At 42.5% G+C, this 144,179-nt stretch overlaps 2 protein-coding genes across 11 annotated transcripts; both read right to left on the reverse strand.

The window, feature by feature from the left end:
• Positions 1 to 6,343: 6,343 nt before the first annotated feature.
• Positions 6,344 to 8,553, reverse strand: FADD (Fas associated via death domain). The gene is made up of 2 exons (XM_054198478.1): positions 8,030 to 8,553; positions 6,344 to 7,547 (listed from the first exon to the last, which is right to left on the reverse strand). Exons 1-2 carry the CDS (start codon positions 8,328 to 8,330, stop codon positions 7,261 to 7,263), a joined length of 588 nt encoding a protein of 195 aa, XP_054054453.1. The 5' UTR covers positions 8,331 to 8,553; the 3' UTR covers positions 6,344 to 7,260.
• A 12,099-nt stretch (positions 8,554 to 20,652) lies between these two features.
• Positions 20,653 to 104,032, reverse strand: ANO1 (anoctamin 1). 10 transcript variants are annotated; one of them, XM_054198477.1, is made up of 28 exons: positions 103,433 to 103,592; positions 69,320 to 69,498; positions 65,260 to 65,586; positions 62,921 to 63,019; positions 61,222 to 61,373; positions 59,860 to 59,914; positions 56,811 to 56,862; positions 54,048 to 54,113; positions 53,493 to 53,548; positions 51,954 to 51,995; positions 48,414 to 48,478; positions 47,339 to 47,473; positions 46,010 to 46,170; positions 42,211 to 42,293; positions 40,427 to 40,438; positions 39,484 to 39,555; positions 37,397 to 37,474; positions 35,473 to 35,547; positions 33,924 to 34,125; positions 33,106 to 33,217; positions 32,410 to 32,467; positions 32,201 to 32,301; positions 31,165 to 31,310; positions 29,555 to 29,707; positions 27,323 to 27,375; positions 25,489 to 25,673; positions 23,755 to 23,860; positions 20,653 to 22,762 (listed from the first exon to the last, which is right to left on the reverse strand). In XM_054198477.1, the coding sequence occupies exons 1-28, from the start codon at positions 103,488 to 103,490 to the stop codon at positions 22,502 to 22,504; spliced, it is 3,144 nt and encodes a 1,047-aa protein (XP_054054452.1). In that variant the 5' UTR covers positions 103,491 to 103,592; the 3' UTR covers positions 20,653 to 22,501. The 10 variants fall into 10 exon arrangements, with proteins under 10 accessions (XP_054054452.1, XP_054054447.1, XP_054054442.1 ...); XM_054198472.1 differs by lacking the exons at positions 37,397 to 37,474; positions 103,433 to 103,592 and adding an exon at positions 103,831 to 104,032; XM_054198467.1 differs by lacking the exon at positions 37,397 to 37,474.
• Positions 104,033 to 144,179: the final 40,147 nt, after the last annotated feature.

A 144,179-nucleotide genomic window follows, 5' to 3' on the forward strand; every position in this document is an offset into this window, starting at 1 on the left:
GATGGTATCTGCTTCGAGACTATTGGTCTAGACACTTCTGCAAACCTTAATTCACAGAAGTAAAGACAGGTGAAATCTCTTTGGCTTTCAAGCTGCAAAATGATCTGGTCCTTACTCAGTAGCTCATCTGGTAGAAATGATTACCGGAGAATCCAGAATTTCTAGGGCTGAGGATTTCTCACTCTCACGAGGATTCCCATGTCCATTCCCGCTATAAGCAACACGAGGAGAAAGGAGGAGATATTCCTAGGGAGAAAATCATGATCAGAGTACCCTACGCCATGCTCCAGCTGCGTTCAGTTACCCACCGAGGCTGTAGGGAGCACAAGCATCAGTTGCATATGGCGAGGAGCTCAAGGACTGCTTGGGATCTTGGCTCAGCACCGATGGGGTCTGGGCACCTTCCTTCTCCAGCATTTCACTCGTGTACTGAATGCAGGATGGAGAATGAGGGTCCCCTCCACAGAGTTACCATCAGAGTCCATGGTTTGTGCACGCCTCTTGCTCCCATTAAGGTACTTACTCATGTTACTGTTTTATTTTGTTCGTCTAACACGAAATAAGGGGTTTAAATTCTTATTCACGCATTTGGTCTCATTCGGTCTCGTCAATAGAGTGAAGGGAATCCAGGCAGGACTGCTGGTGAATACGAAATTCCAGGAAGTGAAAGGAAAAAACCACTGCACAGACCGAAGGGCCTTAATAAATACAGTCATCTAAGATATACCATAACTTTTAATATCCCTCAAAATTCCCAGACAAGATATGGAATTTGACATTTTGATTTAAAGAACCACACCTACTCTACGGAGATAGGAAGTTCTTCAGCATCAAAGTGCAATTTTTTTGTCAGAAGTAGAGTACGTTTTACAGAAGATTGTATGAGCAGGTCCACAGTGAATAACTTATTTAGGTGGTATATAACAGAGCTGCAGGTAGCCGTTAGCTAGAAATGTACACTCTGTTGGCTTTGGCTCTAATTAGATTTAATTCATCTGCATATATATTAGCTACTTCATGCACAAACATGCAATTAGACACACAAGTTTGAATCTTACTGTTCAAGCGGAATACAGAAATGAAAGCTCCATGTGCTAAACTGGTGGTTAGAAAAACGTTGAAAGTAAATTTCTTAATTTCTAGCCCTGCGTTCTCTTGCTCTCCCTGTCCCAATGGGGTGAGGGAACCAAAAGGAGAGAAGTCAGTCAAGAAATTTCATTTGGCATTCCTGCACTTGGAGCTTGGATTTTTTGACACCGACGGGAGACTGCAGCGAATCTCTCAATTAGTACCAGCTTCCAAACATTATTCCGCTGGCTGGGATAGCCAGAAGGTAGCGTGCTGCAGCCACATGCCCCATGCACTGCCGGGCACGGCGGTTGTCATGGGAATAATGGCTTTGGGGGTAATTCAGGCTATCCAGGGTTTCCCACGTTAGGGACTTTATAGTCGGGAAGCTGTGACTAAATTCTGCTCACAATGAGCATAACGAAAGAAAAAAAAATAATAAAATATAGGATTTGGATCCCAGAAACCATGGGCCTAGACCTGCCAGGTGCTGCACCCTTTTAATTCATATTTTCTCTGCAACTTTTTTTTTTTCAAAATTTGGCAATATGCCTTGAAGCGACAGGAAGCACCTCGCAGGGAGACCACTGGTGGGAAAAAAAAAAAAAAAAAAGAAAAAAAGAGATAAGCATTTAGCTCAATTGTTCACATATTCAGTTGTTTTTTATTTAACAGATGTGGAAACCTATTCCTTAAAGAAAATATTCTATTTTTAAAAACAAATAGTACAATTCTGAAGAATGCGAAAAAGATGAGCTAATTTTGAGTGGAACTCTAAAGTGAAAAGCCTGTGAATACTCGAAATCTCAAGGCATTAATGACAAGGAAAGTTTTGTAGCTTAATTTTTATACTAAACCTTTCTCACAGTTTATATGCTCACTGTACAAATCTGGTATCTGGTTTGCATACAAAAATCACTTCGCTTTTGTACAGAAAGGCAGTCTTCAGGCATCCCTTTTGATGTATCCCTTTGGACAAATCTTTGCCGCAGGTAGCGCATACGTTTGCGGAATAGCTGTTAAAGCCCTTTTAAAAGTTAGACTTACTAAATTCTGCAAATTATTTTCTGAAGTTAATAGTCCTGCTGAGATCAATAGGAATAATGGAATTAAGAAGTGGAAAAGAAAACATTACAAAAAATGTCAACATTTTAATTGCAAGGTTATTGCTTTATGTAAAAGTTCTATAAAACCAGGCTCACCTGTAATTAAAATGCCAACAGAAAATCCCAGTTGGATGTTTTTTACATCTCTGATGACAACGGTCCAATTTTCTCTCTGTGTAGCTTCAAAGAGCACAAGAGCCTGGTCTGAAGGCTTGAACACTACCAAGTAAATCAAAATGCCAGTTTGATAACTTTTTGAAACATCAGACATACAAAGTTGACACGAAGCTGTTTTCCTTAGCAAAGGTACTTACTGCATTGTATTGCAGATGTAATCCTCAAAACCTCTTTCATAGATGTTATTTTTTATATAGCAATCTCTTCAGAGTCTTACAGAATACATACAAAAACTTTAATGTGGCTACAATAGCTGGTAACTTTGAAAGCTTTTTTAAGTAGTGTGACCTGCCAGAAACGCAGCATTACCCTTTTTTTTGAGAAACTAAACCCCAAGCTGAAAGAAAGGAGATACGTTACCATCCACACGGCATATTTGGAAAACGATGAAAAAGCTTTCAACTTCCAACACTGATCTAATCGCCGTAATTACTGAATTTAAGCTCAGTAAGTATTACCAACTTAAGATATTTTCATTGTGTATATTACATCAAATTTTACAAGAACAAATCTGTTGTTATTTTATTTTTAGTCTGTTTTAAGACATGAAGGCATAGTGCTCTCAAGAATGAAACGGTAGCAGAAATAGCTCTGTGGATGAAACTTATGCCTATGCAATCATTAAGAGTGCCTGTAAATGTATTCCATGCAGATTCCCACGCAGAAGCCTGCGCTAATCTGTGCTTTCCCAGCAGCTGAGTAAAGCTGTGCTTCCTTTGCTCCAAACCTACCATTCCCAGGACCCATTGCAACACACCCTCGTAATGTTAAGTAATCCTCAGCTACAAACGTTTTCACAAAGACAAAGATTGATTCTTTCCAAGCTCTTGAACCTTTACTTGAAACTCCTTCCCCTACCCCTCATCTCACCCCCACAATTCCTGTTTTTATGGTATACATTTAAAACTGTGAACTAGTTTCCGTAATTCTACCAATGCATCCTTGCAATAAAAACACTGGCAGAAGAAAGAAGTAATAAATCAAAACCAACTTAGAACAACATTTTCCATGCTGGAACACATTTTAAGGACATACGTGATCCATGCAGGGGACGGGAAGAATAGCACAAACCACCTTTTAATAATTGTGAAAGAAACAAAGACAGTGATTAGAAGTAAAATTAAATTGAAAAATACTCGACCAAAAAGCTGAATTAACAACATGCTGAGTGCCAGAGAGAGCTCGGAGATACAGCATGTGTTACTAAGCTTTTTGCGTTAGACAATTAAATGAAACAATTAGATTTCATAAAGTAGCCAATTATGTTAGGACGGAAACAAAGGCTGGAGGAAATACAGCTGCTTGTGTCTGGGGAATGAAGAAAAAGGAAAACAAAGCATTGCGTTTGAAATATTCATGGCAACCAATTTGTATAAGAGGAATTTTAATTAAAAGTCTAGAAAATTTAACTCAGTAATGAAAAGAATGTAATTAAAAAAACCAAACCCAAACCAAACTTAATATGCAATATATAATTTGTATCTTCCAAAATCATAGGACGTGGCAGCAAGTACCAAAAGGGACTGTGAAGCGACATGCAAAAACAATCCGCCAAAACTGAGAATTCTCCCGAGATGACACTTTTGACTCTCAGCATGTTTTGGTGTGTTGTTTTCTCAAGGCTGCAAGGAAACAAGACTCTCGAGTGACTAAAAGGTTTTATTAATTCCTCACAGGCAGGAACTCTTGCAGAGTATCATAGAGAATTTGATAAAATGGGTAAAGTTACTTGTCTTACACATTTAAAGCTTTAAGTGTGCGTGAACGCTTCAGTGCCAGTATATGTTTCACAGAAGCCTCTACCAATTTGACTTCTGAACACATCTTCTAAAAGCCTGAACAGGTTTAGAATAAGCTATAAGCTGTGTTTTTAATTAATTATAAAACAAATGCAACATCCTTACCACAGCACGACTGGCAGAGAAAACAGTTGCAAGGCACTTACAGAAGGCCTATAGCCCATGCACATGCTGCACTGCCACTTGATTTTAGGCTCCTGAGGGCTCGCAGAGAATTTTTTTTCTCTTATACTTCTCTGAGTGACAGCATTCAAATGCTATTCCTGCTAGGAAAACTATAGCCTTTTTAGCACTTCTGAGAAATTCAGTAACAAAGCTTTTTGCCTTTTTTCTTTTTTTAATGTTCCAAGAAGGACATCGGTAACATAATGCCCATTTAGCGCCACTCCTTGCTTTAAAACTGTCCTTAACGTTTATCTTACCCCAATTAGAGACCATCATAGACAACAATCCCGTAACATAAAAAAAACCAGTTCCATTTATTTTGTTTTAAAGGAAGTATTTTTTAATGAAATGTGCACAAAATTATACAATATAAAAATGGAATTCAATTTATAAAAATATGTATATTTGAGTCCAAAATACTTAATTTGAAAATAAGAAGAGTGCTAACTGGATCACAACACATTTCAAATTGCACCCTTTTCCCTTACCCCCCCTCCCAATAAAAAGTTTTTGTTCCCTTTGTTCCGCTTGATTTTGTTCTCGCATCATCAACTTTTTAATCTCTAATAAAAACAGTTTTAAATTGGCCCTGAGGTACTGATCAGATTGATGCAGTCTAGGTCATTGGCTTCATACACAGTAAAACAACCAGTACGTACAAATCCTTAAAGGAACAAGATTTTTTATCTTCTGAGGCAGAATATTTCTTGTAGCTGATGAGCGCTTGGCTACAACTAACAAGTTATTCCTACTTAATCTTAAAAGATCCTGGTTATATCCAGTAGGCGGTGCACTACTTTTCATATTCAAGATAAATGTATCTTATATGACCCAGAAGACCTATTACAACTGGACAAGAAAAACATGTTACTGGTCAAATTGAACTTGGAACTGCTGCAGAGCTGGTTCACCACAAACAAAACGCATCTCCACTTCTACTCCACTCTGCTCACAAAGATTGCTTAGAGGCATGAAGAAGTGGTGCCTGAAGCGATTTTCTTTAAATACTGTAGAATGAAGACTGTATCTATTAAACAAAACCCTCTGAAACATTTGATCTAGTCATTTAGCTGAGGCACAGTACTGTATCTCCTACTGGAAGTCTGGAATTGACAATCGATACTGATAGGTATTGGAGCAAGTACTTACAGAACTGCACCTGCCCAAAAGGCTGACAGGTGGAAACTTCTGTATTACCCATTGTTCCTTTGCTTGGATACAACCCCTGATATTTAGTATACTATGATTAAAAAAATACTTCTGCAAATCATTTAAGGGAAAACCTTAATAAAAAGGTAAGTCCGCTTTACAGCAGTTTCCATTAACTACAGTCAAGTATTCAAGTGTCATCTTTTAAACGAGGAGCACCAACTGCAATAAAAACTCGAAAAAAATTATCAATCTCACAACATTTATGCAGAGTAGTGGTATATTTTGTGCTGACACCCGGCCTTCACGGTAATGGCACCATGTAATAAGAACCTGAAAGGAGCTAAAAGTCACACAGGTACAGTAGCAAAAAAGAAGCCTCTCAAGTATCTATTTATGTAGTTAGAAGGATGTTTGCAGTAACAAACAGTCCTACTCATTCAAGCAACAATGATTTCGGAGAACTTTTCCCCCTCACATAAGGGATAGTCCCCAGAGGCCTCTACAGCCCTGCATGTCTTTAAGCTTGTGCAATTTCTCCAGTCTTAAGTTAGGTATGAAGGCCATTTTTCGAAGTCTGTTCCAAATTAAAGATGAAAACTGAATCTGGTCTACTTCATAAATCCTCTGCAAGTTTCTTACAACCACTTTCCAAAAAAATGTGAAGGAGCAGGAATGAACTAAGAAACTGCAGAGGACTTGGAAGAGGAACTGGATCTGGAGCGACCTTTGAAGAGAACGAACTGTGGCGAAAGACAACTGATCTTCGCTGGGTATCACCAGAGGAAAGTCAGTACCACATACTGATTCAGTAGGCTTTCACACCTCTCCACTAAAAAGAAACCAAATTGTTTTCTTGTTTGGTTTTTTTTTTTGCTGTGTTTTTTTTTTTTTTTTGTTTTGTTACAGTACAGACTTTTGTTACCCAGGAGCACAGATAACTGCAGCATACTTATGAGGTGAGCTGCAACTTCCAGCAGGCATGACCAGACTCTGTGATATAGGTTACAAAAGGAATAGTAAAGAATCTTAAAACATTCACAGAGGTAAAAAGAGACTACTGTAAACATCTGAGAGATGCACACAATTTCTTTGATAGTTTCAAGAGGATACTTCCTTCAGGATGATGAAGGCACTTGATACAGACATTTGATTTCAACTGGTTAATTTTCAATCTGGCAAATTTTCTGCCAAGAAAAAGCCACCACAATAGTTACTAGCCCTCCTGCACTGCAGTCTTAGGGCCTGAGGTTACAGTTGTCTTAGTATTCTTTTACGGAGCGCAAATGTATTTGATAAATTATGGAAGATATTATCTTATGCTAATGAAAAAAAAAACCAAACCCCAGTACACAGCTAAGAGATCTACCCCTGCCTTTCACCCTGCAGTTATAACAGCGCACACAAATAAAAAATATCCAATCCCCCCCCCCCAAAATTTTAAATTACAGTTGCCTCAGGAGTGTCCCACGGATGCATTTCCAGATAACAGTACAGCAAATATTGTTTTCAGGTGGGTAGTAGAACAAAAGTGTAAGAATTTCTACCAAATGGAGTTTAGGTCTTCTAAGTTAAAATCTCTTCAAGGAAGCATCAAGCTACAAGGCATTACCTGAATGGCATTTGTTTTTATGTTAATCTTCATCTGACCACAAATCAGCCTATTAACGCACATAAATTAATGGCAGAGTAAGTAACAGGAACCAATGATATTGATTCTGGTTCAGAAGAGAAGAAGGCACTTTTAGTTTTTTTCATCCGTATCTGTGGGATAGGGAAGTGTTGTTATACAGATTTCAGCTGGTTTCAGTGTTCAGTTGCAAGAGTTTCTTTTCAACTTTGTCTGCCACCAAATTCATATTACAGCCCCGAAGAGCTTTTATTAAGTCAGCCACCTTCGCATCTCTTCCCTTCCACTTCTGCCACTCTCGGAGTGACTGATAAAACTGTTCACGCAAGTTATATGGATTGGCTGCCACTATTCTTTCCAGTTTCACTTCAGAAACGTCAAGTTTTCGCACCAGCATTTTCCAGTCTTTCCCAACGTTATCACATATGACTTCAATAGCTGCCTTCTGAAAACCTGAAATAGCAGAAACATATCAAGTTAGTGATGGATTTACTAAGAAATGGTGAATATTTTTAAGTTAGGGTTGGTTTTTTTTTAGCAAAACGTTACTACTCTTGCTGCTTTGCAAATACTGAAAGTCACACCACGTTCTGAAAAGCCACTGGATATACTTGGAATCCCAAGGACATAGCAGGATTTCCAAGTGACCATTCGATTAAAAAAAAAAAAAAATAAACGGAAGAAATTAGAAGTTTCCACCCCGGAAAACTGTTTGCAGCATATGCTGCCCTCGTGGTATGTTTCCAGGGTGCAACACAGCCCCGTGCAGCAGTTTGTAGCGGAAACACCCTTAGCAGTGGGCTGTGCTACAGGAGGCACTGAGAGCAGCCCTGCTCTGTGTCCGCTCTCGGCATACCCACCGCTGGGGGATGCCTACAGATTTACTGGGGTTGGCTGGGGAGGGGAGGAAATGAAAAAGAAAGTAATCCACCTACGTTTTTCGTGTGCATCTGGTTGATCATCGGGAGCATTAACTTCCCCTTCCTCTTCGAACTGCTTTAGCTGTGAGACCAAGTCTTCCCTTTTAATGTTCTTAAACAATTCTTCAAGAACCGATACCTTGTCGCTTGCAATTAGCTGCTGCTCGAGGAGGATGCCAAAGAGATCCCTACCGCTCCGCACGGACTCCAGTCTCCTTTTCGAAATTTCCTTCCGGCAGAGAAACTTCAGGGAATCAAGCTCAGAGTCCGACAAGCTCGAGGAGAAGGAGTTCAGCAGAATCAAGAACGGATCCATGGCGCCGAGGCCTACACCGCAAACCACAAGCAGGCCCCGGGGCGAGACACCGGCGGGGAGGGAAGGCTGGCGGAGTCCCGTCCCCGCCCCCCGCAGGCGGATTAGCGTTCCTGTTTTCACAGGGAGACTTCCCGGGAGGCCGGAGGGCACGGGAAGACGAGACGAGACCCGGCCCTGCCTGGCCCCGGCGCCGCCGCGATGGCGGAGCGCTGACCCTGACCCCCCGCCCGCGCGCCGGAGGCGGCCTTGCCCGGAAATCACATGACGGCGGCGCGTTCCCCTCTGCCCGCCACAAGATGGCGGCTGCAGAGTGGGCTCTGCCACGGCCGGCCGCGGGGCTCGCCGCCGAGGTTTTAGAAACCCCGCGGTGCTCAAAAGGCCTTCGGAGGCGAACGGGTTTGTTTAATGGTGCCGAATGCAAAAGGTGTGTTGGAGCCAAGCTCGGCGCGGTCGGTCTTCTGCTGTAGGAGGAGCCGAGCCGGGTCTCGGTGCCTCAGCCGAGCTCTAAGTTGGGGGAATCCTAAGTTCCCCGTTTAATAAGAATTATTTGCCTTTTTGTGAGGTACCTAAACCTACATGGGTTAGCTTTTGGGGTGGTTTTTTTTTTTTGCAAAAGGGGAAAAGGAAGTACAAGGATGAAAGGACTAGCTCGGCAAAGAACAATAAAGGCCGCATCAGAGCTCCCAAGGAGATGCTGCCGTTCACTCCACGTCCCTCCCTGGCAGCTGCCCGGGAAAGCGGCCTCTGCCCTCTGTGCCTGGCCTGAGACCCCTGGCCTTTCCTTGCAAACACAGGGCTTGCAGCCTGTGCTTCGTTCCTCACAAAGATTAACTGTGACATGAAGTAACTCCTGACCTTTCGAAGGGAAGAAGTGGGGCAAATGTTACTTCCTTTTATTTTGAAGGCAATTTTTATAGAAGGTGAAAGGTGGTGAACTTTTCCTAAATGGGAAAGTTCCAAGTTCATCCCATCATTTCTAGGTCCCCAAAGTTCAGAAAAAATGTAATGTTTTTTTCTTCACAGCATGTGTAGGTAGTTCAGGAATTCCCTTCTTTTCTGAACCTGGCATGTTGATTCCCCTAGCTACCCCATTTCCAGTACAGTCTCTTAATTTATTATTGTTGCAACACACAAATAGACCTACAGTCCTCGTCATAAAATGATTGCCATCTCAGATACGCGAGCTTAAGCATTAGTATTTTCTGCATCTACTTCCCCAGTCTCGCGTTCCAACATCATGAACAGCTCCGCTCCCAAAACATTTCTAAAACTCCCACAGGCACAAGCCCTCCTTAGATAAAACTGCCAGATTTTCAGCATCCTGTTTCAGTCTGTTAGACAGAGCTAGTCTTACACATGATCAAGAAAGCCAATGTCTGGAACTGGCTACATGCACAAAGCCCATCTGTGCATCCACAGCAGTGGGCACAATGATAAAAGAAAATACATATTTAATACTGAATACAAGATTTGTTTCCCGTATAATCCTCCCAGGTTATATGAACAGTGGGCAGCCTCATCTCCTGCAAGTAAACATTCCCTTAAAATAATTTTCTTTGCTATAGCATTAGCAATATTTTCTTTGATTTTAACCGGATAACCCCCAAATTCACGATAAATTTGTGACTTCCATCACCCTCCTTCACCACCCCCTCCCCGTTATGTTCCTCATCCAGGAAAGGTGACAGGCACCTAATCATGCCAACCTGAAAAAGCAATTAACATGCGTGTTAATCCCAGTCTCTCAGGTGAAATATAAAAAACCTGTTGAAAAGAGAGATTTTTGTGTAGTCCCTAAATGCTGCAAAGCGGAGGGAATTAACCTGTTGCAGCGTCTGACGGTAAAGTAAATAGCGAGAGGAACTGGCACTGAGAATTGGAGGTGGGGTGAGCTGTGAGTTGAGAGATGTATTTTCTTTCTGCAGTCCTGAATATGCTTTAAACTGAAGGAAAAAAGATTAATAAAAAGAGTAGTGTGATGCCAATATATTGAGAAATATATTTGCAGCGTGTGGATTAATTTAGAAAGCAAATGTAAGCCCTAGTAACAATAGAAGAAGTGTAAAATCCAGTTAAATAAAAACCTCATTTTAATTTTGTCAAGGAAGATGACTCTACAGAACAGGAGGAACCAAATCACACGGTGCATAGCTTGTGCCTGGTGATGGCAGCCGGCCGAAGTCAGAGGCAAGTCTACATCAGTGTAATTTATATCTTTATTCTCTGTCCCTTGACATGCAATTGAAAACAACATCAACTAAGATTTTAGTAGTTTCACAGGAACTTAGCGGCCAGATTCAGCACTGATGTACAAGGAGGTGTGAAAGTGATTCCGTACGTCAGTGTAACTCTGAGGGAGTCTAAATTAGTAACAAACGTGGAACTAAAAGATACAAATCATCATTTAATTAAGATATAAATCATCACTTGAATGCTTTTAAACTTCCTCTTAATGCCTGGCGTAGTGATTTAGTAGTCCCTTTTATTATGGCTGAATCTGACCCGTTAACTCTACTTTGACACATTCACAGATGGAAATACCCAAGGAACGTGCTTTCCTCCAGTTATTTCCTTTGAAAGCAGTTCACGGGGCTTTAGCAAAGAAAATATTTGCCAAGGTCAACAGATCATAACCGCTCCACATCAGAACAAAACTTAATAGAAGTGATTTATTAGGCCAGCTCAGATTTCAGTAGAAGTTTCCCAGAAATTAAAGTGCTATGAATGATCCAGTTCCTAACTAAATAAGTTAGCGGTTTCTTGAGGCAAGACTTGCAAAATGCTGCAGAGGGAGCTCGAAGCCTGGGAGTGTTTCAAACTGAGCCTTTTGACTTCATGGTTTTCACTGAAGGAGCAGGGGAAAGAACAAAACGGGTTCATTTCTGCCAAGCCTTCAGTGAGGTGTCGGTCACCAGGGCATTCAGGCAACAAACAGCCGGTGGACACGAAACGGCGAAACGCATGGCTGCCCTTCGCGGGGTCTTTGCACCGTCACATTGTGTGAATAAATGGGTGGCTGAAAGGTTGCTTGGGAGGGTTCATGACTCAAAAAAGCCCTGAATAGTAAACGTTTTTGTAAAATGTATGTAGCTGTACTGACCCACAGGTGACTGAGATGCGTTTGCATGGAAACTTCAAAAGATGCTTTGTGTTTTCCAGCCAAGGCAACATACATTTCCGGCTATCCCTTCTTCTTCGCTCTAGCATCCTACTCTCATCTGCCGTGGGGCTGTGGAAATGTCTGACAGTTTCTGCAGGCACTGCAATCCCTCTGATGTAATCTGATTTGCTATTAGTGCTCATTAACATGTGTGCGAGTTGCTGAGTCTGCCTTCGGTGACTGTTTTCTCCATCACGGTCAAACAACTTACTCTTCATATGACAAATAGCTTTCTGTAAATATTAATAGTTTGCCTTCTCTTTTCTGCCAGCCCCTCTTCACTAACAAGGGGTGTGCTTGCAGCCTGCTGTTGGCACACCAGAACTAGTTTTAATCTCGCGATTTCAGATGCTGGTTGCAACACAGCTACTTCAGCCCAGTATGTGGCATGCTCAAATCAGAGATGGTAACGCAGGTATTCAAAGAAATCTCTCTCCTTTCTGAGGCCCACAGCAAGGGCTGCACGCACCGGTAGAGTTTCCAGTGTTAATAGATGTATTTTTCTTCTTCGTTTTTGTTCTGAGCTACAACGTACTTTGCTTATCTTTGATATGTTTAAAGCTTAAATCACTGCTGTTAGTTCAGTCCTGTCACGTGAGGGTGAAGCTCTGCTCCCGGGTTTGTAAGGTGCAAAGGATTTGCTTCTGCAGGATCTCCTGTCTGGTTTTACAGAGCAGAGAGAGGTGAAAGACTCAATGGATCAGGGCTTCGCAGACTTGATGGTGGTGTTGCTGTGCGGGATGAAGAGATAGTCAATAGGTGTCTTCAGAGGCAGAAACTGGAATCAAGTCAAGGAGTGCTTGCTGCTCTACTGCTGTTTCTTTACAAGCTGCTTAATGGTAGTTATTAGATTGGCTGGGCTGATTGTCAAGGTGGAAGTAGGATTGTCAAAGGTGTATTTGTTTGGTTTTTTAGCAAGCGGAAGGAAAAGGGGAATATCTATACAGTGGAGGTGGCGTCAAAATTCAAGCCATTCCATTGCGATAAGAGAAATCTTTATGCTGATGTGCACCCTGTGGGTGGACTGCATGGTGCTTTCAAAAGCCCTGCAGCTAGAGAGGGGGTTGCTCTTGCCTTTTGGACCCAGCAATAAGAAATGTGATGGGATGCATTTTCTAGTTGCATGAGTCCATAGAAACTAGAGTATTTAGGAGCTACATTTTTTCTAGCCTATCAGACAACTCAATAGCAAATAACCCATAAAATTCTCATCCCTAACAGTTCTGAAACACAGGTTGGACAGACTTCTTGGCTTAGGGAAGATATATTTAACCCTGTCTTAGTGCTGAGAAATTGTTTCTCTTTTGAGGTCTAGTCAATATTCCACTTCTTTTATTGAAACTGCCATTCTCTCTCAAGGGAATTAGGAGCATCTCAGTTTTTCGTTTTTGTTTTCAAGGTAAGAGCAGTATTAAAAAAATGCAAACCCCTCCCTGCTAGCTGAATTGGGCAGTAACAGGTTTTTTGTTTGCTTGGTTGCTTGCTTTTTTATTCCTTCAGTGACTAAACTGATTTCCATAAAATTTCTTAATATACTTATTCAATGCCTCTCATCCATTGTTTGCAAAATCCTAAAATGCGTGTTTTCAGCAAAGACAGTTTCCGCATTTTCTTTTGTGAATTAATTGATCCGTCCATGTTTCTTTTGTCAGATATTACCTCTCTGTTGCTATAATGTCGAGCATAGAAAGAAGTGCTCTAGTAAAGAAACTATTTGTGAAGAGACTTAGGATCCTAGGAGAAAACTGTCTGTGACAAAGGGGCCTATAAGAAATGTCAAATTACTGTGTGTTGAAAGAGAGAAAATTAGAAGCAGAGTGTGGGAAAAGTAAATAAGTATAGAAAAGAAAGTGAACTCCAGCATGAATAGGTTGTTTACAGATAAAAGATCTGGCCAAGTAACAACAACAACAAGCAATAAGTTGTTAACAGATGCTTGAACTTAATATTGAAACAGAAGAAGTGTTGATATAATTCTGTTGATATAGTTCCGTTGTGTTATTGTTGGCAGAAGAAGTTAGTTTAACTTTAGGGGAAGGGTAAATTGTAGACTTTTGTTTATTTTCTCCAGCTAAAAACCTCGGACTTGACTTTTTACCTATTTTTGTAGTGAATTTTCATCATACCACGTAAGTATGAAATCATTCAGACAAACATTTCACATGTCAATAAAGCTGTGTGTATATATTAGGCCAGCACATTTCATTCCTCTAAACAGTATTTAATACTCAAAGCTCTGCAACATCAATTTTGCACTTGGAAAAAGAGAGAAATGGAAAATGAGGTTGTCTGCACAGGAATGTCATTGTGAAATAAGCTAGGGAGGAAATAAAAAACCTCCCCAAATAGCAGTGAATGATCATTAGATCTCTTTTTGGGCCCTTTCTGTTTCTATTCTATTCAGTCCCTGCTGGAACTAGACTAAGCTGACCTGTAGAGCATTGGAAGTGTCCGCTTTCTGAGGGTTACCTTAGAATTGCTGTCTGAGGCAGTTATTCTGAGCAGTTTCCTCCTGAGGGTAAACCTACCGCAGAACATGATACAGAGATGCCAAATCTCCTGTTAACTTATGCCGAGGTATGTCCACAAACCTGTCTTCCACAGTGCCTCACAGAAATACCGGCGTGGGTCTGAAGGCAAAATATCTCCCTTAGGGTGGTGAAGAGCCACTGGAAATAAGCAATTTGTGAGTCCAAAACTCGCTCCGACCCCGTGACTCTCAAACCCATGCTGGGACCATGCCCCATTGCGCAGTGGTGGGATCTACGACTGATGGAGAGCAAAGCAAAGTTCAGATACGGACTGGAAGTTGCTATTCATCCAGGGAAATAATCCAGTGGTTCTGATTGCCAGGCTTGAAAACTACTACTAATTAATTTCTGAAGAGTATATAAATTTTTGTTCTTTGTTTTCCTGAGCTGCTACATTGCCAGTTCCCAAGCCCTATAAAAACACGAAGAGGTAAATACTTACCACATTAAGATTTATTTTCTTCCATAGAAAATAAATGGAGGTGTTTTTCTTTGGTCTCCTTCTTTGCAATGGAAAACACAATATTCTGAGCAGCTATAAAAAAGGTTAGTCTAACTTAAAATTAATTATTTTGCAGAAAATGGATCAATTTTGCACTGGTTTGCACCACTTGGAAGTATTTCTTACAAGCATGCAAATAGTGCTGTAGCACAGGACTCCATCCTCCCACCTAAGGAAAGTGGGTTTTCGCCTTTTTTTACTGAGTACAGCAGCGCTCAATTGTCCGATACACAGCATTGCAGTTGAAAAAGTAGCAGCGGGGATTTTTTTTTTGTGTGTGAATCTTCCAGCTGCAATCTTTTGTGCATTGAGAGACGCTGCTTTGGACCTGGTCATTGTCATGGAAGTGGTGTGAAAAAGGTAACCTTTTTCCCAGCCATGTCTCTGCCTGTCGAGTGGCCTCTTCACAGTCCAGAAAATCCTTTGGCCTCTAAATGTCTGCCAGAGTTACTCAAGTTTTGCTTTAATAAATATAAATGAAGGAGCCTGGCCACACTTGGTTGATTTCTGAGTTAAACTCAGGTGTTGTGAGCCCACTACAGTGACTGGACACAATGACAAACCAAGAAAGGTGGATACATTTCCTAAAAACAAGCATTACCTTAGATACCCACGACTGGCAGTAGAATTACCCATTAGAGGAAAGAGCGGTGGATTTTTGTTCTTCCTTTCAAGAATGTGCCAATACAGTATTTTCCGCCTGAGTCATTACCTCACCGTCATTGAAGTTGGAAGGTGTAAGTTTTTTTCAAACCCGATTAGAGAGGGAGTGCCTTGTCTGCCTGAACACAGTACAGTTATTATCTGGAGCGCTCATTTCCTTTTAAAATGTGAATAGCTTTATACAACCATCAAGTGACACAGGATATGACTAGGTTAGTTACTCATAGGGATTTGGATATAATAAATAAGAAAGCAAATCTGGTTTTGTCATCCCCCTCCCTTGATTCTTGGGGGGGGAGGGGGGGAGGAAGTACTATTTTCTGCTCTCTAAAGAAACGTTTTAATTTGAGCTAGTCCACACTGTTGTACTCAGAACCAGATACAAATTAGTCTTAAACCCCAATTCGGAGTTCATTTTCATCCACAAACATAATGGGAACTTGTTGCATCAGGGATGAAGAGTCTATGAAGGAGCTGAGATATAATAAATAATAAATAATATCTCACTGAGATAATAGTGGATTAATATAATACAATCTATAGCATTTATATATTTTCCTTACAGTCGGTATACTTTAGAAGAAGGAAGTTACGCCACAGCTTTATCTGCCTACCCTCAAAAAATTCACCTACTGCATTTTCTTTTCTCTTGAGAAGTTCTTGTTCAAGATACAACCAAAATTAACTTGCAATATAAGATCAGGCCCAAGCTCACCCTCTCCTCTATCTCAAATATACATATAAAGATACAGCTCTGCTGTTCCTCACCAATTTTGGAGTGAGGCTTTTTAAGGCAGAAGTAGCCTGTGTTACATCTTTGCCGATAACCTGAACGATTAACTGTCATTTCTTATCCACAAGAAGACCCAGAGATGATTACCAGCTTAGCTCTACAGCTCTCTCTGGTCAGAGCTAAAAGACAAGTGTCATAAAGATGCAGAGAAATTTGGTTTCAGATGTAAAATTCAAAAGGACAAAAGTGAAGAGGCTTAGTAGAATTTCAGAACTGACTCTTGGTTTGTCTTCTTTTGCTCTTTGAAGCCAGGAAGATGTAGCTGAAATCACATTAATTTACTCTCAGGACTTTCACTGTTCCTGAGTAGAGTAAAATACTTCAGTAACTCTAGGAGTGTGGCCCAGAATCCACCAGATTGCGGAGCCGTTTCGTTATGCACCACCGTCTCTTGCTGACCCGAGAGGTCGTGCAGTAAAGCTGGAGTAGGCTGGCCTGCTGAGATTTATTACTTTCCCACTTGATGGTTAATAACTTGTAATTACCTACCTTCTTTACCTACAGAGGTATTTTGAAGATTAATACATTAAGAAATGTGAGCTGCTCATCTGATTAATTACATGCTCCTATCAGGACAGAGGGGAATTCCATGCTGGTGAGCACCATGCCGCGATGAGACACCGCTACGGTCTGGGTTCAAGGGAGGCAGCACCAGCGTCTCAGCCACTTACCAGCACCTCACCTTCGGGGCTTGAGAGACTCACCTACTACAGAACCAAAGGGCTTGTACCACCTGGGACCCGACTTCAATGTTGGAAGCTGTGTGAGAGTTTATACATCGTTCCAATCAACCTTAAAAATAAGTGTGTTCCTAGAGGAACTGTTTATTTTTGATCGCCGAGGATCATGGTATTATTTGCAGTCAGTGGAAAAGGCAAAGCCACCAAGTCCTCACTGATGCTCGGAGAGGTCTCTTCTCTTTCTTACTCTGTTTTCATTCATTTCCTCCCAAAGGACTAATGCCGTCCAGCTTTCATCCGAACACAAGACCAGCAGTGTTGCACCACTTGGCAGGATGAGATTGTACATCACTAGAAAACATTGGCAAAAGCTACCTGATAACCTACCTACAAGATGGACTCGCCTAAGGAAACGAGTGTTTCTCTTTCCAGAAAAACAATAACTGTGGCTGATCTGCCAGATAACCTGAACCCGAGAACATCAGTCAAAAGCCTTTTCTTCCTCCCTTCCCTATTTGCGCTTTTCCCTAGCCTCCATCTCTTATATTTCAACTGGAGAAGGAGGACACTCTTTTTCATGTAGAAGTAAAAATAGGGAATAACCTTTTGTTCTGCTCTAAGAAAGATTGCTTAACTACCTGCATTTAACTCTTGCTCTGAAAATCAGACTTTGATATGCTTTTAAGTTTGTTCAGCACAAGCATTCTGCCAAATATTTTGTGTTATGATTCTTTTTCTCATGAGCATTGTGATGCACACATTTCCCATTCTGGCATGAATTTTCTCATGCAGGTGATACTAAGCAAGACGAAAGCTATGGCCTCAAAACCGTCAAACTTGTGTAACTAAATTCATGACCGTGCCCATCATGCCTTTGATTTTCTGAGCCCTACTAATTTGATTTTCTGAACTTTACTGCTCGCACAACTCATCTGCATCAATGTATTTTGGCTTTAGCTGACACTCTGGGTTATAAAAGCACCGTAGACTAAGTTTGACTGATTTTTATTATAAGTGGAAGCAATCATTCAATAAGCAATTCTTAGTCTCTTGCAAAGTGCGCTGCAGTCAAAGGGAGTCAAAAGGAAATATTTTCTTTGGCTTCAGATGGCCTCGAATCAGGCGGCATGCATGGTATTAAAAATTAAGGAAAGAGCTTAAAATTAAAAAGAAGCCACATTAATGGTTAGTTTCTTCTTCAGAAAGGCCTGTTGGGCTAAAAAAAGATGGAGGTTAAAAAAGGAACTTTAGTTTTTCTCTGCTGTACTAAAAATGGCATATTGTGTTTGGTCATGGAATAAATAGTACTCAAACGCGAAAAGAATTGAACCGGAATTTGAATGGAATCCATATAAATTTTAAGACATGGTTTCTTCAGCGGCAAAAGGAAAAAAAGTTGTTTACTCTGAAAGCTCCATAGGAAAATATAAATGGACTCAAGTGATCTACAGAACTTCAGGAGTGTTCAAACTCCTGAGGTAACAAGGTGAAAAGTAAATTGTTTTATTATTGCTTATTGGAAATCACAACAGCCAAAAAGATCATTAACAGCTCAGGACCAGAGAGCATGGAGGGTTTAAAAATAGAAACGTATCTGTGCCTTGACTTGAGACTTATTCACCCTTAAGCTATTTAAGACTGCAAAATATTTGCAAGACAGTATCTTAGAAACACAATGACATGGAAATCCAGAAGATTCAGACTCGTACTCTTGACACAATAGGGTGGGTACGATTTCCTGCTCCTCAGATGCCAACTGAAGTTGTGTCTTTGCCACAAACTCTGGGTAGCAAAAAGCGAAGAGCGTGTTTTAGCAATGGTTCAAAAATGGGCAATGCAGCCACTGCCAGCTGTAATCTTTCCTACTCGTGTCTGCGTTTGCTCTTGGACTATGTAAAGTAAAAAGCATAATGATTTTCCGTTTAATACATCGATACATTGGGGTTTGGCTTTTTCTTTGTTTTTTAAATCTTTGATCAAAGCAGGGCTGGGAAATGGGGTTTTGTACTTACAATTTTGTGGCAGAAGCGTGCCAAGAACGGGCTGAATGCATGTCGCGGAGATACTGTCAAACCAATATGGAATTCACCTGTATTTGTACAAATACAAATATTGCTATCTTTTGTCAAACCTGGCCCATATGGCAGCTGTGAGACGCATCGAGGTATAGTCAGTTATTTCTTGGTCACTTCCAGATCCCTGCTTCTCTGTGTTAACTTCCCCCCGCCTCTTCCAGTGAATCCTTATTAGCATAATCCTGCCTCAAATTTGCTATGGGCAAACACAAAACTTGTTTCTATTTGCATCACAAATATGAAAAACTTTCATGGAAAGTACCACACCCACAGTGCAAATCTCTTTCTGGCATTATCTTGTATCTAACAGGCTCATATCTACTATTTTGTCTTTAAGAACTGACAAAACCAAACCAGTTACCAACTAGGCAGTGATTTACCTGCTTCTGGTTTTCCTATCTGTTATCTTGGAACTGAATTCCCACCTTCTAACTCAATTTCTAGTTAGAGCATTAGTATTTTCTGGCTGGAAAGGGAGAATTGATATGGACCCTCATGCTTTGCCTTCTCACAGAACAGCTAAATGGGAGCAGGAGAAAAAACGGGAAATGGCGAGTCAGGTTCTGAGCCCAGCTTGGCTTGTAAAGGTCCCACAAGGCAATAAAAATGTCATCTACACAGTGCAGCCTTTCTGCTGCCTGAGCTACTTCCCTTCAGGCTTACATTCATCAAGGCAAAATCGAAGGAATCCCTGAGTTTCATTCCTTTCCTTTTACCATTTCATTTTTCTCTTAATAACGAATACATTTTTCAATTTAAATGAAGAAACCAAAGAGCGTTCTTCCTCATTACGAGCCCATTTCAAATGTCTCAGTGAAAGCTCTTACACCTTACCTTCTGCTAAATGCCTAAGACTGAAGTCAGAAGAAAATTAAAGCTCCCAGGATACGATCCATCCCTTAATATTCAGTGTCTATGATCTACGCCTGTGCTGGAAGCCAAACCTCCCGTTGTGCTCATGGAGACAGGTGCATCTCAGGGGGGATTTACTGGATCTCAAAGTCTGCATCTAGAGCCGCTGGAACACAAGATTTCCCTTCTACGTTGTTAGGAAGATGCGTCGAAATGAAGTAGTCAATACCCGCAAACAAATCTCAGCTCTGGCCTCTGCCGCCTGAGTACACAAGGAGCACTGGGAAGGGCATCGCGGATCCAGTCTGAGGGAAACCATGGGACTGGCTTTCTCAAATCTAACGGTACTCAGTTAGACGCTCAGGGCACAAGGAGGGATGGGAACAGAACCTGTCCCACAGGAGAAACTCTTGCATATTTAAGTTTATTTCAAATAAGTGTTCAAAGAAAAAAAAAAAAAAAAGAACTAAAACAGATTTAGTATATATTTGCTTTTCTTAAAAAATGATTCCATGAAAGAGTTTTATAGTTATCTAAGTAGTAATACAGTTTTTATATACAAAATCCCATTTCAAACCATTTACTGTACAAAAGAAAGTATAAGCAACTGTTACTATTTCATGATTTCAGCAAATAATGAAAAAAATCTGATAAGTATGCGTTCAGGATACAGTTCTACCATTTACAGGAATGTCAGTATTAAGTTGGGAATATTTCCGGATCAGTATTTACAGATAAAATTCCCTTCGAGGAAGCTCCCCTAAGATTTCTCTTCAGAATAGGTAGTTCACGTTTGGCTTTCTTCTGGATCTTTTGGGCTACCAAGGAATGAGAGGAAGAACACTTTTTCCAACAGGATGTACGGACAGAATCCTGCTTGATTTATTCCCACTCCCAGTCCTATTGCAGTCAGTGGGCCTGATCCGGTAAACGCTTCCTCCCAGGCATAACGCTTATTGCGGGAATCAATCAGGCAGGATTTGGCCCTACCATAGTAAGCGACCATAAGATACAAATTTTAAAAATAGTGACATTCCTGCAAGTCAAAATACAACAGAAACAAGAGTTAACAAAATATAAGCCCTTTATTAATAAAAATCTTTGGTTGGATCAATATTTTAAATAAGCTTCAAGAATATTTGGTTAATACCATTTTCTTTCTTCCACATAATTTCTTTTCTGGTACCTTCTTTGGACAGACTACAGAAAAATATCAAGTTCATCACATACTTTAAAACAAATAAATATATCAAAAGCTAAATATGGCATTTTTTTTTTAAATTTCTAGCATTAATCTTTAAATTAGTTTGGCAAAGAAAAAAGAAAAGGAGAAAAGAAATAACTAACTTCTCTTGAAAACAGTCTTTTGACGTTTGGTTTTGTAACAAACCATACAGTAGTTAGACTTTAAAGAAATCTTTCATTTTTATTTTCTTTTTCAGTTTTATATTTGCAATGCAAGTGCCATGGACAAAACAAAGCAATAAAAGAAATGAGGTTAATTGCACCAATATTATTTGGAAGTGCAGTTTATCGTTTGACAAAGCAAAACTAAAATGTACTATGCTTAAAAAGAGTTGTACTGATGGGATTTAGCTAGGCATCGTAAGTAAGGATTTTAGACTTCTATTTTAAGGAAGCTCCTTGTACAAAAGATAGAGTATTTTAAGACAAAAGAAAAGTCCTGTAACTAACTGAAGGTCTGGTCCTGTAGCCCCAGTGCAGGCAAAACTTCCGTTGAAGACAGCGAGTGGGGCATGGTTTGGATTTACTCCTCTGGCACAGCCTCTGGGAAATGCCGTTCAACAGCAGAAAGTCTGCGGGAGCGACTGGCTGTGAAAAAGGGGTGCAGACTCCTTTCTCCTGCAGAGGATGGAGGGCTACAGAGAAAAACCTGGCTACGAACGGGATGTGCTAAAACAACGGGGAAAAGGGAATTTCCTCAGCAACAACAGTGTCCGAGTACTGGGCAGGGCAGTGTGAGTCACTGTAGCTCTACGTGTGCTCGTTATATTCAGGGCATTCGACAAAATGCTCTGTGATCATCTGTCTACCTGCTGGGAGGATCTCCGGAATTGTGCTGCTGCTGTCTGGCCGCTAGCGAGGAGCTGCTGGGGGACTGCTCAAACACAGCCCGGGGCACTGAGGTAGCTTCATCCACATCAGGCATTCATCGGTTAAAAAATAATAATAAAAGAACTTTTCCAGACTGACTTTTCTGATGTTTCTGAAGAGAGCAGTGCCCCGGGGAAGGTGTCGGGTACACCGCAGGTTGCCACCAGCGCCCCACGCACCCGTGGGACTCTCAAGCTCAGCGGGAGCTCTGCTTCTTCCAGACCCGCAGGTTCAAACACAGACGTCTGCCAGCAGAGCTAAAGCCTATCTCGGAAAGCAGGTCAGGCTGGTAGGCTTTACGGGGTTTCTCTCCTGCCAAAAGGAATACCAGGGCACACTCTAAAGCTGAGTTTGCATATACGTTATCTAGTTACCCCACAGACGTTCAAGCCCGGGGTTCCAAAAATATTTTAAATTAGTAGTATTATTATTACTTAAAATTTACCTTTATTTATTTAGTTAATTAATACGCTAGGGTCAAATTCTCAGAGAATATCTCTATCAAGATGTACTAAGTACCGGCATTTATTAATGCACACCAACGGCAATAGTGTTACCTAACAATGAAATATAAAAATTCCCTGCATTAACTGCTTGTGCAAAAGAAAAAAAACAACAACATTATCAGAAATAGAATGTGGTCCTCCATATTTGCAAGAAGAGCATTTCTCACAAAGATAGGAGCAAAATGGCAGCACATCCTTCAACATGCACCAGGTTGTCCATTAATCGAGTCCTGCCCTTTACGCGATGGCTTGTGGATCAGTGGAATGCCCCGATGTACTCAACTCCCTCCTCTTCTATACGTCAAGAGGATACGAATGGCAGGAGGACAAGCTCCCGCTGCGGCTCCTGGGGAGTCTCGGGCTGTGATTGTTACAGTTTTCACCTTTTTTCTTGTCGTTGTCTTTCCAAGTTTCTAGCATTTGCAGCTTCCCTTGCTCTTCTCTCATGAAGACCTCCACCATGAGAACTTTCTCTTTATGAATCTGCTGACTAATGTCCTTGGGAATGTCTGGGATAATCCAGTCAACAAAGTCACTCATAAACATGACCAAGTTCTGAAAATGAAATTGTGAGAAAATCTCAGCAAGGTCAAATGAAGGGATGGCTGTAAGGGAAGGGGCTGTTTTTGGTGTACTTAGGAAGAAAGGACAGTATTTGAGTTGGGCTCAATGGCATGTCGCAAGCCTGATACTGAGCCAAATTCACCTCAACTTGTTGTTCGTGCTAGACACGGAGAAAAATGGCAGGCACAGACCTCTACGATTTATGTACAAATACTGTCACAGCCACTTAGAAATCCAGAGGAAACACTCATTGATAAATGGTTTACGAGTTTGATATCAGGAAGGCAGAAACAAATAAAAGGTAAAATGATGAAAGTTGGTAAGATGCATTCCAACGAAATGTTTCTGATTTAAAAACCTCGATTCAATGAAAGGGAGGTCTTTCACAAAAAGATACATATTTTGTGAAGAAAAAAAAAATGGAATTAAAGTTTTGCAACAAGTTGTTTAAATAAGTTAGACTTACAACACTTGTGTCACAATAACCAGCGTCACTGTTGTGATCGAGTAACGTCATTTAGTGAAAAATTACAAGATTCTGCCTTCTTGTTCAGACGCAAGTTAAACTCTAGCTGGGAAAATTTTGGAAATTTCATTTGGCTAGGTCTAGAAATGAGCTTGGATGAAATTTATGCTGCTTCAGTGAATTTGTTTATGTCCTACTGGAGAAATTGGTGGGACCTAATTAGCATCAGCTTTGTGCTGGCTTCTCACAAAGGCCATTGAGTTGCTTCTGCATCAAACCAGTTCAGGGAATTCCTGGGGATGAATTTTTCCACTGGGGATATTGCCTGGGCCTGGGTGGGTGGGAGGAAGAGGGTGAATGAGGATGGGCAAATTGCTTTTCCATGAAACTGCTGAGAAAAACGGTATTGTCTTTGGCCTAATAACTTATTTCCAAAGGAGGCTTGCCTTACGTAGCTAAAGAAATACAACAACTCTCTTTCTTTCTCATATAAAAAGTGCCTGCGGTATAAACCTACCTGGAAAACTATCACAAATGCTAATCTTGCTGCTAGGACAGCCCAGAAATCCTTTGAAATGTCGTACTTGTTTTCGGACCAAGGGGGTTCTCGATAATCTTTGTATCTGCAAAACAAGCCTCAATAAATCAGTGCTGTCATGCAGAAACTTTAGCACCATGATAATACCCTCCGATTAGTGCAAATATATCAATTACGCATAAAGACGGAGTAAACTACACAGCTCAGATAATGTATTTGCTTTTAAGATTGGTTAAAAAAAACCCCATATATTTTTCAGACTAATTTTTAAGATAAAAATACTGATCTTACATCCACAGAGTGTGTTATTCTATGTGGTGTTCTCCTTGTTCATGATTAGGAAAAGCTCGCAGCTAATTTTGACATACAGAGAGAAGGTGAGAATTTTGCCTTAGCTGTGGCTGAGGGAAAAATCTACGAGCTAATCAACAATAACTTGTTAGAAACGGGATCAAGAAAAATACATTAAATTTAAAACCACAGCGTCCTGTCAGTATTGTGAAAGAATTAGAGCTCCATATTTTCAAATGATTTAAAAACCCCTGGAATACAGAAGAATGATGGGATGGGAAGAAGAAAGAGGCTAGAAAGCAAATAAACCTGGCATTTTTGTATTGGACCGCGGCACTAACACTTCTGTTCTCTAAGTTCTGTACTAAAAACGTGTTTGCCAGCCTTGTTTATCCCGTGCCCAACGATCACCAGTAGGAAACCAGGAGAAAGTAAGAGCTAGCAAAGCTCATATATATGCAATTTTGGTTGGGTTTTTTTTTTCTGTTTAGCAGTGATTTTTCTGTTTAGCAGTCATTTCAGCAGATTAAGTTGCACTATTCAAATTTACAAAGAATATTAATTAAAAAATAATACGATTATAAAGCTCTTTTTTTCTCCTGGTCACTTTGTGTAATTTTTTAGTATATGCATACCTAAGTAATTTTTCTTTATTTTCTCCCCTGGAATGTCACTTTCTTCCTTGTTCTCCTCTTCCCCTTCTTACCCCCATTGTCCCCCTTTCAGTTTTGCTGGTGTAAGTGCTTTTGCTGTTATATTTGGCTTTGGTCCCCAATTCTAAGCATTAAAACATTTGTTTTGAAGATGATGCGTATCTACGGAAGCCTAGGCACTGACCTAGATTGCTTCATAAGGTGAAATATGCAACAATAATTTTCCTTTAAAAATGAAAATAATATTTAGAAATTGTTACAGATGTGTGGATTTCCTGTACAACGACGCCTTAAGTAGGTCTTAAGTTCCAGTGCAGATAAGGATGCTATTAATCTCATCAGGAATTGCTACAGAAACTGGACAAATAAGAGCAACGTATTGTGGTCATGGTCATTATATCAAGGAGCACGTGATACAGCAACATGGCATCACAGTAACGTCCTTTTGTTCCCTTAAAGCATCATCGTGCTGTTCATCGTTATTTATCTCCTTTCTTGAAAAAGGGAGTATATAATAATAAATCTTTGCATGGGCAAACACTGAATTTAACAATGCTAATCCCTGTTTCCCAGAATAAGCAGTACTTCATAGTCAGCTGTTGTGGTTGCTTAATATTTAAGCCAAGACGTTGAAGGCAATGGCTCCATCTGACATAAAAGGCTACCAAGGTGCTAAAAGAGAACTGAAAATACAAGGGAATGTAAAAATTTGTCCCATTCTTAGTCAGCTGTGAAAATTGTCCAAGTTAGTTATCTCTCAAGAGAGTACCTGCATATTTGAACCTCGTAGCCCAGATCCATGGGGTCGTTGGGAGCTGTTCCTGCTTGAAAATCGCTGACATTAAAAGAGGATAGTGTATGGTTGACGAAGCCATGCATGGTGCCATTCTCACTGTACATATACAGGTACACGAGGCGTGGAATGAAGTCGGATGTGAATGAGATCACAAATGCCTAAGCCATAAGAGTAAAGAGTGAGCGCAATATTCAGGCAGTGGTTAAGTTAATAATACACTCGAGTACGTCTTGCCCAAAGAACTCGCGCAACTTCAGAAAACAAGGGGGGAGACTGCAGCCCACGGGGCCCTAAAAATGGAGTATTTACTTCTGCAACAAGGGAGTAGTTACTGCTTACTCTTCCAAGTTGCAGGATATTAGACGGACCAGTTCCATGCCAACAGAGATTTCTGCCTGGATAACAAGCTGAATTCCCCAGGGAATGGAGTGGCCGTACCCCCCCAGCGCCAGAGGAAAGCAAAACACGGCACTGCTTCCCCCCGCCCCAGTCACGGCTTGGCCCTGATGCATTCTATATGGTCCAACGGATGGATTTCCAAGTACTTTTCTGCTCTGACAGCGAACTGACTCTTTTAAATTGTCATTGCATTGCAAAAGGCCATTCACTGTATGTGGTTTTTAACTCCATCAAGCTAAAAGGATGAGCGGACCGAGCCCACTTTTATTTTTGTGGTCACAAAAATTGCATTTTATTTGATTACTTAAAAAGGTTTTCTAAAAACGCCACACACAAAATGCAAGACAGCCAATTTGACCGAGGAGTTCATCACTTTAGCCTTTCTCATTTATCATTATTATGAAACATTCTCACTGGCATAAATCTCATGTACATGTGGAACAAACGCAGTACAAAATGTTTTACTTATTTTATGATAAAGAGGGGTAGTACATAGATGAGAGAGAGAAAAACAACACTGGATAATGACAAAGAGAGACTGCATCGAAGAAAAGTGAAAAAAAAAAAATGGAGAAATTATTTCCAAAGGAAAAGAAGAGAAACGGTGAAGACAAATTAAGGCAGCATATCAAATAACCCAACGAATGGTTTGGCCGTTGCACAACAGACACCTGTGGGCAAAGCGAAGGGGTTTCCAGTTTGGATAATGGTGAAAAAGACGAGAGGGCCCATGGACGCGTGGCCCTAAGCCCTACACGGCCCCTGTTCCGCTGCATTGCAAACATGTTTTCAGCGTCAGTCAGTTTTTTACTTTTTCATCTTTCACCAGGTGGGGTGCAATGAAGATGACCAACGTGGGTGTCTATTCATATAGAACATCAGGTAAGTACATAAATGAATATATTAAGGTGTGCTGAAGTCTAACTTCACTGTTAAAGTGTTAAGTAAATAAAAAATATTTTCATAGATTTTCAGAGCTATCTGAGTGAGAGCAACGCAGTTTGAGGCCAGATTTTCGATGGAGGGACACTGCGCGCTGATGAGCTGAACTAATTCCCAGCCAGTTGACTACCTGACCCTAAAAAGGGCACTGAAATTTAGAAATACATCACCTTAGGGATAGCATTTCAAAAAAGCACAAGTAAGCAGCTGTGGTCTTATTTGTTTGAAGGGCAAAACTGTTTTCTGAGAACATTCTGGAAAAATCCGCAACGACTACTTACTGTTTTATATTATTGCTAATAGTATCCCAACCTGAAAATAAACACTGCATCCGATTCTCTAATATTTCAGAAAATTTCTAAATCATATACTTTCACTTGGTTTGAAAGGCTGAAATAAAACTAATGGAGCAGAATGGAAAAGCCAGCCTATTGAATTAAAATTTTATTCATGCTGAATTACTTACATTTATTATGACAGCAAGCTTTCCAATACCTCTGAGGATATTATACCAGATTCCTAAGGAAGGAGACAAACATGTAAATGTTTTTCCAGTCATTAAAATGGATAAATTATATTTTTAGTTAACAGTGTTAGGAGTACTTATGACTGTGATGAACTGGAGTTATATTTTAAATAAATAAAAAAAAAGAACAAATTATAAGAGATTAATTTAATGACCTTTAAGCAAAGGGAGCCCAACTCTGTCCTCCAAAGACCTATTTTTTTTCAGGTTTTAAGCTAAAAGCTTCTTTGAGGAAGAGGAGGGCAAATGTGAGACAGAAGAATGCCAGAATAGGTAGAAAAGAACAACATCATGACATTTCATTCACACTTTTCAAATGTTTGAGGAGAAAAAAGAAAGCTACAGAGAGGGAGCTGGGACTTCCACACACGTGGTGCAGAACATACTGGTCTACCGGTTTTAAGGACCCGATTCTGCTTTGACACCTTCTCATCACTGTTTATCCTACCTCAGTTTCAAGAAAGCCAAGCTCCAGTGGAGCCACTCAGTGGGATTTTTCCATTTGCATCTGGAAACCCTGTAGACACGGGTTTCCTCAGCACGGGCTCTGTGCATACAAAACGTAATTCCCACCAGACCCATGCTGACTCAGGTTCAACCCCTCTGGATTTAGTCTGAGGATGATGCATGAAACCCACAGGTCTGTGCCTTCCCCATCTCCAGATCCCATTCCCCATGGAAGGGCTTCCATGAAGTCTACCATAAAGTGCCGTTTTAGTGTACATGGTCGCACACTCTTGGCCTGGCCTCTCTAACAGTCTCCTGGTCATTAGTGACGGCTTGGAAATTTCTCCTTAGTTGAAGTCTTGATGGAAAAATCCAAGGCTGCTACCAGATCCATGTGGTTACAGCCTTTATCAGCCACACTCCTATTCTGGGTCTGAAAAGGAAGGAAGATGTAGGAGGCTTCACGCAGGGTGACATCCCTGGAAGACTCCTCCAGCCTGGCCGAATCCATTGCTTGGTAACTAACTCATACTTCATACAGCTTTGGTCTTCTGGCACAGCGTACGCAGCCAGCCTGGACAGAGTACAGAACTGAACTTCAGGAATAGATATTACAGTATCAGTGGAAGCAGAGATAGACTTTTGCTTGCTGCCGGTGGTCACCCACTGCCGTTAGCAGGTGGGACTTTCTCCTTTCCTGATTCTGCTGACACCTGCCCTAAAAACTTGTCTGGTTTGTCTGCGGCCATCTCACAGTCTCTGACTTTGGGATGTCTCTGAAAGAAGCAAGGTTCTTTCACCCACCAGAGTGGGACTGAACTGCAACAAATTGCAATTAACACCTTCTCAAAAACAAACCCAAAAACCCAACAAAATAGATCAGCAACACCCCCCAACATCTCCACCAGCAACCTTAGCCCGCAGCATCAAATGAGCCAGCCGCAAAACACCCCAAAAGCAGCGTCCTGGGAAAGGCAATTGCATGGCAAAACACGATGTCTTCTTCAACTCTAGGATGATCCTAGGCCACACGGATGAGCCCAAGGCAAAACTCTGTTTGCACAGTACCAGAACGAACCTGCTGGCTGGCTCTGTAATACGAACGATTACTTTAATGACCTTTGTACTCGTAAGCAACCAACGTTCGGGAGAAACAGCTTCCTCATGACACACGCTGGTAGCTGTTAGCCCCCCGCAGTAAGGGGAGGACCGCTCTGTTGTCACCGTACAACCGCAGAGCCCAGTTCCAGCGACATCCACGGCAGCTTTCAAGCTTCACCCTTCCAGCATTCACGCTGAGTAGGGACGAAGGGATACATTTAACCGCAAACTCTTGAGTCTCCTCTCACTCCCAAGTGTCTTTCTCCAACCCAGTCCTGAGTTACTAAATGCAGAAGTTTTTGCTTCTGCAAGAAAACTGCATTGCCAGGAAGAACCCTGGATGTGCAGAACCATGAGAGATATTTCACTATTGTATTGATCCCTTGGATTTGAAAAGTGATACCGTTTGCTTAATAAAATATTTATCTGAATTTAAAGCACTGGTCTTTCTATTTTAAAAGTAAAGGCTCGATAAGTTATGACCGTTCACAGTTAAGCCACAGTCGAATGTTCTGAATTTTCCTATAAATACCTTCCTGTTAATGAAACTAACTCAGCATAATGATATCCTGCCATCAATCCAGGAATAAACAAACAGGGATAACAATAGCCATGTGCACTTACCTATATCCTTCGCTCTGACTGCTACCGGTCTCCTCAGCTCAGTAACGAATTTTTTTGCATCGAGACGGATTTCAATGATGTTGTTCAACAAAGCAAACAAAGGCGCCAGCGGGAAGGATGCCACGAACAAAGTTACAAACCCAAACTGAATAACTGAAAAGGAAAAGAAACCATTTCAATGGCTGTGGTCAGTATTTACCGAACGTGTGCGTCATCACGTCCGTGTCGTCCCCCCAGATTCTAAGACGACAACACGTGCTGGGAGACTAAATCAACCCTTTTTGCCTCAGGCACGGTTTTTGCCTGACCGCCGCTCCATTCGGGCATTGAAGGGCCAGTTGCGCCTCTTGCAAAAGGCAAGGCAAAGTAACCAGAAGGACGGGGAAGCTCCTAACACAATTTTGCCGTGGGGGAGGCTGGCACAGGAGCAATGGGAAGGAGCGGGATTACGGCAGCGACCGTGTTAGCTCTTACATAAACTTGCCAGGTTTTCAGCCCTCGCTCATCCCAGCGGAAGCTTTCTCTTCTGAAGTATAGAAACTCACGGGCTTCAAAAAGGACACGAGTGATTCTCCGCCTTTACTGGGAATAACTTGCTTCCTGCAACCTGGGGTCATATTTGCTTTTGTTTGATGAGGTCATCGCAGCGATGTCATACTCCTCGTGGCACGGTTCCAGCCCCATCTTTTCCTCTGTTCCTTCCAAATGCTGATCTCAGTAACTGCATCTTTTCTTACTTTTAGGAACTGACAGCATGACCTCATAGTTTGTACCATTAAATTTCAATCTGTTTCAATTACTCTGAACATCAAGGTCATCAGATATTCTAATTTGCCTCTGCATTTACTGGACATGCCAATTTTGGGTATTAGTATACTTCATTATCCTTTACCAGTACTTTTGCCTAGTCATTCCTTAAAATACTAAGTGAAGCTGCTCTTTTAAGACAGATCCTTCAGGAACGTCGGATACTGCAGCAAACAGCATCATGTTGAACAGTCCTCAGCCTTTCCAAGATGGAAAGTAGGAAAAAAAATGTAGCTGTAACAGCCGCAGCAATGTAGAGCTGATATCCAGTGCTTGAATTCCTTATCACTCGCTCAACATAATACATTACTTGGGGGGGGGGGGAAGCGATCTGTCTAGTAGAACCTGGTCTCCAGGCACATACCTCTCTCGGAAGATTTAGTCCAGATTCCGGAAAATAGAAACAATCTGCTGCGAGAACACGCAGTGGAAATTATCAAATCTGAATTAAGTGACTTATTTCCAAAGTGGGGTGCAACTGATGATAAAACATGCCTCACAATCTGAAGTTTATGCCATTTAATCATTTGCATTTGAAAGCTGACAGTGATACGTCACGTGGCTTGAAAGAAAATACCTAAAATACAGCGTTAAAGTAAGGGCTCGTGAAGAGCAGAGAGCACAGTTCATCCCTGACGCAGGCAGTGCCTGAAACATGCTGCAGCCCGAGACTATACAATTGAATAATTAAATTATGCCTCATATCCACTGTCCAGCGAATCTACATTTCAAAAACCTCAGCTCTCCATCCCAATTAGTCAGAATAATTACAGTTTAAAATGCCTTCTTTCCACCTCACTCACTCATTTCCATATACTCAGGGGTGAGTCCAGCGAAAGGCTCCAGGTTATAGTCCACTTCATAACGCTGCTTTTTTTTCATGTGCTCTTCATGGTCTAAAGAACGCCGGCGCTTTAGTTTCATGTATCGTATAAATTTCTTCATTTTTCTGGGGGAGATGGAAATGATTCAGTGAGCACGCCATTCCGGTCACAGTGCCCATTTTTGAGTTATTTTACATTAACTATACCATTTCCATATTTATACTGTATTATTTCCATCCTTATTTTCATAAAACCTGTGCAAGAGCCACAATACGCTAAAAGTATCAGGGATCTGCATATACAGGCACTGAGACACGGTTATAATTGGATTGTGTGTTCAGTATTACACCTCTTGCTAACGAGTAGGAAAGCAATAGATTGCCTAACACTTCAAAGACATCTGCATTACAGAATCACACAGAATCACAGACTGGCCGGGGTTGGCAGAGCCCTCTGGAGATCATCCCCTCCAACCCCCTGCCAGAGCAGGGTCACCCAGAGCAGGTGGCACAGGAACGCGTCCAGGCGGGTTTGAATGTCTCCAGAGACGGAGACTCCCCCACCTCTCTGGGCAGCCTGTGCCAGGGCTCTGCCACCCTCACAGGAAAGAAGTTCCTCCTCGTGTTGAGATGGAACTTCCTATGGTCAAGTTTGTGCCCATTACACCTCTTGTCCTGTCCCCGGGCACCACTGAAAAGAGCCTGGCCCCATCCTCCTGACACCCACCCTTTCAGTATTTATAAGTGTTGATAAGGTCCCCCCTCAGCTGTCTTTTTTCCAGACTGAAAAGACTCAAATCCCTCAGCCTTTCTCCATCAGAGAGATGTTCCAGTCCCCTCAGCATCTTGGTAGCCAAGATGATTATCTTGGCTATCATTGCTGGGTGCTGCAAAAACCTCGCAGGCATGAACCGCATTCACACCAAGGGGCAGTGGATGCAGAGTGAATTGCACACATCACAAAAAACACGTGTTTAAAAAAAAAAAAAAAAAAAAAAAAAAAAGTCGCTACTTACGGGATGCCAATCTCAAATAAATTGTTCTGAATCAGCTGCTTGCCCAACATGATAATACTGAGCTGGATACACAACTCCATGAGGCAACCGCCCGGAGCACACTGGGGTGGACAGAGGAAACCTCAGTCAGAACATGTGGAGCGTCCCTGTGGCGGGGGCGGATGGTGCTCCCACCCGCCGTCATCACAGACAGGGTAAAACACAATTACCTCTTCCATTCGGAAAGAATGGAAAATATAGACGTAGTCTCCTGGACGTCCAACAAATCTAGGGCACAACGGTGAGAAATATAAACTTCATATGCATTTTATACTTTCTATATCTGATTGCTAAAGTCATTTATTGCAAACTCTATGCCTTTGAGTGGGACCACCTAATGGTTAGCACTGAAAAAGTCAATGAGAATAATTAACTTTGGTTTTGTTTTAAAGACTAAGTCCTGTTTACTGAGTAAACAACTCAGTAATAACTGCAGTCATGTGTCCTACAATATTATAGGCACATCTTGGCAGAAATCCTCTGAAGTCATCCTCGTTTCTGTTGCATTAGCCGGAATGTGCCACATGGAGTATTTATTTTAGCCTTGTGTTTTCATGCTGGTCGCAAGAAGAGAGATGATACTTGCTGTGATGGAAAGTTAGGAGTGGTAAATAGACAACAGTAAATAGCGTGATGGGGGATTGTGTCTGCACGTGCAAACTTATCTTAACAAAATGGCTTTAACAGCTTTGAAACAGCAGAGTACCAGGTCCCTGCTTTATCCCACGAGGCTGCAGAGTTGTGGGGTCAACACTGTGGATTTTTTAAACTAGATTTACTTTATCATCCAAGTATGGTCTTAGCTCAGCTACAGCTGTCTCATAAGCAACAAGCTGAAACCCTGAACAGCCTTTGGCGTTACTCACCGGCCTTTGAAGAAAGCCACGTAGAAAATGGGTGTGTAGGCATTGACGAATTTCAGCAGGAAAGCCTTAAAAATCAGCCGCTCTTCGAAATTCTTGTCAGTTTTGGGCACCTCTGGAACCAATGTGACATGGATAAGAAACGGTAAGTAATCATCCTACCTGCAATATTTCCAGACCTTATAAACGTGGACTTTGGAAAACATCAGCCATCTTTTAAACAGAGGGGTATATATTTATAGCAAAATATTTATATATATTAAAGCAATATGGCCTCACTGAGGTCAGTGGTCAATCCGCTGAGGATCCCACCATTCAGATGTGTCACAACAGTAATTCCATTTTCATTCCACATCTGGCTGACCTCTGTGACAATCATTTGCGGATGGACAAGAATTGATCTGAAAAGGTATCTGGACCTTTTGATTTTTTTTCTACAGTGTGTTTTTGCACTCAACAAATCTGCACGTCTCGACATGTCTTATGCCAAATAAAAAACAGCATAAAATGAAAATAGCAATTGCGTGATATAAAGGAGCGACATTCAAGATTAGGTAGAGGAATTTCTGCTGTATCCTGAAATCCCCCATCGCCCGTAATTGGATTAGTGTTTACTACTACCACTGCTGAAAGAAAAACTACAAAAATCAAGCTGAATCCGTGTGCGCTTCGATATCTGTAAGTAGCTGGTTAGAATTGTAGCCACACATTTGAATTCCCTGGGTGTGTTCACTACTTTGAAGTTAATCACGAAAGCAAATCATTTGGGTCCTCTCATTTAACATCGCTCTAGCCAATACCAGCCGAGGATTTAAACCTACCGATCTGAGTTAGCCACCTTGCGATGCAGCCGTAGACTTCATCCAGGATGATGATGACCACCAAATTGATAATGACTGCGGTGGCAGTGACGGTGACCCGAACGCTTGAGCGGCCCGAGGGAGTGGAACTGATTGCCAGCGCCGCTGCAGTCGAGATCCTGTATATGATGACTCCAAACACGATCGCGAATGTCAGCCCAACCTGCAAGTTAAGAATAGCGCAGCCTCTATATTTAACTACAAATACTTTAACTATAAATACTTTGCGGGGGACTTAGCAATGACCTTAAAATAGGATCTCCGGGCCACATCTCAGTTCCACCCAATTCTGCACGAAGGCTCCCAATCACTTTGGTGAACCGTGGGAAAAGATCCTCTTTTGCTAGTAATGCGCTCATCACATGAAAAAATGGACACAGTGATGCCGCAATCACATGCAAAAGGATTTTTTTTTTCAAAGGCACCTTAATGTAAACTACTTGATTATATGAAAAGTATTAGTGGGTTTCCTTTCAGCCCTAACAGCAACAGCATATATACAGGATATTAGCTTATTATAAAAGAACGCCAGGGTTGAAGCAGAGAGGAGTATTTCAGCTTCGGCCTGCCCACAAGCCTTCAAATCCCCTACTCAGGCTCACTGTGCTGCCATAATCCCAAACTGAAATGAAATCTGATTAAATCAACGCCCTTCCTGGCAATGTAAAGGTGCGCAAAGTCTTATTCAATTTTTCGTTGCTTAAACAGAGGAAGAATTTAAAACGTGATTCTTATAAAGTACCGAATCTTCAGCTGAGAAGACTGGATTTGCTGCACTTCCATTCTCTGAAAACACAAATATTAAAAAAAAACAAGCCCAAAACAGAGTTCCTCTTCCTCAAAAAACCGAATGAGTTGAGTTAGTCTGGCGTATCCTACAACTGGAAAGGGCTTAAGCCTTTTTATCCATCCGCCAATCTGTTCCATGTCTTGAATTATTATTATTTCCTTCAAAATTTGTTTTAAATGCTGGTGCTTTATCAGCAAAAGGAAAAAGGCTGTTCTCATCATTATTTTACCTTTTTCTTGCATTAAGTGCTCTGTTTGCAATTCTCATATTATATGGTATAGCCCCAAATTTATCTGCTTGATTAAAAATCCTCGCAATCAGGATGGCAACCGGCCACATCATTTCTTTCAAAAAGTGTGGTATAAAAACGAGGCCGTTCTCTATTTCCTGACTATTTTCTGAGAGGACTCTCTCTACTTTTTAAGGTTTTTTTCTCAGTGGTTGTGATAATTTCCATTTCCATGCCCTCATTTTTCCCCTACCCTATTTAGGTATTCTTATTTCTTTCCTGGAAAGAGACGGGAAAGTAGAAATTCAAGCTCTTGATAAGGTTTTAGATCATAAAACAATAAAATGCTTGGATTTTTCCACGGGGGAAAAGCCATTGCGAACCACATCAATCTGATAAAGTCTGTGACAATTTCACTGATATTTCCATCAATTCTGTTGTATACAAGGACTCGCTAACATCAATTTCAGGTTTTCCCGGGTGATGCTTACCATGAAGATGATGCCAACAAAATTGGTTAAATAGGCTGGAAAACGATCCTTCCATGTCAGCTTTTCTTTATCGGTCTAAAATTTGGGGGGAGGGGAAAAAGGGTACATTAAATAAAGACAGAGCGTGAGATTTTGCACATGTGACAAAAACAGAGAGGGGAAAAAAAAAAAGGCTAGCAAATACACAACCAGTTAGAAGATGCAAAGACACAGTGTTTACAGTTACAATTCCACACAGGCGAACTGTTTACTCCGTATCTAGGTTCAAATTGGTCAAGCGCCTGCACTGTGAGTTTAAATAAAGCAGATTTTTCTGTATACTTTTTGAAGGAAACATGCAAATAGGCTGTCATAACCCATGAAGTAAGATCTCTCCTGTTAAATATTTTCTTTTGCTTTCCCTAGAAAAATTCTCCTTCTTCCCCTCTCCCTCCCCAGTTAATATTTGCAGCTTTGCAGTTGCACGACTGGTTCCACTGAAATACAGATTAAATACGTTACTGAGTAACTCCAAGATGAACTCCCAGTTGACAGGGAAAATCTTGGTTTGGTGTGTGATAAGACGTGAAATTCCTTCAACGTGAGTGATTTTTAACTACCTGACTCTCCACGTGGTCTTCAATGGACCACGCCAATAGGAGTTAAGATGCACGTGCATAATAACTCTTTATTATAGAATCAGAATCATAGAATCGTTTTGGTTGGAAGGGACCTTTAAGATCATCGAGTCCAACCATTAACCTAGCACTGCCAAGTCCACCACTAAACCATGTCCCTCAGCACCACGTCTACACGTCTTTTAAATATCTCCAGGGATGGCGACTCCACCACTTCCCTGGGCACCCTGTTCTAACGCTTGACAACCCTTTGGTGAAGAAATTTTTCCTAATATCCATCCTAAACCTCCCCCGGCGCAACTCGAGGCTGCTTCCTCTCACCCTATCGCCTGTTCCTTGGGAGAAGAGACCGACCCCCCCTTTGTACCCCCTCCTTTCAGGGCGCTGTAGAGAGCGAGATGGTCTCCCCTCAGCCTCCTTTTCTCCAGGCTGAACACCCCCAGCTCCCTCAGCCGCTCCTCACAAGACTCGTGCTCCAGACCCCTCACCAGCTCCGTTGCCATTCTCTGGACACGCTCCAGCACCTCAACGTCTGTCTTGTACAGAGGGGCCCAAAACTGAACACAGCCCTCGAGGTGGGGCTCACCAGTGCCAAGTACAGGGGGATGATCGCTTCCCTACTCCTGCTGGCCACGCTATTCCTGATACAAGGCAGAATGCTGTTGGCCTTCTTGGCCACCTGGACACACTGCTGGCTCATACTCAGCTGTTGGCTGTCGACCAACACCCCCAGGTCCTTTTTGGCCGGGCAGCTTTCCAGCCACTCTTCTCCAAGCCTGTCGCACTGCATGGGGTTGTTACAGGATACCCTAAATCCAGTCAAGCAGCCACTGCCTGAATTTGGGTATGAAAATTTAATTTAGAACAGTATTGCTCATCTAGAATCCTTCATAAACTTTGATGCCGGGAATTGTTTCTAAACACCAGAAAATAAACAACACGGGGAACATTATGGAAGATGACGCACACATTATAATGAACATAAAAATATTACTCAAATTCTATTTTTATTACATGCACGTTGTCTCAGGGAAGTGCAAGCAACTCTTTCAACACACGGCCCATGCTCCACTGCAAAACGTAACGACAGTCCAGGATGGTAAATCTAAGATTAGCCATGCAGTGCCATTCCCAACGCATAGAACCAGTGTCCCACAGAGTGCTGAAGAAACAAGGGGAGGAAGGGGAAGAAACCCAGAACTGAATGTGAATATTAAACAAAGGTTCAACAGCCAAAAACAAATTGATTTGTGTCTTCCATAATTACTCATAATTTGAGTTTCTCCATAAGTTTGAATAAAAAGAACCAATTTCACCCCAGCCATGACTGTCTTAACTCTTTGTCTCCATTTGTTTGCTGTCTCTTCTGGAAAATACCGATGCTTCTGACGGCAGTCAAAGGAAACAAAAAAAGGACGGGGCAATATAGCGTTACAAAGCTCTGCTCAATTAATCTATATACTCTACTGACTCAGGGTACACAGCGGTTTAGACACAAGTGAATGCTCTATTAGTTTGCTTAAGGCTTTGTGTTTCAGCTTTAGGTCACTAAAACATAACAACAACAAAAGATGAACTCTTGCCCCAAATCCTGGGGTAGATCAAGCAATCCTGCAAAGGATGTTCCCTTTTTAATTCAGGATTGTGCCTTTCTTTTTCCTTTAGGATGAAAGGAATCTTTCATGATAAAGAATGTCCCAAAAGTTTTTCCTTTATTTTTTTTTTAATTGGCTTATCTTGAAAAAATATTACGAATTTCTGGTTTAGGTTTGGATATTTTTTCTTTAAGAAGATTTCCAAGTTGTCTTACAACTGTTGAATTTGAACTTTAACACTCTAGATCCCAATGAAAGATAATTACTGAGTCTTTCAGAAAAAACTCCTTTTCTCACGTTTCCCAAATTAGTAACATCCAAATTGAACACAGCCCAAAAAGTTATAAATAGCCTGGCTAGAAAAAAAAAATTAAAAAAAAAAATCCTCTCTTAATTGCTCAACTTTCATACTCCGATATTTGGAGGCCACCATTCATTAATTGTCCAACTACCCAACAGTAGTAGTTGGACCCAACTACCCAACAATCCACATTTAAGATCTGAATTCCTAATATACCCAGAATTACAGCGAGTTGCCGGTTTTTAGCAGAATACAAGGAAGTCTGTATTCCAACATTGTTTATCCAGACGATAAGTGGGCAGCAACCTGAATCCTTTTTCTTCTGGAAGGGATTTTAAGGCAGTGCTGCAGTAAGGTATTGCACAGGATGCTGTGCCGCTCACACCCTGCGTCCTATAGATTAACGGGAACATACCACCATCAGCTTTGCAGCATCTTTTAAGAGGGGCCCAACGGTACTCAAGTATAAGCACATGACAAAAATCAGACAAATTTAGTTTAACGCCAGTCCAACCTACGCATACTGCCTCTTAAAGCATATTTCATGTTAACGTGGTTATTGCAGTTTTACTTCCATAGGGTTTTCCTAAGATCCCAAATTAGGGCATTGTTCCACGCTACTGTACCACTGGCAACAGAGACAAAAGAGGAATTTCTGCCGACAGATTTTGTTTATGCCGGAGCATTTACTTCTCTGCTTAAAAACCCCGTCATACAAACGGCTGAGTCCTTGCGGTTAACGGGGAACAACCTCTGGTAGGGTGGACACCAGTACGTGAGGGAGAAAAGGAGCTTTTTCCAATCGGTCTGCTGCTGATGGACAGTAACAGGGGAGGAATTACAGCCTTCAGCGAAAGGGCAGGGAAGCTGCTCAGAGGGACCGCACCGTCTGCTGGCGAGATGGACGCGCCCCGGGGATGACTGGCAGCACCTTTCTCACAGCGAGGGAAAGAGCGAGTTAAAAGCAGAAGTGAGGGCTACCTTAATTCAGTGGAATAAAATGGAAGTTACGTTTTTAAAAAGGCAGAAAGCTATGATCGAAGCTGGAATCCGGCGAGGAAATTGGTGTTAGTACTCTTCATTAATGCTCTAGGAATATTTTTGTTCGCAAAAAAAGCCTAGCAAGACAGAGAACCTCTCCTGAGAGGCTTTAGGGACTTGTATTGGCCCAGCGGAAGATGTTTTGGTACAGTTTTCTCAAACTTGATTCATTAGTCTAACGGGAGTGCCCCTTCAATCGGCCTCAATTAGCTTCCCTAAGCCACACTCCTCTATCTAATTATTAAAGACATTTCTAGTCTTAATGATGTCTTGTGCGCTGGCATACACCAAGTATCCCATGTACGCTAGGGGCAAAGACACCTGGAATTTAAACACAATGTGCAGTAACTCTGTTTTTTACCTATTTCTTAGTCTTGGGTCATTGCCTGCTATAACAACCTTCTGTTTCAAAGTAGGGTTTTTTTATAAGTGAAACAAATGGATATTTTTACCATACCTCTTTCTGTTTGTGTTCTTTTCTCAGTGATTTCTCCAAAACTTTAGCTTCATATTCTGCTCTTGGATGATCCTGTGAAATAAGTCATATTCGATAAAAAGCAAAATTATTTATTTTCTACACCAGCTACATACAAACTGTTTGCAGGTCGATTTCCTGATTGTTTCCAAGTTTTCTAACTGAATTCTAATTCACTCTGTACGTCGTTTATGTCAACTGATAGTCGACCGTATTTAAAAAAGGTGTTAAATCTTGTATCATTCACGGTTCTACAGCAGCAACCGCAGAATGATCTGCACTCGCTATCAGACAGCCGCATGCAACGCCGCGTAGATTAAATTTATGTGTGTAAGAATATACAGCACAACCTGCAGATTGCATGGTTTGTACCGAGTGACATTATGCTTGGGTTTTAACTACCTTTTTTTTTTTTTTCCCCGATAAAAATTAGATTTCGCATGTCATTAACTGTCATTTCAGCGATCCTCAGCTCACGAGGGAAACAGTTATCTGCCGTCGGTACGCAAAATGCTGGCTCTGGGATCCCAGAAAATTGTGATTTGGGGTCCTCCCCTAATCCTGTCTTGGACAGCATCCACCGGTGACCCGTGTGCATTGGAGGAGAAGGGGTAGGAAACCTCAGGAGTAAGAGACAGCCAAGAGATTCAGAAAGATTCATGGATTCAGAATTCAGGATAATTGCGCATTCACCAACGATTCAGAATTTACAGTTATGCATCGGATGGGAAACAGAACGGAGCGGAAAAAAGTCTGAATAAGTGGAGAGGGGGAGGGTGTAAAGGCAAAGCAATCAGTGGAGGAGATCTAAAGAAAATCTGATGCTTGAAAAAGAAGAGGTGGAGATCAAAAGATGGCATTCATCAGTAGACATGTAATAAAAAAGGTAAAGCGATTTAAAAAAAAAAAAAAATGTTTTCCAAACCTTGACTGCCTCCTTCAGGAAACCAGAAAAAAAACACGAAAAACAAGAAAAAACAAAAAAAACAAAAATTTGATTACTGAACTGTTGCAGATCATATCGGATTTATATTTTAAAAATTACATGAAACAAACATAGGTACAGTGGATGGCTAGACACTACCAGAGAAAATCAGTCTACTCACGTTCTACAACATTTATTAACGTTACTGTAAGTACTGTATGAAGTAGGGGTCCCGAAAAACACCAGAAGATGAGAGACCCTGGGGTTTAGTACATCACTTGAAACCCTGACTCTCCCACAGGACACCAGCTTAAGTTTCACCCACATCAGAAACGGGAGGGGCGTAAATTCTTTGCTAAACTCAGGACTGTATTATCTAGCGTCGACTATACAAAACAAAGAATAAACTCTACTGTATTAACAGCTGCTGTTTTAGCTGTGTGGGGCTCTGAACTCGGACATGAAGGGGAACGACATCGGAAAGATACAGTTAATCCTTTTTACTTTCATGTATGCTAACAGCAAGTTACCAAAAATAAAAGAGCAGTATAGCATCCAGGGAAGAAATCCCTGTATTCTCTCCCAGTAGAATAGGTATGATCTAGCAACCAGCATGGCACGGGGGCTGCTGGCACAGTGCACCTAAAGGTATTACGGAGGAGATAAACATATTAAGAGGAGGTAATTCAAGCAGAATTGGGGGTGAGGGGAACAATAACTGTGCCAGGCTCATCAAGCCGCGTAGTGTTATACCCAGGGCCGGTGAGGTTTTTGTTCCATGTGGGCAATATTTGTTGCCTATCTATTTAGAACATCTAGAGATGGGACAAGGGCGGTCACGCTTCTTTTAGTAATAACAACAGGAAAAAAACCCAAGCCAGCCGGCCAGCAAACAAAGCTCGCTCAGATCCCGCGGCGGGGTTTTCGCAGCACGGCTCATCACATGCGACGGGGAAGTGGAAGGGACCCGCACGCCGCCTCCGAGGGCACGGCTGGGACTGCGTTATGGGCTAGGAAGGTGTCTTCCTTTTTTGCAAAGCGACAAAGTTAAAAACAAAAAGGTAGGAAAACAGCTTCCCAGCTGGCTGAGGAACTTTCCCTCCTTTCCTTCTAAAGCTTCATTGATTTTTAAGACCATTTTTTCCATACAGATTCGGCCCTTTTCCCCTTTATGGCATTTAGCACATTCAGTATAAACCTGGCTAGGGATATTTATTTTTTTTTTAGCAAATGAAAAAAAAAAAATAAAATACACCTCCACATTTATGTCCCTCCCAATGCCCCAAGCCCACATGTCTGGCAATACTTTCTTAAGTATTTTCCAAGTCAGGGCTTGATTCTGCATGGTTAAAAGTTAACAGGACTTTTTCAGTGTATTTTTACAGTGCTATAACTTTATCAACTTCAATACATTCGTTTCTGATTCACAGCTGCGGAGGATGAACGAGGTTCTCGGTTGTTAGCACCCTGACATCAGCCCAGGAGGAAGGTCTGAGCTGTATATTCCATGCCTACGCTGCTAGGTGTGACCCGACTACACATTTGTAAAAAAAAAATGATAGATTTTGTGGCTATACAATTACGTTTCTATGGCAACAAGACATACTACTCATACCCTTGCTATAAAAACCTCAAATAGTTCATGTACAGAGATTTTCCTTTCTTCTAAATGGCGGACCCGCCCCAAGAGCAGTTCCCCGTGGGGCAAGGTCTATCGGCTTGGGGCAAGGAGCTATCGGTAACGCCACGGTGGAAGCCAAAGAGTCAGAACTGAAGGAACAAACCTCCTCCTCTTCAAACCCAGTCAGGTCCCACCTGTAGTTGAGACGCATCTGTTTTCTCTTCCAGTGTTCCATAAAGGTGGCAGCTGAAACAACAGTTTAATAATTATTTCGACATTTTATCCCCAACAAAATCACATCAGCCCCTGGGATTTGTCTTAGGTAGGGCTCCACGTCGCCGGCTGTACCTCTGCGGGATCTCACCTCCACAAGGGCTCAGCAGGTACAACATCATGGCATATATCGGGCCAGGTTAACTTCATTTTTATTACTCTCTTATTCAACCGTAACATCTATCTGGGAAATACTGATGTGCTAAGAAGCCACGTTTTTTATCTAGGTACTTTTTTTATCTTTGTTTTTTGTAACAAAGGGCATTTGTTACATCCACAGCTTCATGTAGAGAGATGCCTACAACTTTTTACGGGGTCTGAGGAAGTCAGACACCCAAACTTCTTCAAGTATTTGTATTTGCGACTAATGATATTGTTGGTCTTCACCTGCAAATAATTCCCCCCGCAAGTCCAAATAAACCCGTGTTTTATCTCTACAAAATATGAATGGCTTAACGAGCCTTGTACTGTTGGTATAATTATTCCTTCAAAGATATCCAGATAAAGCTTTTTTATATTTTTATAATGACATCCATCTCGTGGTCACAACAGTATGGTTAGCTCTAATCATCATATCCAAACCCAAACACTCGTGCCAGTCTGAAGGCTGCAGGTGGGCAGGCTGTTAAAGGAGAAACCTTTAAGGCTATTTTCTTTTTGAGGGAGAAGAGTTACAGAAAAGAACCCTAGTTAAAGCAATTCTTGAGTCCCGATGAATGATCCCGGTCTATATCAGTCTATCTGCCTCTGAGACTGAGCAAGTTCTCAGAGGACATATTTAGATGCTGGGAATACACCAGTGCTGTATAATAAATAAGTGGTTATGAAAGAGGCGAGTCTACCAAGAAATGGTGCTCCCAGGGGAGCTTCCCGCAGTGAGTATTAACAGATGTGCTCGGAAACATTCACATCCAGAAAAACCAGAGGCAGGGAGAGGGTAAGAGAGTTGAATAGAGAGGAAAGGACACCCTCATGACTGCAACCAGACCAGGGTTGTGACATTCATTCACCTTCCAAGAGAAACCCTCACGTGCAAAACTTACAGCAGAGCCCCTTTTACAAGCCACAGGCTTCCTGTAAATCGGGGTGGCCACAGCAGTACCCTAAGAGGGTCTGTGTCACGGTCCTGGAATTGCTTCCCCTCTCCCTGCTGCCGCCAGTTCTCGCGCCGGCGGCTGCAACTTCCAGGTACAGCCAGAAATAGGGAAAATGAACGAGATGTCGTTTCTCAGCGCCACTGGGAATCCTTCCGTGGCACTGACTTACAACAATGCAATGAGAAAAGACTGCGTCTGAAACACAGCCAGCTCGTTTGAAAATCCCTCGGTGAACGTGCCAGGTAGCGATGCACCGCCGCTTTGCCAAGCATACCTGCATTTTCATATTTCATCCGGGCCCATAAGCTTAAGTAGAGCTTAAAAACTCCAAAAAGGTTACCGTCCGGATGATCTTATCTGGATTCTCTGACGTTTTTAATGCCATTTGATACCAAGCAGCACTGGGCCACGGTCCAGTTTAACGCTGAACTTCTGACTCAGTTGGAGCTATAGCTGGTTTAACGCTTGTGTGAGTGTTCTCCAGGGCGTTACACCACCACCACCACCACACAGAGGAAGCCTGGCCAAGGGGTTGCTCACAGTAACACCCCTGAACTTGGGCTAGTTTTCTTGCTGTGCTAAAGATGCCCTGGGTCACCTGAGCTTGGGTCTGCCTCAACTCTTCAACTGTACAAGAACCTAATAAGGTGCTCACAAATGGTACTGGAGAGACTACATGTGTGCCTACATCTGGAGACGGCCAATTTTTGTTGATGCTCTTTCCTTAAAAAGATAAAGTGCTTGTTTCAGTTTAAGAAATAGTTTTGACATAACCTGTAGAAATGAAATTTTCAGTAACACAAATTCAAAACAATGTGGAAAAAGCTCTGATTTTCCCCAACTCAAAAAGACCTTTTTGAAACAACATTTATATTATATGGTATCGTGCCACAATAAAATTTTATGTTGACCCCGAAGAACTTGAGGAATTTCACATCCCACTCCAAAACTATCTCAGATATTAAGCCTGATTTTGTACAGGGCACAGAAACTGGCTTCTGCCGATCTGCCTTGCTTTGCCCAAGAAGGTAAAAAAAATGGATGGAGGGACCCGTAGTTGTTTGCTAAGGAGAGGGAGGCAAACAGCGTTACTTTGCACCACAGAGTTTTATGTGCTGAGATCCACGTGGGGTTCACAATAATGGTACATGAGGGAGAACGAAACCGATACTTGACTCTCCACATGAGAGAATCAGGCTATTTAAAGTCTCTGACACGGCATCCTGCGCCGGGGTGTATCACGTTTCTCCCTATGTGCTACACGGCAAGATGACCTGTAAGGCACTGATCCCTCCTCTCTGCTGGTGGAGTTTAACCTCCCCACACTTCCCAGCTTTCCTTCCGAACCTGCAGCGCTCCCGACTCCCCACTGTTCCCCAAATCTGTCTGCAGGACCTTCTCCTTTTCCTTACAGTACTTGATAATGAGCTCTTAGCATTGCAACTAAAACAGAGTCATCTCAAACGGGGACCCTGGTCAAAAAGGCACTGCTCTAAATTGAATTATGTTGAATTGCACCAAAACCAGTTCAGACTAATGGTAATGTAAAAATGGTTCCCTACTTACTAGAACAAATAAAAAAATCAGGCTATAGTTTTAGGATGAAATATAATCCAAACCAGTTTATTTGCTAACTTGCAACAAGGCGTACAGGGGAGGCAAACATCATCTGCTGCTGCTCTCAGTGACGCTGGACGTATGTGGCTAACGAACTTCACAGTTGGGGGGAATAAAGCACATTTCTCTATTCTCTGCAGCCCTTTTGTATAGGGCTCCCAGTTATGAACATGGGGTTTGAACCCATTGATCTTAACAAGCCCTCCTGGCCCGCAGCGAGGACGATGCGAGGCTCCTCTCCTCCAGCGCCCATGGTGCTGGGGTGTCCGAGCAAGGAGGTCCCCATCCCTCCTCCAGAAGGGAGGAGAAAAGCTCTTTATAACCATTCCTGAAGACACTCCCAACAAGATGTCATGAGCGGGTTAATATTTTTAACTAAGTTCTACAGACGTGCCAAGAAAGGTTAAGGGACGTGCTCAAAGTACAAGAGCAGCCAGCATCAGAAAAAATACCTGTAACGTCCCCTCTCCTGCTTCATGGTCTACATGCATGATGTCTGCTGCCTGAGAAACTTAATTGCATCTCGCAGCACGCTCAGGAATCAATCTCGGTTTGTCCTGAGACGCTAAAGGCCATTACACTTCCCTGCGGAGCCCTCCCCTCAACCCCAGAGTACATTAATACATTTCTTCTGTAATGTTCTAAAGTGGAAGCTGGCTCTGCAAATAGATTTTTTTTTTTTTTGGCAAGCTGTGCAATCCCGTTAATGAAATTTTGACATACCATGCAGCAGTTTTATGACAGATGCTTAACAATTTCATTTGATATTCATCTTGAGCAACTTCTTGAATTTTAGCCTTCAGTCCAGAATATAAATTTGGGAGTGACAGTTTCATGGGAAATTAAAAAAAAACAAAGAGAAGTTCTTTATGTAATTAACTGCCTGAGTATAAATACGCTGCTTTATCTCTTCTGTTTCTTCCTGTTGTCTTTTAAATAATTAAAAACTTAACATGAAAGCATGTATCTTCTTACCCCAGAGAGCCATGAAGACTGAGAAGAAGACAGTCGCAGGGTTATCAAACAGATGACTTGCGCGAGCAGTCGCACAAGCGGAGCTCATCTTCCAGTAGCTGCACGTTCTGTCACATAAGGGACACATGGTGATATTGTTTCTCTGGTCGCACATTTCCATACTGCAACCAAATAACAAGATATGGAAAAAACATGGTCAGTACGGCTCCACCTTTCATGCTCTGATGATCTTTTCTCCTCTGCACAGCATCTCTTTGTGGTCTGTAGGACCATCAGATACCACCTTCACAGTGCTTCCCAGCTCCGGGCCACTGAGCAGCTCTGTCCATGACCTCCACCATTGTGGGGGCTGTTGTCTCCCTCCATCCCCAGCCCTACTTCTATTCCAGGGAATAAGAAAGAGCATTATGAAAGCCATAACACTCTACGCTTTTTACTACAGGATCTTAAAGTTAAAGAAAAAAAAAATAAAATTAAAAATCATTCTTGTTTTGAAATACCAACTACAGCAATAGATAAGGTACAAGGGAAGTGCTGAGTATCAAGAGAATGGAGTTCAACAAATTTAACTTCTCTGCACTCCATCTGTGAAATAGCAACAGCGACATTCCCTTTGACTTCCTTCAACTGTTGGAAGCAGTACAAAGCACTCCTAATGAACAAAGAAAAATATATCTATTTTTTGATACCCATTATCTGCTTTGTGACTCAGTGCTCATGCTGCTCCCACAAACGATGTAATTTTCATCTACAGCTGATGATGCGTGCAGGGTAAATAATGCAAAATCATAGGGCTTTAAAATATTATAATACAAAAATTATTAAAAAAATTAAAAATAGTAGGACATCAAGATTTTGATAATCTGGCCACAATTGCTTATTTTAGGCATGAATATTCTCCATTCATCTTAATGTCACACAATGCCTCCCTCAGCATTTCACGATGGGAAGCACTAAACCCCATCATTAGCAGTTATTTTGTTGGTTTGTTTTAACATAACGATCTGAGTTAGGAAAAAACCCCGAAACCAAACACCTGAGCAACCGGCCAAGAATTATTTTTAGTACGTGAATGCGAACTCCACAAGAAAAATTAACGATAAACGCTAACTATTTAAAAACATGCTGCGGTTTTGCTGCCCCCTCTCAGCCCTTGGTAGCGCTCCACCGCTTACTGGGAGCAGACGTCGGTGGGACAGCAAGCTCCCCGTTCCTCAGTTTCAGATGTGCTCGCCCTAGATATTAGCGACAAACCATTTCTAGAGAAAGGTAACTTTGAGTTTCCAGTGGCCTCCAATAATATAATCTACTATTTTTTATTTATTTTACCTTGGTATATTCTCATCCACAGTTGCACAGCCATATAGGAAAACGATAATCCCTACAATTGAAGCTGGAATAAGCATTTGTGTATAAACTCCCAGCCAGGCAAAATATAGTCCAATCTTCTCTCCAAAGTATTTTCTGAAATACATTAAAAAAAGAAATGAGAGAGAGAAACGTTTCCTATTTCTTAAAATATTACAGGGCTAAAATTATGAATCGCAGCTGGATTAAGCATGGAGAAAGTAAGATCTGATGACCTGTGGGAATTTTTTTCTTCTCAGAGGACTCTCTTTCTCATGATGCTTGGAGTTAATCCAGAGATACAGGCACCATGCAAAAAAGTCAGTCCAACTAGTCTTTTTTTCCCCTGTGTCTCTCCTGTGTAAATTGGTATCTGTGAACAAATCCTCTTAAGGAAGCACCTCATTTTCTTCAGGGACTCTCAGCTCTCACCACGAGCAAACAAAATTCACTAAAAATATGTTCCCTGCAACCTTTCACACTAGGTGGGATACATAAGCGTGTTTCTAAAAACCCCAGAAAACTCCTTTTCCCCCAGTGATCTTCCCAATCTCCAAAGTCTCACGGGGTGGCACCAAGGGCAGCATCTGCACAGGGACACCGGTATGAGCATCACAGCATCACAAGATGGTCCGGGTTGGAAGGGACCTTGAAGATCATCCAGTTCCAACCCCCTGCCCTGGGCAGGGACACCTCTCACCAGCCCAGGTTGCTCCAAGCCGCGTCCAGCCTGGCCTTGAACCCCTCCAGGGATGGGGCAGCCACAGCTTCTCTGGGCAACCTGGGCCAGGGGCTCACCACCCTCACAGCAAAGAACTTATTCCTGATATCTAACATAAATCTCCCCTCTTTCAGTGTAAAACCGTCCCCCCTCATCCCATGGCTCCCCTCCGTGATCCAGAGTCTCTCTTCAGCTTTCCTGGAGCCCCTTGAGGGACTGGAAGGTGCTCTAAGGTCTCCCTGGAGCCTTCTCTTCTCCAGGCTGAACCCCCCCAACTCTCTCCTCGCTGTGCACAGCTTCAGCGTGGAAACGCAACGTTAAGGGCTGAACTCTCACCTCACCAAGTCAATTGGCTGATATTTGTAGAAGACTCCGTAGCTCGCCCACTCCTCACACAGGAGCTGTAAAACAGAAAGGCAAGGCAAAAGCTGAAGCGTCGCCTACACGAGCATTTTCCCCTTTGGTCCCAGCAAAGTGCAGAGCTCACGCTGTGGATCTGGTCTCACCGCTTTGTGGTTCCAACCCATCATCTGCCAGCACACGCAGCCTGCATTATGTATTAAAAACAAATTTGATGATTTGGCATGCTATAATACAGTGAAGAATTCTAGTACATTAAAAGGCTCTTCAGCAACAGAACTGATGGATAACTGTAGCAGGGATGGGGAGAGTAGTCCTCATTTTATGATCCATAGGAGGTATCCAGCAGAATGGATGTGAAAGATGAATACACTTTGAATTACAAGACAGAAAAAAGCAGAATAAACTGATTTGTTTCACTATACTAATACTTGGGATCCATCAGGAGGAGCAGTTGCAAAGGTGCCTTGAAGGCTGCGTTTAAGAGTTTTTCAGCTTTAAACTAAAAGGACACGATGATTTCCACTTATCCTTTTGGTTAGGACAGGGGCCAAGGAAAACAATGATCCCCATTAGTGATTTATAAAATTGAATCCCTCACAAAAATAGGTTCCTCTGAGACCTTCAACTTATCCTTTACTTCGTAAAATATATAAATAGTGCTTCTCAGACCTGATTCTTTTTCTTAATTTGGTTCAGCTAACAGAGTGAACAAGAAATCAGCGTGCGTACAAAAAACTACTAGAGAAGACGAACTGCACTCGCTGGCCACCCAGCCATCGCCTCCTCCCTGGGACAAGGGGAAGAGAAGCTTTGCATCTGCTTGTCAAGTCAGGTCTCCCTTCTCTGCCTCCCTCCCTGCTTCAACCCAGTGTCACGAACTCGGTAGCAAGATGTTCCTGGACCAACTACTGATATTTCAAGGAGATGTTTTGATGGTTGCTCCTGCTTTCATTCATTCATCTGGCAACAACATAATCCTGTGCCTCAAATGTAAAAACATGAACTGATTATCACGGAGATACTTCTTTTCATCAAACATTGGGTAAAAAAAGAGGGAAAAAAAAGGCAGAAAATGTCAGGGCTCGGTTACACAAACCTCCATCAGTGGGTGAAGGCTGCTCAACCAGCTCCACCGTGGAAGAAACTGCAATGGGGAACCGAGTCCTAAAGCAGTTATCGTCGCAGGGAGGGCAACATTATTAATCTTGCTCATAGAAAAACAGACCAAACAGGATGTTATTGCTTAAATCTGTAGGCTGTTTTATCATGAGAAACTCGACACGTGTCAGCCTCCTACATCTCTCCAGCGAAAGGCAGCAAAGCAGGGAAGGGCAGCCCCGCTGCTGCCCATACCCATTCCTGCCGCTGTGTTACCACAGAGACGTCCTGCAGCGAACAGCCTTCCTAGGGCAGGTTTGCAATTCTCCTGCCAAATCACCGACACAAACTTTCCAAGCTGAACTGCCGTACTTCTCACGTGAACAGTTCAAGTCATTCAAAAAAAAATACAACTTCTTTACTCTTACAGAAATACGACATCGAAAACCTAAGTGGACGGTAGATCTTCCCCTCTGCAACCCCAAATCATTAATCTTTGTTGGTTTCCTTACAATAGTAAGAGCAGAAATGGAAACCTAAAGGCAGTGCTTTATTAAACGTTCTTGCAAATTTTATTTTTATTCTGCTTTAGGGTTTCTTGCAACCACGTTTCTAAAAGTTTAAGGCCAGCTGCCTGTGTTTGGGAAACGATTAACAACTCAGGACACCTCCACGTCCACGTGCACTAAGACCCTTCCTTTTGTTATTTTTTACTTCATTTTTACAAGCTAAGTTTGTGCTGGAAGTTTGATTCCTTTTTAGTGATTTAAAGCGGTCAGGCATATCAGGAAAATACTAAGTAAGGAGATTCTGCATCACTGCCATGTTTCAGTTTTGTACAGCACTTCAAACCAGATTTGCAGTTAAAGCACAAATGAATTATCTCATTTATCCTGCCATTTATCAGCCTGGTATTCAAAGCACAGCTTCAAATGCATGATTAGAAGAGATCAGCGCACTAGTCCTAAATATTTACTTCATTTCTATGCCTCAAATCTCTAATTTTGTTGTTAAAAAAGGCACGAGCCTGGCCTAGCGCTGGATTAGATTAAAGAAAGCTTCAAGAAACCAGAAGAGAGATGCCAAAACACACCAGAAGATTATTTGAGGGAACTGGAAGTCAAAAGCCAAGGTAAACATTTCCAAACACACAGTGAACTTGTGAAATGAGGGAATTTGTGAGGTCTGAAAAGTTAGTAATAAAGATGATAATGCAGACGCTTTGAGAAAACATGGACTTTCATCCTATTTTTGGTTGAGCAATGTGTTGCTTAACAATGAAGCGACAGGTATGTGGTATTTTTAACATGAACCAATAGAGGGGGAGAAATAACAGTCGCTGTCTTTTGATGAGCCATTTGCACCTTAAGGCCCAGCAGACCTTTATCTGTGGGTACCTATTTTCATGTGATCGACCTGGGAGTGCTTTACACCTGCTTCTTCTACAACCTGAGCCCACGCAGGTCCACAGTGTCTCTTTGGAGACGGGCCCATGAAACAAACTGGAAAGGCAAAGTTTCAAGTCTGAAAGCCCAACATATGCGCTCGCATTTAGTAGCTTCTCCTGAGAGAACTGGTCATAACCTCTCTGCTTCAGTTGTTGTCTGACACGTGGAGAAGCAGCCCATCTTCTGTCGAGAAGTGTGGTGGGGAGTAGGTAGTAATTGCGCTCCGAATTTAAAAAAATCAACATTTCTCCACAGGGTGAAAAATTTGCTTTTTCTTATGAGAAGTATTTCCTTAGAATAACTCGTACCTGCTTTACTACAATGAACAAATGCTTTTCCCTATACAGGCAATACAAACGCAATTTAAACCACGGACTTTTGTGAGAAGTGATGCAAAGGCACCAGCATACATCCACAGGACAGTTTCTGGCTGAAGAGCGCACATTAAAGCTTTGCTGAGCATGTCTCATTTTTGATAAACATTCAATCTTTATCTTTCCCAATAACTTCTAGGCTTGTATTTTCAGCCACCTCTCTCCTCCCTCCCCAGTTCTGCTCCTCACACTCCAGATGAGCAGCGGTTGCAGTGCTGAGACCGGGGCTCGCCCTCGAGCGAAGCAGGGTTTATGTCAGATGTGGGTACCACAATACGACTGAGCATCTTTTCATCAGAGCTGGCCTGAAATTACACCATCTGAACTTTAGGCGGATTATACGTGAATGCTGTCAATGCTCTTACCAACACGGCCAGAAACGTATGGTTATCAAGCTTGGCAATTTAAACATATCCATACTGAATTTGGGCAAATTTAAGCACTGGAAAGTACTTCTGTACTTCTACTGCTTGGCATTTAGTGCCTTTTTGTGGTGTTTTCTGTGAAAGCTTGGCAAACGCCCAGATTCCAACAGGGGACTCATCAAGCTGGGACTCTTCCGAATATGTTAAACCCCCTTTATATCAACTTACTTTTCTGTCATTAGGTTCAACGTTTTCACCTTCATAGTCACCCTTTAAAAAAAGAAAAAAATGTGCGTCATTCAGTGAGTCGCGCCCAGAGCTGCTATGCATCTTGCATACCCATGTATCCCACTCACTTAATGCATCAAAACCAGAAAAAGCAATCTGTAAAATAATGCTGTATTTTAGGAGTTCATTTGTCATAGCACACTTTGTCTTCTGTCGTCAGGCACATTAAGAAAGAGTAATAATGTCTGTCACTGGGGAAGAAGGAATGAATAAGTGATAAAGGTGGCCTAAAAATGTCAAGGGAAAGGATGCGGTATTGCCATGGTATTTGGGGTTCAGCTCAGTCCACTTGAAAGAGAAGAGACCAGCTGAGAGAGCTGATCCCTATCCAGACTCTCCAAACACTCAGGGCTGATTAGATTTGAGGTTTTAATTTGGAGCTATTTTTAAATACGATAAAGGAGTAAACTAAGACAATAAATAACTCATACACAAGACTATCAGTAGCTTTCTAAAGACGTGAGACAAGTACATGCAGAGAAGTTTATTTAACCTTTCTGAATTTCTAAGCGACATTGCTGTAATTTAAGAGTGCCTGACATTTATGATAAACATCGGGCAGATAAAGAGGCTGTTCTGGTCTCAGTTACACTGAGATAAAACATTCGTGGTCCCACGTAAAACCAGTGCGAGTGAGGGGAGCACAGAACTAGGAAGACACGCTTCATCTTCACATCCCACGCCAGAAGACCGGCACCGGGCTCGACAGCCCTCGTATGCTCACAGAGCCAGAACCTTGTGACAGCATGACTGCCACGTCCCCTCAACGTCGGTCAAGCCTGTCTGTGAGGGTCTAGCTAAGAGCATGTGTTTGTCAGTGTGAGTGGTACCATGAACCTCTAAGTGAAAATGTCATCAGCATCCCACTGCTGCACACCGCTGGCAGGACGGGGATACCCAGCTTGAGCATGAGCCCCACCAAAATTCCCCACCTCTCTCTAGTCCTCTCGATGGGCACCACAGTTGAACACACCCTGACACCTCACCAAACTGCTCAAAAGCAGACTTCATCAGTAAGAAGGTCTGCAGCCACATCCAAGTCCCATGAAATATGTCACCCGAATGTCACTGACATCTCCGCCCTTGCCAGGGGGGTGCCAGGGATGCGGATGAGGGAACTAGCCACTCGGTGCCCCAGGAATAAATACATTTCCTAGAACTGATGCCAGGGACCTCGGGAGCAGAAGGTCAGAAGCTAACAGAAGCATTTCGTTTGCTAAGCCACCCAAACAACTCTTCTAATGTTACGTTCAAACACTTACTCACGATCACCAAAGGTAGAAGAGAGATGGGGAATTCATTAAAAGTGAGCAGAGTGATGGAAACAACCAGCAGAAGTTACTGCAGTCGTGATACAAGCGAGCTGGAAGTCAGGATCCGAAACACTTGTGTTTGGGATGATGCCATTAATACGTAACACATTAAGGATTTCTTGGTGTCAAATAGTAGACGTGTAAAATATATTGCAAGATCACTTACATCATGCAAAGGATATGCAGCACTGTAAACTCCATTGGCAAGCAGACTGGTGATCCCTTGAAAAATAAAGACATAATAGTTATTTACAATTTTGAGGTTAGACAGTCTCACTTTATCATCCTTCCTGGAGATTTCCCTCAAAATAACAGTCATTTGGTCAGATAATGATTTTTCTGCCATCTCATTCCTTTCCATGTAGTTTCATTTTTAATCATATAGGTTATTAAACATGACTCATTTCATGAAATGGAAAACTGCAGAGAGCAAGAGGAAGTCATATATATTTGAGAATCAAGAATTAGAAGCCAATGACTTGAAATTAGTCATTAAAATAAATTACATTTTCTGAAAAGTCAGTTTGATTTAAGGGCAAGCCTGCAGATTTGAAAGTGTGTAGCAGAAGGCTCGATCACAAGAAGAATATGGCTGGAATTGATGGCATACGGGAACACGCATACGCACGCATCATCCACACAAAGTTTTGAATTCAGATTTCAGATTGATTAGAGAAAATTGTAGGGAAAGCCTTTGCGAAGACCTTGGCGTAATACTTACCATATTTACCACATTTTCGTCTTTTATTTAAAAGGGTAGTTTCCTTCTTTCTTCCCTCTCCTTTCCCTGTTTACACATCCGTTTATTAGTGACATGCATGAGGCTGAAAGCAATTAATGCTTCATCTATAAAATGCAGGCGGCACAAGGGACTTTGAGGAGTCCTGCCTTCCCAGGTGTGCTGTCGTTCCTTTGCTTGGGGCCAGAGCGCGGGTGGCAAGGGTGGGTGGGGAGGAGGCGACATCTAAGTTTGGAGGAGCACAATGGCGAGGGGCTCTTCGGCACCGCAGCTCGCTCCACCATTCCCAAAGGTCACTCGGCTGGACCCGGACCTTTGGGGGCTGTAGCACATTACTTCTCTAACGTTCTTGCTGCAGCTGCTGGCATTAATATAGCTACTTCCAATTACGGAGCACTACCCACGTCTGAAGGTGTCGTGTTATCCGTGAAGACCGTTTGGGGATTCAACGAACCGGCCTTGGGTGCGGAATCAGAGCTAAGTCAAATACTTGCCTTTGTGCAAGGCTAAGCTGATTAATGCCAATAATAATAAAAAATAATAATAATAATAATAAAAAAAAATAATCTGGCCACTTGCATCGTGGAGAATTTAAAAGGACTTAGAAAAGGAAAAGAAAAATGATGTGCTACAGTGTGCTCCGTGTTGCCCATCAGCTGATTGCTAAGAACAGAGTGTGGGACTGGATTTGAAAGAACAGCGACTATGAACCAGGAAACAGCCCACTGTAGGTTCACCGAGACATTGAAATGAGAATTTTTCAAGTTTATTAACATTTTCGAGATACCAATAACCTGCTGGAGGAACTGCGCCACGAGTGCTCAGCATCCTGCAGTATCATTAATTTTCAAAGTTCGATTTAAGATTATACAGTACTATGAATTGTCTGCAAATGTTTCCACGCTTCTGGCAGAAACAACTAGCGAGCAGATGATAAATTATTTTTCTAGGGCTGTGCGACCGACCCAAGAGCTACATAGTACCCTTCTACATCGCAGTATTTAACAATGAAGACAGATTCTCATTTTCACAGATTTGCAAAATAAATAACACAAGGCTGCGGTGTTCGCTGGGCGGCCGCCTTTTTCCTGCTGGGCACAAATGTTGCAGCGTTATCTGTGTTTGCTCAGGTCTGTTTGCAACCTTTGCCGGGTTGTAACCCGGCATTCCAGCGCTGGAACACAAAGGACCTGACTGCGTGATGCTGAGTATACCCATGGACAGCTTGGCCTAATGATATTTTTATTAGTTATTCTGTGTGACCTTGCCCGTCTCAGGTGAAAGAACGATCCAGGAATCCTAACACTTTACTTTCCTTTAGCCTCTGCCCTATTCAACTAATCTCTAATGTGTTTCCCATTTCTGGACCGGGGAAAAAAAAAAAAAAAAGAAAGAAAAAATAATAAATCAAGTGAGTAACCAACTCCAAGGCAAGAATTCAAACTGAGCTGTATGACCTTCCACTTTCAAGAGTGCAAATACGTAATTCCCAATGAAAATGATCCAGCACCAGACTCGAAAGGGGTCCTGAAAGTCACAGATTAATTTGGATTTCCCATGCTGCAGTGAAACAGCGCTTCTGTTAATACTGGCTGAACACCAAAATTCAGTGTATATAAGGACTCAACAATTGCACATTGTATGCTGATACTTCAACAGAAAAGTCAAAGCATGGAAATAATTTCTGGCATAGTTATTCTTCCATTATTTGATGTATTTCTAAGCAGCTGATGGGTCAATATTGAACAGAACTACCTGTAATTCAAGTTCCCATTGTTTTATGTAACTGCTTGTAGGCAAATAAAGGCTGATTCCAACAGTTATCAAACACTTTCTCCCATGTTCGTACAAATTTGTTTCTACTGGCTGGCTGTTATGAAGCGTGGATATGAGGGAATTTAGCCTTCTGCCTTACTTAATTTGGCTTACTATTAACTATTTGTTAACTTGGGTCCCACAGTCAAGTATGTACCTATATATCACGATGCGTATAAAATAAAGTATGTAGCGGCTGAACAGGAAACGCCGCCAACAAAGCTTTAAGGTGACCTGATTTGCAATTCGTGTTTACCTGCATTATGAATGTAGTTCTTGGAGCACAAGCCCTAAGGCTGAAATCCTAAAACAACTGCATGTGGCAATACAAACTTCACACCCACTGACTTGCGACAACTGTTTTGAGGGCCCAGAGAGGGGCCAGTTTCCAGTGCGTGCCTTAATCCTGGGCCGTTCCACCGGGTTAATCTCAGTTCCACTTCGGACAGTGTTCCGGGCAGTCATCGGTTAAACCCATTTCACTCAAGTCATCGAAAGGCCACCCCACCATAAAAACGTGAGGTTACTAATTAAAAGGAATGGGCCAAGCCACAGATTTTCACTGCAGTTATTGAAATTTATGGTAATACCTTCATCCACTTCAGTGAGCGTAAAACTGAACAAACGCAGAGCGCGTATTACCCACCGGTAATACCCATCACATCCAGTCCTGCTGCAAAGGACCTAACTAACATCTGCAGGGGCTAAACGCTCGCTTAGCATTTAATTTAGAGTCGAATCTAGAAATCCACATCTGAAAGAATTCCAAACAGCTACATTAATTAAATTAAATTTCCACATAAAACAATTATATCCATGTACATCAAATTAGAGAGCCGGGGAAAAACCTAAACTCCGCAGCCAGCAACTTGCAGTTATTTTCAATACCTGAAAACGATATCGATCTTAAAGCTAAATAAAGTTCCTTACCCATGCTGTATTTTGCTTTGGTACATGTCGTTCTTTTCAATATTTCATAAACCTACAGAAGTAAAATAGAAGAAAGGAAAGGGTTACTACAGATACTGCCAGTGAAAAGCACAATCTTTTTTTATGTACAGCTGAAATATTGGCAAAACCAAGATGTCGATGAAGTCATCGTTCTTTAATAAAAGTCACGGTGTTCAGGAGAGCCGGGCTTAAAGATTTCCACGCCGAGTTAGCCGTACGGGAGAGAAACGCCAGCTACCAAGATAATTGATCGGGGGAAACGGGGTCACATTGAACCACTCGCACAAGAGAAATGCTATTTTTGCTCATGTTAGACATCGATCAAGGATGAGAAGCCCTTTTCCACCCAGACGAGGTGGTGTGCTGGGCCAGCTCTTCCCTCGCCTCCGATGGCGTAAACTGGCTTCAACCCGAGGACTTGAGCAGAGCTTCGGGCTCGTAATGCGTACGCAGCACGCAGCCGTTCATCAGACACGGCACTAACGCGGGCTGACCTTACAATTTCTGAGCTTGCACAACTTCAGTGGCCAAACAGAGGTATTTATTTTACAATATATCGCATTTATTGCCAAGTAACCCTTGCACGTCTCAGCGCGCCGCCCGAGCGGCTGAGGTTTCGTCCCGCGTGGCAACGCTCTCAGGCAAGGCAAGCACTCGGAGGAAAACCACGGGCGAAGGCACCTGCTGCCCGTCGCCTGGCCTGGCTGCAGAGCCACGGAGAGGTTTTCTGGGGATGCTCGCTAATTAATCCCCGTGCTAACGCGTCTGGCGCTTGCCCAATTCACAGAGGTAAGCGAGCGAAGGCGCATGAGGCAAACCCCACAGCTCATCTGCCTGGTGTTGTCTTCTAACTCCAGTGAGTTCAAGGGTTGTCACACAGAGACTTCCGTTTATCTAATGTTGTTCGCTTGTTGTTTTTTTTTTAAATAAAAAAGAGGTCTTTGGCTTAGTTTCTATTCATCAAGGACTCGCAGGGAGTGACTAGATTCCTGTTCATTTTGCAGTAGGCGGAAGGGTCAATATTTGCACTGTGGTTTAAAAGCACACATGAGAAAGGCAGGAGAGAACTTTAAGAAACAAGAATACAAAGAGAAATGCATGCAGGAGAAAATAACGCTGGGAAACATTCAACGTGTCTTTCCCTACCGGGTGATGTACGGGGATTTCAAACAAAGCAGCATACTACCAGCACTGCCCAGTGCTCCTCAAGCAGTTTAAAAACCTCCCATCCCTCTTTTTCCTTCCAGCCTCTGCTATGAGCTCCTTTGGTTTTAGTCCGTTTTTCAGTTAGTCTTGCTCACCCTCTTGTCCTACGGTGCCATTTGGTCTTGCCACCTTTCTCAGACAGCCCGTTATGAATTTTACCTCTCTATTTGCCCCCTTAAGTTTCTTGTACTTACAAGTTGGTTTTTTTTAACTATATACCTAGACATACAAAAGAAAGTCTACAAACAAAAGCTGCGTGTTTTTTTTCCAATCTCAAAGTAAACGTTTCATCGCAAATAAACCAATTCAATGTTTGTCATTTTCTCTTCCATTCCTGTGCTGCTGCATCTGCCTTCCCTGGTCAAACTCACCTAGCCCCGATAACCTGCGCTCACATCAAATCACCGCACTTCAGGCTACAGGGGTCCACAGACCGGAATTTCAAAGCAGGAAAGAGAAGTTAGATATCTCACGCCCCTTATCACCGTAGCAATAAAAGGCAGCTATAATTGCGATATAAGCTCTTTTTGAAACCACTTGGCGTCCAAAAGGCTAATGTTAAATATAAGATAAAAGCACGCTCACAGTCACATTCCAATGCAGCGATTAGCAGCGGCGGAATGGGGCAAAGAGTCCACATTATACTTTGAAAAGTGTTGCAGCAAGTGCTGCTTGGCACGGTCCCTTCCAGCTGCCCTGGGTGTCATACGCGCTGTCCTCTCCATTCCCCCCTCGGTGGCTATAAAGGAGGCTAGGCCTTCTCCCCCACCCTATTTGATGTTCTGTAAGTCACAAGGAAGTACTCAAATGTAGTTTGCGATACCATATTCCTCATTAGGCTTCACTTTTGTAAGGGAATGGCAGAAGTTCTTTACACTGAGGGTGGTGAGACACTGGCCCAGGTTGCCCAGGGAGGTGGTGGAGGCCCCATCCCTGGAGACGTTCAAGGCCAGGCTGGATGAGGCTCTGAGCAACCTGATCTAAAGATGTCCCTGCTACTGCAGGGGGGGTGGACTAGATGGCCTTTAAAGGTCCCTTCCAACCCAACGCATTCTGTGATTCTAAGTTTAATTACACGAGGAAGAGCCCCACGCTAGCACTGAAGGAGCAGAGAGACCCTCCAACACAAAGGCAGGAAGGTCTCGGCCCAGTCCCGGTGCTGTGCACGTGTACATCACACTTGCCAGAGTGACAGGGGTGAACAGAGGCATAAACGATCAGAACAAGATGCAATTTTCTGTCCTTGTTGCATTTTCTTCACGTAAACTTTAATGTTAAATACAAATCATAAATAACGTTAAACAAAGAGCATAAATCTCAACACTTTTAAGACCATTCTAAAGAATTGCTCCCCAAAAATGTAAACAATACTCTCTGTAAAACACCGGGCTGCTTCACTGGAATTTGTCTTGGGAGATTTTGCAGCATTTTATAAAAAGAGCAATGTATGGAGACAAAAAGGTAAATGAGTCACGGGGGCTGCAGGCAGCTGGTGGCAGAACCAGCGGGAGAATCTAAATCTTTTCCTTTCTGCTGATATGTCACCTAAGAAACTACGTCCCAAATTAACTGTGAACTGGAAAGAAGATCCAAATTATTTTCCAAAAGGCAGCAACCTGTTAGCATCAAAGACTATTCCTCACATAAGCTAAAGCTGGAAATGCTTTATTTATTATTTCAATAACTGATGTCACAGGCAACCCCCGGTGCTTGGTTGGGAAAGGCAAACTTGCAACAGGCTTTGTACTAAAGCTGGCAAAGGGGCTATTAACACCATGACTAAGGCACTATCCGCTATAAATTATTTATACACAGTACTTACTATAGTGCTTCTCGTTTTGCTGTCAAAGAAGGAATCTCTGTCAGACAAATCAAATCTGTTGAAAGATTAGAAGGAAGCCCATTAGGTTAAAAAAAAAAAAAAAAAAGCGCCACTAATTTCCTGCTCTTGTTGACCCCTTCAATATTTTCATTTCTCCTGGGGATCTCTCAGCTTAACATTAAAGAATAGCTTGTAGAAACCTCGTTAAAAAGAAAGTCTATTGCAACTCTCCTATGTTAAAGAGGCTGCTTATATGTTCCACTGCTTTTATGTATTTATAGGTTTTTCTGCAGAAAAGAGGCTGTTGACGCTCATGTAAGTGGAATTCCTGGCCACTGCTGGCCTTGAATTTCTCCTAATGATCTTTACGTTTTGTCTGTACCTTAACCCCTGTGAGGCCGCTCTTGCCTCCCTTGTTCAGCAAAGACACAGGTGGTTTCACTGAAAAAACCCACCGCTGCCAACAGGGTAAGGCACAGCCACGCCTGAGCTAAGGAGCATCTTCGCGGCTTTCGCTGAGCCACCAGGCTCTGTCGTTGTAGGAACATCCTACAATAAATATATAAATATATTTCCTGCAAGTCCAAGAGCATGTCAAATGTCGCAGATGTTGACTGGCCCAACTAAAATACACAACTCCATCGGTGTTCTGCATCCCTTTATTAAAAACTAAAACCCCTGTATGTACAGTGAAGAAATCCTGCCCTAGGCCTGTTATTTGTTCCAGCTGGCACATAGATAAATACGGTCTTCAAAGCTTCTCCGCTGGGATGCTGGCCAAGGAAGAGCAGCAGCAAAGCAATCCAGGGCAATCGAAACTTTGGCTGGGCCCCACCTTCTGATTTTTTCCTACACCCACGTTTACAGCTATTCTTACTGATCTGAAATGGACGGCGAAGCCACCACGGACTTCGCAGCGCTCCCAAGGACAGGGGCTGGCTGGCAGTACATGTGCGAGCTGCCCCTGCCGGATGAATGAAATTATTCTGAAATTTATCAACCCGCATCTCTGGCTACAAGTTTTACTGCGCATTTTATTATTTCACGTGGAAAAGAGACTATTGTAAACCACACGAGAAATCGTATTTGGCAGTCTAACAGTTGATGTGTATAGTTCTATAGATAGGCATTATATACCACAACAGCAGCCCAGAGATTTCAGAGGGGGGCTCTACAAAGCCTCATTCCTCAACAGTGGGCGGGGGGGGAGAAAAGTAAGTAAAATTACTGCAAAATGGAAATATTCTTTCACTAACATAGCGTTGGCATTCGTTTTTCCCTTCACCTTTTTGTGCCTTAGCTGCTATCAGAAAGGACCCTGGACCCTGCTGACACGAACATTTACAGAAAGCTTTCACTTACAGGTGCTGCTTCTCTCTGGAGAAGGGGTAGGAGAGGCGCTTCACTGTCTGAGGCTTGTGTTCGGCTACTTTTGGCTGGATGGGCTCTGTTATTTTTTGGATTACAGAGTTAATCTTTTTCAGAAGGCCATGGGTCTGATTGATCTGATACATCTGAGTGGGCAAAGAGAAAAACAGCGAGACTTTTATTGCTTTCTGCTAATCCATAAGGGAGAGTGAACCGTAAGGAATAAACCATCAATTAAATAAATACATCACAACAAGCTATCGAGGAGTGTAGCTTACCTTCTCGAAAACATTTAGAAAGACACAGATGGATGGGGAAGTCAAAACAAGCAAGCAGAGGAAGCCTATTGTTCTTCCTCCGAGCCAAAACATGACCTGTGATTCCAAATAATCAGGCTGGGATGTTCAATGGTGATATTGTTGGCACCGACTCCCGAGACACCCGCTCCTCTGGCATCTACTGTTTTCTTGGTGCAACAGGACAAAGAAATGAAGGAGCAACAGAGCCCCTGGGCAAAAGAACAGAAGTGGTCTCCTTTCCCAGGGGGCTTTCCTGGGAATACTGTGCAGGTTTCAGGAGATTCCCCTCTTCCGTATAAAGGAACCAAAATATCTCGAATGGTCTATTGCAGTTCCGTAGCTCTAAAAGCAGGAATGGTGTTAGCAGGTCACAAAAGAGGCTTCCCTGTCTGAGCCACAAAAACTGTCTGCAGATCCAGGGCAAGGCTCCCACCGCAGGAAGATGCTGGAAATAAGGCTCTAGGGGTCGGAAGGTGTTCTCAGGCACATCGCTTCTCCTGGGCAATGCCTGCAGGCTTAAGTGGCCTTTTTCACACAAAAAACCCTCACAAAAGGCCCACCCTAACTTTTCTCTTGCGGCAAAGCAGCTTTAACCCCAGGATCACAACAGACTCTTTTTATCTCATCGTGCTTCTGATTAAAATCGGTGGTAAGTGAGGCAATAATGGGGATTAATATGAAATCCAAACCAAAAGTGTGGTTTCAGTGTTGTAATAAGTGACGCTGGGCTTTGAGACTGTCTCTTCCTCCATTATAGACTTCCCTCCGCAGTCTGGGACACGCACTTAGTATGTGTTTAAATATTAATCCATCTCTAAGCTATGCTCACTGAACAGGTAGCCATCTATCACGGATGATATAGAATTTAGCTCATGATGAAAATATACTGTCATTTCTTTAATGACATTTCAAATATTCTGAAAGGTAATTTATTTTGTGGTTGTGTAGTCCCAACCCCTGCAAACATGACTAACGACGTATATGAATAGTCGCTAAGCCCAGCGAGACTACTGCATGCAAGTTGTTACTGGGATGTTCATTTTTAGCCGTCTAGCGTTTCGGGTGAGAAAACTCCTCCAAAACGCACGCATAAATTTCACCATCAATTGCAACCTCTTCTTTTGAAACACGCTGAGAGGATAAGGCGTCGTACGAAATCCCTCGCATCGCATACAGACAGCAGTAGCAGCAGGAATTCCTGATTTCCATCCCTCCTTCCATTTATTCTTTTTCTGCTGTCCCAAGCAAGCAAGTTTGTGACTCATTTTCTGTACAGATTAATTAGCTATTTTAAAAATGCTCGTGGAAAGAGAAGTCTACCTCTGTAAGGTGCTCAGAGATGAGCGTATGTTTAAACCGTGCCTTCCAGAAGGAAGAAAAAGATCAGGACTCACCTTTTTTGTGGGCATCTTGAGCTTAAGAAATTCTGCCTCTCGACACAATACGTTCCACGGCGCATGTATTTTTACAAATCCAACCCCATGGATTTTAGTCTTAAAAAAAAAGCAAGAGAAAAGGTTACTGATGAGAGGCAATTATTTTTCCCCTTGTGGTTTAGACATATTTAAGGAAGAGTCTATTACCGCCAACACGCTAAATCTCATTTGAGACATCTAGTTTCTAACAACAGGACGATCGCTGAACCCCTCCCTGTGCTGAGCTGCTATAAAATGTGACTGCAAAACGCTATTGTCTTCCACAACAATTACCACAAGGTTAAACAGATAAAAATTGTTTGGGAAATAAAAGCTCATGGCTATGGACACAAATAGAGGGTAAGCCAGTTAAATCTGAAGCACAGGCATCCAGCCAAACGGTATGATTTCTTGAGCGCGTTGTAATTAATGAGAGAGTCCCTGCTGCCTCTGCATCTCAAAGGACCCAGAACCGCAGTAAGAAAGAAGCAACCTCAGATACAGATGTGACTTAAACATTGAAACACTACGCATTTTAATGGGGAAAACGGTTAGGAAGAACTCAACAAAACAAAAAAAAAGAAAAAAAAAGAAAAAAAGAAGACAAACATTAATGATACTATTAGTGACTGCATGGATCCCAGCAGGTCTCTGAGCTCTGTTCTAGACGGCTGGACATGGGGGTTTGCTTCTGGCACTGCCACGTACACCCCTATTCATTCCCAGGGGAATTATCATTTCGAAGCCACTGGACAAATGATATCAAACTAGCAGGGCATTCAGCAAACAGAAGAGAGAGAAATTTTAATGACTCTTTCTAATCTTGCTGCTCTACAAACTTGGACAGTTTATTATAATTAGCTTTCACGCAGCAATATCCCGCAGTGGCTTTCTAGAAATCGGTTACTCAGCGGACACAGGTAACTGCCAGCCTTCCCAACCACCTTGGAATTTACTTCATTGAAGAGCGTTTAAGCAACTTAGCAAACATCATCTGCTTAAGAAACCTTTGCTCTTTTTTGCAATTAGTAAGGCCTCCAACGCAACTTCGCGGCATGCTTTTCAAGCCCAAACGATTGCAGGTTTTCCCCCTCGTGCTGGAAACGGGAGCTGATGTAAATCCCTGCGGCTCGCTTTCGTCTCTCTACATTCCTTATCTGGTTTGGTTTCTCGGACTGAAGGAACAGGATTCTCCCGCTTTTACAGCGCCCTGGCTCGAACCCTGAGCCTTTCTGCATCATTTGGAGTTGTATTACATGCCATAGGTGGGGACCTCCCATCTTGCAAAGGGTTTAAATATCTACGACATGGCACAGGCACATTTCCAGCTTACTACCCCAACTTGCAAGCTGGATGGAAAGCAATTCTTATTTTCACCTGGGGGACAGAGAAGTGAAAGGTTTTCTTGCATTATATAATGCAAAATATATACTTTTCACATATATATACACACACTATTACATACATGCCTGTAATTTGTGATTAATAGATGGCAGATTTATTTTTTTAACACTCTGATCACAGGTCTAGATGTTTAATCTCAACTTTTAGATCCTGTAAATAAAACCAGCATAAATGTTTACCCTCTCCCACAGGAATTTCGGGCATATTGGTTGGATCAGTTAATGGTAATAGCTTTCTTTGAAATTAATACGGCTGTGGCTATTTCTACTAATCACACACTGGCAGTACTTCACACACATCTTTTTTTTATATAGTCTAATGGTCTTTTAATAGAATATACTGTTTTCAGGGTACAGGTGAAAGGCGTTACAAGCTGTACTGTTCATATCTAAGAATGGAAAGAGCAAACTGTAATACAGACCCACGTGCCCGAGCTAGAGCATGCACCAGAACCTCCTGAACAGATTGAATTCTCCTGAAGTCTACGCTGAGCTACAACAATGTCACTGTCTGTATCAGGTATTTTTCAGAACTGGAATTACCAGTGGATCCAAACCACAGCATAGCGTAAAGCCACCAAGCTGGGATTAGCGTGGAGAGCAATCTAAGCCTCCCTTCTAGATACGGCAATGCATCAACAAGCTGTGTTGCAATAGTGGACGTGCCACAAGTCCCGGCCAAGAAAAGTACAAAACTTCACCTCATTGGGGCATTAACAACACCGCGGCCCATTCCTGTGAAGCGAATTAAATTGGTGGGCGAGGACAGTGCTGCCAGAACTGAAGTCAAATTCTGGAAGACTTGAGCTTGTGTAACCTTGGTCAGAGCCAGGTTCACAGGAACGGCTCAGCATCTCCCAGGATTTGACCACCACTTACACTCCTTATCTTTAACCGTTTGAAATGGTTCCTTACATCCTCATCGCGTTCCAGTTCCAGACCAGCCTCCACAAGGTTCCCTTCATACTCCTCCCTGCGAAACCTCTTGTCGTCTTCATGATAATCCACGTGAGGTTCACTTTCCCTCATTTCCAGCTGTGCTCCCTTCCCTGGAAGCGGCTGGTCCTGCTTAGTGCTTCGGGCACTTGAATCATTGTGATGAACCCTCCTGGTGAGTGTCTTCCCTGCCGAGGACTTCTTGTAATGATAAACTAGGATGTAGTCAACTTTTCTCTTGCCGTCTCTGAAGTAGAGTCCATATTTGCAGTCCGCATCTGGATTTTTGGATAGGGAATTTAATAACTGGAAGCAGGGAACGGGGGTGTGGAGAGAAGGTGAGAGGAGAAGAATAATGAGTACACACGCCAACACCAGACAGACCATATCCTTGTGTCAAGGACTCCTCCTTGCCTGGAGCACACAATGATCTATCTTCAAACAGCAGGCATACGGGAGGAGCCCCCCCATGCTACTTACTCAAAACAATTTTGCAAGTTAACACTTGCAATTTTACTGGTAGCCAGCTGGGATTTTATTGGGCCAGAAATGAATAGCTAAAATAACTGGGATTTAATCTAATTACCAGCACACTAGTTCATAAATCAGCTACTTGGTGGATTTGGTTTTCTCCTTTGGGGGTTAATCGCCACTAAGATCATCTGTCCTTTTCCACCCAAGACATCTGCGTTTCATTTCTGACAAACAGATTAATATCATGTGCAAACATTTCTCACTTCTCTTATCTATCGGTGCAAGTTTGTATCATCTGAGAAAGAGATCATCTTAGATACAGACTGAAGGGAGCCAGCTGGTCACGAAGCGCCGCCAAAAATGCAGATGGACCGTAGCCAGGGAAGTGGGTTTGTTGCTTACTGAGTTCATCACTTTTTTCCCCCCCCCCACTTGTAAAACCTGTGCCGCTTTGCCATCTGATGGTGGCAAGGGCTTTACTCCTGTCTTGAATCAACACTGTGCGAGGCGTTGCAAGATGCAAGAAATGCAAGGCTTTAAAACGCAATTCCATTTCCAAGCATTTATATGAAAACCGCACAGGGCAACTGTAGAAACATAAAACAGTACTAACAATTATTCATTTCTACTTTCAATAACACTCTCACTTCTCATGCATAATTCATAATTCTACTCTTGGAAATGCACGCACCGTTAAAAAAAAAAGTGAGAATTCACTAGTAACTTGCGTTTGTTTTTACCAAAATACTAATCACAGGAGCGGCTTTTCAGGGACCATGGACATTTTTTGGCTTTTAAGTTTACAGACGAATGTAAAGCCTCCACGTAAGGAAAAGGACTTGTGCTCCAAATGATAGCAATTGACCACCAGTTGCAAACCATTTTGGTCAAAACCCCATGTGGGATGTGTACACCTCCTGCTTGTTTCATACATAAAACCATGACTATAAGTTATTTGCAAATGGTTGTTTCTAAGACAATCCGATTTTTAAACCTCAGATGAAAAGGGCAGCCTCTGAGCTTACTGCACAGTCTATCATGACCGATATAGCCAAAACTTCACTGAAACCCACTCAATGCTACACAAATTTGCATACTTCTCTGAACATCGCTTTGGGGAGGGAAGGTCCCCGCTACCACAACTATAAACCAATAAATTTCTCTTTAAGGGACAGTCTGTTCTTCCCTTTTTTTCTTCCGACAACAAATTCCAGCAGCAAACCCCATTTTCCTGCGTTTGGAAGGGAGGAGGAAGCCCACCGAAGAAGTAATTAGACAAGCGCAATCAGACGAGCGCAGAGCAGTAATGCCCAGCAAGGAGGACCGGCAGACAGCAAGAAGCCCGAGATGCCAGGCAGGACGCGGAGCAGCCGTCTGCCAAGGCGGGATCCCTGAAGAGTCATAGCTTTGGCAAAGCCTGACTCGACCACGTCTGCCCAGGGCCAGCCTGGCTGCAGGTCCCCATCTCCTCGGTCCCTCGCCGCTTTGCTCCATGCCCGCCTTTACTGTCTGGTTCTCCTTTTCTTTCAGGATCCCATCTCTCTTTTCCATTTAACCTAAACCCTTTGCTCCAAATACATAAATATATCATAAAACACATCATAAAACAATACAGCATTTGCTGCCACCATGTCCTATTCCCTCTTTCCCCTGCTCCATGTCTGTCTTATTTAGCCACGACATGGCACAGGCTGCTCATGTTTGTGCCCTATCTATCTAGATAGTCCTCCTTAGCTCTTGAGCATAACTACAATATAGAAGACCGTTAATAACTATTACTTTCTGATTGCTTCATGATTCATGGCATGCACCCATGAATTCACATTTTTTTCAAAGCAAGCTGACAGCCTGCTTGTGGCAGGCAACTCAGTCCCTGCAAATTTTTATAGAAACAAAATACTAAGAAATAGCAACTAACTGGATTTTCAGGATACAATACCTCTTCAAAGTAAATAGTTGGTGTAAACAAGAAACAGGAACACCGGGCTTTCTTTTAAGATAACTAATTGTATTTAATTTTCATTTTAAAGATGTGTTGATCTTATTAATTCATCAATTATTGAAACATCAATTTCTGAAAAATTTCAATTAATGTTCAATTAATTCAATTAATGTTTCAATTAATTGAAACATCAATTTCTGAAAGACTGGGCTGAACTGACAGATGTTCAGGTAAGCGGAGGGAGATAAAACAGGCAAAAGACTCAGAGCCCAACCACTTCCCACCCTTGTTGGAGTGACTTTATGAGGGACGGCAATTAGTTGCTCTGTTCTGGAACCTAATAAATAAAGGAAACGGGCAGGCCTGAAGATGGCTCTCGAAGACGAGAGCAGTGAGTGTGCCAGATGTTTCTAACCGCCCGGGGAGCTCAGGAGAGATCGGTACCTCCCAGCCACAGCTCTTCTTCTCCTGGAGCACCCCTTGGGTGGAGGCTGAGAAAAGCGGCACTGAAAATCCCTGGTTTCTCTGTTTCTTTGAGCCACTGCCACTGGGAAGGGGACAGGTCACACTGCAGAAACTGAATTGAGAGCTTCTTCCCATTTCTTTGAACTTTCCTGTTGAAAAACGGACCCTTGTGAGGACTCTCTGACAATTCAGGAGAAGGTGCTGCACCGTGGATACTAAACCCTCAAGAAGTTTATTAATACATGAGAATAGCTACATCCCACCGCGAAAGAGATGCAGGCAAAAGACTCAAAGAAGCCTCTTGGTCCTGTTTTAAAGAAGGAAATGGTGAGATTAGTAGCACATTAGAATGGTACTAATCCTTTCTCACGGTGCTGCTACACTGCCATAGAGAGGGAGTTGTGCTGACTGAGACCACGTAAGGCTCGTGTGTCCCTTTGGTTCAAGTGAGACGCTGAAAAGACATTTCAGTTTTACCACAGCAGGAGGGATGTTTACACTCTGACAGAATTATTCCTCTGCTGTCCATCCTAATTAAGCACAAGCACAATAAACCAAGTATTTCTCTTCCTGGTACACCTTTCCCCAGCGAGATCTGTTACATAGCCCACTCCACCTCAATTCCTTCACCTGAATAAACTCCCCTTTATGTGTTCATGACGTAACCAATTCCTAATCCTGTTGGGTATTCGCATTACTAACTTTCTTTAAAATTGGCGTTGAAGAATTTAACCAAGGCACTATTAATGAGCCTGGAAATCTAACCTCTGTTGTGTTCTACAGAGTATTAGTTTAACATTGCATATGTTAACAATAGCTTTCACATGAAATTTTAGGTGTTTTTTCTGTTCTACTCTATACGGGCGAAGAGATTTGAAGGTTGCTACAGCCTTATTGCCAGATTGATTACTCTGAGAACAGCCAACCCCTTTTCACGCTAAAGGTTAAATAAGGATCCCTGGCTTCCCTTCTTCACCTCAAAGAACAAGCCCCACTAAATTAGCACGTGCTGCGCCTGGTGGCAATCCTTCTCAGCACTTCCGAAAAAGAGGGGGAGAGGATTTCAGAGCATCCTGGGAATGGAGAGAATGAGAAATAAGCAAAGGGGTAAAGCGCAGTATTGCCGGTTATGACACATCAGGCAAGTCCTGTACTCACAGTACTCTCGTGCTGGTCATAGCCTATATCTTCAATAGCTCGGATGTTGATAATGTGAATCCCCTTCTCCTCAGCAGGTAGACAGGAGTATTTCTTGTTCACCCTCATTCCTGTCTCCTCCGGAGCCTCGTTGAGATCTTCTGGCAGAAAATCCACCCCATGAAACTCACTGTCTGCGTCTGGAAAAGAAAAGGAACAATTTCATCAAAACACTTTAATCCCAACACTTGCTCCTCCCAGAGCCAGCCAAGCTGAAACGTATCCTGTTCCCGCCTTCTTCTGCCAACAAGCCCTTGTTCAGGGCTCCCACCCCTTCTCCATGCCTCCCTTCTCAGCTTTCCCGCAGTCCTCTACAGCCCTACCTAGGTCTCCTCCTCCTCCTCCGGAGTGCTCAGGTAACTTCTTTTCTGCAGTGCTGTCTCAGCACGTGTTTACTGTCTTATAGAATGGTTAAGAGAAGGAAAAAAAAAAAAATAGTCTCAGAATTAGCTGGTGACAATAGGTGCCACGGTGTTTTGCCCTTTTCAGTAGGCATTTTCTCCTTCAATAAGCACTTGCCTATGCTGAAAAATTAAGCAGTGAGTTTCCCCTCAAGTACCTATGTACTGCATAGGATACACTGAACCATTCTTTTAGCAGTCAGAGGTTTCCTCCCTCTCAACCTGCCAGGGACCCATACTGTTTCCACTTATTATTTAAGTATATGGATGAGCTAAAGGATTTCATGTAAAAATTTCTTTACAGACTGAGCGAACAGATAACTTATAAAATGCAAACTAGTGTTTGCATATGTGCATTTATGCCAGCTAGAGAAGGCAAAGTTTTCCAAGATGTGATTTGTTTTGACATTGAAGTAAAATACTGCAGCATTATGCCATTTTTTTAAATCACACAGGGCCAGAATTTGCTTTTCTAAAGACTGAAGATAAAGCAAGAATTTTAGAATTTAGCCTTGAATGGATACTAAATTAAATTTCCCAAAAATAAACAAACAACAAAAACACACAGAGGAGCGTGCTTTAATAGCAGCTACATTACACCAGTCTGTTGCTGCAACTACTTCAACACTGTCTCTGGAGCAGATAGCAGCAGATAGCTTCAGAAATTGCAGAGATTAAGCCCATTAGAAAAATACTTCCCTCCTACCTAGAGCTGCCACTAAGCTTATGATGAGGTGAGGACAGAGACCACATTTTAATTAGCTATGTCTTAGCCTAAGAGCATGTTCCTCCTCTTCACCAAACTACCCGTCTGGATTTGGTTGAACTTCAGGGATGACGTGGAAGGAACAGACAGGGAAAAATCTCATTCCCCAACAAGTCTGCAGATGACGTGAAACTGAGGAGCATGGCTGATAAGCTGGAGGGTAAGGTTGCCATTTTGAGGGGTCTCAACAGGCTGGAAAAATGGGCTGAGAGCAGCCTCATGAAACTCAAGAAAGTCAAGCATGAAGTCCTACACTTGGACAGACCAGCCTCAAGCACAAGCAAAAACTTGGGGTGGACCAGATAGAAAGTATCTCTGCAGAAAAGCACCCAAGGGTCCTGGTGGACAGGTTCAAAGGAGTGATTGTCTCGAGTGGTGAAGGATAGCTGCACACTGGACTCCGTTAGCAAGAAAGCAAAGCCAGTAGGTCTAGGGAAGCGTTTTTCACCTTTATTTGACACTTGCCAGACCACGGCTAGAGCGCTGTGCCAAGTTTTGGCTCCCCAGCACAAGAAGGACATTGACAAACTTGAGCAACAAGGGTGATCACACGATGGGGAAAGGGCCCAGCGAAGCTGTAAATCTCTGTCCATCCCTGGAAGTGGTCAGAGCTTAACTACACATGGTGCCAAGCAACCTGACCCAACCTTAATGTTGGGAGGGCACCACATGAACCTGCAATCCAGGTTCTTCATGGTAACACGCAGGAGTCTGCATGGACAACAACCTGTGGCACCAGAGGAGGAAGGTGTGGCCAAAGCCTTGGCACATTTCTTGAGTTTATCAGAGTAAGATAAACATTATTAGTATGAAAGCTATGCTTCTCTGGAATTAGTAGTCATGCTTCTCTGGAACTTGCAAACACCTCCAGTTTGCAGATCTTCATTTCAATTCCTGTATCTGGGATATTTGCTGCCCCAAGAGATTCTCTACAAGCTGCCTGCTTTCCTAGGAACTGCCTATTTACTGAAGCCTAGTTACTTCAGCAGATTACATTCGAATTCTCTATTCGATGAGAAGAACCTTTTACTGCCTATGAATCTGAATATTTTGCCTATCTCATAATAGACCTGTGAGCTTTTCAGCGCTAGTTTGGAAATTACAATTAGGATGGAATATGTTTAGAGCTGAAAAATCACAAGCTTCGCTGAGTCCAAACAAGCTCCCTGTGCTCTGGAGCTGCACTTCTGAGCAGCATTTGTCAAGTCCCCGGTACAGAACAAGGGGACCTGCTGCAATGATTCAGTGCTATTGTGCAAGCTCAAACAATCACCCCTCCGCAGGCACATATTTACAGTTCTGTTTACACATCAGTAGCCTGGCAATATCGGAAAGAACAAATACTTAAGGTAGGCAATGAATCATACAATTTTGGTTTAGTAGGACTACTGGAAAAGATGTGAAATGTGAGAACTTCATTGATATAATCTTAATTACGACAAGTTTGATTTCTGTACTTACAGATGATGTCAGGATTTAATACTAAGTAAAGCCATGCAAACCACTTTAGTAATTACAAACGCACGGGGATTATAACTAGTTCACTTACGCTGATTTGGCAGACGTCAAAACATTCTGTTGCAGAGCACAAAACATCTTTTTATATGGAATAGAGTATTTTAAAGACTTAAAAACACGAATCTCTATTTTGTGCTAATCATATTAAACAAGGACAGTAATTTAATCTCAAAATAAATTCACATTCAGAATTATTTATGGCAAGGTAGTAGGTGTAATATGAAGAGCACAAAGCACATTAATGTCCTAATTCAGCTGGAGTCACATCTTAATCTCTTTGTTGGGAGCTGAAGGAGAAGAGTATTGTGAAAATTGCTAGCTTTGCCTACTAACATTGACTAACCCGTTCTCTGCTATTTACTAACCAGACAACACTACGACAAAGACTTGAAGAAGCCCTGAACGTATTTCAGCACAGCCACATGACCAGTCAGCCCTTCCTCCGCCATATCCACAGCTGATGTTGTTCAGAAACCTATGGATTTCGAGACAGCAGAAGGTCCTAATATTCCTGGAACATAGACTCAGACCCATCTGATGCTTCTTTTACACTTTATTACGTATCGCTTTGTCATTTCCCAATATTTGCTACGAAGCGCAGAACACCCTGCCAAGTATACAATATACAATGATACACTTTGAAGTAATCCTTGCCTGTCTCAAAACATCCCCGTTCTGTAAGAGTGCAGAATGCTGAAAAGCGTTTGATACCAATTTCAATCCCACCCTTGAACCAGGTTAGAGAAAGTACTGGGTGAACATCTGACACGTATAGAACTTCTACCTTCCTTAGTGCCGGCAGTGCCGGGTAATTCCTGTCGGCAGTGCCAGGTAATTCCTGTATTTGCTGTTAACGACCCTGTGTACATAATAACAGGCGTTGAGGCAGCGCTTGTGTTTAGGATCGGCCATACGTGACCATACGCATATCTTCATAGCTGTCCCTTTTTCGTTAGGAGTGAGGTAACATGGGAGGGCAAGAAAAAGAAGGCAACAGAAACAGATGTTTGCAGCAGCTCCCAAGCTACCTTTCTGCTCTCTGTGGGAGTCTTCCCAGAGATCCTGGGATGCCGTGGGTGACGCTGAGCCACCAGCTGCAATTCAGAGCACGGAGACGCTACAATGACCTTGCGAACTGCGCTCAAGTTAGAGATATCTTCGCCATTCCGAAAGGATTCCTCCGTAAAATGCACCAGGTAAAACGAGTTCTGTGCCATTTCCAGTACGAAACAAGCAAACGCTATATTCATCTGAAGCAGATAAACTTCTGTGGATCACAGAGGTGAGAGCACAAGGAGAGAAACTGGTGAATGAAGAGATCAGAAGAGACAAGTGCAGTACACCAGTAAGGAGGGTCTGCGTCTTCGCGCCTGTTACTTCTCCCCCTGAATCTCCAATGAGTCTCTCACTCTGCACAATACGGGAAACGGGATTATATTAATTAAAAAAAAACCCTCAAACTTGCAAACACCTGCTCCTTTGCTCAAATTTCAGTTGCAGCTGTGGAAGTCCTCAAACTCTTCTTGCAAAAATTAATGCTAATTAACTAACAATTAACTTTTCCACCACAGAAATTCGGCATATTATGCTATAACTGTTACTCATTTAGACAGTGCTTCTTCATTGGACTTTGGTGACCAGGTGAACGAGAACGGAAAATCTGCTCTAGAAATGGGTGTATTTTATCCAATGCTCGCCTCAGACTCGATCTAATAGCTTATTAATATTATATTCATAATCACGTATAAGCACTGAATATTCTTGGGGGGAAAAAATTTTCATTAAAAAAAATGGAAAATTGCATTCACACAATGCAGTTTTTACAGAAACATCCTGTACTAGTTCTAAAACGAGCACCATCGAGGCAGCATGAGCACATATAAACAAATGAACAACCATTTCACTGCTCAACCTGAAACCCGGGACTTCACTGAAGCTCGTTTCTCTTATCTCCCCTTGCTTTCTTCTTTAGGGAGTATGTTTAAGAAAGTGGCTAGAACAAAAAAGTCACAAAGACATCTAAGTCAGCTGTTCCAGTTGTTCTCAATAAAGAAGAAGCAGGAGAACAAGACCGTGTCATTTAAGACTTTCAAATGTCCACGTTCTTATCTTCTTGCCTTACATAAATTGTGACAGCATCCAGAATGAAAAATTAAGAATCACATAGCGTAAGTTCCCTGAGAGAATCGTTTTAAAGGAGCCATAACACCAGTTCTTCAAAAAAGCTTCAGAAATACTACCATATGGGGTTTAGATTCCTTAAACTGAAGACACGTGTTCCATATGAAATAGCAAGTAGACGTGCTGTGTGCAGGTCCCAGAACTGGTAACGACCCTACTGTGACAGGGAGGAAGAAGCATGTTAAGGAAGTCATGCACACACACACACATATATATATATTTTTGTTTAAAAAAAAAAAAGCATACATACTTATAAATATAGGTTGTGTATTTTGTTTATGCTACGCTCTTTCTGCAGAAGAAATGCTAGTGTATGCAATATGTTGGATATTTTTTGGATTGGGGTTCTTTTTAAAAAAAGCTGTGATAGATACTGAGGGGAAACACCTTAGTGTGGTTTTGCTTACTATATATTGCCCCCTAGCAGCAGAATCCTCCTTCAGCACATTCTTACCTATTTCTTTACTTCTTGTACCTTCCAAATTCAAAGCTACAGGTTAATCCTTGGGCTAAGAAGCAGAAAAAAATACATTCTCACAAGTGACTCACCTATCACTTCCTCTTATTTGTTGGGCTTTTTTTTTCTCTCTACTGATGTGTTAAAAGGCTGTCAGATTTGGAGCCTGAAATCCCTGCTTCGTCCTCGAGAAAAATAAGGGAAGGCAAATGTCAAGGAAGCCTCAGCATGCCACCCCACCAGCGCGTCTCATTCCTGCCCTATGGGTCATTCCTCCTGGCCCGTGAAGCTGTGCCACGGGACGGCCAGTGAGGATACCCGCTGCTGGCGAGGAGGGGAGATCTTTTTTGGGACGCTGACACCTGTTTACGAGGCACTGGCCCGAGACCAACAGCCCGGTCAGGAACCACAGTGCTCTCCAAGGAGCCCTCGTCCACATCCTGAACTTTTGTCCCGTTCAAAGTCCAGAAGTTAAGCACTGATTAGATCCACATCTGTGATCATTTGATTTACGTTTTCCCCGGCCTCTCCCCAGTTGCGAGCAGCCAGATGTTGCCTCTAGCTGCAGCGCTTCTGGAGATGCAGGAGGTTGCACTAATACCACGGACTGGCCTGGCAGGCAAAGGGCTGCTGTAAAAGGCAACCGACCTACCCTCGGGGCAAGATTAAGGCTTTCAGGGATGTCGGCACCTCCTGTCAGAGAGGTGACTCCCTGCCCCTTTGATCTCCTCTAGCACCACGCTAAGTAGGACGCCCTGGAACTCACCCATCTCCTTTGCTTTTGTGTTTCTTTTAAAACTTGGCCGTAGCCTAGGTCTGTACGGGGTATTACCTTAATGAAGCAAACAGGAGGTCACCATCCAATCCATTTAAAAAAAAAAAGAATAAGATTGAACAGCGAAATAAAACTTGGATTCCAAGGACAGTTTCCTTTACAGAATTGAAAATACTTTTAAAGCAGGACAATCTTCATATAGCTGATGCTGACCACTTTGTTAGCACTTCGCATCAGCCTGAACGGCAGAGCCCATTCAGAGCCTTCGTGGCCAGTATTTGGGAATCTGGAAACCAACTCCTGTCACACGGGGGGAGAAAAATTCAGCTCCTGGCAGGATTATTTGAAACATCAGCTCGCTTAGCCGTATTTCTCAGTACTGACATACCCGCGGCGGGTCTCTAGAGTGGGGCTGCAGCTTTCCTGGAAGGCTGTCTACAGCTTTAAAGTTATTGATCTATTATTATCAGCAACATGTTAAAAGAAGGTTAGAAGGACACACAACTGTGACAACATTTCTATTTCTGCCCTTCTATTTTTGTTTTTAAAGATTAATTTACTCTCTTTGCAGTATGTAGCCCTAGGCTTGGACGCACCTAATCTGACAGAAACCTTGTGAAATGTGAAATCTAAAAATGAAAAGCATATCGCCTAAAAACTGTAATGATAGTAAAACAAACATTTTGTTTGAAATGACATTTTCAACAGCACATAAAGGTCCAGCAAATATAAATTCTACCGTAACAAGACTCATGCTACCTGTTTATTTAGACCCTGGGAGAATCCCATATTTTATCAAAACACACAAAGCTCCCCAAGACAAATTGCACTTTTTCCCCCCAACTACCAACAACTATTTAATGGTCTATTAAGTAAGTCTATTCTTCTACCAGACACTGGAAAAATATTTCAGATTTGCTTCTGTTGCTATTCCACAAAATACAGCATTAAAGCCAGGCTCGAGTCCACTGCAGATTGTTCTTTGCGAACTCTAACTCCAATGTTACCCATTATTTCTGTAACTTGATAGTACTTCATAGCAAAATAGGCAAAATGAGCAAAATTCTGCTCCTAATTACTTTGCTACACGTAGAGAATAACTCCTGCAACTGTTTTTTTTTTTTTCATTTTACATTAGTTTCAATGAGAGCAGAAGCACTGGAGTGATTCACTAAACTGCATCGGGACTAAAGGCTGTAACTGTCTTTCTTGTGCACATCACTGCTGACTTCCAAAACACGTACTGATGAATTTCTTGCATGCGCTCTGCAATGTCATATCCCGAGTTATACGCATCGTGAGAGCAGGAGGATGGACTGGATGTGGAAGATCCACTGAATCCGTGCTCTAGGAATCCTGTTAGTTATGTTTTGAAGGGTTGTGATGCTCATTGTTTTTGTCTGTATGTTCTGAGGGAAGGGAGGTTTTAACTAACAGGAGCAGTTAAGATGAAAGGGGAAAAAAAACTAAAAGAGAGATTATGGGGAGAGAACTGGTATGAATTGGGACAACGCATACCTAAACTCTCACAGCAGCTTTTTGACATATCTAAATAAATTTTAAATAATAAGTATAATTTCCCTTAGCAGGCTATTCCAAATAGCTCCTTGTAGCAAACATGCGAAAATGAGGATCCGAAGATTATCAGTTTTACTGTTAAAATATCAGTCATAGACTGCAACCGGGGGCTGAGGCCACAGCATGTACTGCCTGGCAAAGCTGCTCTTGATCCAAGAGGTTTCCCATTTAAAGTCCTAATCTTGAAACGTTTGCCCTCGTCTTTAAATTTACGTGCATCAATATCACGAGGGCATTCAGAGGGCATAGACTTAGGCATGGATGCCCTGGAAGGTTCTGCTGACCTGACAAAGCTGTTTTTGACAAAGCTGTTTTTGACTACAGTCACCTCGTTGAGTAACTGCGGCTCTTCTCTGCTTGCGCTGAAAGAGCCAGTCACCGCGGGTGGGGTTCTGCCTGGCAGAGTTCCACCTCATGTATGTTCTTTGGGTGTGCCAGCGCAGGGGGAGCGGAGCTGATAGCGAGACGGCGGTAGGCGATATTCATCCAAGGTGCCCAGTGCAACCTCTAGCTGTTTGAGGAAATAAAACAAAATCCTGCACTGAGCAAAAGCTTGGTTCTAGCAAGCTGTGGTCATAGCCCTGCAGTTTCCACTTGGATGAGGAGCAACGTTGTTATATGACAATAAACAGTTTCGCTGGCATTGAAAGAATCTCTCTCTCCTTGAGCAAGTGAATCCAAATGATGAAGGAGAAAAGCTCTATTAACTCTTGTCTACCCATGAGAACGCCATTCCCTGCATTCCCCAGTCTTGATGAACTAAGCTGAGGCATACCAGAGGTAGAAGACCTCAGAAGTGACTATGCAACCAGGCGGTCTCCCCCTTGCTGTTAAGAAAGAGCTGAGATCTGACTGCCACAAAGAAGCTGATGCTCTGGGATGGTGCCACGTGCCGGCCAGCTAGCTTGCCCCGTGCCAGAGGATGCCGAAACACACACTATAGGAAAATAAGATACTCCTGCTTAGGATTCCTGGTGGTCCCATTTTGGGTGGCAAAATTCTTGGAGCAGAAAACTAATCCGTGAGCAAAGTCAGCCTTCCCTTCGGTGCTGGCGAGAGGAAGTATTGGTCCAGTGCCTTGGTTAAGGCATTTCAAGCCCCCCAGATGAAAGGCACACTTGAAATGTTTGAGCACAGATACACATTCTTTGCAGTTTGTCCCTCGGCAGGGAAGCTGATAATGAGCCCAGGCTCACCAAGCCTCTTCCTTAACGAGCTTTTGACAGTCTTTACTATCTGGTACATCCTTATATCAAAGGAGCAGTCAAGACCCAGTCTAAGTGTGAACTGCTGCCCTGTAGGTTTTGTAAGAGGGGACAGACTGACTAAAAAGCCCCGATTATCCCAAGGCACACCGGTCAATCCACACTTACTACCGAAGACTAAAGAAGAGGAAATTGCCGCGAAATTGCTCTCAACGGTAAAATGGAAAGGAGCAGAGCATGGAGGGCTGAGGGCTCTGTGGGTACTGCAGGTGGTCAGAGGCAACTGGGCCAAAATCTCCATCCAGATTTCCAGGTGTCATTACTAATTGGCTCCCGTTTGCTCCGCAGCAGTACTTTTCCCAAAGGAGCTCAGAATCCATACCAAAGGGACGGCCCTTAAAGAAGCAGATTTCTGCAGGAAGGCAGTCGTGCCCACAGCCAGCACTTCACTCACTGCTCCTCATCAGAGACCGAGGAGTCACCGACAAAATTAATGGTCAAAAGGTATTTTAACCACCACAGGCCATCTGTGAAGAGATTTTAGCAAAATACAACCATGAAAACGCATCACACCCTCGTGTTCAGCGATGGTCTGCCCGAAGATACTCTGGGTAAGAAAGGAAACGGCAACTCCAGCCAAGAGCAAGCATTTGATGTCAATGCAGATAGAGAGAAAGAGCGAAAACATTATTTGTTTTCATATTTCCTGAGAAAGACATTGAAGATGTTGTAACCTTGTTATTTATAGAGGGCCAAGGTTTCATCCTAGAATTTAGGAGAGGAATTTATTTTCCTCTAAAGTGTGATTAAGTTTATAAGCTTAAGACAAGGTTTTATTGTGTTTTTCTGTTTTGGTTAGCAGAATAATATTTCACTTGCTGTCTTTTTTTTTTTTTTTTGAAAAATGAAAATGTTCTGTTCATTTATCTGGTAAATGTTTATCAGTACAGTGAAAAAAAACCTAAACAATGGAATAAAATGGAATTAAACTTTAATATATCGCTTATCCTCAAGCCTTGAAACATTTAGAAAAACAATACTCCACATGAAAAAAAATTCTTGTTTTACCAAAATATTTAGAAAAGTAATTTCTTTGGATACTGTCATTTAGTATATCTGTTATTCCATAAACTTTGAAAAAATATACTGTAAACTGCTATTTGCAAACTTTACTGCTTTTTAATAACACATACTCTATGTTGATTGGTTAGTTCAACCAGTTTACAAAAGACATGATGCATTTTTGCCAACTAGATTTTTACTCTCATGAATAGTCTCTATTTTTTTTTTTTTAATTTTTTTAAAGGATTCTAGATATTCAGAAATTACCTTGAAGTGATTGCTTTTAAAACTGTAATAAATTTATTGCTAATTAAGAGAAAGGAAAGTTCTTCTCCCTGACCGCATAATGATGTCGACACTGGTATTTAAAGGAATAGAGGGCAACTACGTAAATATAAATAAAGGTGATGCAATTCTGACTGATTTCAAATCTAATGGAGATAACTCGCTAGTAACGTCCTTGAACCCTTTGCTTTGCTATCCTTTTGGATGTCTGGAACCCATAGCTGTTGCTATTTTTTATTATGACTAGCTGTGTATCGGAGATACTCTGTGAAGTGATGTGATAGAGCAACAGTGGGTTACGGTGGAACAGGTGTCGTAACGTTGGATCAGCTATTGTACCATGCATTAATTTGAGAGACGTGTGGTATTTGAAATATTTGAACCGGTTGCAGTGCTTGAAAAAAAAAAAAAAAAATCCTAGGGGTGCACATTTTTATTTTCACGCCGTCACTCTTCAGCCAACTCAAGATCAAGGCACCCTTCCACCACCTGCTTGGTAAGGACATACCGAGGGGCAGGTGCCTCACCTGGCCCAACAGCACCAGGGCATCACCCACAGCCAGCCCCCGAGAGAACGCACACGTTTGGGGAACACACACATGAGCAGGGGACTGGACACCTCTCTTATGAAGAAAGGATGAGGGATTTGGGTGTTTTCAGTCTGGAAAAAAGACGACTGAGGAGGGATCTTACCAATGCTTAAGGGTGGGTGTCAGGAGGATGGGGCCAGGCTCTTTTCAGTGGTGCCCAGTGACAGGACGAGAGGTAACAGGCACAAACTTGAGCATAGGAAGTTCCATCTCAACACGAGAAGGAACTTCTTTACCCTGAGGGTGGCAGAGCCCTGGCACAGGCTGCCCAGAGAGGTGGGGGAGTCTCCGTCTCTGGAGACATTCAAACCCGCCTGGACGCGTTCCTGTGCCACCTGCTCTGGGTGACCCTGCTCTGGCAGGGGGTTGGAGGGGATGATCTCCAGAGGGCCCTGCCAACCCCTGCCATTCTGTGATTCTGTTTGTCCCTGTTCACCTCCTTTGCATGATAAAAACCTTAAGAAAAACAAGACGGCCTTCCAAGCGATGTACATTTGCTTCTTGCCAATATGGGAGCCATAGAGGAGCAGCAGCAGATATGCCTGGGATAAAATGTGCGTGCAATCGATTTCCCTGGCTTTATAGCCTGCCAAGTGACCTTATACTGGAGGGAGAGGGGGTGTGTGCAGGTTGGTGGGGGACTTGGTTAGGGAAAGCCATATCAGACCTCCTCCCTGAGGAACAGTTTCCATCCAAGCAGCTCCTCTAGCAGCGGTGAAGAGAGCAGGGTGGAGTACCGGCATTTTGTGCACCACTAATACATACATAAAGGTACTAGTGCCCCCAACAGCGGATAGTGACAGCACCTCTATCAATAACTACATGTACCTACATGAAGAAACATTTCAACATTTTCCTTGCCCAATTTTAACACGAGCTGGATTTCTGTTTATATGAAACTAAGACTTCTTTCCTGACAATTTTCGTCTCCCAACTATATTCCTTCAGGAAGTATTTATAACGCAGATCAACAGTTTATATTCCTTATTCCTTTCCTACCTGTGGGCTGCTTCTTGCCTGTGAAGCCCTCATGACCGAAGGCAGGAAGGACAGTGACTGCCACCACAGCACAGCTCCAAAGCAGTCCAACAAGATGCTTCAAGGAAACTTCAGAGAACACAGAAAGTCGTCTTGATTCATGTCCCTCAATAGTACATCACAAAATCGTATTTTGTGGAAGGCTGGATGCTCTAATGGTACTGAAAATTGGAGTAAGTATAAACACAGGTATGACTTGACCCAGCCCAAGGCTTTTGGAGTGCCAGTTCTCACAGGAGGAAATATCTACAGACCAATGTTGTCACCCCTGAACATGATGTTCCAGTGGAAAAAAACCGCCTCATCGCACCTACTCCAGCCTATGTAACAATTCCCGCAGCGCCCTATCGGGATCCCCCTGGACAAGAAAATACCAAGTGCTTTCTCTGATAATCTTTCCGCTTGCTAATCAGCCACCAGGCTCTTAGAAGGGACTCAGCCGGTGACCTTTTAAACAAGATTTAAGGAGTCAAGCACCAAAATTAGCCAATTGTAGAAAAATCTGTATCTGAAATGCTATTTTTCATAGTAAAATTATCGCTTGCTGGTTTGACAGAAAGGGACACATCTTGCTCATCTTGAGGCTTTTTAGCACTTGTATCCTGTTTGGCTTCTCTCCTTATGCCTATTTATTTGGGAAATTTATGGTGCGATTCCCAGAGGTTTGGATGGCGTATCGCTTAACCACTTCAGTAAACAATCTGGAGTACTGTTTAAATATGGAAACGCTTAGTAGCAGCACAACCAAAGCGACTGGTCGAGCTGCTGCTATGCCTTAGGAAAAAAAGAGGGGGGGGAATCTTCTTGTGCAGACAGGCATTTATCTTTCATTATTTCACCACCACCACTGGGGCGCACCACGCAGCTGTAACGTTTACAAATTGCAAAATATTGATTCGGTTCAGCAGATAAAAATTTCCAGCCAGCAATGACCTTATGAAACTCTGCCCTTCTGAATGGAGCCTTGTTGCTTCACCATGGGGAACCAAACGAGGTGTACCAGTGGCACCCTCAGGGGTCGTAGTCCTCATGGGTGCGATGGCTGGCAGTTTAAGCCAGGATGCCAAGCTTCTGCAATCCTAAAATGCATCAGTATCCCCACCGCCAGCACAAGGTCCATTCTGCCCTTGAGCTGGAATCTCTTTCTTTGGGTTTGTGGAAGGATACTTCTTGTTTTTACCATTTACTGACAGTTCTGCCTTCTCCTCACTGTGTAGGTACCAAAGACAAGGTTGTTTCTGCCAAGGTCCCAATCACAACAAATTTCCTCAAACTTTTCAGAGTATGTGATATATAGCCACACGGAATGTGGTAAGCCACACCTGACCACACATTTCTTCAGTTTTCTAAATCCAGTCTCTTGCCCAAACTCCTGCACGGAACACCTCCTCTCAGAAACTAGATTTGCTGTCCACAATGAAGATATGTGACTCCTTCTACTGAATTAACGGGGTGACCAGTTGGGAATCTTCTGAGTCTTTATACTACCACCTCATGACCCTCAGCTCCAAAAAATAGCTGAGATTTTTCTTGCTCAATCACTAGAAAACCTCACCTGGTACATCAGCTCCTCCCTCATGTGTCAGTTAAGGGACAACCTTGTAAACCTCATCTTCCTTGTAAATTAAGCAGAAATTGGTAATAAATTAAAGTTGCTGGATTGCTCGAGCCCCCTCATGATGGTGTAAGAAACCACTAATGCAACACTCTGCTGCTCTCGTGGCCACCTTTGTCTTGCTCTTGGGAGATGCCTTCTGTTGAAGAACTTCTCGTCACTACTGGTAGGAGAGGTGCTCTCAGAGCAGAAAACAGCGTCAAACCAACTCGCAGCTAACACCTCATGATCAAACTGCACGCCCACTGCTTGTCCACCCTGTGCCCAAAAGCAACACCCACAAAAATATCTTTCCTATGACTGTAATTCCTTTACAAGCCCATCAGGGCTCTCACTACAGTGGGACGTGGTTTCTGCTCAAACACAGGCTGTTCCTAATCTTCTCCAAGGGTATCACATGGATATCACTGCTCTGTCTAGCATCGCAGGATACTTCAGGACTCCTTCCTTATATATCAGTCGATCACAACTGTGATCGGTACAACTGATCCCTTTGTGAGACATAGCTCAGAAAAAGGCACATGACAATTTACTTCCAGTAAAGATGAAAGAGCAAGGTACTTCCAGTAAGGATGAAAGAGCAACAGCAGCGTTTCTCTGGGATATTGCCTGCAGCACTCATCACTCCCTATTTCAGAAACATGGACTCCAATTTAAACAAATGCAAAATGACTGAGATGATGGTGGCAGTGATGGAGGGAGAAGCTTGTCCTTTGAGAAGACAATAAAAGAATTTGAGTGTTTTAAGCTAAAAAACTACCCCTTCGTTACCCCTACTTGGGTGGTCAAGAAGCCAAAGGGCAATGAAGCACAAATAAAGTGCACGTGTGATTATGTTAATTTTAAAACACTCAAAGATGATCATTAGCGATGAGGCTTTGGATCAGAGGCACAAGGTTTGGATCAGAGCAACGGAGGCAAAAAATAAAATAATTATAAATAAATAAAAAAATCAAACTATTTTTATAATGGTACTTGAGAAATTTATGAATGGGATTCTCTGATGTGGTTGCCCGAAATAGCGAAGATTTGGACATGATGACCCAGGAGTTCCTGAAAGCAGCTGGCACGGAGGCCGTGCACGCACAGAGGGTTTCCCACTGTTTCCTTTCCCCTCCTGTAACGTGGACTTTTCCCTCTGAGTTACAAACAAATTTCAGCATTAACACAGGGAACCTCAGAATAGGACAAGGATAACGAATATTCCACCACAAACAACAATTCTACCCAGAAGCCCAAACCCCGTTTGCAAACCCCACTGGCCAAATGCCTCTCTTCCACCACTGTCTTCTAAGACATGTTTTCTTGGATTTCTTCTCGTTTTTGCTGCTCTCCTCTCGCCTTTAGGCTGTATGATACAGACTCGTCGTACAGAAAAATGCCTGAAACTGGATAAAGTACTCCAGGTCAGGCTTTTCCAGCCTCAAGCAAAATTACTAGATGATCTATTGCATACACCAACATGTTCCCTACAACATAAGATATTGTGGATTTATGTTTAGTTTATGAGTCCTAGACCCTTTTCTGAGGAACTGCTATTTAACCCGCTAATTATTCTTACCCAGATGGAGTATTTTGCACTTGTCTGGTTCTCATCCCCAGCCACGTGAACGCAACCTTTTCCAGGAAGATAAGCAACGACAAGTCTGATTTAACAATGTAAGATTTAAGGCTGCTAGTCCCAGATCCAAAACTCCACAGTCGCATAACACAAAATGCTGAAGGGTAAAGAAAGACGCTCACTTGATGGGTTCAAGTTTCGAGAAATTTTTGGTGGGGCAATTTAGCATCAGCAGGCTTTATTTTAGATCGATGATCCACTGTCCTGCCACGGCCAGGAAGGAATAGAGGAATAGAGCTTATTTAGGTGCTTTGAGGAATTGGATAGAAATGCAAACTATATGCGCCCGTAACTCAAAGAAAACCAAACCAGTCCTTCTGAGTGACGCGACAGTACGCAAATCCAATATGTAAAATTGTGGAATCAGGGCAAAAGTTTCCTTTTGACTTAGTAAAACTTAGCTTCGTAGACACCGCATGAGATTCTTCTCTGTAAACACCAGAGCATGTCTGATACAAGATCAGAAAGAGAACTTACGGTAACACATACACTAATTACACTGAAAAACAATCAGCGCTCCAGAACAGATAATAATGAGAAATGAACACTGAAGGAAACTTTGATGTACTTCTTAGATAACTGCGGTACTTTAAAACTGGATTCAGTTCAAACATTTAAAACATCTCAGACTGAGATCTACATTTCAGATTGAGAATGTGTTGATGCACAAGTAGATTTTAAAATAAATACGCGGTGGAGCAGAACACAAACATGGATTTTAAAAATAAAACCAAACCAACCCTCTCCAGTTAAAGCGCCCCTGTTCAAACAGCTTTAAAAACGCTTCTCCTTCACGTAAGCTAAATCCAAATGCAAAACTTTACTGAAGTAATTCTTAATAATCAGTTTGCAGCCTGGATCGGCCGAGATGCACGTTGACTCAGTGCAATTTGAGTCATGGGTCCAACCCGGGACACACTGCGAGGTCCTGCTCTGACCACTCGACTGCAAAGGCCTTCTTTATAAAGAAACTGAAAATAACACTAAGGGCAAAGCACGTCAATCCTGATGGAGGAAAACACAAACTTGTGCATATTTAAACGGGCCATTTCTCTTGCTAATGCCAAGTGAAGATCTCTCAGGCTAGATAAGTCCAGTTCGTTACTGACTAACTTGTAGGACCAAGTTGAAAAGGTGCTTCCAAAAGCATCAGTGTTCCAGTAGTGACAAGGATGAGGAATAACAACACAAAGAAAAAGGACAGAAAAGTGGAGCCATTCAAGCTTCTCTAAACATACCATTTTTTCCTGTACTTCCACATAGCAGTAAAATATTTTTCTATAACATCCTTCACCAGAAAGTCACCTGAGACAAAATTAGAAAGACATCTTATGTTTTTCTAAGACTGCAACAGCATGAAATAAGTGACCACAAAGGCCACCACAGGGAGGGGGGTTGGGAATAAAAATCCAACAGCAACAGCCATCAGTTCCCCCATTTACACAACAAATAACATCCGTGTGATACACTTCACTTTCATTCTCTGCGGCCAAGCCACAGAAAGTGGATTTTCTCACTGTCATGATGTGACTTTGATGGCCTCCAGCATCACAAAAAAATCATACAATAATCTTCTATACATCATGAAAATTCTGAAAATGGTATTAACAACACAAAATAATTTCCCCTCACACTTCCCATCGACATTTCCTGTATTCTGAAGTTCAAAATCCCTATGAAAACCCCAGCTCGGGGCGGGGACGGACATGGAGAGCACAACTGGAGCTCCACAAAAACTTAACGTAAAGATAAATTTTTAAAATACCCTACATATAAACTACAAACTGGTGTGCACTGTCAGGATTACCCTTCACGAACAATACATGCCAGCGCCTACTGGACTGCTTATGAAATTTGCCATTAAATTTAAACACTTCAGAGCACGGAGAAGTGCCCGTCTTGCTCGCCCATGGCCAAGCGTGGTTTTAATTACATTGCTGAAGAGAGACTAACAGCTCCGGGGATGAGCATAACACATGAGCAGACCCAGTCTTTTGAACGGGACTACTCATGCGCCTAAGTTACACCCGTGCTGCCTGAACCACAGCTTTTCAAAGTTAAGCAAATTAACCGGCCAACCTTAAGGACATTTGAAACGAGAGCATGGAGTGGGGCATCAAAGAGGAGACAGGGCGCTCTCAGTTGCAAGTATGCACGGGCTTACTGCCACCAAAATGTCCCGACACGCTTCCATCATGTTATTTTCAAAGCAGCTGCTGCCCACTGGCACTGCCGAAGTGTTTAATTACATGGAGTAAGCGTTGCAAGCCCGCCGCTGCTCCTGCCCGCGCGCTGAGCCATCAGCACGGCCGCCAAGACGGGCACCCTCTCGCCCCAGGTGACAGGACGCAGACCACAGCCGTCACCTGCAAGGTGGGTCCTTCCCAGCACCTACACAATTTATTTATGTTGGAGTCCATCCCTTGATCCCATGAAGCCTTGGTGCCTATCTTCCAATGCAACGTTCCTGAAGCCACCCAAACAAGCAGAGTAAGAAACTTGAATGCGTACCACCATGAACACTGGTTTAACAGGCCCTTTCCTTAAGAGGCAAAGGAATCGGTTCTCATTTTATTTTCAGGGTGCAACAGCAGCTAGTACCAAAGAAAACAGAGGTGGAAATACTTTTCTAAAGCCCTTTCCAAAACATTTCACATCTACACACTGGATGATGGACCATGTCCACACACTACGCGATGCTGGGAGCAGACGAGGGATTTCACATTTCAGAACCAGTCAGGAGTCAAAACATTTTCCAGCGAAGGGTTAGCCCGTTTTCTTTCAATTACCTGTACAGCGAGTGGGAAAACACTAATACAAGGGCTTAGAAATTCTACAGTTCGTAACCCTTATGGTCCAAATTCATGGTTTGAACGCCTAAATCTGCCAAGACAACATGCATCTTCCCCTCTTCCCTAACTAAAAGGTTCCTGGGTCCCATGCTGCAAACTCCCAGGCAGTGAGCAAGTCCCGCTCCCACGGCAGTTTTAAAGGACAGAAATAATAGCCTCCTATGTTTATAATTATAGCTTTAATAACACTCTACCCCCTTTCTAATTTTTCCTTCAGGCTCCCTTTTTGGCCTCTCCTCAGTGACAGCCTCTCACAGACGTTTCCAAACTGTAACACATACTTTGGTGGCTATCAGTTCCACTTACTCCAGACAGATTTTTAACTTGATGGTTGCACCCCCTCCCCCCTCCAGAAAAAGAAAATCTAACGGTCTACAAGTTATTCTCTCATGAAGCATTATAAAGAAAATTTAAAGGATGAGCTTCTCTTCAGTGCTCTCAGACAGGTTTAGTATAGCAGCAGGTTTTACACATCCACGTACAAACCCATCTGTTTACTTTTATCTGGACTTTTTGATTGGGTTTAAGTTTTACACGCATCAAGTAAGGAATGACAGGATCATCGTTTCAAGCTGTAACGCTATTACGTAAATTAGGGTGGGAAGAAATAGCGCTACCAAGTCCAAGGAAAGGTGAAGGCTGCATGAGCAGACTCATAAATGATTGACTGAGTGTTTAAGCAAGAGAATGGTGAGAACGGAGCAAAATCTCCTCAAAACAGTGAGAAGGTTGATCCGTAGGGGCTGTCCACGTCACTCTGATGAGCTAAAGCTGGTATTGCTGCCAGATCCCTGCTTCTAAAGCCACAGACAGTGGAAAGCCAAACACTTTATTGATGCAAGTTCATAATTGTACTGTATAAATTCAGTGACACAAGATGGATCTTTTCCTCTTTCTTTTAACAAAGAGTTCCTTGACCCTATGCTGCACACCCCTGCTGCTGTAAAACATCACTAAAATACAGAAAACACAAAGTGAAACACTTGCTCACGCAAACTTTGGCAAACTCTTGCTACAAGACACCAACTGATGCAAGGAGCCTACTGGATTCAAGAAGGGCTTTGACACATTTTACAAAAACAGCCTTTCAAACAACACTCTACCAGCCAACCAACCTGGAACTCAGATGTTTTGAGCCTGAAAGAAAATTCTTCAGGGGCAAATTATCCTCTTTCTGTGTGGGCTAAGACTTCTTGCCCCATTCTTGAAGGAGGCTGCGGGACACGCCTGGAGGCTTGGGGGAGCTCCAGCCTACAGGAACACAGTGGTTTGCCACCGCCAATTTCTGTGCCCTTCCAATTTGGCGAGTAAATATTCCAATGCCTCATCTATGGACTGTGCCACAGATGTGTAACAAATCAGCCTCTGCACGAGAACATCACCCAGATTTATCCATTTTCAAGAGCTTTAAAAAAAAAAAAATAGTCTCCTTCCTCCCAGGTGCAGCCTCTCTGGACAGCCCTAATGCTCCCATGTCGGTCCCAAGAGGACTCTTGTGTTTCTTCTGGTCCCGAATGCTCGATCCCAGCGCGCCAGCCCCAGGAGCACAGCTGCCTGGCTCTGCCTGTGACTCACCGCTCCTCCCCGGTGCCCTCCGACCGTGGGAAGCGACGGGAGACGAGGGCACTCAGCGCCTCTCGGGGTGCTCAGCCTCGGGACGTGCTCGGTGCTGTGGGAGCGTCGCTGGAAGCAGAGAGACGGCAAAGCCCCGGCTGCCTGCATCGCGCACGCTCAGGCACTGGCGAACTAACAAATCGTTTCATTTTTGGAGACCCCAGTGTTTAAATCTCCTTTCGGTCACAAGTACTGTTCTGATAATCTACTTTTGTTTTGGAAATACGATCTGCCATTGAACAACCGTACAGTTTGGGAGCCTGCTCAGTCACGGTAAGGAAGGTTTGGGGCTTGCAGGGACCGGAGGGCTGGGACTGACCTCCACCAGCACCGCTCTGCGCAGGAGTACTCACCAATACTCCCAAGTGCTCGCCTGACCAAACAACAGCATGCTTCCAGAAAGAAAAAGGAAAACAAAAAAAACAAAAAAAAAAAAAAAGGGAAAAAAGTAGTATTCGTCCACATGAACCCTGGGGACAGCTTGGGAGCATCATCTCTTCCTGCAGATGGAGATCCTGTAGCCCCCGAGCTCCCGCCCGGCTCCAGGGGTGCAGCACGTGGGATGGGAGTGGGGGGCACGGCTCCCACAGCCAAGGAACTGACACTCCAACAGCATCCAGCTGCTCTCTGCAGCCATTGCTTCCTTCCCCAAAATAACCAGCTGCTTACCCCAAATCCCCAAACTTAACAAATAGCTGGGGCAGTATTTTTTTTGGTATGAAAAAGGGAAGGTATCCAGACAAAAAAAGAAAAAAAGAAAGAAGAAAGAAAGAGAACAGACACAAAATTAAACAATTCTACCTTAAAATAAACTCTGCAGTATTATCTGTCTCTTGTCAAAAGTTATTAGGGAATAAAAGTGACAGACTGTCTACTAAGATACATCCCATGTCCAAGTGACATACCTAAAACTTGTCAGAGATTTCCCTCTGTTGCGTCTGCTTATCCTTAGTGCCCACACGTGTTACGTTGCTGTATATTCTTGCACGGTGGAAGCACTTGATTTATTTGTTGAGGGGAAAGGACACTTTTTTCCCACCTAATTTTACTCTTCTGATGCGACAGGTCTTTGTCTGTTCCTCACATAAAACAGAAAAGTCCTCGACTAAAACCAGACTCCACATAATTATTTTTCCCTAAAAATAAAGTCAATAAAACTGGCAAGTGCGAACAAAAATGGAACTGATCTATCAAAGAACTGTAAACGGATTTTCCTTCCCTGCACATTCTTCACATTAAGAAATTACTACTGGTCAATATTAAAACCAGACAAATTACGCGGTGCTTTGGTAAAAGACAGGATAAAACAACTCATGTGGACAAGTTACAGGAACGGAGAAACAAGATGTTGCCTCAGTCCAGACAGCAATTAGCTTTTGGGAACTCGGTGCATGCTCTCCGGCCCTCGCCGAGTGTGGCAAGTAGGGTCTCTGTATAACCTATCAAATCAAAACTGAAAAACCCAGACTCGGCCAACCCTGGCGGTTGTTTGAAAACTGGAGTTCAGCCTCAGCTTTGATGTGGTTGTGGACTGGGTGCATTCCCATGAAGTTTTAATTCTTACTAAAGCTGCAGAAAGGTAGTGCAAGGACACTAGGAGAGTTCAGGAGAAGCGTCCTGTCGTGGGGGGAATATGGAAAGGGTCTTCTATGTGGTGGCCACATACAGTGTAACCAAAAACATTCCAAGAGATTAAAAAATATTGGCAGTTAAATATCTCTATTTTTTTCTTAGAAGAAACTTTAAATGAAAATTAAACCAAGGAAATAAAGCAAGCTACAGCTATTCAAATAGCAAGCGTCCGGATAATGGGAAGGAGAAAAGAGCAAGAGAAACATTTCACACCGAAAGGTGCACCCCGCGGGTGCAATTACACAAGAGTTTACGTGAGTCTAAGCGAGTGCAGGTTGTGTGTCAGAAACCTGCCTCCACCATATCAGCTGGACAGACGGAGAGAGAGAGAGATCTTATCCGTTTAACCCTGGTAGAAGCAGCTTAAGCGCAAAATTTCCTTTTATTTCTTCATCTATTTGTTGTTGGGGAACATCTGAAACTCTCTTTTCCATACTGTGAATACCTGCTTTTATTTTCATTTAACTTAAATGCAACTTGAGCGTAGTGAAGGAAACCCAACAACAGCGAAGCGTTTCTTTCTTACCCAGCGCTGTGACGAATCCATAGCCTGGGGTACCGGGACACCCTGCCTTCCCACACTGTTCCTCAGACTATCCCAACACCAGCACAACATTGCTCCACAGGACGGCATCATCCAGTTTTAGAGTTGCCATTGAGTCAACGAGAAGAGAAAATCTCTGGCCAAAGGTGGCGCAGGAGGTAGTTCATGGCTAAACCCTAAGAAACCCCATGGTCACAGAGGGTTTCAACTCTTAATATGGTTTAGATTAAAATTCTATCTGCCTCTACAACTTTGATGAGATTTTTGTTTTCTGCGTCAAGGCCGAAAGCAACGAACTAAGACAAAGAACTTGACACATACAGTCTCCAACATACAAACAACTGACTGTTTCCATAGAAAATTAGGGAACAGAGAAACTGAAGTAACTCTAAAAAAATGAATTCCTAATTTTGTAATAAAGGCCACATGGTCCGCTCAAGTAAGCGCAGAACTGGAGAGGCAGAACTGATTAGTTTTAACCCAAGACCAGTACTGATTTCAGCTGTGACGACGTGCATTTTTTCTTCAACTCAGGACACGTCCCGGTGTCTCGGTCAATGGGAACCGCAGGGCTCACCTTCTTACTTAGCAGAGCATTAGGGGAATTCAGTATTCAGCACATAATCAAATCAAACAGTGAATGAACTTACTCCAAAGTAGGAGTTCATGAAAAACACAGAGCAAAAACAACACCGCTGTCCGAATTTTTGTGGTTCAGTTTGAGTCTCTTATCTGTACTCACTGGAACAATTTTGGTCTGGGTTGCACACAAACTTATTTTGTACACCAAATGTGAACACAGTTCAACAAAGCAGAAAATTAGCAGAAATGCCATTGGGCAGTTAGATATTACAAACACCTTTTGTGAGATTTTATCACCATTACATCAGACTCCGGATTCTGCCCTAATTTGGTAATAAACCGAAATTCTGAACCCCATCTTACAAATACCACAAACCCAAACTCGACCTTGCCTCCACTGGCCATCATTATTAACAAAAAGTCACTGAACAATAACGCTGGCATTGTAAATTCACGCAAGGAATAGTACTTGCACAGGTTTCGGATGTGAGCTGAAAACCCATTTAGCTAAGAATATTTTATTGTGGAAAAGGATGTGGAAACAGAAAATAAGTTAAAATGATAAAGAGACCTGAATAGAAACCCCACGGTTATAAATGGAACAGTTGCTGTAAGCTGATAGTTCTGTACATCCACATCTGCTCCAGTTCAAAGCAGTTCATGTGAACCAGGGGAAGAAACTATTTTTTTGCTTTAGCTTCACTGCTGCAAACCTATCTTCTTTCAGGCCAGGGCAGGGAGTAGGGAGAGGGAGAAACCACCATCGGTCTCCTGGCACAACCCAAATTTCAACGAGATGGGGCTGCCGCTGCCTGACAGCTCTTCTTGCCATTCCCCATCTCTCTCCCCGCAACGTTAAAACACATTTAGAAGAGAGCGGCAACATTTGCAAATACTTACGGCAATTAAAGTTGTTTGTTTCTGCTAAACCCGAGGCGTCTGTAGCTTAACAAAAACTCTGGGTTTGTTGCTTTACTCGCAGATAGTTTCTGTTTCACAACTGTCCCTGCTGGGGCCACTTTGATGATAACGTGGGAAACGCAGGCAGAACAGCCAAACAGGGAAATAAATATATAAAAATAACGAGGCTGCTCCAGGACTCATTCAGGTTCCAGAGGAGCTCAAATTTCCTGCCCGTGGGCAGCTGAAATGCTTTCCCTACCCAGTTCAGCCTCTGTTTCTGTAATATCTTCTTTTCTCCTCCTTTTGAATCTTAAAATTAACAAAGAAAGCAGCTGCAAAGAGGACGTGGTGCAAAGAAACAGAAAAAGCAACAGCATCAAACTTGGGAAAGGGTAAAAGTTGAAGTCAGCTCCAGTTACGAGAAGCCTTTATTTTCCTATTTATATTATTAAATGACAGCACATATACGCCCTTTACCCAGTGCATGAGATTTAAACGCCTTTTTTTTTTTTTTCCGCATCAGGTTGTTTATCCTGAAGTTGAAATATGTTTGCCGGGGTCCCTGATTTTATTTGCCACCTGCAAAACATGAAAGCTTCCCGCAACCGAGCCTCTGTAGGCAACTGCTGGGGCTGACGGACAACGTGCTCGAGTCGGTCGATACAGAGTAATTGCTGGACTGAAATCAATCGCAGGCTCCCAGGAACTGCTTTGACTGGATTTTACTTTAAAGATTTAGTGCCATGACTGGTGAGACGCTGAACTCCTCAATTATCATTAGACATGTGCTTCGCTTCCAAAATTAAGATGGATGGCAAAATCTCCGCTGAATTCCAGAGCGGAGCTTCGCGAGAAGCTACCTGAACCACAAAAATCCTCCGCTTCAGCTAAATAGTTCTTAAACCCCCTCAAACAGACGCATGAATAAAGGGTCGGGGCTGTATGGCGAAGTGCTGCTCATGTGTGGAGGAGAAAATGCTGCGCGGGGTGGGGAGTGTGCTGCGGGTTTCCCTTGAAAACAGAGAGACACGGAATCCGCCGGGACACGCGGGAGGGTCTCGGGCTCAGTTGCCCACTTCCCACCAACACCGGGGCTATTTCTAATACTTAAGTGCTTTACTGGACGAGGGCCAGAGGGCACAGCAAATTGCAGGATACAGCCCCAATGAGCTATTTTGAGAAAATATACTGAAGAGAAAGAGAAAAGGGGAAGCTTTCATTAATTTATATTATCAAGACAACAAGAATCTTGTTTTGGAAACAAGAATCTGGCTCCTTTAACCGAAAGCTTGTTAGCAAAACGCTGCAAGGAGAAGGTTTAAAAATTGCATTCATTCATCTGCCATTTAGAAAGTATTAGTTTTTAAAAGCTTAGGTTTGATTTACACGCCTCTGGTTTGTAACAGAATGTTTAAAATCTAACCATCTAACCCAAAACCTGTTTCTGCTCTTCCACTGGTAATTAGTTTGCGGTCTTTATTATCCCACTACTCAGTTATATTGTCAGATGAACTTAAACGGTTAAGATAATTAAAAATACTTTATCGCAACACACACCAGTCCTTACAGCCGCGTAAGAAGGGTACCGGCGAGCACGATTTCTCTTGCAGTCAATGACCTGTCATTACTCAGAGCCTGTTTGAGAGACCAGATTCATTCTCAAATGAAAATGATCAGCTGTAATTTTAAAAAAATAAGCTATTTCATTTAGGCCAGATTTTCCAGGGTGACGACACTCAGCAGTCCCCTGCAAAGTAAAGAGCAGAGTGAATAAGCACAGCCTGACCGTCTCAACTCCATTTCTTAACTAAGGAGCACCTAGAACAATTTTAACAATTTTTAATTTGGGAGAGAGAACACACCGCTCTGCTTCGTCCACTCTCGCCTACACAATGCATGTGGTCACATCCTGGACAAACATTAACTTCTCTCAGCTGAATCCATTTCACGTGAACTGAAATGACAATCCTTGTTTCCTGCGACCTGTCAAACTCCTGGATTCAACACATCCGTTCTTGCCGTATAACCGAAGTTCTGCGACAGCAAATGAATGCGATGCAAAAGGAGTTGATGGGCTCTCCCAACAGCTCGCTAAAGCTTATGAAGTCCTTTAAGACCAGTGGGTAAAGAAATAGTTTGGACTTCTAAAGCACGTACAAAAGGGCTAGAACGGGATTTCTGTGTTCCGCCTTTGCCTCTCAGCCTGGCTTCCTACCACCTGAGCTAAAGGAGGATCTCCTGCACGTCCTTGTGCATCATTATTCAGAAGCAGGATCTGTTCCTATTCCAAGAGCCCAAACGTCATCTTACATCTTGGGGCACGCGGAGTGAAATATTTCTACAAAGTGATTGAATTTGAAATACAAATCTGTAGCACAGCAATAATCGTCTCTGTTAGCTGAAGTACGTCCTCGCAACGTACCTTAGGCTGTTCTCTCGTGCCTTTTAGCTGGTCTCAGCTATCTGCCAAATGGATTATTGACAGCAATTGTAAAGATGAAGTAGCATTTCAAATCTACGTCCCTGTCGATGTCAACACGGAACCCTGGGAGACTGTTCCCAGACAAATTGATGGAGCCTGCAAACACAACCCTGCTAGTACAGTGCTGACACCCATATACCCAGAAACGTGTGACAGCAGTGGATCCTGGAATATGAAACACTGTCCCTGTCTACTTATAGAAGACTTTCATTTAACTCACTGGAACTGCAAACATGGATCTGGGGGAAGGTTATTGTTTTTTGAAGCTTTGATTCCTTTTAATTTACTCGACATTTAGAAGTGAAGCACAGAAAACTTCTGCAATACCCTACAGAGCAGTTCTCAGAGAAGCATTTGCTTTCACCAGGCAATCCAACAGCAAGGATAGCTGAGGATGAAGAAAAATGAGAAGAGAAAGAAGGGAAGGAAGCAAGGCTACCCATAAAAGCAAAACCAGACATGGTGCACATAAAAATGTGAAAAACGTATGTTTTGGCAAGATCAGAAAAGATATATGGATAGTGTGTGGACGGGGAAATCTCTCATTATCTTCCACTAGGTACAAGGTCAAATAACAGATCCCAATATACCGCACAGACTTTTAGTAGAGCTGAACTGAATGCATTTAATCTTTTGAATACGTTTAATCATTATTTGAAATGAAAGTTACGGATTACTCGATTCATGCCCTCTATACAATCAGACATGCTGATAGAAATACTGGAATATGTTGACACTCACTCTGCATTCTTCTGTTTGTCAGCAAGTCCGCTTCTCCCACGGGACACAAAGTCAGTCCTATGAGCCATACCTGAACACACGGGTATGTGGATAAGGGTATACTCCAGACAGCACAGATTCCTATTGTCCGGTATACATTACGGTGTCTTTCCTATTCAACATACAGATGTGCTGCTTAGCAACAAAAGGAGGTACCCCCCAGATACGTTCTGGGAAAGGAAACGATGCTCAGCATGTTTTAAGTCAAATACCTCCCATTTCTAAAGAGCAAACCAATGTTATGTTGTAAAGAGCATCCTTACGTTTTAGTAGGCAACCACCACAGAAAGGGGACCACTTCCTGAAACCCCCAATTACCCTAATTTATTTCCAGATCTGTTTGATTCAAGTTTATGATTGGTTTGGGCACATGATCAGCAGCATGGTTGGCTGGCTATACACCCTAGGAGACTTAAATTTGTTAAAGTATGTTGCTTGAGCTGTTAAATGAAAGCAACTGTTGCTTTGGGTGTTGGCCCGACCAAACTTAGGAGTAGTGTTAGAGGAATAATTAACTGGAATCTCACTTGGCTTTTACTACTTTAGTGATAAACTAACCTTAAAAACCCACTCACTCATTTATTTTTTAACTTTGCACAGAGCTGGAAGGTCTCACCACCTTGGAAGAAGATGCAGAAAGCAGCAGCAGGTAGCTTTTCACCTCCGTGCTGCCTCTTTCACCTGTGGCACCCCGGAGGCACAACCCCGGAGCCAGCCCTTTCCCTCCACGAGCCCCAGGCTGCAACTCCGTCACCTGGCTAAAAAACTGGAAACAGCCTGGCTCCACATCCTTACTTTGTGACTCAGGCTCATTTCTGTTTATACTCGTGTGAGCCGAAGAATGACAATGACTAGTAGCTATATAGATAAATAAAGTATATTAAGTCACAGGAAGTAAAAAGGGAAAACCATTAATTTATTTTTAGAAACCTGTTCTTGCCATTCATCAGAAAAACAACATTCAAAAGTATGCAGCAAGATACAAGCATCTGGATGAGGCTTGCTGACCACATACCAACATTCAGACTACACACAGAGAACCATTTTCCTTCTTTAGACCGGTCTCAGACTCCGTGCCAGGAACACAGGATACAGAGAATAGTGTAGTAGTTTCCACTAGCGAACCTCGGGAAAAGGGTGCTTTCACCGCACATGCTACCGCTGCTTCGACATGGTCTGCTTAGATTTATCCTGTCAGCGGTCCTACAGCTGATACCTCTCTTCGGATACACCATGGCACCAGCCAGTCCATCCCAAACTGTTCTACACAAACCTCCCATCAACAGTGTCCACACCAGGCTAAACGCAAGGGAAAAGGTCTCAAGGTCTAGATCGGCTTCTCCATATAAATAGGCCATGCCAACGCTAACCAAAAACAATATGGTGATTTATTATGGAGCTGGATGCCCAACTCCCCAAAACACAGCAAATGCAGTACACCCACGCATCCCTTTTTCCTCCTCTTGCTGGGTTGCCAAATACCATGCATCCATCAGTAGAAAACCTCTTCAGGACAACAGCGCCGCAACATACTGAGATGAATTTAGCAGTATTTGCATAAAAGCTTCCATCTTTTGCAGTCTGCAGTAGATTTCTTCTGGGCACTCACACCACGAGCATAAAGTCATACCGTATTTTGAACCTTTGCCTGCCAAAATCCGGGGAGAATCGCAAAGCACGTTCATTGACATGTCTTGCAGTACATCGTCAGCCAAGACGCTACGGTACAAATGATCAGACATAAATATAGAATAGGTTTTTCTTTGACTGTTAATGCTGCACCGGACACATTTCTGCCACTTTCCTTAATTCAACTCAGTAAAAAACTAAAACTTTGATGATGCTTATCCCTGAAACTTCCACCTTAGCTCTTGTTCCTCTTCTTAAGGACAATGATAAAACTCCCACGATATCATGTTGAAAAGAAGAGTTTTAAAATGCATCCAGAGGACTCTGCATTCCTTACTTTTATCTCTAGGATGTCACTGCAGTCAGTCAGTATCTGCTCACTTTTCATATTTACTTTTTGAAAATGTGTCCCGAATCTGCACTGGAAATGGAATTTAGTTGCCAACCTTTTCCCTTTTTTACTAACTGAGTGCTGTGAAATGTATTTCTCTCTCTCTGGACAAAATTCTTCTCAGTGAACCTTACTTATCAACACACAGATCCCTATTGCATATTCCAAGTTTGTTCTGCAAGCAGGACATCAGCTGACGTCAATGAAGATGTACAAGAGGCAACAAATATTTGCTATGTGTTTAGAAAACAAAGTTTTTTTCCCATTCTAATACATACTCGCCAAGCTTCTCCCTAGACAGGATACAAATAGAGAGAGAGGTAAGACAGTAGGACCGGGAGCCAGGAATACGTAACTTGTAATCACTGATGTCATGATAAAAGTTCAATAATTTATAAGATATTAAAAAAGCAGTTAATGCCTGCAAACCACTCAGCCTTTTCGTAACGGACTTCAGATTTTAAAACTCCCCCAGAGCACTTACACTCGTGTGCAAAAAGTCATAGGTGTTTGTGTCAGTTCGGAAAAAAGAAAAGAGGTTCTATTTTTCAGAGCTGCGGTCTGAAAGGACATCTCAGTGACTACATATATTATTAATACACCACTCATAGGAATAAGAATGTACATCCAGGTCCTAGTACAGATACAGAGCTTCCAAGAATAAATCAGATATGCAGATAAGGTAACCAGGCAAAGATACTAAAGAGGAATGGCACCAGATCTATCATTACTACTATTCTTTTTATCGGTTCAAATCTGGAAATAGTTTCCGTAATGGCTGGAAGGACAGACTGCCAGTAGAAAGTTCAAAGATGTGAACTGTGGGAGTCTGGAGAAGAGAGAAAACACTGGCATGTGGGGCAGCCGCAGAGGAGAGGCAGCGCTGCTCTGGGGACAAGGCACTGGAAGCAACAAAGGCAGCTGAAACGGCGGAGCCGGCGGCGCAGCACAAAGAAACAGAACAAACGAGAAGCGAGGATGTACGCAGGGACGCGGGTCAGCTGCCAGCAGATAAAGGCTGAAGGATAGAGGGAGGTTAGGGGGCAGGGAGAAGGGCTGGCCCTCCCACCGGGATGGAGTACTACTTTCAGAAATAGAGGGATGAGGGATACAAATCAAAGGCTAAACCAAATAAATAAAAATCTATTTCCCTCGAGGGCATGTGGGCTAGCCTGCGAAGCAGCGGTGGTGACTAATGCAGCCCAGCATGAGGAGCTTTGCTTCCTGCGCATCCAGGGCCTCCCAAGGAAGGCAGCCATTGCGGTCGTTTCTAAAAGGCCTGTATTCCCCATAAATTACCTTGCAGCGACAATGGAGACACCACTATCTTTTTGCTCTTCAAAGTACCGGAAAAAAAGTTGCGCGCTGTTTCTCACATCACTCCGTTACATTACTGAGGTCTAACAGCTGGCACAAGATGACTTAGCACCCCTGAAAATAACGCGGTGACAGGGTCCCAGCAAGGTGCGGAGGCTGCCAACCCCGGAAAGTTTGTCATTTGTAAAACCCCTCTTGGGGTTTGCACCTACGGCAGAACCGAGAGTCCTGCCACAATCTCAAGTTTGGCAGCAAACACGGGGGAGGTCGGGAAGGTAAACATTCCCATACCGGCACACGCTGTCCCCAGCTAAACTGCTTATGTAGTCTCTGAAAGTAAGCAGAACTATTTCACGCCACTATTGCTAACTTGGCTTGTATAATAAAATATGAGGATGTGCGCAGAAGTACTTTTTCAGAATCCCTGAAAATACTCACAAGAAAAGAAAGGAGAAGGGGTGGCTTCTGTTCGTGGTGTCTAACGGTTTACCTGCAGAGTGGCCCAACAACCCTACGTGAAATGGATGTTTGAGAGATTCAGTACCGCAAACTCCCCATCACCTTGCCGAAGGACAATGGCAAGGAGTTGGGACAGGCCCTCCTCTGTAGCCTGCTCAGTGCTTTTGGCTTGCAGAGATCTCCTCCCTGTGCTGACCGCCCTCTGCAGCAAGCGAAGGCACAGCAGGGGGTTCAGCCTTTCCACGGGACAGTGCAAAGATTTACAAGCACCTCGGTAATACAGAGCAGGATGCTGCGCTCCGTGCAGAGGCTAACGTGAGCTCTTTCCCGAGAAGTCACAAACCTTGCCGTACACTGCGATACAGCCGTATATTCAGCGTGATGCTCTCAGCGAGAACAGGTTCTCCCTCCTTTGGCTCCCGGAGAAGTCCCTGCTCAGGAGCACATCAGAGGTGGCTTGCTGAGGACCTGGCTGCATAAGATGCCAAGCACGGCCCAGTAAGCGCTAAGTATCCCCATTAAAACTGGAGGGAAAATGAGCAAACTTAGCATTCGTGAGCCTTTCACACAGTAAAGTCCCAAAGTTTGTCATGCCTGTTACAGCCCCTTCCTTTCTTCCTTTTCCCCAAAGTGATCCTAATTTAAAGCGAGCCTTATTTTCCAACCACAGCACGTCCCCAAGCATTTCCTTTTCTCAAAATTGCCAGAATCCAAAGGGTGTAATTACAGTCAAAAGGGACATTTTTCCCTTCCTGATGCCAATAAATACTGCTACTTCCCAGGGTTACTCTCCTGCCTTCTGTTTTGGCATGCTGCTTTTACCCCATATTTCATGTCACACCCGTACAACCGCAGCGGGTAGCCGTAGAGCTACACGTTACCTTGCCAGTGCATCCACATCTACTCCGCAACACCCCATTTCCCACCACCCCAACGCCCTGCGAGAGCTCCCGGTGACCGACAAACTGCCCTGCTTGCTGTCAGTCTCGCACAGGACAAGGCACGCTTCCCGCAGCGATTCCTGCAGTCCAGCGCACCGTCAGAGCTGCCGCTTCCCCTCTGTATCTGCTCATCCCCAGAAATTAATAAGTTATTACTACAAATTAAAATATTAAGTTAATGATGTGCATGACTGCAAGTTACACAGCTGGAAAAGAAGTCCTAATTAAATCAATACAGTTATTAGTCCCTTGTCACCTCTGATTAATTATTAGCTTAATATGCTTCATCATTTTCACCGTTAATGGAAATAGCTGCAGTGCTACCGTGGGAAGCAGGGTAATACATACGAGAAACCTACGGAGCCGTGCTGGAAGTCCCAGCTCCGGCTTGAACAACATCTTCCAGAGAAAAAGGGGAGAGCACTTCATTTTCCGGGGTGATAGTCTGACAACACTTAAGTGGGTGACAAAAAACTCTCACGGTTTTCAAAGGGGTCAGATGTTCGCTCAGGGAATTTTTGATTGCCGAAATGTAGGGGGTATAGACTTGATTCCTAATCCTGTGCTTAGTCCTGAGCACTTGCCCCAGTGCCTTTAAGGCTTTCTGTGAGGTGACAGGATATCACCGCGGTCCTTTCAGAAGCCAACACTCCAGTGCCTTTCCCTACAGCCCACCCCGAGTCTGACCCTCGCCCCTTCCTCATTACATGCACTCGTTACCCCAGAACATAAGGAAGGAATCGGCATAAAATAAGCTGGGAGCCATCAGCTGCGATGTCGGGGTCCTCAGGCACAGATGTAACTGAGGACACCTGTCCTTTCACGCCACCGAAAGAGCCAAAAATGCTGTACTGAGGTCACTTTTTTCAATGCTCGCAAAAAATAAAACAGTGCTTTGGTTGTAGGTAACTGATGGTATTTACCCGGAGCTCAGGGGAGTGTACACTCCCCTTCGTTTTCCCCGTCTTCTTCATCCTCTCACTGACCCCAGCTCTTCCCTAATTCCTTGTAACAAGCAACTTTTCTTAGCTGTCTGCAGGAGGTTTTTCTGAGCACAAAGACCATGTGAAAACATCAAGGATGGGACTCCACGTGTCTCTCCAGCAATAGTGCAAAAGTTACCACAGAACCGGACAGGATTTTTACTGCCGCACATGGATCCGCTATGTAATTAGACAGGAGTTTCATCTTATAAACAGCTTTTACAAGCAAGCTCTTTTGGATAGGTTATCAATAGAAACACAAACGTGCGCTTCCGAGAACAAAACTGCTCCTTGAACTCATTAATGAGGCTGGTACACAGTGTTCACGCTGCTAATGGGTGATTCAGTAAATTAAATAGAGAAAGTCACTGTAAAATACTACGTAAAGTTTCTCAAAGAGCCACTCAAACAATTTCTCAGGACTCTCGCCCTATCACTGCGATTACCTCATGATAAAGTGCCACCTGCCCCATGAGTAATGGTAGAGCTTTCTAGTGCCATTTTATCATTTAGTCCTCTTACCGATATCTCTCTTAATGTACTGCGATAACGCTTCAGCTTCCCACGCTTTGCTCGCCTTCCATTTCAGCTGTGACAAGTTTGAGCTCCTTCTTATTTTAATAAATAAGTTAACGTGAGACAATCAGTGGCATGCAGAAACCCCATCCCCTGGTATTTAGATATAAAGCCCAGACGGTTTTTTTGGTGTCAAACATTAAAGAAATAGTTTTCTTTTCATTCTGAGCACTCTGGCTAGCCTACGGTTTGATGGGTGTACAGCATTTCTTTGAGAAATGGGCTGAACTCCAGTGAAATATTTGGCTGTTTAAAGAGTAGACTCTAGGATAACGGTTTTCATGGGAATCCAAAAAGAGGGAGTAAAGAAAAGGGCTCCCCATGCTATTCTTAGCTGCAAACAGTTAGATTTGGAATTTTGATTGTAAAGCATGGAATTTATAAATGGTGCCATGCTAAATTTACTTCATTTGTATACAATTCAGCTGGATAATCAAGTGTGTTCCAGCATGTTCCTGGTTAGCATCTCGGTTCTAGTTTTATTGTCTCTAAACTGGTACAAAAATGCGTTCAGTAAATAGTGCTTGTAAAATTTGTGTTCCAGTGCGTGTGCGTGAAGGTTTTATACACAGTGTGCGTGAAGATTTTATAGAAATGCACATGTGGGTGCACACGCATGCACACAGACACGGAGCTGTGATTTATTTCTAGAGGGAAGCCAAGGAAATTCCCACCCCCTACCATTTAAACGATCGGCTCTTTGGCTCTAAACATTCTGTAACTTCTCAGCCAAGGAATGTATTTTCCCCTTCCAATATATATAATTTATTTTGCTGCACACATTAGTTAATGATACAAAGATACATGATTTAGCCAGTTCTGTAAAAACATTACTGACAATCTGAGGCAAACCCATTTCATTTTATAAGGTTTTGTTTTTTTTTCTGCTCATCTTCCGCGGCAGAGTGTGAATTAACAGCAATCATCAACTCAAGGATTTATCCCATATACTTTGTACTCCAGCAATTTTTCATCATTAGATTGGCTTCCTAGGGTTAGAAGAGCTTTTAATTACTATATTAACGCAGGTAAAGAGGACTTTACACCGTTTTACATTTTCGGGGGCGGGAGGGGGAAGACGGGCGACGGCTACTTTATTTCCCTGCTACTTCGCGGAGATTATTCCCGGATTTTTAAAAATAGGCGATGAAACGCTAATAATAAATCGCTTATCGGGGCGCTCGGGGCGGGGGGCCGAGGCGAGCGGCGGCCCGCGGAGCCGGTTTCCCCATCGGGAAGGAGCGCCCCCCCCCATCCCCGCACCTTCCCCGCACCTTCCCCGCCGCCCAAGACTTACGCGGTCCCCAGGGCGCTGCGGCGGGCAGCCTGCGCAGGTGGATCTCATCCTTATCCATCGCCTATCCGAGCCCCGCAGCCCAGCTCCCGCTTGGTACCAAAGTGAACTTGCCAGGATCCCTCCTCCTCCTCCTCTTCCTCCTCCCTTTCCCTCCCCCCCCCCCCGCCCTCGTGGTTTTTGGGGGAGGGCGCGTTCATCCAGCGAGCGGCACCGCGCAGCTCCCCGCCGCCCCCCGGCCAGACTTTAAATAGGGGCGGCGGGCGGCGGCCCGGCCCGCCGGGAGCGCGGCCCTCCGCGGGGAGCCGGCCCTCCGCGTCACGCCGCCGGCTCCGCCGCTCTCTTCCCCCTCCCGCCCGCCCCGCCGCCCCCGCGGACCTTGCGCGGAGCTCCGCGCCTACCTGCGGCGGCGGGGCCGACCTGACCTTGGGCGGCGGAACGACGGCGGCAGCTGCCGGCGAAGGGAAGGCGGCGGCGGGGGGGGAAGCGCGTCCGCGAAAGGTCAGCGCGACCTGCGCGCCCGCGGGACGGTGGCGGCCGCGGAGCGCCCCCGGGGAGAGGGGCGCCGCCACCGAGCTTCGCTGGAGCTGAGCCTCCCCGCAGTGCCTGAAATGAAGCCCATTTAACCGCTTCCCCGCTTTGTTTCCTATTTTTTTCATGGCTGTTAAAAGCTCCCACACCTTTCAGTTTAATAGAAATAAAAGAAGGCAGGAAAAAAAAAAAAAAGAGAAGAAAAAGAAAAAGCACGTCTTGGTCTTCACCAAAGTGAAGCTGTCATTTGTGGCTGCCGGTGATAACTCTCCCCTTGCCCAAGGTACAGGCTAAAGCCCCCCCAGCCCAGCTCCCTCCTCGTTCACAGACTGGCCGGGGTTGGCAGGGCCCTCTGGAGATCATCCCCTCCAACCCCCTGCCAGAGCAGGGTCACCCAGAGCAGGTGGCACAGGAACGCGTCCAGGCGGGTTTGAATGTCTCCAGAGACGGAGACTCCCCCACCTCTCTGGGCAGCCTGTGCCAGGGCTCTGCCACCCTCAGGGTAAAGAAGTTCCTCCTCATGTTGAGATGGAACTTCCTATGGTCAAGTTTGTGCCCATTACCTCTTGTCCTGTTGCTGGGCACCACTGACAAGAGCCTGGCCCCATCCTCCTGACACCCACCCTTTAAGTATTTATAAGGGTTGATATGGTGCCCCCCCCCCCCCCCCCCAATCTTCTTTTTTCCAGACTGAAAACACCCAAATCCCTCAGCCTTTCTTCATAAGAGAGATGTTCCAGTCCCCTCATCATCTTCGTAGCCCTACTGCCCCACCTGTGACACATTTACCTCCATCCACACCTGAACAGCCAGGGCCCCGTTTCTATTGCTGCCAGCCTTCCCCATCCCGGCTCTGGTCCGGGAGGGATGCTCTGAGTGTCACAGTACACACCAACAAACTTGGGCCCACACAGAATACCACCGGTTTACCTCTTTGCTACCTTTTTTTTTTTTTTCTTTTAAAGCGTGAGGTGTAAAATAGCTGCCACTCGCTTTTTACAGCTCCAGCTGGATGGCTGCAGTATTTGCACAGCATTCCAGGGTTATTAATCTCCACGGATTTAAACCCCTCTTCAGTGCCCCACAGGTCTTCTCCAAACCTGCTGCCCGATCCCGGGCTGCTGCAGACACCCACTTTGGCAAAACTGACATAGATTTATCTGCGCCATTCTCTGACTGCTTTCTCTTTTTTTTTTTTTTTCATCTGAGACAAGCACTTAACCCTCAAAAAATGCGTTCAAATGAGCGCAAGGGCTCTGCCAGAAGGAAACAGGCTCAGCAGGCTTCCCACCTCCTGGCAGGCAGCCCCCAAGTACCCCACGATCGCTCTTCGAGGGCTGCTCACGCTGCTGCTGCATCCAGGCCCCTCCCGGTCCCCTCGTAGCCTCAAAAGGGACACTGCCGAGCCACACTTCGCTGGTCGTACTCACCCCTGGGGCTACTATGAAGCTTTGTGTAGCCACAGCCACTTGGCCTGTGGGGACAGGCGACCTCCTCCCCCCTTGCTCGGAAAACAGGGTGCCCAGCACCACTGGGGGGGGGGGGGTAGCACAGGGCTCCCCACCGCACGAACAGTGAGGGGACGCTGCTCCCGCTTAGATCACGGTCCTAATTCCACTCTCAGCTCTCCTTTGTTACCAAAAAAATAGCGGGTTACGGCTCAGATATCTCTCCGCGACTGTTATTTTTAAAATTGTAAAAGCATGTTGCTTGGGTTAGTTGAAAGTTCGACACAAGGGACCGAAAGCACATTGAGATAAATATATAAACAAGGGAATTTATGCATATGGATTTTTCCTTTATGGAATATAATCTCTAGAGGATTTGAAACTGAGTCAGGATGCTTTTAGGCTACATTTTTTATCTTTTTACTCCTTTTTAACTTTTGTGCTTCTTTGAAAGAGTGTGGATTTCAACTATTTTTAAAATACCCATTACTTAGTTTATTATTAGCAGAAGAGCGGGCAAGTAGATTGTGTTGAAATGGCTTGCTTAACCGGAGATCAAAGGCACTTGGGAGCATGCTCTTTTTCCTTTGCCTAAAATTAATTTATTTTGGATGGCGATTTGCGACAGAACCAAATGTGGGCACAGGACCAACATATATATTTGTTTTACGAATGTGAAACACAAAGAAATCTGGAAATAATGCCAGATTCCAGTATCCTATCTCATAATGACCACAAGCTCCGTGAGCAACTGCTGACTACAGCTGGGGCAGGAACCCAGCCCGGATTTAAGCACGTACAGGGCAGGCACAGCATCAAAGGGCTGCCTTTTCTGCAGGTGATTCTCTACTGAAAGGCCAGACAGAGGCAGGCCAGCTGATCGATGACATCATTTCATGACGAGCTTTTTGGAAGTTTTAGTCTGACAAGCAGGATTTAAAAAAATTGAGCTTGTATTCCAGCCCCGTGCATGGAAAAAAATAAAAATAAAGCTAACATTGCTGCCTCTTTCCAGGTGTGTAAGTGTTAACGGGCAATCATTTCTTTTTAAAGTGTCCTGAAAATTAAAATACATTGATTGCCTAGTATTATTTTAGAAGGTCCTGGGCTGACCTGGCCCAGATTTGAGTGGAAATGAGGAAACCTCGGTGTGCTGTGGAAGCTGTGCTCCACCTGGTTGCACTGAGAGGCAGCAGGAGAAGTTTCCTTCCCACTGCCCTGGATGAGCCCTAGCAGATCCCTCAGCCGCTTTGGAGAAGCCCGTTGTTGGAAAGAGCTATAAAGATAACGGGAAATCATGAAATCACGCATCTGGATAGAGGCTGCCAGACCGCCATCACCCCGTACCGCTTCCACAGACTATTTCGTTTACCTGTCAATATTCCCTGGACTCCTCCCTGTGCGCGCGTACAGACTTTGTAATTGGACTCACGTCGAAGGCTGGACCACTCTTGCACCTGAAGTGACAGAACAGAGCAGTGGGGCTGCTCAGACTCTGACCGCGCACGAGAGCAGAGGAAATATGATTTGTCTTTTCAAGAGCCCCATGAGCTAAAATAGGCTGTTGAGCTGATAGGAAGCAGAGACTCCAGCTACAGTTTTCTTCCTTAGCGTGTGATAAACCCAGTGTGCCATCTCAACACATACTTGTGAGAAGAATGGTAAAGGGACAGAGAATCTACTGTCTCTGCAATAAAACAAAAATGCTTTCTTAACAATTTAGGAAGGAGACAGTGCTGCTTGGCATCCACACCTATAGTAAGTGCGCTTGCTGGAAATATTTATAGTCTGCTCCTGCAAAATGTATTGTGTACCTTTATAACAATAATAATGCAGTTCTCAGCTCCTGTGATTTGGAGCCAAGCAAAAGCTCCGGGTGTTAGGGGTGCTCATGCTCTGGGAAAATGCCTGGGCATAACGCCGGCCCCACCATCCCGACTGGCAAAAGAGACCAACGAGGCCACCAACCCCCTCTCTGAACTATTTTTATGAAGTCTTTTACACTTTTGAGGGGCACGCAGCAAAGGCAGGGATACACTCCAGCTCTCTTTTCGGCTGGGGCATCCGGAGATAAGAGCCCATATCCCTGGCAGCCACCCGAAACAGCATGAACACAATCACATGATGGTGAAACAAACGCTGGCCGTGGCTGTGACAGTGGCGTACCCCCTGCCTCCTCGCCTTCCGCACTACACACAGTGCTCTCCCTGGCTGTTGTTGATGCACACGCGGAAGAAAAAAAAGTTATGTTGTATATGAGGTAGAGAATCAGGTTCCAGAAGGCCCTAAAGCCACAGGCAGTGCAGGAAAGATAAACGGAATGATAAATCACAATATAAAAACTAAGGCATACCCAGAGAAATTAGCAGGTGGCAAGATGAAGATAAACAGGGAGAGATTTTTTCCCACACAATAGACTGAAACCATAAGATTATTATGTAAATTATTATATAATAGTAAATATAACAAAACTATGGATACAGAGCATCGTTACATTTTCTGCAATACAAGCGAAGTCAGAAGCAGAGCTTTTTTTAAAAAGGGATGAGAAACGTTTATGAAAAATAGGTCCAATGGTGTCTACTGTACAAAGTAGCCTGGCTATAATTTTCAGCTCAGTAAGCTCTTAAGCCTCTGGTTGTTGGAAAGGCATTTGTGGGGAAGGATGTTCTGTTTCTTATCTCTTTTCCTTGCTACTTACCACTGACAGACACTGGGTCCTGGGCTAGACGCACCTCAGAGCGTGGCAAGTCTTTTGGCTGTATAACACTTGGTGTTTGTATAGAGCTCATGTACCTAAAACACCAAATAGTTTCGTTGTTATGAACTCATTTAGGTCAAGCGTAGCTCTGTGTTGGAATTATTAAGCAGATACTGCTAAAAACATTATTTCATCAATGCCCCAATCTTGCAAGTGCTTCTGTGCATGCTTATATTAAATATTATTTCTGTGAACAGTCTCTGCTTTTTTTTGGTGTGTGATTTAACATTTTGCTAAAGTTGAGTGAGAAAAATGTTACTGTTTGTAAATAGTAATGTCTAGTACGCCCAAATATATGCTCAAAGCTGAAGGCAGTTTAAGGACTGAATCAAACAATGTCTATAGTGAAAAACATCCACTACTTTGCAGGTCTTTGCCTGTGCCAATGGCAGAAGCAGGTTGGGGGGGTCATCACGCACCCCCTAAATTAAGAATAAATATTTAGGATGACTGATTTTCACAAGTTTAGACAATGTAAGAGAAGTGAAAAAAAATGAAGTTCTGCATAAGAGCAGAAAAAAAATTAGAAGACAATTCCCCTGTTTCTGCGTAAGTGAGAACTACTCCCTTTCTCATGTCCCCATGAAATGCTTTCACTAGTTACTTTTAGCCACTATGGATGTACGCAGGGTTTTCCCATTAATGCTGCTGAAGTTTCCAAGTGTCATTTTACAAAAGTCAGAGGAACCTCCCACTTCTTCCCTCTGCAATTTACAGTTGGAAATTAACACCACCCAAGAGCCCAGCCAGGACTTTGAAATTAAATTAGAAGATGCTGTAAACTGTGTTCACAGGAACGGCAAGAGAGGAGATTTGACTCAGACCATGTGAGTCACAGTTGGTCTCCGAGTCTCCCCTTGCTACTGATGGAAGGAAATTATGACAGCCGTGGCTAGCCCAGCTGCGCCGGCCGGAGGGGTGGGGGAGTGAAACTGAGCCCGCTCCGGTTTTTTTTTTTTAACCCTCTGTCTTTGGATCCAATCCCCCTCTCTACCCCAAAGCAGATTTAACCGGACCCAAGCTACTGCTGATCTGAGTTTTCCCAACTCACGAGATTGCCATCATCAGTTTCAAGCTTCTGTAAGAATCTGGCTCTATGCTTAAAATTATACTTATGTTTACAAAAGTTTTTCCTAATCTCAATCCCTTCTTGCTGTAGGGCAAGTCTGTCAGTCCATAGACACCTCCATTAGTATGTTCCCTTCTCTTTGACCTGTGCGGCTAACAGTTAGCAGCAGCGATTGATTATCTTCTTGAACTGCAGCTTCAGTTAACTAGGACAGGAGAAATAAGAAGAGTTTTCGTGTATCTGTGTTTTTCTTTCTCGCAGTGTACAGGCCAAAGCAAAAATCAGCCCACAGTGCTTCCGTGTGCAAACTGCAGCTGCACGCTGTGACCTGCCTCTGGATCTATGCTCTTAAGCAATGAAGTTTTAAAAAAAGCAAATTGCTTACCAGGAGTGACTCCTATAGTTTTACTGCCACTTGAATCACACAGAGGAAAAGAGGGTGAAGTATTTACCTGTGACTTCACTTGCCACTCCACATTTATAGGAGCCAGTTTCTCCCTTGACACACATTTAGTCCAGGTGTTCGCTGTAACTTCTTTTTTGAACCTGCAATTATTGCACCATTTATAAAGGAAGCAGCAAAATCTTTTTTTTAAGAGACAAAGAGGCACTAGCAATGATTCAACCTAATGCCCTTTAAGTGGCTTAGATACTAGAAGAACATAGCCCATGTGCTACAGTCATCTATAGGGCAGAGAGACAGCAGAATTAGCATCATGCACAGACTGGCAGCCCACTAAGAGACAACTTTTTAGCACTTCATTAACAGTAATGGGAGTTTTTCCCATAAGCAGCAATGATTTTCATGTGCCAGCACCTAAATACTTTCATATCCTCTTTAGTTATCAGCAGATATAGAATCATTCAGGTTGGAAAAGACCCTTGGGATCATCGAGTCCAACCATCAACTCCACTCTACAACGTTCTCCCTTACACCATATCCCCCAACACCACATCTAAACAAGTCTTAAACACATTCAGGGGTGGTGACTCCACCACCTCCCTGGGCAGCCTATTCCACCAGCTCAAGATTTGGTATGCACTGGAGATTAGAGTGAAAAAGTTCAGAGATCCGATAGCACTTCCAGAAGGACCTGCTGGTGCTTCTAACCCCGCTGTGTTCACAGGAACGGCAAGAGAGGAGACTTGACTCAGACCTGTCCCCTCTCAGGATAACAGAGATCACACCTACAGCCCAAAACTACGGTATCCAACTCCCTAGACAGCCCACCTCCTAGGAGCCCAGACCAACCTGCCTTTCCTGCACCCAGCCCAGGTGCCACAAGTGAAGAAGCCAAAAGCCTTTTTATTCGCTGGTGACTGCCCTGGGGGTCCCTCCCTCCCCACAGCTCCCATCTCCCTGCAGAGCAGGTGGTGGTGCTGCCCCTCTCCGCTCAGGTGTTTCCAGTTGGTAGCGTGGCCACAGCTGGGAAGATGCTGAGGCCTCCACTAACTCCGTCCGGGCTGCTGCCACCTCTGGTGTATGTGATCCTGTCCCAAGTGCATTTTGTGCAGTGGGAGCTGATAATTTAAGACCATTATTTTACCACAACGCTTCACAAAAACTAGCAAGTCAGGACTTGTGTAAATAAGCAAAGACCTGAAGTCGTAACAGTGCCAGATTGCAGTATAACATCAGAGAACTTGTTGCGCTAATTTTGGGTAATACTACACATGATCATATGTCTGCTTTTTTGGAATTTAATTACTATGGTGCAAATCTCAATGGTCTACATACAGCAATTATCTCCCAGGTAACGTACAAATATTATAAGGTCTTTCCATGGACATGAGACATTCGCAGTGAAATTATACATGACTATCGCTGAATTGTAGGTTTAAATTCTACTTTCGTATATTCAGTTAGAACTGCTCGTAACAGGTGTTTGCTACTTTTTGGTGTTGTGTTTTGTTGTGTGTTTTTTTTAAACTGGTTACATTATCTATTTTAATATCCACGATTTATCTCCAAGGTGTTTGTGGTTTAAACATGTGAATGACGAATTCAGTCGCGACCTTTGTGAAGACTCCCTGGGAAGAGGGAACAATGAACCGAGAATCCAGCCCAGGGCTGTGAGTCAGTACCAAGTTCAGAGAGATTCACCAATATTTTCCAAAACACGAATATCCAAGGACCTGCTTGAGAAACTTTGAGGATGACAAGCTGGTTGAAGAAACAGTCGTGTTCACTTTTCCAGCCTCAGACTTCTGTGTTTCTGCAGAACAGGTATTGAAAATCTGAAATATTGAAAATGCAGACAATTTTGAAGAAGAATGTTTTAATATGCAATCATCCATCTGGGAGCGGGTATGCAGATCTTCGCAAGACAGAGCATCACCTGCAATAGAGGAGTGCTGGTCTTGGTTATTAGGTATGTTTGTATCCTCATGTACGTGTTTTTGAGTAGCAAATGGATCCAAGAAAGAATATGGACTTTTTTACATCGTGCTTTGAATCTATATAAATAAAATAATGTAGCAGTGATTGTTTCCTGGTCGGATTGAACACCACGTACTTTCCATGAGTGTATCTCTCAATATAACTAGCTCGTCTATACCCAGCTGGGTAATTAAAAGTAACGAAGCCGTGTCAGTTGTAATTGTACACAAACGCACCAGCAAATTGCATTGCTTACAGCACATAATGCGCATTGATGTTTTAAAAGCAAGTGTCTGACACTGGGTCCGGTGTGTTGCCACAGCCCAGGCCTCTGCTTTCCTCAAAACATCGCTGGTGTAAATCAGGGTGGGAAGTCAAGCAAAACAGGAAGCGATGACAAAAACAAGGTGACGCAAAAGCCTATAACTGTGGGCTAGGCCGAGTGACAAGAGGAGAGGGCCGGACAAGAAGGGATAAAAATGTTTGGTAAAAAAAGGTTGTAAACTCGTGGCATCTTATTCACTGTGACTAAGCCAAGGTAGAACTTATTCGATTAGCTGTTGCTGCATGTCAGGGTAGATGTGACATCCAGGCCATTTCTTCAGCTTTAATGTCACCTTCTCCACCTAATCTTAATAAATCTCTTTAATTGCAACACTTGGGAGTTAATCTGTCATTTGAGAATTTTTTGTAGCTCACCCTCGAGACTGTCAAAGAGATCTCTAGCTGCAAGAAAAGAAGAAAGGGTGTTTCACCACTACTTTTGTCAGGACTGCGATCCAAGAGGTACCAGATTAAGGAGTTTTCTTTCAGAGGTGAGCTGCCTCTCAGGAGAACTCAAATCGCAGCAGCCTCTTGCTGACCACAGGATGAAAACTGAATTTGAGGGGTTTTAGGATGTTTTGTGTGTATTGTTTATGTAGATCAAAGTGGGAAATAGATACATTCACACAAATATCTAGTGATTCATATTCTTCTCAAAATCAGGTCTTGAATATTCCCATTCAAAACGTAGGACCTTCAACAGCTCTTCACATTTGCTGGATTCTTGTATTATGGTGGGATGGTTGCCACCCACTGAACCCGTGTCTTGTCCCTGCCCTTCTCATAACTCGATGCCATAGTCTAGCAGTTCTTTTTCAGCTGCTGGGTTGCTGACATCCTTCGTCGTATTCTCCTAAGTCACAACAGACAAGATGGATGCAATTTTCTGCCATTAATCAGGATCACAGCAAAATATGTACTTGGCAACATGCCTGCTGACCCAAATCCATTTGTGTTCATTCTGGGACTGAAAACCATGGTTTTTTTCCCATTCTCTGTTGCTGCACAAGAATAAGGGGGAGATCTGGTCATTACTTACCACATACGTAACTTTTTTTTCTTTGACCTATTTTATCAGCTATTCCAATGGTAAATTAAAACCAAGAGACTTATAGTCAGCTCTTTCATCTTAACAGCAGGTTGAATTCCTGTGTGAAGATGCCAACACATAAACTGAAGATGAGGATATCGACAGCTATGAAGTGATGTACTCGGCACAATGTCTGAAGGGGGATCAGTGACACAATAAGAGACTTTCCAGTAGCTGGTTCTGCTCCAACTCCTTTTTCACATGTATAACCTGCACGCCCAAAAAGCCACATACTTTAAAATAATGGTGCCTGAAAACAAGTGCTCAGATACCTTTCACCGTTAGATAATAAAGAGAATTATTTAATTCTTGATTATATGCATGGGAACAATAAGCCTGAACAGAATAAAGAGAAGACGTCTCAATGTTCTTTTTGAATATTTGTTTAAATACTTGTCGTGGTTTTACCCCAGCCAGTGAATAGGACCATGCAGCCACCCGCTCACTTCCCTTAGTTGTGATGGGGGAGATAATCCGAAGAGTAAAAGTAAGAAAAAACTGATGGGTTGAGATAAAGACAGTTTAATAAGTAGATCAAAAGCCACGCATGCAAGCAAAGCAAAACAAGGAATTCATTCCCTGCTTCCCATTGGCAGGCATGTGTTCAGCCATCCCCAGGAAAGAAGGGCTCAAGCACGTGTAACAGTTACTTGGGAAGACAAAGAGCATCAGTCCGAACGTCCCCTCCTTCCTTCTTCTTCCCCCAGTTTAATATACCGAGTATGTTGTCATATGGCATGGAACATCCCTTCGGTTAGTTGGGGTCGTCTGTCCCAGCTGTGTGCCCTCCGAACTTCTCGTGCCCCCCCAGCCTGCTTGCTGGTGAGGTGGTGTGAGGAGCAGAAAAGGCCTTGAGTGCCTAGCAACAACCGAAAACACCAGGGCACTATCAACAGTATTTCTCCTCCCAAATCCAAAACAGCACTATACCAGTTGCTAGGAAAAAAGTTAACTCTATCCCAACTGAAACCATGACAATACTTTAAAAAATACACTTACTATGAACTTATAAATAACTTTAATTTATCAGTTGTTTTGGTAACATCTGGAAATATGTAAAAACAATGCAGAAAAATTACAAGCTAGAAATCTGTTTTCAATTCTTAAAAAATCTTTTACAAATATTTTTTTCCTCTGCCCTAATTTTCATGCCTTTATCAGGTATAGTTGTTTAAGTTCCTCTCCATGAATCTCTTAAAAGACTGACACAATTGATCTTTATCGTGTTCTTTTAAACACAAGGGGGCACCAACAAGCTAGTGGAGCAAGATAGAAACTGTTCACGCACAGTAAATCAGAAAAAACTGTTATAATTCTTGATTGTCTTCTCAAGTGAGACGGATTTTGAAAATAAAGGAAAGCAATGCAACGCTTTATCATTCTTTCATCTGACATGACTGTAAATGTAATCCCCGGCATGTGCGTATTTTGCTGCCTCGTTTCTTTTACTGGAAATTGGATTATATATTTGAATTTGGATTATTTCCAACTGCAGATGGTTGTCCATGAAGGTGGAACCCTGTTTCCTTGGTTTTATAAAGAGAGAATCCAACTTCTAAGTAAAAAAATACCAAATAGCCCCAAAATGCAAAGTTGAGCCAAAGGACCGTTAGCTTTTTTTTTTTAACATAGAAATATCAGTGATGTTTGTGTTACCCAAATTGCCAGTCCCTTTTCAAGTTCTTTGTATTTCCACAGTAAAGCTGACTAAAAAGGAAGTTTTGAAATATAAATTAAGATATGAAAGTTCTTAATGTAGTGGGATCCTGTCTTGAAGTATGGGCATCTGCACACACAACCAAGTGGAATTTGCCCCAGTGCAGCGAGTGAGCACGAGACCCAACACCATGTAAATCCTGAGAGCAGAGCTGTGGGGTGATGGAAGGGCAACCTGAGCTCTGCTTGCTCACCTTTCCCGCTGCCGAATTTCTGCTTTGCTTTTCTAGTCCCATTGCAAGATCCCGTGTCAGTTTGTAAGGTTACGTATGTGAAAGATCTGTTGCTATTCATTTTCCCACTGTTGCTCATAAAAGATAGCTAAACTCAAAGGAACATGCATCTTTTCGTGCAATGAATGAAAGCAAGTCACTTTTGTGACTTCAGTGAATGGTTTTGACAGAGTACTCTTCTTTCTAACTTTCCCATTTGTCTTTTCTTTGACTTCAGACACTGAAGGTTTCCTCCCTAGGTGTTTCCTGCTTTCTTAGGTGCACTCTCATTCTCCCTGGATTTCTTATGTTCTTCTGATTCTCAAGGTAATTATCTGTCTAGCCCTTCCCTCTTCCCAGCCTAAACAAGTGTTAGTAGAACTGGTTTTCAAAGGAATTAACACTTTCCAGGTGAACTTGAGGTCCCAAAGCAGACTCCCTAACTGAGAGCTCATTGAGGTGGGACCCTTAAGTCAGCAGGTAACAATCACACGGAGGAAATGAGTTTTTTGCAAGTGCTGAACTATTTTCACTCATTTAAAATCACAGCTGAGCCCTGCACAACCCTGTATAGAGTTAAAATGGCTTAGCAATGCAGTCATACCATACACAGGACGATTATACCATTCATATGATGATGATCCAAGTATGAAAGTTTCAAGCTTCTATTATTCTGCTTGGGAAAATGATTCTACAATGACACAGATCTCACTGTTAAGATTTTCCTGATAATTTACCATGTTTGGACCTGCACAGAATTGCTTTTCCCGTTCTCTGTGTTCATATAGGTTATGAACTGCCTCTTCGCTGTTGTGTTTAGCTGGCTACCACGTTTAGGAAGGATTTATTAGTGGATTCCAAATCATGAAAGCTGCAGATGGGGTAACCTCTGCTACCAATCTATCTGTCCCAGAACAGAGGTAGAGGTGGCTGTGCAGAACAAAAGGCAGAAGGTCTCTGGGGAGACCAGGAGCAGGGCACTGCTGATTTAGAAGTCCCTCTGCATTAATTGCATGCAAGTATAGCCTTGACTGCCCCGTAATCACAGCTGTTAAGGTTCTTTGCTAAGATCCTCTCCGATTTGTAGACATGAAAATACAATTTCTTGTAGCTATGAAAATATTGTTGCTTATTTCTTGCCTATTTCATGTAGGTAGAACTGCTAATTAATGGTTTCCACATTGAGAAAACCATTTTGGCTTTGTAAATATATATGTGTTGAAGACGTAATGTATTCTTCAAATTCATCATAAACTCAGAAGTATCATGTGACTTAAAAATGGTTTTGTGGATAAAACACAGAAGAGGGAGTCAAGAGACGTGGGTCCTTTTCACACCATTAACAACCTTGCTTGTGAATATGACTCAGTGAACTCGTCTGTGCTTTGGTTCTCATGTGTAAATGTTTACCTTGTACATTACTGACAACAGGCCCAGTTACTAGGAAAAAAAAAGGCCATCACTCCTGCAAACTTGAGACCGAAGCCTGGCTTTTCCAACCTTAGCAACAGTGGCTTCCAAGTGCACTTGCCAGCCCTGGAAATCAGGGCAGTCTGGCTTAATAAAGTTTGCAGGTGAGTGAGAGGGGCTTTTTCTTCAGTCACTTAATCTGAAATAGTTGATGGGATAGAGATGAGGAGAGGAGCAGGTCAGTTTGGGAATGTCTAACTGTTCCCTAAGCCAAATTTTTCTCCCTTTCTTTTTACTTAATTCCCAAAATACTAGTGGTTTTGCTTGCATTATGCTACGTCTCCAACTGTGTTTATGATAGACGCATTTTTTTGGCGTGTGTGCTAGTAGCAGCGTTCATTCCTGTACTTGCAAAAGCTCGAGTTTTAGAGAACTGTTAAGTTCTCTAAGAAGTTTTAAAGAAGAACTGTCTCTTAAAGGACTGTTCCTGTTTTATGCTGCTGGGACATTTGTCAGTCAGCTCGTTCACTACAATTGCCAACTGAACATCATCACCTGATGCTTTTGTTCAGGTCTTCAGTAATCAACATTCACTGACATCCTCCTGTTTTGCTTCCTTTTCATGAGTCATTACTCCTGCAGTATTTTTCATGTTTACCTCCCCTTTTTCCCTAAGATAAACACATTTTATTCTTTTTGCCTTCTGTTCATTTATGTTCTTTCCCTCTTTCATCTACAGATAAAAGATATTATAGATAGATAGTAGATATATAGATATTTTACACGTGTGCCCTAGGCTTCTGTGATGCCTTTGATAGGTGCCTTACATTAACCATGACTGCAGCATCCATCTCTGCAGTGTATCCAAACAATATACAAAACAAGTGACACCACCAGGGAAGCTAGCCAAGGACACCAGAGCAATCTCTATCATTGCAAAAACTGTCCTGGAATTTTTAACATTCACATAAAACATCTGTTTCTCATCCATGCACGGTACTTAATACATCTTCCTCAGACATATGAATCAACTCTTTGGGGATTTGGATACACTGTTTTGGGGAAGCAAGGTAGCCTATACATGATAATGAAATTACACAGTGATTACGGTTCCACATGAATAAGTTTCGGTGGCAACACTGGCTTAATCCATCCCCCTGCCTGTACGTGCTGGGCCTTTCATTGCTGCACTCGCTCCTCGCCCTGCGCTGTGGCTCTGCAAGTATATGAGAAACTACTCGGGTAACTTAGGTGAACGGCGGGGAAGAAAAAATGCAGTTGAATCAGTTCCTCAAACTATTTCACAACATGATAGCACACATGCTGGTGATGGTCCAGAGCAGGAGGTGGCTCTGAAAAGGGGAAAGAGCTAAGGGCTACTTGTAACATCCTAAATAACCATGCTGCTGAATGTGGCGCTAGAGCCTGAATTGGAATCAGTCATAGAAGAGTTAGAAAACGCCCCATTGTGCACACTGAAACTTCTAACATCATGGATGTCAAGTCTGATAAAACTTCATTTCAGGCAGCAATACAAACTTCCTGAACTGTATTTCATTCACCGTGTCAACTGTGGCATATAATGTTTCCATCAACCTGAAATAAAATGTTCTTTCCAAAGCATGGAACCTTCCTGCGGACAGGAAATTCTCTTACTAACCAACCAAGTAGAAATGAAGTGAAATGATGAATACAACCTGGTTTTCTTGCTGTTATATTTAAATCTCCAACCCAGGACAACTGAAAAAATAGAAAGAGGCTCTTGACATGATAAAGATAATGCTGCGAAAGCAAAGTACCCTAACCTTTCCAAATCCAAAAAACTCAAACTCAAAAGTAAAGCTTTCCAGCCACAGGGCTCCTTCTTATTCATGCTGTGCAGGTTTGCTGCTGATTTTCCCTTTGTTTTGCATGCTGAATTTGTATTGATGACAAAAGGAACTTTGATCTGCAAAGCTGAGTTTTATTCATGGGCTCTAGAGCTGTAATTTAAAAGGAATCAGTGTTTCCTGAATGCATTTGATATGTGCAAACTCAAAAGCCATTAGAAATCTCAGATATACCAGATAATAAAATACACCGGGGAATCAGAAAAAGACAACTAACCTGAATACAGAAATGCATAGAGCTCACATAACCCGTACACATCCATACATTCATCCCTCCTCCCCACTTTCTACCCTCTGTATTTGGCCCCAGTGTGCAGAAATCCCTTTCCAGTGGCAGAGGCAATAGTTGCCTCCTCTTCAAGTGTCTCTGTTTCAGTGGCACACCATGCTAGAAACAAAACAAAGTAGTAATAAACATGTACTCCTTGCCTTAAAAGAACCTGGCTGTGAAAAAAAGGAGGTGCCGGTGGCAGTTTCAGCATTCTGAGGGCGAGTAGCTTTGCTGTTATTGAACATCAAACACTCAGCTGATGAGAAAAACCTGATCTGGCAGAACTACAGCAGCATCACCTTCAGCATTGCAAAGCATTAAAAAATATAATACCTCTTGTGATTTTCGTCAGGATTGAGGAAGACACTCTTTCATCCTAAATGTGCTTCACTGCCCTTGTTTCTGAAACCCCATTGACTTAAATTTTCTGTTTGGAACGTAATGCAAACTAGCAGCAGGGAATAAAATCCTGAGGCTGTGTTCCATCTGCTTTGGCCTGGCTCTGATGCCAAGAAAACCTCCAGCAAGATGACGGGGTAATGGGCACCAGATAGGACTGGCATCACAACCGGAGAGCCCAAGGTAGCTCTATTACAAAGCCACTGCACTTGCTGGGTAAGAAAAACGGAGGAAAGAAAAAACGTCTAATGGGGACTACATGGTCCGAATCTGTCTCCCTTCGCTGCTGTAATTAAAAGCAACTCTGGTTAAGTCAATAAAGTTACAATGGCAAGTGGAAATAGTTACAAATGTTTGGTCATTAAAGAACTTTAGGATGCTATCAGACAATATAATGTTTAAGTTTTGATAAGAGGCTAAAGCAGTAGTTTAAGAGTCGTCTAGTGTAGGGCTTAAGTATTTATACATATTTTATTAGCGTTCATTTTTTAATTACCAAGATGTTATTGTGCCAGATGTATATTTATAAATACCACCAGATTCACTGCAGCACCAGCGTTATTTATGTGATAAATATTGGCATGTTTGTCTTAGAAAATTATATCTTTTTCTTGGGCGTCTTTAATTAGTTCCGCTTTCTGTCATACTCTGGAATTGATTTTTGCATGTTTACTCTTTCTGAACTGTGCGTACAGTCCTCGCGTAAATGCCAGAACTTGGGTGATATGTTGTTCATCTCTGAAGCTTTGTTAAAGTGTTTTGAAAAGTGAAAAACGGAGGTTTCTATAAATCTGCCAGAGAATCAGAGCCAGTTGGTTGGGTTTTTTTTTTTTTAGAAGTCGAAGAAACTTGGAAATGGGCAGGAAAAGTTTAAATGTGTTTTCTTTAACAGTTTGAAACATCGTATTTCATGTTGCTATTATAAACAGTGAAATGCCCTATTACCTTATTTGGTTAAAAAAGCAGACAAGCTATATGCAATGGGTATTCTGCCTTAAAGACCTTTTTTTTACAACAATTATTAATTACAGTGCCTGATAGTTGGCATACCATATTGGTGCTACTGAGCTGAGAAGCCAAATATTGAAAGTTTCTGTTTGAAGGTTCAGTTCATAACCCCTCTGTTTGGATTAAGAGCAGAATGTTTGTGTGAATTTTTTTGCAAAAAGTTGAGCTTCCAATGTTTAATGGAAGTGGTATTATAACACAGGCCATGTCTCCAAAGTCATCTGAAAATGAACAGCAAAACAGTTGTAAATGCAAACATACGTTTCATAAACTTTGGTTTATTTGACTTTTTTTTTTTTTAATGAGGAGATAAATTTTACAGCTGACAAAGTAGAAATTAGACAGTATTATGTTCAACAAGCATTCCATCCTGAGGTTTTTTAAGCTTCGTTAAACAAGATTTCTGTTTACCTTCGATTACGCAATATTCAGTGACTGGAAGTCTATTCTGTGTAAGAATTCTCACATTGCTCTGCATCCCATTTTCCAGGTTAGTTATCTGTTGCAATCTATGCCTAAACATAGACGTAGCGTTTAAAAGCTCTGTTCTGGTCTACAGCGTTCAGACATGAATCACCACATAACTTCCCAACAGGTTAATGGCATTTATTCAAGAGGAAGAAGTTGATCTCACAAGACACATGTCAATGCTTGCCCATGTGTTGGGTGGCAGGTCTGGTTTCCACAGGTATTAAATTAAAAAAAAAGTATAACTATCTTATGTGAACATATGAATGTTTTAAATGTAAAAGTGGAATAAAAGAAGCGATTGCGGAAGACAGGGGAAAGAGAATTTACCCAGTAAGACTTTGCTCATCCAAGATTTCTATAAAGCACAGTGTTTAAGGTGCTGTAAAAATCCCCCAGCATGTTTTACATGAGGAGTTTTACAGCACAAAATGGGGGTGGGGGGAAGTTGCATGTACAAAGGAGAATCACAGAATCACAGAATGGTAGGGCTGGAAGGGACCTCTGGAGATCATCCCCTCCAACCCCCTGCCAGAGCAGGGTCACCCAGAGGAGGCTGCACAGGAACGCATCTAGGCGGGTTTGAATGTCTCCAGAGTTGGAGACTCCCCCACCTCTCTGGGCAGCCTGTGCCAGGGCTCTGCCACCCTCAGGGTAAAGAAGTTCCTCCTCGTGTTGAGATGGAACTTCCTATGCTCAAGTTTGTGCCCGTTACCTCTTGTCCTGTCCCTGGGCACCACTGAGAAGACCCTGGCCCCATCCTCCTGACACCCACCCTTTCAGTATTTATAAGTGTTGATAAGGTCCCCCCTCAGCTGTCTTTTTTTCCAGACTGAAAAGACCCAAATCCCTCAGCCTTTCTTCATAAGAGAGATGTTCCAGTCCCTTAATTATCTTGGTAGCCCTTTGCTGTACCCTCTCCAGCAGTTCCCTGTCCTTCTTGAGCCGGGGAGCCCAGAAATGGATCCAGTACTGCAGATGCGGCCTCACTGAGAAGGTTCACAACCTTCAGACCTAAGGCACTACCATCACCTAATCTTCAGACACTAAGGCACTGCCATCTGAGATTTATGCCCTTTTGTCTCCCTCACAGATGATCTGGGATCACGCCAAAGACCATATGGAGAATAGCCATTCTGGCACGCTCTGACCGAGCGAAAGACTCTCTCTTCCCTGCAGACTTGTAGGTATTTTGCTCTTTTGGGTGTAGGATCAAGTTTGCCAAGAGATTGTTAATACTTGACATTACCTGTAACTTGACAGGCTCTGTAAGTGATTGTGTTACTACTGGGCAAGTAATTCAAGATTGTTATGAAGAACAGCAACAGTCTTAAAAGTGAAATAGAAATGCTCTTTACCTTTTTGAAAATTTTAGATTCAGCATTGTTTTTTTCCAAGTTCAATTACAATAACAAAGGGAGTTCAATGATTTTAACTTGCCTTAATTGTTCTTGCCTACTTATAGGCATGAGAAAACATGTCTGTAACATGAACCTCCAGACTACCTATTAGTATAAATTTGAACTCTAACCTCTGAACTTAATGAAAGCACTAAAACGTGGTTTCATGTCATTTCAGAAAGATTTTTCAGTTTTGTTTCTGAAAATAACGGTCACCAGAATTAATTATTTGATGTGATGTTGTATAATACAGGAGCTAATCCCAGCCTTGCTAAATTCTAACACAAAGGACAGTAGGAAGATTTGAATTCGGGTGCAAAACCTGAAGCATGGGAATATTTTCCTCTAGGATTTGTGCCCATTTCATGATAAGATTCAATCCAAATTGCTTATCCGAGGCCCTTGCAATCTCTGGCTTGCTCACTGGGGCAGGCATCAGAGCACATCATTTATGGAGCATCTCACTGGCGCGTTTCCCCTCGCTCGGCACAGGGCTGGCAAAGTAGCTCTCTCTTGGTCCTACTTGGTCCTCAAAGAAGGCATAAAGCAGTGTCTAACCTGGTTTGCCCCTCACAGGGGAGAGGATTTTCACTTAAAAGACCCCTGAATTGCTGTCTGTTTGCCAACTTTTCCAATAGCTGATAGTGTACGCAGTGAAAGAGTCCAGTGGGAAACGTAACACGAGGAGTCACCAAATTCTCACTCTTGTGTGAAAACCGGAAGACTTATAGGACAAGTACAAAACAAAATATTGGAGTGTGTTTCTGCTTTGAATGTCTGGAAAAGTGTCAGCTTCTTGCTGTGAGTGTGTGGAATCGCTCTTCGTTTATTAACAGCAGATTTTACCATTCATTGTTACTGCCAAATCTGAACAACCAGTAAAACTGAAATATTGATCTAGAATCTGTCCCTACATTGCACATAATCAGCAGAATGGTCTATTATAGGAGTACACTTCACATTAATAGAGTTCCAGGTGTTAATGAGATTAGGAAATACCACTGAAGGCATTGGGCAAACTGGCAAATCTGTTGTTTCTCATGAGAGTGCGCAATTAGAAATTAATCCAGTCTCATTCTTAGATCTCAGACTGCGATTGCAAGGAAAAAACCCTATTAACCATCAGCCCAATGCAATGTGAGCTGTTACAGTCATGTAAAAAAAATGAGGAAAATTACAATTGAAATTTAGTGGAGTGAATAAAACCTTCTAGACACAAAACTAAGGTAACCCAAAACTCACAATGTACACTCAGAATTAAATCCACAAATTTAGGCTATTTTACAAGATAGTATTTTCTCAGCACCTGTCTTTAAGTCTCATTATGCAAAATTCAAAGCTTGTGAAATAGAAGTAAAATCAGGTTAAGCAGATAGCTCTTTTTCTTCGCTTCTCTTGATTTGGATTATATACCTCCAGCAAGATGTTCTTAAATTTTTAATATACACAACAGCCGTTCCAGAATTAGGAGAGAAGGGAATGGCTGAATGGAAAGAGAATTTTATCAAGTGTTAACCAAGTTAACAAAGACAATTCTGAATAAGTTGTGTCAGTAGTGTTTCTGGCTTCTGAGAATTTGAAGGGTCTTGTTTCTGGGATGTCAAGTCACAGCGGGGGAGTTGCCGAAAATAAAACATAATTTAAGAATAAATATAAATCCTATCTAGTTTAGAAGAACTCGTCATAGGGTAACAGTTTCCCACAGGCTTGAATACAGTTAGGGAAATGGTCCTTCTAAGGACATTTCCGTTCTGGAGGAATCCCCCTTCAAAACTTCAACATGTTATTACAGAGTCACTATCTCCAGCTGCCAAAAAGAGTCTTATGAGAAAATGACTACCCTGACATTTCCTTCGGAGGTCTCTTCTTTCTCATTTTCCTTCTGGAGAGCTTCTGCCTGGGAGTGTGAGTCAGTGGCAATAGTGGGATTCAGCACATCACAGACTCTGATCCAGTGTGTAGAAATACATCTTCCCAGCGGGACAGGAGTGTACAGTGGAGTATGTTTTATACTCCAGGGGAGACCTTCTCGTTCTCTACAACTGCCTGAAAGGAGGGTGTAGTGAGGTGGGGGTCGGTCTCTTCTCCCAAGGAACAGGCAATAGGACAAGAGGAAAAAGCCTCAAGTTGCGCCAGGGGAGGTTTAGATTGGGTATTAGGAAAAATTTCTTCACTGAAAGGGTTATCAAACATTGGAACAGGCTGCCCAGGGGAGTGGTTGAGTCGCCATCCCTGGAGGTATTTAAAAGATGGGTAGATGTAGTGCTGAGGGACATGTTTTAGTGGTAACTTGGCAGTGCTAGGTTAACGGTTGGACTTGATGATCTTAAAGGTCTCTTCCAACCAAAATGATTCTATGATTCTATAATATACACATGCTCACTGACATGCATATAAAGGCACACAGAGCTATGTATGCAAATTAGAGAAAGTTCAACATCCAAGACATGTTCCCTGCACTTTGTTTGGAGGATTGTGACATTTAGGGTGGCCACCAGCTCCTTTGGAAATCATCAGGAGCTGGGGTGACATGCAGAGAAGCTTTACTGTCTGTGTAGGTGAATTTTACCCTCCTTGTAAAGAGCTCCACCACGCCAGGGGTAGACCTCCTGCACCACTCTACACAAAGATGGTTTTGTATGTTATCCACAGCGATTGATATGTAGGAGTTGCTCTTGAGAGTCCAGAGGCACTTCTAAAGTCAACACAAGCTGTAGGCTTGACTGACCAATTGCAAGGCCATTAATATATTGCTTATTTGTTTTCATGAGTTCAATCAACCTAAGATGTGCTGTGCTTTCAAAACACCCAGGTTGCAGGAAACAGTGCATATAAAGGACGTGCATTAGAGTATAATTAGGTTTGAATTAAAGTTATTGGATTTAGATGAAGTAGTTCTAAAATATAATCACTATTTAGAATGAAACTGTAAGAAACCTGGCCTTTTTTGCACACAGACTACTCAAGATCCTTATGCTTTTCTCAAAGTGCTAGTCCATGGGAGTTTCCATGTCTTGAGTCTCAAAGGAATCCTAAAAGTACAGCAAAAGTTGCAGAAAAAAGGAGACCAGGGTAGTACTCAGAGGACCCAGTTTCTGTTATTCACGTAATGTATGACCTTTGGTATCTCTCTGTGCCTGTATCTTTCTATTCTCAGTCTGCTCAGATTGTACCTACCTAGAAACGATAATCGTATTTGAGCATTATCATTACCATATTTCAATAAGACTATTATTAATTAAAAAAAAACAAATAAGGAGTTGGGGGACTAATAGGCGCTTTGGACCAGGACTCAGTAAAAAGCAGTTTACTTCGCAGGTCCAGCACGGAGTTCCTGCGTGAATTTAAAAAGGCCTTTCCCTGTGCTTCCATTCCCTATCTGTAAAATAAGTAGTTTTGCTTCCTTTCTAGGACTTGCCTACTTGTATTTCAAACTCTGTAGTGCATGGACATCTAACAGAACATGTGTATCTACATACAGCATCTAGCCCAATGCGACCTCAGGCAATGGCTCTCGCCTAAGACAGTCTTACTGATTCAGACCAAGTTTTGCCCAGTGTTGAAGAGCTGCCATATATGCTGTAATGACTGACACTTTTTTCCAAGCCTGGAAGACAAATTAGCTTTATAATTCAAAACCAAATTCAGATTATGTCTGAGGTTCACCAAGTCTTTTAAACTTTTTGGTAGGCGTCCTTTAGATAGTGAGAAAATACAGATCTAGATAAGCTTGATCTATGTTTGTTTTTTGCTATCAGAACTTTACACAGCTCAGATTTTCACTTTACATCAACTACAGATAACATTACAAATCTGAATTCCTTACTGAAGTTAAAATATATTAGCATTTTCAGAGCCGTTGCCCAAGTATGGATTCCTGTATTTAGTCCTTGTTGTTTGGTCTTGAAGTTGGCACCACCATTGTTATAGACGTACCAACGTAGGCAGTAGGAGATGCTGGCATTGTGTCTTTTTTTAAATCATCCCATAAATACAGACGTGTTTACCCCACAGTCAATCCTATTGCTCATAAGCAGAACTTGGGATTCAACAAATCTAATAGCAAACTGCTATACAGAAAAATTAAGTTTGAAGCTTAGGCAGTAGTTATTGTTCCCTCTTGTCCATATTTACTGTGCCTTAGAAATTACCCTTCTCTTCCCACTGCAGAGACCTCCTTTTAAGTGTGTTTCCCTGAGGAAATGAGAATGTGTATCTACTTAATTTAAAAAGACTGAATATAACTGTGTTTTGGAAATTTTTTAATCTGATGATGAGCTGCAGTCCTTCTCACTATGCTGCAGACACCATACCAAAACAAACAAAGTATTTGGTAACACTCTTTGCTCTCCAAGTGGATTTGCACTCCTCAGAGGACTAATGCACTAAAGTAGAAGGCATAAACAGAGGCTACAGACATCTTCGGTGAGAGTTTACGGATTTCAGCTGAGTCACATCAGGGATAAATACACCGGGGCAAATTGAACTCCTTTCCTTTCTGTGGGCATTTCAGTTACTAACTAGAGGTGCCAAGTAACTTCTCTGAGAGTCTGCAAGACATGACACTTGGAGCTGGCAGAAGGGGACATTTGTTTTACTTATTTCACATACAAACAGCTCTACATTATCATTTTCACTCTTTACAGTAAATAACTGTTCCAAAATGCAGACAGTTAAAAAAGAAATCTGTATTTTCAGACAGCTGTCCTTAAACCCAGCCTATCATCCATTCGGCTCACTAGATCCTTACCTTATCTTCTGCCTTGCTACTGTGCACGGCAGACAACTTCACAGTCAATAGAAAACTAAGGAATTCTTGTTTTTTTCTTAAAAAAATAAGGTCTACTCTTACAATGGAAGAAAGGATCAACACAACTTCCACTACAAAAAGGTTCAGTCAGGTCCTTCTACCCCTCAGCATGTGTCTGAGCTACATTTGAAGCTCATGAGATGATTGAGGGACTGGAGCATCTCCGTTATGAGGAAAGGCTGAGAGAGCTGGGACTCTTTAGCCTGGAGAAGAGAAGGCTGAGGGGAGACCTTATTATGGCATACAAGTATCTAAAGGGTGGGTTGAAGGAGGATGGTGCCAGACTCTTTTCAATGGTTCCCAGCGACAGGACAAGGGGCAATGGGCACAAGCTAGAACACAGGAAGTTCCGTTCAAATACACAGAAAAACTTCTTTACGGTGAGGGTGACAGAGCACTGGAACAGGCTGCCCAGGGAGGGTGTGGAGTCCCCTTCTCTGGAGATTTTCAATACCTGCCTGGATGCAGCCCTGAGGGATGTGCTCTGGGCAATCCTGCTTTAGCAGGGGAGTTGGACTAGATGATCTCTAGAGGTCCCTTCCAACTCTGAAGATTCTGTGATTCTGTGATTTTTTATTTGAATGGGAATTGGTATCACCAGAAACTGGGACATATATGGTTACCCCATTAGAGAAATGAGGGATTTTACTCTCTGCTTCAGCAGGATCAACATTTCATACATTTTAAACCAAAATAAAAGTGCTGAGCCATATTGGTAGAAGGAGAATATTGGGTAAACAGGGCTAGAGGCTGGCATATGGTAATTGTTGAGAGCAGATAAATGGCAAACGGCTTTGCTAATCTTTGTTAATCTTAGTTCATTGAAGGTGGTGGGGAGTTTTTCCTTAAAATAAAAGACAGGTCATGACCAGCTGGGAGTAGGACCAGCTTAGTAGCTGTGTTGTAACTGATCTAGAAAAGGAGTGGATACCTTTCATATCACAAAGTGAAATACACAGACCTTAGTTCAATCATTGCCAAGTATGAAATCTTAAAAATTACTTCATATTACCTTCCTCTAAACTTCGTGTGATGATTTGATGAGAAGCTGAAGAGAAACCAAGGAGGAGTATATTTAAAAAATTGAACTGGGGAAGAAACATACCTATGGCTAAGTTTATTGGAAAAGATTCAATTAGCTTATTAAATACTCCAAAGGTTTCCTTTTGCTGAGTTGCATCAGGAGTTTTGCTGGGGACTGTTTTAAGCCGATAGTCCTTGGAAAGACTTTCTGAAAACTGAGTGTTAAAGCTGGTACGGCACTAATAACCAGGGAGCTGGTTGAGAAGAATAAACCAGCAGAAACAGCAGCCAGAAGGATCTGGATTCACTTCATGACATGGTTACTTGTAAAGCAAGGTATATACCATGGCTCAGCTCTCTCTATCTATAGAACTCCATCTATGTATCTATCTCTATCTATCTATCTATCTATCTATCTATCTATCTATCTATCTATCGATCTATCGATCTATCGATCTATCTATCTACCTACCTACCTACCTATCTCTATCTATCTATCGATCTATTGATCTATCTATCGATCTATCTATCGATCTATATATCTTTCTATCTATGTATCAGTAATAATATGCATCAATATCACCCCACTCTCTGCTGGGCAAGTAAATTGCATTAGGCAACATTGAGTAGGAGCTATTGTTCATTGTATATATTTATACGGAGAGAAGGGGAAAGAAAAAAAAAGCTTTATCTGAAGTACAGATCAGGTGAGCTGAAAATCCCCCCAGGTTATTTCTCTATTTTCTATTTCTTATGTAATGAAAAATAAACCATTTATTTAAAAGAAATGGGAGATATTGTGTAGGATTTAACAGTGATGGAATATTTAGACATGCTGAAAATAATATGCAGTGTGATGTTATTGCTTCACTTTAATCCTTCAAAATACATTTTATTCTCAACACCTCAAATTAAAGGATATCAATAAAAACATTTAGGCTTAAAAAATCATATTTCTTCATATATTCTCAGCTAAAATAAGTTATATGCTGTGTGAACTATACTACAATAAGAGTATACACTGTTGTCACCTGTTTTATTCAAACTCCTTTACAAATGTGAACTGCTTCTGCATCTGAATTATGATAGAACATCTCTTTTTATACTTGATTTCCTTGTCTGTGATCCAATCTTTCGCTTAAGGACAGTCGTAAGCATATTTTATCCCACCCTGCTACCACCCCACTACTATTTTAGACACTGTGAATAGAAAAAAATATGTTTGTAGACCTTTGGGTACATCACAGGTCCACCTTTATTTCTGTGCATGTTTTAAAATAAATACTTCATTTCATACTTTTTTTATAAATAGATCGAATGATATATGTGCTAAACGCATGTAATATGTTACTTATTCTTGAAATAAGTAAAACAAATTCAGTTCTGATAAAGAATACTTCCAGCTTATCTTTCTGTTAGAGGTAGTGTTCTTTTAAGCATAAAATATTTGCCCTAAGTTGCCAGCCTTTCTGTAAAACTCATTTTTTAATTGGGGCTGCCTCTAAGCACTATCACAGTTCAAATTGTATTTAATCATGATTATTTGTAAGTATTCTTAAATATCTTTCAGAATGCCTCCTGTAGCATGGGCAATAATAGAATAATGCAAATCTAAGGGAAATGCTTATCTTTTTAAAAGTGAAAAGCCAGTAAACTGTGTCTTTTCAAAGCTCTCCGTAGGCTGAACTAGTTTATTGAATCAGATTAGCTTATTGAACGTGTGCTGCACTCAGCTACCCACACACGCATGTCTGAGTGCTCCTGCCTTTGTCAGACCAAATCCTGGGGGTTCCAGGTGCTCACAAGTTCCCAGCCTAAATATTCTTTTAAAGTGGTTTTCCTTTGATGAAATAATAATTAACCTCCTTTTCATCCTTAACTTTATTTTAACAACACCTCTGAGGTCACTTCGACAAGTGGAGCTACTGGAAGGTCTCTTATGGCACAGAAGGCTGGTGGCTGCGTTATGGAGCGGCACCCCATGATCGGGATACCCCGGGGGCAGCCAGCCTTGGCCTCAGCCCCTCGGGAACACACACAGGCTGGTGGCATCAATCCTGACAGCAGGAACTGATACTGAGATGAAACAAGCGAGCAGCAGATGAACAGATAAAAGTTTCAAAAGATGAGGAGCATGTGTTATGGGGAGAACGTGCTCTTGTACCTACTTGATGCACCGTCCACAGCCCAGCTTGGCACAAACTTCATCCCTATTTGATCAAGTTTCGAAACCCCTTCAGGCCTGGCGCTGTTTTCTTCGAGACCTGCCATGGATTTTACTGAAGCTGAGGAGAAGTTGGTTTTTCAAGAACGGGCAGAACATCCCAACGCTTTTGCAATGTTCTCCTTTCCTTTTCGAAGCATGTCCTGTGCAGTGGCTTTAAAACCCAAGTAATTCTGATTCACTAATCAGTGTTAGTCACATAATACCAACACATGGGAATAATTTTCTACACTTGACACTAAACTGAAAAGCATTTACGACATATATTTGGATATAGGGTCATGAATTTTTTTCTAGCTTTGTGCTGCATAATTAAAAAAAAAAAGTCACTAAAAATGGTCACTAAAAAAAAAAATGTCACTAAAGCCCTATGAAGATGTCTAATTCCTCTTCATAATTCTCTTTGTATAAAGAACAAATATAATGAGTCCAGTGTGCTATTGCTCAAATTCAACTCCAATGCTGGATAAAATGGGATTTACCACAGGCTCCATTTTGATTCTCTCAGAAAAATACTTTCTTTCATCCTTTCCATTTTTCTGACTTTACACAAAAATTGTCATCAGAAACACATTAGTAATGAGTCAAACTCAAATAGATTTAGCATCGTTCACTTCATACTTGTTTGAATAACTTTTCCCTGGAATTTGCAATGCGGATCTCATGAGACCTTCCCCCCATATTGATGTTTCCTCACCCAGCTGGGTCAGAAACACTGCGCTAAATGTTCTTGTGCTACTTAGAGCCTTCGCCAACCCCAAGCGATGCACAGGCATGCAAACAATTAACACAAACAAACTTAAAGGCTTGCTGAGCTCCACAAAAATTAAGTACATTCGGTTAAAGTTTGGGCCACAGTTTATATCATATACATTTAATCAAAGACTAACAGCTGTCTTCAGTAACGAGGGACAATAGCTATAATTTGGAGGCCTTTACTAAACTTTCATTCAGTCCTTATTCAAACAAAGAATAAATTAATGAACAGAAATGAGTGTGGAATTAAAGGGTTTGCTTAGAATAACACCTAAATAAGTAGCAAAGTCCCAAATTAATTTTTATCTTATATATATGAGAACACGCCAACAGATATTATAAGCCTTTCAATATTGCTAGTATTTCCAGGTGAACATTTCACCATTAATGTTGGGGGTTTTTAAACTTTCTATAATGACCTACTTGGATTCTAAGGCAAAAGTTCAGGGAACTTCATTTTCTGTTTATAGAAAATTCACTTTCTTCTTGTCCCTCTTCAGAGCTCAAACGCAGCACAGCAAAGTTGTGGCTTGCCTAGAGTGAAGCTAGACTGAAGTGATTTGCTGCAGATCCAGTAAAAAAAATACCTTGGGAACTTCAAAGACAAGTCAAGAGGAAATCGTGTGTCTTAAAGGGAATACAAGTTCCTCTTTTTATTATAAATACTCTAATTATGTTAAATTCTATCACAGGTTCTTTTAAGGTGTCATTATACATAGGGATCAGCAAAAGTTTTGCAACCACGTTTCTCTTTTGCAATTATTAACTTCAGCGCTTCACCGTGTGTGCCCGTCTCTCTCAAATATGTCATACTTGATAACCATCAGTTAAACAGATGGCAGTTTAACAGTGTTTTTTTCTAAATATTATTTTGGTGACAAATATGATTTATTTATAACATTTGAAATGTTTTTGCTGTTTCTGAACTGGACAATGCTTTCTGTAGGTATGTTCGCAATATGATCTCTAGCACTAAAGTCAATTAGGATAGGTTTATTTACTACCGTAACCATTGCAGAAAAAATGAAAGTGTTACTTGCACGGATACCAGCAGCAGAATCCAGCGATCTAGATGAACACTGCTCAGAGGCTGGGAGTTTTTCTTGATTGCTCCAAAGGAATCTGTTGAGAAAACAGGATATTATTTGCATAATGTATCAAAATGACTGTTGGTTTTCCTTTATGAAGGCACAACAAACTTCCTGACACAGATAATCTCCTAGCAACTCTTTGCGGTAACTGAGACACCATTACAGCAACAGAAATATTTACAGTATGTTTTTATGGCACATTAAGTCTCAGCTATTTGAAAAGCTGGAGGAATTGTTCTGTATTTCTAAAAATGGATGCTAAGAGTAAGCCCTTAAAACTATGCATAGTTTAGAATCCAATTGTTTCTTTTTATGTTAGATGCAGGGTGAATTTGGAGGAAAATTTATAAAAGGCAGGATATTTCCTGTCATTATATATTCATCAGTGTTTTCAATACATTCTCAGCAGTGTTGTAATTTTTTGTTAGAAAAAGATTGGAGAGGTTAGAGGAAGACTAGCAATGTGGCAAAGTTCAACTTTTACTAAGTAAATTATGTTGTGAATATATAAAAAAATAAAATATCAACAGAAAGCTGTCGTAATCATTGAGCTGGCAGGGAAAAAAAATCCTTATTTTAATATCCAAATATTCACATTTCAATTTATCCAAAACCTGATTTATTTAAGGATAACATAGCATATTATTCATAGCGCAGATACACAACTTATTGCATAGTCTTTATTTATATACAGATTTAATTTTGAAATTTGCTATTCTGTAGAAAATTTGTACGAATGTGAAACTTTTAAATGAACAACTAAAGAAGTATGACAGCAAAAGGCTGGTTTCTGAACTGCCTTTACGCTCTGGGGTTGGGTACTCATATGACCCATTCCATTACAGGCCATGGGACTTCATGGGTGAGGAACTTCCTGAGGCCCCCTTCCTGAAGAAACTGTTTGCTGTAAAAGGATGATTAGGTAAATGCATAAATATCTCCTGAATAACACTTGGTCACACGTATGCTGAAATCTTTTCCATGGTGCCTTGTCGCTGAGAGCGAATATGCAACCAGTTTAAAGCTGCGTTAAATGGGTATGCAAAAACCAGTTTGAAATTCCAGGTTCCACTTGTATGTGGTGCAAACGCTTTTCTTTAGGTGCAGATATGGGTACTTCGTTGTTTTTCTTGTGTTTCAAAACTGAGCAGAAAAATAAAAGAAGAAGTGCAGCCCCATTTACTGTGAATGAACCCTGCTGTACACATTTCACTGACCATAAACAGGGTATTTCTAAGACCTGATGATATCTCTTTGGAGAACATCACACTAAGAATCCAGCATGGCAAGCACTTGTATATTTGTGCATTTTACAGCATTCTCATTGAATGAATTTAATTATTCATTTGTTTAATGACCCCAGTCAGGAAAACTTGTGTTCAAAGTACCCTGCCATCGATCATTTTCTTAACCTTAAACATACGTCAGGTCCCCGTGAAGCTGACCAGTCCGTTAGGTCACTTTGAAAACCATAACTTTTGAACAATTCAAAGAAGTGGGATGTAGCTGTAAAGAGTGTTATAGCCTAATCCTCTATTCCTTGAGATGTAAAAGTCGAGAGTAGGCAAGTCAGCTTATGATTTTTAGCAAACGGAAAATAAAGCTCAGCATGCTTAGCTGCCACTGTGACCAGGATTCGTAAGAATCGCACAGTTCTCTGTGAATACAGGAATCTGTGTGGAGTTTTAATTTGTTTCATTAACTTAGTCAGGAAATATGATATAGTACTTAGGAACGTAAACACCCTGACTTCAGAGTTTGTTGCTATACAAGTAAAGGGCTCTTTTCTCAAAGTCACGGCAGACATGAGCATACACAAAGATATTCCGCATAGCAGAGAAGGCCACCCACAAAGTTATGTGAATTTAATTTTTGATTCACATTCCTGTTCTCCCATAAAAGCCAAGGTGGGCCACGGCTGTTTTCCCATAAAGTGCTGAGAACGCTCAATCCGAGTCATCAGGGCCTTGAACACAGATCACACACCCCCCGCCCCCCGATAAGATGCTCTTTTTGTACATACAAGAGAGTAGCAAATTCCCCAGAGGAAACACTCAGGCTGAGGGGAACGTTGCAAGGATGTTATCCTTCTGCGTTTTAAAAGAGATTTCCTGGCTGCCACCAGACCTGGTTCCTAATGCCAACCAAAGGACCAGCCACAAGAGATGCCACCGCTGGAGAAAAAGCATTCTGGTCCTTGGCACCTCTGTTTTCCAGCTGCTAAGCTTGCACTGTGGGTGGTCGGAGCCATTGGTTTCCCTTCTCCAGCTGACGAGAGACAGCAAGGGAGATAACGGCAAGGGAAAAAGGAGGGAGACAGTCACAGAGTGGAAGCTCTAATCTGAGACATGTGGAGCCAGATTCTCTGGAGATATAAATTAGCTTGTCTCTGGTTATGTCAATTTATGATTTTGATGTCTTGTAAAAGTGCATTTCATGTCGCAAGGAATGCAGGAGCAAAATTAACCCCTAAAAGCAAATTTCTGTTGAGTGCATTCTTCATCTTCCACTTCGGCTTTAGGACAAGCAAAAAACAATTCAAGAATAGCATTGATATATTTTCATTACATAGGCTAAAAATCTGTCCCTGCTGCTTTATTGTTATTTTTTGTTGTATTTATCTGAAATTCAAACAGACGCTTCTGCTCTGTATGATCAGTGAGTCGCAGTTCTGGGGTATACAAAGTCAGTAACCTTTTTGTCTGAGTGTTTTTAAATATATGCAAAGCAGTTTCTGGCATTCCAAATATGTGTATACATATTCATTGTCGGGTCATTTCTTTTTGAGGTTACTACTGGCTTCTAACAAAAATCCCAGAAAAGGACTTGCTATAATTCTCCGCAAATATTACTGTTTTAGGAAGATGAAATTGGAAACTAGGATATTCCTCTGTTGGAAGCAGTTTGAAACAATTTAAGCTCATCAGATCTGCCTTAATTCTGTCTACGTTTTTTCCCAAAAGTGAAGAGAAGATTTGCTTTCCCTTATAATCTCGAAAATGTTAGTGCTTGATTTGCAGCAGAAAGCAAATATATAGATAAGTTTTCCAATTTATTGGAGGCAAAAAGGAATTTTCTGCTCCCCAGTTTCTTTATTGGGGAGAGCTTTCAGGACAAGCCTGTGCTTCCAAAGGAAGGTGTGACTTCAGCATAGACAGAGGTATCCACACTGGCTTTAATCTGTCTAACTTGGGTGATAACAGGTGGAAGTGAAGATGAACATGTTGCCCAGTGAGGTTTTCAAGACCCAACTGGATAAAGCCCTGAGCAACCAGGTCCAGCCTCATAGCTCGACCCTGTTTCAGCAGGAGCTTGGAAGGGAGACCTCCTGGAGCCCCCTCCAGCCTGAATTGTCCGTGGCCCCATGATCCCATGTGGAAGCACCGATGGCAGCTCATCTGCCTACCCAGACCACAGTAGACCACAGACCGCAGCTCACCTGCCTACCCAGAGCTGCTGATACAGTCATTGCTCCATTTTTGTCTTCTACAAAGTGACTGACACCACCAGCAGTGCTTGCTCACTGACCAATGACATTAAGAGTTACCTCTCCATTGTCCTCTTATGCTTTTCCCAGTGGCAGCTACGGAGATGAAAGCCTTTGACTCTGTTCTGTCCTGCCCGTGGGACATCCTGAGAGTCCCCAGGGGAGTGAGCTGGGGTCTGTCCTGACTGTGTGGGGCTCTGCAGCCTATCTGAGGGCACCCCCACACTCAGTCTGGGCAACTCACACCCTGTAGTGCTCTAAAGGTTTCCAAAACACTCTATAAAGCAATGTCACATGAGAAGTACTGCTATTCCTACCATGTCTCTTCAGAAACTCCAGCCCTGACCAGCCCTGTAGTCCTCCTATTCTTCATGTGATGTTCAGGAGTGCAAGCCAGCAGTGTGAAACCTGCACTTGGAGGTGGCAGTGCGTCAACAATGTGGAGCAAGCAGGAATCCTTTACACTATATTTGCGGGAAAGCATTTTTGGAAAGGCCATGCTTAACAGCCACATCTCTGCGGAGTTCACTGACCAGAGGGGCCAAGTAACAGATGGAAACCAAACGCAGCAGCTGTCCCCTCCCCTGAGGGACATAGATGACCCCAACTTTGGAGGTCTTCTGCCTCGAAGGGAGCAGAGCTGCCCGGGACAATGCAGATGGTGGGCCTGGGAGTCAAGCGCATGGTGTGTAAGTTCAAAGAACCTCATCCAGCAGCAGCCTCATGGGTCTGCAAGTGCTTGCCTGCTGTGTGCCGCGGTGCAGAGCCCGGGAACTGGCCTCAGGCAGCTTTGAAGGGCAAAGCCTCATCACTCCTGGGTCAGGAGGGAATGGGCGGGGAGCCCAGAAATAGATATCCTACTGTTTACAGGCCATGAAGTCCTTTCCTATCCGAAAGTTTGCTGCTCAAGTGCTGGCTATCTCATTCTGGGAGACAGCTTGGTTACTCCAGTGATCACAAGTGATGGATATCCAGAGGAGAGTCTGGCAGCAATGTGAAACCAGTGAATCTGATACTGTCCCTAGCAGCAAACCCTATCCATATCTTGGAAGAAAAAGAGGATACTACAAATCACTCATCTCTGTCAGTTCATCCCTCACAGGAGGAATACAGAAACAAATCACTAAAACAAAAATCAGCAGCTATTTGCTACCTTGATTTTGACAGAAACTGCGACCAAAACTCCAGACCTCGGCCAGACATTTATCATTCTGAGTTCTTGAGTATAAGGGCTTGATTCAGTTACTCACAGACCTGTGTCTCATCCCATTTGACCCACTCCAGCCTAGCTAAGATATTCACATGCTAGAAAACTTATAGGATGCTCCTGGAGCTCCAGGTGGAGACCAGGCAGGATACTTTAGAGCACCTCAGGTGGCACCAGATGACTGTAAGCACTGAGATCTATGTCTTTGCATTGACCTTCACTCTCAGAACTGAAAAAACCCACTCGGTCAGACAGCACACAGTGATGGGCACCATATGGGAGCACAGACAGAGAGGTGGATCCCTCTTTGGGTGTATATAATTTTTGTCAGGCATGCTTATGATCAAGTCCAAACTTCTCCTTATCATCACCTTCTTAGAGCAACTGTTCGTTTACTATAGCGAGATCTGAAGTTTCCCTGTGTAACATGAAGTTGGCTTCCTATGGGAACTTGTGTGATCTCCAGGAGTTAACATCCTGAGGCCGAATTAGTTTTAGCACCTCCTTATTGGGTGGGTAAATATTTACATCAAATTGTCCAGAGTTTAGCATAACAACTTCAATTCTTCCTGGCAAGAAAGCCAGCACAGGTCACTTTGTCAACGACAAGGCTTCTAGATAATTAAACAACACTCACTGGTCACTAATTTATATGCATTATAACTCAGACTTAAGAACCTAAATAGACCAATAGAATAAACTTCATAGACACTAAACACTTATTTGCTGTGACACTATTTACATTCGGGACTAGAGAAAGCAGTAAATCAAAGGAGGACTTTAGAAGAGGAAGAAGAGAGAACAGTCTGCCTTTTCCCAATATTAATATTTAATAACCTTTCAGACATATGCAATATTTGATGCAATTGCTAGAAATACATTTAGCATGGAAATTTTAGGTAAGGGAATGAGTCAAACAGTGAATGTTTCTGAACTTCACACCTTCAAATTTCTTTTAAAGTATCCAGAAGTGTACACAGAAGTACACTAATGTTTTTTCCACATATGACACACAAATAGCCCTTTAAAGCACCCTCCCATGGCCATGCACTGAGCTTCTGGGTATAGACCCTGGGCTTTTAAAATCTTCTTGGTCTGGAGATGCCACAGTCTAGGCTCGGCTCCCTGGCAAGTGTCTGTCACACTTAGAGCACACTACGACCCGATAGCCCAGCTGCTTTCGATCAGCTCTAAACCTAGTCCTGGGCCCTCTTATTAGACACAAGAAATACACCTGATACGCTTTTGTCAACTTCTTGCAGCCCTTACTCTGGGCTTAGCTCAGAGGCTGCAAAAAACCATTTTGAACCCATTTTGCAGCAAAGGATAATTTGATTTACCAATACTCATGCTTCTATATTCTGTTCTTATGGAAAGAAGACCTGGAAAATATCTTCAGGAGTGTTGTCAAGCAAGCCTGATGACAGCTGGTCTACCATCCTGATAGCTTGACATTATATTTTATTCCAGTAACAGACATAGACATCAGGCAACTGTAGCAGTCAAGCCAAGGTGACCAACAAGTGGAAGTCCAGATTTCTGCTCGTGTTTGTGCAAAGGGCAGCTGTGCATGTACATACGTACAATAACAGTTACACACAAAATCATATTCCCACAGTGCATAAACCAGAGTGAAAATAAAGGAAAAAATCACACTGGCAACAGACTAGAAAATGGGCTAAAAATGTTATAACTGCTTTTCCTGGCATAGTGACAGGGTCTAATGAGAGATTCTAGGGCCTGGTGTAAGAAGAAGCGAAACAAGATGCATAAAACCATATTATACATGATTGTTCATGCGTCAGAAAATGTCACAAAATTATTTTCAGGAGTGCTATGATTTCTTCTCTGTTTGTGGGAAATAAGTTAAAGAGCATACAGAATACAAAGAATATTCTATCAAAAGGGGACTCCCCACAAAACTAGGAAGAAAAAGAGGATACTACAAATCCATCTGGATCAATCCCATCTGGATGAGCAAAAAGTTTGGGGTTTGTGTTTTTTTTTAATAAACCTAGTTGTGAACATTGAAAACAGTGAAGCTGAACAGGCAAGAAGTATGGCTAGAATTCCAGGGGTCATTCATCTCTGCCATGGGGTAATGAATAAATCAATTTCTGTTAATGTTCTTGGGGTTTTGTCCCTGGTGCTCAAATTTTGTAACCATTTTTACTTTTCCTTCTATGATTTTAGTCAAACTATTTTAAATTATGTAATTTATAACCATAACACGTATGGAAAAATCATTTCCCATTATTTCTCCATGCAGTAATATTCAAGTCAATGTGCAAGTTTCTTTTTGCTTTGAACCTGGTACTTCTGTATTTCACAAGATGTTTTATTTCAGGAAAATGATCATGAAGAAGATAAATGACATTCTTCATTGCTTTTGTATTTCCTTAGTTGTTGTATCCTTTACTCCTTTTGGCAACAAATCAAAACCATGAGAGGTGTCTTCCAGTTGCAAGCAGAGAGTTTTATATATGCCTTATCACATCATTAAATCAATTGTGGTAGTGATTTCTCAGCTTTTCTTGGCTGCTCTTTCAGTCATTTTTGAGTTTTCCCAAACATAACAAGGTACAATTAGCGCTAGTATTCACCCATTATCTACATCATTTTTCAAATGGGAAGTCTTTGATACATTTTACAGTACAGGAGATCTGTCAATTAATAAAGTCGGCTAAAAATGTATAAATTATTCTTATTTCTAAGTGTTAGTTTTTTACATCCTGTTTGGTACTGCATAAATGTATTGCTTAAGGCTGAGGTAGATTTTCTTTTGGGGCACATAAGAGCTGAAGGCACAAGCCCAGTTGGATTTCTCATGGCAGCAGACATGTCAGCAGATGTTTATATTTAATTCCTCTCAAGACATTGAGAGACACCCCGATGCCTTTCAGGGCAGACGCGGTGGTGCTTCTTCTTAATGCCAGAGGAGTTTTCACTATGATAAATAAGAGACAACATCTCCCACACCGAAAATTAAATATATTTGCAAACAAGCTCTATCAGATCGGATGCGTTAAGAGGCAGTGTCTTAGTTAGCCCCATGGGTGTCAGCGTATGTGGTGCTCTGTCACACAAACCAAGGCTCCAGCAAGTCGTGTTGCCTCCTACCGAGTGCCGCTGCTGCTCATTGCTTCCCATATTAGGCAGGGCAGCCATGATAAACTGTCCTGCTCTTGAACTATTCTCGCAAAGACAATGTCCTGACGGTTTTTAAGATCTGTATTGCTACTGGATTTGTGTACTTCTGTTTATATACATTTTAGATTCAAAGGTCTCCCCTGTGCTGGAATACATCCAGTCTCACAAGTGAGGTCACATCAGGGAGAGTTTTCTTTCACAGCTTCTCAGGGAAAGGCGCTTTCTGCATTTTCTGTACTCAACGCCCTGGGCTACAATTCATCATTAGAGGAATCTTTGATGAACGTGCAAATAAAAGTAAATAATTTGGAACCCTTGGCATATTATGGTGTAAGACCATGTACTCGTCTAACACTTTCCCATGTTGGGAGATGCGGTGGTAAGAAGTCACTCTTCTAACCCAGTCCCTTGTGCCATACAGTCCAGAAAGCTTGTGTCTGACAGGCTGCTTGTAATCTAAATATAAAACAAAAGACAGTGGTAAAATATTGTCCATTCAGCGTGATAACAGAGGGCCAGTATCAGTCATCAGGTTCTGATCCCAGCTCTCAGGCACCTTGACATTTTTGGGCTTTGTAAGTGATGTGAAAAATAAGGACAACAAACTGATGTTGGGGATGTCTACGGTATCCAGAACAAAGCCAGTGGCAGCCCCACTAAGCTGGAGGGTGGGAAGTCAAATCTTCTCAGGGACACACTTAAAGATTGAGTGGAGGTACAGTAGGAAGAACAGAATAAAAAAGAATTTTTCACTGGTAAAAGCTAAAGGACAACAAGATTTCAAGAACAGTACTAATCATATCAGTGAAGGCTGAAAGATTAAGGAAAATAAATAAATGCTGGAAATAGTGATTAGCTACGGTAAAATCATTCCAAACATTGCATGTTACTGGAACTGTCTTCTGATCTTTGATAATTGGGGTGATGATTCCCCAAGAAAGTGGGTTTTATAGCTACCAGTCTATTCAAATGATTGAAGCATTGGATTACACTTTCCCTGTGCTCTGACAGATACCATTCCGCTCAGGTCAGATATCTGTATTCTGTCTGAAATTGGGTTAAAAAAAAAAAAAAAGACAACGCAGTGCCACAGTTATCTGATTTCAGAATTTAGACTTCAAGCCTGCATGTCCTGCAGCCCTGAAGCCAGCTGAGGAAGGAGAGCACTGGGAATGTCCTGGCATTGTGCTGGAGACTAAGTTAGAGACGTTGCAGGGACAAAGAAATTGTAAACTCACTAGAAAATGCTGTCCTCTGTAGTTATATCATCTGATGTTTAGCCTTGGGTATTTTATTCTCTCTAATAAAATTATGGATTTGAAGGGACAGCTTTGCTAAGTTACTGTCATAAACAGTCCACACAAACTGAGCCTATGAATTTTTCCAGGGAATTGAATTCCCACTAAAGAAATCTTTCTTGAAGCTGCTCATTTTCCACATGAACTGGGCATAAGTGTGGTAATCATTTTCTTTCTTCTGCTGAGGAAACTGAAGTCACTGAAGCAACTAAAGAGCCTATGCTGCTAATAGACAGGTTAGCATTTATATAGGGTCTCCTTGCAGTTTACTTCTCAAAACAAGTTCACTAGTAGATGAACAGGTTGATAACACTCTTCAGATACGAATCATATATTTGTCTTTTCCTCAGTAGTGTTGCCTTTAGTGAAATAATATATGCAGAAAATAAATGCATCTTTTTCTCAAGCTGGAAGGTATATGAAGGCGCAGGGGCTGGTTTCAAATGTATGGGGCTGGAGATAATGTAGGGGCTGTGGCCTCCCCACTGACATTGCGGGGAAGGGCACTCCTGCATGTATCTTACAAGCAGTAGCCGTGGCCGCACAACCCCTGCTCAGATCAAACGTTCAGCTATCCCAACGCCCAGCACCGTGCCCGACATCAGAACTGCATCATTGGCAAAAAGGTTGCATTCCTTTTTTCTTTGAATAAGGTCATATATTGGTTAGCTTTTGAAATTTTGGAGTGCAGTCTCGAGTGGAAGGAAGTAAAAGAAAAGAAAGGTGTGACTCCCGGTGCTGCCAGGTACAGCAATACAAGAGGCTTAAATATGGCTTTCCTTATTACTTCTCCTCTATTCATTGCCTTTGGAAATGAGGCCAATCCCTCTAGAATTTGAGGAGCAGCTTCTGAGTGCACTTTAAAACGCTGCAGGATCTAAACATAGCTACATTGTATACCTGTATATATCCAGACTAGATATCTTGCATTAAAATAATATGATCTCTACAGTGCAAAAAAAAAAAAAAAAAGTGCTTGGATTGTACTATTTTAATTCAGAGTGCTGGTTTTCAGCCCTCTTGTTTAATGACTTTGTAATAGCCCGGGGTAGGTCACATTAGTGCTAGATTTTTTCTGGTGCTAACTCATATTTTACTTTACTCAGTTTTTCCTGGCCAAACCAGATTGGGCTTTAACATATTTAGCGTTTGAAAGGTTGCTTAATAAACACCTACCCGGAATAACTTAAACTATTATTTTCTAAGACCTTCAGATTTGTCACTGAAAGGCAAAGCAGTGGAGTGACCATCTCCCAAACAGCTTTAAAGCTAAAACAAAAGTAATAATACAAATATGTATGTCAAGGACTTGTGTTTTTTTCTCCATCCCACGCACATTTCTTTCTAGCCATGCTCCTCTGCAACATTCTCCCAACATTTACGCAAATCAAGTAATTACAGTTTCTGCCTTTGATGGGATTGCTCCTGTGCCTCGGGTCACTACGTGCTTATCTCTCAGTGGTTTGAATTAATTATAGGTGAACACGTCAATCCAGAAAGCTGCTCTAAAAATGCGTGTTGTTTAATGACGGTACTACAGATTCAGAGCAAGAGCAGAACTGTACGAAAACTGGAATAATTTGCTAGATGAAGGAAAAGGTCACATGGAAATGCTTGGCAAATGCATTCTTCTTAAAGGGCTTTTTGGCGAAGGAAATTGAAGACTCCTGAAGCCCACCTGGGACTTGGCCCAAGGAACACCAACGAGCATTGTCAGGCACACAGCTTCAGTGACAGGAAACACCAGGCAGGGGCGCAAGGAAGCAAGCGTCCCTTATGTATCTCAAGACTAGGAATTAATAAAAAATATTTAATTAAAAATAGCTGTCTCAAAGACACATACCTCTCAACCTAAGGAATAGCTGGCGACGAAAAACCAGAGAGACAGATATCAGATATTTCACCTTCTGTTAATGCAATTGCCGCACTAGGAAGAAGTCTGTGATCTTGCAAAAATTTCTCTACTTTTCTATGACTCTGCAACTTTATGACAACGAAGAAATGAATTTGATGACAGGTGGACTAATTAGACTGCAATAAATGCTCTGACAACGAACATTTCTCAAATGTCAAGTGCCATAAAAAGAGAGAGCCTTATTTTAACAATTTATTTGCAAAGGAAATGGGTGAAGACCCAAAAGGCCTGGCATGATATTTACTGCCCTATCAGGCGATCTGCAAATACATGAGTACAAGCAGAATCTCAGATTCTATTGTTGTTTCCAGCATGACATATAAACCGCAATCCAAATTTTCCAAAACAAAGAGGGCAATAACCCTCTTCTTGAATTTCCTATCACTGAAATAAGCAGATTTCAGCTGTTCTCAGCTTCACCAAGCTGAACTGAAATAGAACAGCCCCATCTGTAATTATAAATTCATAAATCACTCGTCCAAATTGTGTATTTTTTGTAATTCAAGGTAGGCAGGATGTGTTATACTAACTTACAAATCCAATCCATGACCTCCTGTGTTTTGAGAACAATGCCAAAGATGGAGCTGGAAAGTGAGTGTCTTGATGTTCCAAGGCAGACTGAGAATTTGTGAAATACAGTTTGGAAAGCATTGCAGAGTGGCAGCCATGCACAGGAAATTTGATATGTAACAGATTTAGAACAGTTATAAGGAACAACTTCCTTTATGATGACGTCTAGGAAGTCATTTATCATCTCACAGAGGAGTCTGGCACCTTAAAGTGTTTATCTAAGGAAAGGAAATGAACCCCTGTCATCTAATAGAAACAGTATTTGATCCATTTCACAAAGAAGTACACTGGTCAAAGGAATTTTAAATAATCCTCGACTCCAGCGTTTGGCTATACCTGCTTCTTGTCTCCAGGAAGCTCTCAATCCATTACTTTCCTGGTGTTTTCCTTTCTTTTCAATCCTTTCCTTATTTAGACAATCTCTGGGTTTGAAGATTATCCAAGATTTATTCCTTTTCAGATTAAATTTACAAATACATCCAGTTACATTGAATAAAATAGCTGGTGTACTTTAAACATACCAAAAATTTAGTTTCCAGGAAGCAAACTAAGTTGGATTCACTAAATCTTCTTGAAGTCTATCCTGCAGACTACAATGCAGGGGACTACCATGTGTAGTACCTGGTGCAAAGTCCAGTAAAGTCTTCCCACAGTCTTCAATGGGCTTTGATTAAGGCATTTGGGTGCCATTATCGTTGAAAGCTCTACTGGAAGAAGGAATTTATATTTTTTTAAGGAGCAGACAATAAAGAGGGAAACCTGGGAAAAAGGCATGTTGACAAAAAGGAGAACAGAATGGGAACAGGTTTGATGGGAAGTATAAAATGGAGTGAAAATAGCAAG

The sequence above is a fragment of the Rissa tridactyla genome, chromosome 4 (genome assembly GCF_028500815.1).
Source record: "Rissa tridactyla isolate bRisTri1 chromosome 4, bRisTri1.patW.cur.20221130, whole genome shotgun sequence".
NCBI lineage: Eukaryota > Metazoa > Chordata > Aves > Charadriiformes > Laridae > Rissa > Rissa tridactyla.

What these genes read in the sequence shown, in the direction of transcription:
- FADD (XM_054198478.1), bottom strand. Translation starts at nt 8,330, where the DNA reads ATGGATCCGTTCTTGATTCTGCTGAACTCCTTCTCCTCGAGCTTGTCG. An exon ending in ACCAGATGCACACGAAAAAC is followed by an intron (nt 7,548 to 8,029) that starts GTAGGTGGATTA and finishes CTGCTATTTCAG; the next exon opens with GTTTTCAGAAGGCAGCTATT.
- ANO1 (XM_054198477.1), bottom strand. Translation starts at nt 103,490, where the DNA reads ATGGATAAGGATGAGATCCACCTGCGCAGGCTGCCCGCCGCAGCGCCC. An exon ending in GCAAAACGAGAAGCACTATA is followed by an intron (nt 56,863 to 59,859) that starts GTAAGTACTGTG and finishes TTACTTCTGTAG; the next exon opens with GTTTATGAAATATTGAAAAG. An exon ending in CAAAGCAAAATACAGCATGG is followed by an intron (nt 54,114 to 56,810) that starts GTAAGGAACTTT and finishes ATGTGTAAACAG; the next exon opens with GGAAAGGAGAGGGAAGAAAG.